The sequence below is a fragment of the Vulpes lagopus genome, chromosome 14 (genome assembly GCF_018345385.1).
Source record: "Vulpes lagopus strain Blue_001 chromosome 14, ASM1834538v1, whole genome shotgun sequence".
Taxonomy (NCBI): Eukaryota; Metazoa; Chordata; class Mammalia; order Carnivora; family Canidae; genus Vulpes; species Vulpes lagopus.
The window spans coordinates 18,648,256-18,769,669 of record NC_054837.1 but is presented as its reverse complement, the minus strand read 5'-3'; the positions used below and the strand labels follow the sequence as shown (position 1 = coordinate 18,769,669).

Below are 121,414 nucleotides of genomic sequence, written 5' to 3'. Positions count from 1 at the left end.
CCAGCAACTCTGTCAACTTAAGATTATGTAGCACTTGGTGTGTTCTTTCCTCAGCTTTGGGCCTACATGTCTGTTCTGGAAAGACAAGATCCTTTCACACGTAGGAAACCCTTGCTTTTATTTCCAGACAGAGAAAATAAAAACAGAAGGACACAAGCATTAACAGAATTTTGTTATTGGGTTTTTTTTCTGATGTGGTTGTTTCATAGACACCCTCAAAAAAAAACAAAAACAAAACAACGCACAAAACAAAAAACGTAACAGTAACAACAAAATGGCTCAAAAATGAGTAAATTCTGCCTTAAACTGCACTCCAGGATTCTCCTGCATTCTTGTGTTGTTACTGTTTTTCCCAAAAGTCCTCTGACCACACAGTTGGCCCTCATCATGTCAGCAACAGTTCCCAGGGCTGGTTCTCCCTTCTCCCAGATGAGTCTGTGAGTTGACCCCACGGCCAGAAGGGGATGAGGTGAAAGATAGGCATCATATCAGATTTCTAAATGTTTAGCAGAGGTGAAAAGGGTTTCTCTGTTTAAACTGAACCCTCTGTGGCATCAAATGTGTTACTGGTATTAAAATTACAAGTCTGAACTGGGCTTAAATAAAGAGATCCTTGGTTCTAGATCTAGACCAAAACTTCCATCTAGCTGGCTGTGTGAACTTAGGCAATTCGTATTTTCCCTGGGTCTGATGGTTTATTTCATGTGTTAGCTTGGCTGGGTCATGGTGCCCAGATATTTGGTCAAACTTTATTCTGGATGTTTGGGTGAGATTAATATTTAAATCTGTGGACTTTGAGTAAAATAGATTGCCCTCCCTAATGTGCATCGGTCTCATCCAATCAGTTGAAGGTCTGAATAGAACAAAGAGACTGACCTCCCCCAAGTAAGCAAGAATTCTGCTAGCAGATGGCCTTTAGACTTGAACTTCAATATTGGCTCTTCTCTGGGTCTCTGCCTTGCTGGCCCACCCTGAATATTTTGGACTTGCTAACTCCCACAGTCATATGAGCCAATACCTTAAAAATGATCTCTCAGTCTCTGTCTCTCTTTCTCTGATTGAATATATATCAGATTGAAAGCATGAAAAATACAACGCACAACGATGTCAACTATATGAGGAAGTAGGCATTCTTGCACATGACTATCTCCATCCAAGGCAATTTGAACTTGTTAGAGAAATTTTTAATCTGCATATTCTGTGACATAAGTATTTATCATACACATATAGGAATAAAGATAATTATTGCGGTCTTCCTTGCTAATACTACAAGATTAGAAGCAACCTAAATACTCAGCAAAATTATGGTAACCCTGCACAGCAAAGTACTGTGTACCATGTAAATAAATGAGCCAGCTCTTTGTGGATTGACAAGGAATATTCTAAGATGTTGAGAGAAAACAGTAAGGTGCAGGACAATGAAATGGAATGCTGTCATTTGTGAGAGAGAATAAAAATTAAGTGTTTATAAATATAGAGAGAATCAAGAAACTGGGAACACAGCTTGCCTCTTGTAAGGGAACTGTGTTACAGAGGACAGGGAAAGACATCCTTTTGTCCTTTGTGAATTTTGTACCATGGGCATGCATTATTTATGCAAAATATAATTAAAAATTTAAAACCTGAAAAACAAGGGAAATAGTATCAAAATTGACATTCTTTTTGGTCAGAAATGTTCATTAGAAGCTTGTAAAAAAGTGAAAAAAAGCAAGCCACCATGGGATAAATATGATCTCAAATATGTAAAAAGATATTTAAGTATGGGTGTCCCAGCATCAAAAAATAACTGGAAGGATATACTCCCAAAGTAGTAACTCTGTTTATCTCTTTGTGGTATATAGTACTTTTTTATTTTCTTCTGAATGCTTTTGCATGTTATCTTAATTTCTTTAATGATTATTTATATTTCTTATACAGTTAAAAAAACAATTTTTTAAAGATCGTATTTATTTATTCATGAGAGACACAGGGAGAAAGGCAGAGACACAGAGGGAGAAGCAGGATTCTAGCAGGGAGCCCAATGCGGGACTCGATCCCCAAACCAGGATCATGCCATGAGCCAAAGGCAGATGCTCAACCACTGAGCCACCCAGGCGTCGCAAAAAAACACAATTTTTTAAAAAAATTTTTTATTTATTTATGATAGTCACAGAGAGAGAGAGAGAGAGAGAGAGAGGCAGAGACACAGGCAGAAGAAGAAGCAGGCTCCATGCACCGGGAGCCCGATGTGGGATTCGATCCCGGGTCTCCAGGATCGCGCCCTGGGCCAAAGGCAGGCGCCAAACCGCTGCGCCACCCAGGGATCCCAAAAACACAATTTTTAAGAGAAGACTATATAGGGCAGCCTGGGTGCCTCAGAACGGTTTAGCGCTGCCTTTGGCCCAGATCCTGATCCTGGAGACCCGGATCGAGTCCCATGTTGGGCTCCCTGCATGGACCCTGCTTCTCCCTCTGCTTGTGTCTCTGTCTCTCTCTCTCTTTGTCTCTCATGAATAAATAAAATAAAATCTTTTTTAAAAAAGAAGATTATATATAATTTTGTCTTTCTTGGGGATCCCTGGGTGGCGCAGCTGTTTGGCGCCTGCCTTTGGCCCAGGTCCTGATCCTGGAGACCCAGGATCGAATCCCACATCGGGCTCCCGGTGCATGGAGCCTGCTTCTCCCTCTGCCTGTGTCTCTGCCTCTCTCTCTCTCTCTCTCTCTCTCTCTCTCTCTGTGTGTGTGACTATCATAAATAAATTAATTAATTAATTTTAAAATATTTTGTCTTTCTTTATGCAATACTTCTGAATTATTGCAACCTTTGTAACTTATATCCTGGTTGATCTCCAGTCTCCAGAGGAATCCTAAAACTCAGCTTTTAAGCTCCTCCTACTCCAAATCCTCAGGACAATCAGCCCACCTTTAACCCTTCCTAGGTAGCTGTTCAATGTAAGTCCTTTATAAAATAATTTGCAATAAGCAATTGCAGTAATCATTACATAATTTATATGACTGATCAGTTCATACATTGTGTATATTCACTTTCTTAAACTAACAAGCCCCTATAGGCTTTTTAGAGCATGAATATTGTTAATTGTGTATGTTGCCTCCTATTTGATGTTAATTTGTGTCTTGTCAAATAATGACTGGATTCTTTTCTTTGCTTTTCCCCACTAAAAATGACAAAGTCACCCACTCCTGTTCAAACAGTAGTCTTGTAAGATCTTAGCACATTGCTTCCAGAAATTGCCAGATAGTTTTCCAAAGTGTTTGTTATCTGCCCCCAGTTTCTGGCACAGTGCTCTTGGAAAGTTTGTAATTTCCGAAGTGATAAGACCACTAGGAGCATCTTTCATTCTGCTGAGGTGACTCTGAGTGGGCTCTGAATGGAAGCTGATCACCAGAAAGACCAAGCCATGATTAGAAGGTTGGAATTTTCAGCTCTACCCTTCATCCTCCAGAGAGGGAAGAGGGGCTAGAAGTGGAGTTAATAATTGATCGTGCCTATATGAGGAAGCCTCCATAAAATCCCAATAGTAGGGCTTTGGAGAACTTCCAAGTTGGCAAATGCAACCCAACTCCATGGGGACAAGAAGCTCCTACACACTTGGGACACTCTCAGTCCTCACCCTATGTATTTGTATGCTTGGCTGTTCATCTGTATCCTTTATCACATCCTTTAATAAACTGATAAATGTAAGGAACTTACAAAAGTTCCCAAAGTTCTGTGAAAGACTCTAGCAAATTAATTGAACCCGAGAAGAGGGTCATGCGAGCCTCTAGTCTATAGCCAAATTGGACAGAAGTTACAGGTAACCTGGGGACCTACTAATTGCAACTGGTATCTGTAGTGGAGTGGAAGCAGTTTTTGGGACTGAGCCCTTAACCTGTGGGATCTGACATTATCTCCAGGTAAATACTGTCAAGATTGAATTAAATTGTAAGACATCTAGCTGATGTTACAGACAATTGCTTGCTATGAGAGATCATGGTATTAGAAATCTGGTGACAGAACTGTGATGAATGTGGTAGCAGTTTGAAAAGTAAAAGAGAAACACGGGAAAGAGAGCTGGGTTTTTCCTGACTCAGGAAAACTGGGCAGATTCTTCCTATACTAGTAGCTAAAGGAAAGAATGAGAACAACGTCTCACCAAATACAGGATGTTAATAAAGAGATAGAAATTGGGACTCCTGGATGGCTCAGCAGTTGAGCGTCTGCTTTCAGCTCAGGATGTGATCCCTGGGTCCTAGGATCAAGTCCCACATTGGGCTCCCTGCATGGAGCCTGCTTCTTCCTATGCCTCTGTCTGTCCCTCTATCTCTCTGTGTGTGTCTCTCATGAATAAATAAATAAAATCTTTTTAAAAAGAGATAGAAATTATGAAAAGACATCAAATAGAAATTCTGGACTTGAAAAGAACAATTGAAATGAAAAATTCACTAGAGGGACTCCACAACAGATTTGACCAGGCAGAAGAAAGAATCAATGAACACAAAAATTGAAATTATCCATCTTAGGAATAGAAAGAAAAATAAAGAAAGAACACTGAATACAGCTTTAGAGACCTTAAAACACCATCAAGCATATAGCATATACACAATGAGACTCCCAGAAAAGAAGAGAAAAAAGGGACAGAAAGAATATTTGAAAAAATAGTGGCTAAAGACTTCCAATATGTGATGGGAAACAATAATCTACACATCCAAGAAACTCAGTGAATTCCAAGGAGGATTCACTTCTTTATCCACACCTAGACACATAAATAAGCAGTCAAAAAACAGAGAATTTTGAAAGCAGAAAGAGAGGTGACATATGAAAGGGATCTCAATGAGATTAACAACTGATTTCTCATCAGAAACTATAGGGTACAGAAAGTGGTAGATAATATATTCAATGTTGTAAAAGAAAAGAAACCTGTTTTTTTTTTTTTAAGATTTATTTATTCATGAGAGACACACACAGAGAGAGACAGAGACGGAGACACAGGCAGAGGGAGAAGCAGGCCCCATGCAGGGAGCCTGATGCAGGACTAGATCCTGGAACCTGATCCTGGGAGTTGATCCTGGGACTCCCAGGATCATGCCCTGGGCAGAAGGCAGGCACTAAACCGCTGAACCACCCAGGATCCCCAGAAAAAAAACCTGTTAAACAAGAATCCTATATCTGACAATATGACTCTTCAAAAATGAAGGAGAAATTAAGACATTCCCAGATAAGCAAAAACTGAAATTTGTTTCTAGCAGTCTTGCCCTGCAAGAAATACTAAAGGGAATTTTTCAGACCAAAATATAAAAGACACTAGTTAGTAATTCAAGCCCACCTGAAGAAATAAAGAGCATTAGTAAAGGTACTATAAAGGTAATATTAAAAAATGAAAAATGTGGTTTCTGTTTGTAACTCGTATTTGTCTTCTGATTTAAAAGACAACTACATAAAGCAATAATTGTAAATCTATGTTGAACATTGCGTGCCTATGCAATACATAAAAATGTAATTTATAACCATAACAATTTAAAACGTGGGAGACATGAAGATACACAGGAGCAAAGTTTTTGTAGAATAATAAGATTAAGTTGGTATTAATCCAAACTAGGTTGTTATAAATTGAGATGTTAATGGTAATCTTCAGGGCAACCACTAAGAAAATAACTAAAAAATATATATAGTAAAAGAAATGACAAGGGAATTAAAATGGTACACTAGAAAATACATATATCACAAAACAAGGCAGTGATGGAGGAACCAAGGAACAAAACAGACATAAAATGTAATTTGTTTTCTACATGATCCATGATTACATTAACTTTATTTTTTAAAAGATTTTATTTATTTGATAGAGGGAGAGAAAGCACAATCAGGGGGAGTGGCAGGTAGAGGGAGAAGAAGAAGTAGGCTCCCCACTGAGCAGGGAGCCCACCACGGGGTTCGATTTCAGGACCCTGGGATCATGACCTGAGCGGAAGGCAGACGCTTAACTGACTGAGCCACCCAGGCGCCTCAATTATATTAAATGTAAATGAATTAAACTCTCTAAAATCCAAAGATTGGCAGAATGGACAAGACAATATGATTCAACTATATGCTGTCTACGAGAGTTTCATTTTAGATTCAAAGACACAACTACAATGAAGTTAGAAATCAGTAACAGAAGGAAATTTGGGAAACTAATAAATACCTGGAAACTAGATAACACTAGCAGAAAGAGTCCCCCACTGAGCAGGGAGCCCAACACGGGGTTCGATTTCAGGACCCTGGGATCATGACCTAATAAATACCTGGAATAGATACTAGATAACTAGGAATAGTTACTGGAATAGAATAACCTGGAATAGAAACTAGATAACACATTTCTAAATAATAAACAGGTAAATAAAGAATTGACAAGGGAAAATAGGAAATAATTTGTTGTTTGGGTTTTTTTTTATTTTTTTTTATTTCTTTATTTTTTTAAGATTCTATTTATTCATGAGAGACCCAGAGAGAGAGGCAGAGACATAGGCAGAGGGAGAAGCAGGCTCCCTGAGGGGAGCCCAATGTGGGACTTCATCCCAGGACCCAGGATCATTCCCTGAGCTGAAGGCAGATGCTCAACCACCCATCCACCCAGGCGCCAAACACTTTGAATGAAAGAAATTGAAAATACAAGACTGCAGAGAAAATACCATCACTTCCTCAATGTTGACTCAGATGTCTTGAACTGCTTCTGCTTGATAATCTCTTTCCTAGGTCTGGATAGGTGTTCTGGGCACTGATTCACATTTACCTCCTGCTTATTTTATGTCCCTCTGGAAACACAATGTCTGAGGGATGAGATGGTTTTATTAGGAGCGCTTCAAAGTTTGTCTTTGAGCCAGCTGCCCCAAAATACAGGAAGAAAAAGAGGACAGAATTGAAGGGGAAAATAGGTTTTCTCTGCCCTCTTCAGGCCTCTTTCATTGTAGATTAGACATCTTGTGTTTCATAAAAGAAGGAGATGTATTAACCAAGAGCCTCTTTGAAGTTGTATGCCTTTATATTTTTTAACAAGGGCTTACCCTCCTAGCCAAGCCTCCCTTTTCTACTGGCTCCTGGGTAAAGTCAGTAGGTAATTAACAGCCCCAGCACAATGCCAGGGACCTGGGAATGACTCCAGATGGAAGTGCCATCCTACCAGCATGGCAAGCAGAGCTGGGATCTACCACCAAAGACTTATTTGCCCTTTTTGTTTTTTTTTTTATCTAATTTCAGTTCCAAAGGGGAAAAAAAAAAGGACAAATCTCTTTATGAATTTAAATCCACAGGCTTCCTTTTAAACAATTAAGTGCCCTTTTTATAACTAATGGAATATTGCCTTAATAATAATAGGAATCAGAACACAGTTGAAAGGAGAATCACTTGTTCATAGCATATAATTGTATTCAGTATTTCAGGCTACAGGGCAGCTTGTCAGTCTTTATTCCAGCCCCTATAGGTTTTGTTTTAAGAATCTGAGAGGAGAGATCATGATGCATTACTCTGATGTGAAATAAAACCCATCTGGCTTTTGGCATGCCCCCATTTCCCAGACAGATGGATAATGTGTTGAGCTGAAAGTAACTGCCTTTATAATATTCATATCTGCTCAAGGATGTCTCAAAGATCAGAGACATAAACAAACATGGGTCATATTTTTCTTGGCTGATAATCTCATCCAGATAAAACTTTAGAACAGGGGTTCTCAGTGTGGTCCCCAGACCAACAGAATCAGTATCATGAATCAGTACCATTCCTGTTAGAAATGGAAACTCTCAGACCTTACCAAGACCTGCTGAATTAGAAACTCTGGGGGTGGCACACAACCATCTGCATGTTAACAAGCCCTCTGGGGGATGCTCACTCACACTCAAAGGTGGAAACCACTGCTTTAGAAAAATATAACCATATTTCTAAGAAAGAAGAGAAAACATTAATGCTTTATGATTTTTAAAATATCTATTATGTACTAAGTACTGTTCTCCCAGTTTTCAGGGGTACTTCAAAAGTCTCCAGAGGAGTGAGGGAAGCTAAATGTGGGAAGCTTGCTGTAGGCTGACTGTTGCCTTGATAGTGGCAGGCAGGCTGCTTCAAGTCTCCACTTGCTAGTGGCCAGAGAGAAAGGCAGACCCAGTAGAGGAACACTGCTTCCTTCTTCCCCAAGAAGCTGATAATCCTATTATGTGAAATCTCTCTGTTGAAATGTTGAAAAATTGGAAGCCAAATTTTATTATTTATTATTAAAAATTGTTGAAAATCATTTTTTTAAAAAAGAACAGCTCTGTTGAAATATAATTACCACACAATTCACTCTTTTTTATTTTGTGTTTTGTTTTTTAAGATTTTATTTATTCATTTATTTATTTATTTGAGAGAGAGAGCATGAGCAGGGGGAGGGGCAGAGGGAATAGGAGGGAAAGAATCTCAAGCACACTCAGTGCTGAGCCCTGAGCCCCACGTGGAGCCAAGATCATGACCTGAGCCAAAATCAGGAGTCCAACATTCAACTGACTGAGCCACCCAGGCACTTCCAATTCACTCTTCTGAGTGTATAATTTGATGATCACTTGATGAACATTTGGCTGTTTCCACTCTTTGCTATTATGAGGGATGATGTTATGAACATTTGTGTACAGGTTTTGTGTGCACTGTGTTTTCATTTCTTTTGGGTATATGCCTGTGAGTGGTATTGCTGGGTAACCCTGTGTTAAATTTTTGAGAAACTACCCAACTGTTCACCACAGCAGTTGCACCATTTTACATTCCCAGGACTTGTGTATGAGAGGAATATCCAGTCCACATCCTCACCAACACTAGTTATTGTCTGTCTTTTTAATTCTAGGCATTCCAGTGGGCAGAGAGTGCAATTTTTTTTTTTAAGATTTTATTTACTTATTCATGAGAGACACACAGAGAGAGGCAGAGACATAGGCAGAGGGAGAAGCAGACTCCCTGTGGGGAGCCCAATGTGGGACTTGATTCCAGGACCCTGGGATCATGACCTGAGCTGAAGGCAGATGCTCAACCACTGAACCACCCAAGTGCCCCCAGAGAGTGCTACCTCATTGTTGTTTTGACTTGCATTTCCCTAATGACTAAATGATGTTATGCATTTTTTCAAGTACTCATTAGCTAGTCACACATTTAAAAAAAAAAAAAAGATTTATTGATTTATTTAAGAGAGATAGAACGAAGGCAGCCCAGGTGGCTCAGGGGTGGGTTTAGCGCCACCTTCAGCCCAGGGTGTGATCCTGGAGACCCAGGATGGAGTCCCGAGTCGGGCTCCCCGCATGGAGCCTGCTTCTCCCTCTGCCTGTGTCTCTGCCTCTCTGTGTCTTTTATGAGTTAAAAAAAAAAAGAAAATAAATAAAGAAAAAGAGTCAGATGCTTAGCTGACTGAGCCACCGAGGTGCCCCAGCTAGTCACACATCTTTGCAGAAATATCTAGTCATATTATTTGTCCGGTTTTTAAAATAATTTTTAGAAGATTTTATTTTTTTGTTCATGAGAGACACAGAAGGCTGAGACATAGGCAGAAGGAGAAGCAGACTCCCTGCGAGGAGCCCAATGTGGGACTTGATCCCGGAACTCTGGGATCATGCCTTGACATGAACCCAAGGCAGATGCTCAACCTCTGAGCTACCCAGGCATCCCTATCTGTCCATTTTTATTTTTTTTTAATTTTTTTTTTTTTATGATAGTCACAGAGAGAGAGAGAGGCAGAGACACAGGCGGAGGGAGAAGCAGGCTCCATGCACCGGGAGCCCGATGTGGGATTCGATCCCGGGTCTCCAGGATCGCGCCCTGGGCCAAAGGCAGGCGCCAAACCGCTGCGCCACCCAGGGATCCCACATTGTCTTTTTATTATTGAGTTGTAAGAGTTCTTTACACTGTTTGAAGTAAGTCTCTTATAAGGTATATGATTTGCAAATATTTTCTCCCATGCCATGGGCTGTCTTTCACTTTCCTGATGGCATCCTTTGAGGCAGAAAAGCTTTTAACTTTGATCCTGTCCTATGTATCTAATTTTTTTCTTTTGTCACTTCTGCTTTTGATGTCATGTCTAAGAAAACACTGCCTAACTCAAGGTCATAAGGATCTACTTCTACGCTTTCTTCTAAGGGTTTCGTAGTTTTGAATCTTTACACTTTATTCTTGTTAACCCTTCAGGCTACTCAAAATAAATCTCTCTGTGGATAGGGATTTTGGTTGTAGACTAACCAACTGCCAAAGCTTGCCTGGGACTCATGGCATCCCACGACTTGGAACTTTCAGTGCAAAACTCAAAGTCTTGGGCAAACTAGGATGAGTTGGACACACTACCAATGGACCTCCAACTTGCCATCTCTAATAGAAATCATTACCCTTGCTCTTCAGGGATTAAAATAGATACTGAATCCTATTCACCTGAATGAAAAATCAGTTCGCTTCCAGTTTAACAAGCATGTATTGAGTTTACACAATGCTAAGCCCTGGGGTTGAGTTTAGTGAGGGTTATTAAATTCCAATTTCAGTGTACATAAATGAAGTTTTATAGTTCTAGGCCCTTGGGGGGTACATCAGCAAAACTTGCAAACCTTTATGGAGCTTAAGTTCTAAAGAAGGCAGACATTCTAGCTGGAGGAAGATGGGGAAACCATAGGCAGGGGAGGATTTTGAAGGCAGGGATTTAGTTTTATTAATCTTTGATTTCCCAGCGTCAGAGCTGTAGAAATCACTCAATAATACTTGCTCACTGAAGGAATGAATGAGTGATCTTTGGCCTTCTTATACATATATATATATATATTTTTTTTTTTTTTTTTGTGGATTCACTTCCCTAGACCAGACAGCTCCGTGATGACAATGACATGTCTAACTTGCTTCACATATGCGCAGCGCCTGGCATACAGTAGGTGCTCAATAAACAACATTTTAAATGCATGCCTGCATCTTTGCATTGTTCATTCCCTTCGTTTGCTACACCAGCCTGGCTGTCGGGAATATTACGCCGATGTCAACATTAATGAATCCCCACAAATAAACATTCAGAGAGGCGTTGTCGACCGAAGAGTGCTCATTGGTACCTCGACAGCCATTTCACAGGCTGGTGCGCCCTATAGGCACCCAGGACAACGTCGCCAACAGAGAGAGCCTGTAAATTCCTCTAAGCAGAAGGGCTCTCCCCGCCCCCCGCGCGGCTCGCTCTGCCCCGGCCGCCTCCTCTCCGCCCACTCTCCCGGCGGCCGCCGCTTTGTCTCGGGGGCTGGTCCGCGGCGGCTCCCCCGAGCAGCTGCCGCCGAGGGAGGCAGCGGCGCGGGAGCTGTCCGGCCCCCCGGTGCTGAAGCCCGGCCGCCCGGCCTCCACCAACACCATGTAAGGGCCATGAAAAGGGCTCGTCCTGCGCAGCGCGGACATGGAGGAGGACTTATTCCAGCTAAGGCAGCTGCCGTGAGTATCCTGGGGGCGAGGGCGAGGCAGACAGGCTTCCCTTGACAAGACGAGACCCTGCAGGGGGGCATCCGTGCACGGCTTCTTGAATTTAAAAGGGACTGTTTGAGAGGAAAGACTTAGGCCCCGAGGACACAAGCCATTTTCCTACTCCAGCAGTCCAGCCTCTGCATCCCTGACTCAGTTCCATTTTTCAGATCCGTCAGAATCTTCAGGGGGAGCGAGAGGGGTTATGTTTCCCCCTTTCAGCTCGCAATCCTAAAGGGAAATGTCGAGGTCTGGTGTTTTAAGGAAGCGTTAGCTGCTGTTTTGAAATGTGGACTGAATTGATGAGTCCACGCGATGACATCGGTTTTTTTTTTTTTTCCCAGCCTTTCCTCCTATGCCGTGAAATTCCTAATTTTTCTGCAAGGTCTTCTGGAAGGGAACGGTACTGATGTTGCAAAGTGGTTTCTAAAAAAGCCAGAATACCTTGCCAGAGGGGAGGTTTGGGCAAAGTATTGTTGTTTATGAAGTGTGTGAATGAGAGGGCTGAAACCGCTTGCCTTCTTCTGAATGAAAGGTTTTTGTAACAGCTAGCTAGAGTGAGACTCTGTCGATGGCTATCCTTGAGAACATCAGGAATACAAAGCGAGAGGATAGGAATTTTTAAGGGATATCAGATTTGCTCTCAGAATCTTGGGAAACCCAACCAAGCAATGGAAAGGACAGAGGCCACGTAGAGGGGCTTACAGATGCCTCCTACTACAAGCCAGTGATTTGTTAAGCAGATCTCCAGACTATGAGATATGGGCACTAATGGGGATTTTTTGTTTTGATTTTTAGAAGCAGTAGCCATTTGGATGGTAAAAGTAGGCACTGTCTGGATTGTTGGAAAGGATACATCATTGTTAGTGTATGTATATTTTCCTGACTTAAAATTTTTTCTTCCTCTCTGAACCATGGAGAAATTCTCCCAAGTGACTTTTAGTGTGACAGATACAGCTCTCTGAGGCTCTGAATACTGAAGGGTATTGTTAATGTTTACTTCTCAATTGGAGTAAAATTAATTTTCATTTAAAATTTTTAATTAAATTCCACTTTTAAGTTTTTATTAATTGATCCACAAATAGCATATCTTATGTAATACAACATTATTTCACAAATGCCAAAGGATGTTCAGTTACAATATCCAGAGGTCGAAGTATGAATACATAAACATGTACATATCTGAGTGTAAATCTCTCGAGGGAAACCTACCATTTTCACTGAAAATAAATATAATGTTTAAAAAAAAAACAACCTATTATCTCAAAATAAAAAATAATGCAGAAACTGAAATATGAAATCTGGTATTTAGAATAAAAATACAGTACATATCAGAACTGCAGTTTACTGAGATAAATTTTCAAATAATGTCAGAGCATGTGAACTTTACAGATTTACTCAGAGATTCATGTATATTTAATCTATTCAGGTATAGATATGACACTATTGTGACGATTCCTCTCTGGATTAAAAAGAAGATAAAAATAATAAGAGGTTTTTATTTATTTAAATTTAAAAATTAATTTAGTTTTTTATACTAATGTAGAATATACTAATATAATCTATATATAGGGTTTAAAAGTTCAAAAAGAAGTACAAGAATAAAAAGTAATCTTTTCCTAAACTGCAGGTCAAATTTCTTGATTATTCTCTCTGATACTTTAACACATAAATACACGTAATATCGATTAGAGAGGCCAAATTGTGTTCTGGCTAAGAGTATCGGCTCTTGAGTAAGACAGACTTGAGTTCAGATCCTGGCTTTGCTACTTTTTGGTTATTTGACTTTGAGCTAGTGCCCTAACCTTTTTAAGACTGAGTTTCGGGGATCCCTGGGTGGCTCAGCGGTTTGGCGCTTGCCTTTGGCCCAGGGCACCAACCTGGAGTCCCAGGATCGAGTCCCGCATCAGGCTCCTTGCATGGAGCCTGCTTATCCCTCTGCCTGTGTCTCTGCCTCTCTCTCTCTCTCTCTCTATGTCTATCATGGATAAATAAATAAAACCTTAAAAAAAAAAAAAAAAGACTGAGTTTCCCTCACCCTAAAACGGGGCTCACAATAGTCCTTGATTCACAGAGTTACTCTAATGACCAAGTGAGATAATGTGTGCTGAATGCTTGGTAAACAAGGCATTCAACATATATATAAACTAATATTATTATTACATCTTAAAAATTGTTATAAAAATATATAGGCTCCCTATTCTGGAATCTTCAGAATTGTAATCTGCAATTTGAATGGAGTCAAAATTAGCCCTGAAATGTGTTGACTTCTATTTATAAAAAAGGAGTGAAATAAAAGGAATAGCCACGTGAATCTGAGTGGGTTACAAGTCACGACTTAGATGTTTTTTAAACCACACCCTGTGTATATTGTGCACAGATTGCAGGCAGCAGATTTCCTGAGAGAAATATGGTTTTTTTTTTTTAAAAAAATCAGAATGCCTTGTAGAGGGTTGGCAAGAGTGGACTTTGGAACAGGCTCAGTCTTATGGGAAGCCAAGTGTTAATAGATTATAAGCCACTAAGTAGTTTATAGGGTTCGAGGAGGGGGAAAAGGGATGAGAGTGCCTAAGAAAACAGTCCCTCCTTGCACTTGGAAGCTCATTCATACAGCTGTAGGATGATTCCTTTCAGGCCCCAAACAACCTCTGCTTTTCTCCTGCTGTCCATTTAGGCACATGTACAGGAGATTCCAGAGGCTAAGATTTTATATCTAGTTCTGCCTTATTGTGTGACCCTGTGCAAGTCAGACTTCTCTAGATCTCTCCTTTCTAGGATGATTTCTTGAAAGCAACTTTTGTAGACTACATTGGTTGATTGGTTGATTGACTGATTTATTTTATTCATTTGGACACCATCCTAGGTACAAGGAATTCTACAACTGAATAAGATAGGTATAATCCTTGCCTTCAAGGAAGTCACAAGTTGGAGCTGCAATGTCCAATATGGTAGTCACTAGCCATATGTGGCTATTTAAATTTCAACTTAAATTATATAATTTGTATATAAAATCATTTCTATAGTATAATATACAATATAAAATATAATTTAGAAATAAAATATGTGAAATGTGAAAAATAATTTTCTCAGTTGCACTAATCACTTTTCAAGTGCTTGATGGCTACATGTGGCTAGGGGCTACCATGTTGGACTGCACAGATCTAAGAGATTTCTGTAACTGCAGAAAATTCTATCAGACATTACTGGTCTGGTGCTGAGAAAGGTAGACATTGAACACATCACTGCACAATAATTATGAGAATTGTTTTAAGGGCTGCAAAGGACAAGCACAGGGTGCAATGAGACAAGTTCTAGATGGGGGAAGGGGAGAATCAGTGAAGGTTTCCATGAGGGAGTAACATTGCCAGTTGAGCCCCCAGAGATGTGTAGGTGTAGGTCATCCAAGGAAAGAGATGGGATGAGGAATATTATGGACAAAAGAAATAGTATAGGCAAAAGCACTGTAGTGGAAAAAAGTATTGTGTCTCAAAATCAGGTCAGTGGAGGGAACATAATAAACTAGTGGCTTGAGGGAGGCTGCACAGGATGACAAGGACCAGGCCATATAGAGCCCCATAGTATGTGACAATGAGCTTGAACTTTATCCTGTGTTTGCCCAATCCATTCTCTATCTCCCTCCCTTCTCATAAGCTTTGTTTTCAAGATTAAACTTAAGTCCACTACCTCAATGAATCTCCCACTGACTTCTGCTGGGCTTAACTGGCAGCAAGGGTCAAAATCTGGGCTCTGAGGCAGGTAGACCTGGGTTTAAAAATCTGGGTGGCCTTAGACTAGTGACTTCATCTCCCATGGGCTGGGTGTTCCTCCATAAAGTCACGATAATGGCAGTATCTACACGGCAGGGCTGTTGCGAGGATCAAGATAGTCATTATTGGGAAGTTCTTAGGACAACACCTGGCTCCAAGTAAGGGTTCGATGAAAAGTGCTGGTGTTATTTGTCTCTCTCCACTCTAGATTTGTTTCCCTTAACCTCCAACATCACCTGGAAGCCAAGGCCTCCTTTTCAGAACACTAAGAAAATGTTCCCCAAAGGGGGAGAATCCTGGCCTAGGAGAAGAGATAGGGGTTCATTATCATTTACTTCAGGCAAAAAGCAAAGAGTTATTTTAATCACCTAGGGATCCTCAAGGTCAACCCACCAAAACCTTTTAAAACCTTAAGCTCAAAGATGTTCACATCTCATCATTTCAATCACATGCCAGCCTCACCTCTAGGGGATATGTGTTTTAGTGACTTAAGGGGAAATATCTGAGAGCCAAAGAAAGAAGGTCCCCTTGCAAAGAAGCCATTGCTTGGGTGACCTTAGGTTATAGGGAGTATCGTCTCACAGTCTGCTGGCCCAGAGAATAGCTTTATAGCCCCAATCAAACACTTCTCTGGCTGTCCAAAAGAATTATGTAGATCTGTATGTGAATCACTGTGTGATCTTTGGCAATGTATTCACTTTCCTGAGACCTAAGGGGTCCCTGGGTCACCTTTGAAGGCATTTTCAGCTTTAGGATTCTAAGCTCTTTAGATGAGTGTGCCTGGTATCATCCTGGCTTATGGAAATTATTGTTATAGTTATTAATTATCTTTTACTCTGTAGTACATGGTTTCTCGATTTTGACTCTATTCACATTTTGGACTAGATAATACTTTGTGGTGGGGAGACTGTGCTATGCACTATAGGATGTTTAGCAGCATCCCTAGCCTCTACCCACTAGATGCCACAGCCTGTCACTCAAAGCTGTGACAATCAAAAATATCTCTGACGTTGCTAATGTCCCCTAGGAGAAGAAATTGTGCCCCATTGAGAGCCACGACACTAAAGTATTTTAGTGTAGTCAATAAATTATTCAGTCTCTCCATTTCCAGAGCATCGTTGGATCTCTCTTTCTACTTCATTTCTCTGACCTTAGTCATGTCAGGACCCTAGTTAATCTTCTACCAGCAAGTTGTGCACCTTCCTCCATCCTCAGTATACCTTTAGTAAAAGACTGTAAGATCTATGAGGACAAGAGCTGAGTCTGACACAGAGAAGGTCCTCGTGGCATGCGTTGTTGAATGAATTAATAAATTAAAAAGACAAACTACCTGGAGAGTTGTAGCACAGACTTCTGTCCCCCACCCTCCTTCCACTGCAACCATAGCACAGAAAAATCAAGTGCAAGGGCTCTCTACTCAAGCACACCTGGATTCAAATCCTGCCTTTCCTGCCAAATGGGAAGGTAATTTTTTCTTCTCCAGGCCTCAGTTTCAAGTGCTTAGTGAAGCTATCAGCACATGATAAGGTCTTAATAAATGTTAACTATTATTTATTTGTGATTGTTACCTTTTGTCCAGAATATAAGCTAATGGTCCATTATCCAGGGAGCACAATCAATGCTATTCAGATTGATGGGGGTGGCAGGAAAGTATAAACAAATAAAATCCACAGAAAACTAAAATTTCCTTTAATTACAGACTTCTAGACATTCAGGAATGGAAAGGACCTTAAAATCCATTGTATCCAAACACTCCCTCATACCTTGTCTCCCCAATCCAGGGCAGGAGGGAATCAAGTGGTGGCTTTCAAACATCTATGGCCACCATCCATAGCTTATTAAAATTCAGATCTCTGGGCTTTACTGTGCAGAGATGCACAAGCATCAGGTCAGGACAGTGATCTAGGAATTGGCATTTTAATCTGTTCCCTAGGGGTGTTCTTGGCCTCAGAGGAGCATCAGCTAATTAGTTGAGATCATGGGCTGTGAAACTACTCAGGCCAGTGACACTAGTACACTATATACTATCCAGGGAACCTGGGCCAATTGGTGTAATGTCTCTGAGCTTCTATTTACTTATCTATAAATTGGGGGTATGAATAACACTTCCTTCCCAGGGCTGTTGAATTTATATCATCATATAAGATAGTAAGTATATATAGCATTTAGGCGTGACAGAGTGGTACATATTAAATATCATCATCCCTGGTCCACACAGGTGGATACCCATCTCTCCTAGACCATTTGTCACAAAGGTGAGCCCACTACCTCCGAAAGCAGCTTTTTTCATCTCTGGACTTCTCTACCTAAGGCAGCTCCCCAGACAGTGTTGAAATCTGCTTCCCTCTTCTCTATACCCTGATGTTCAAGCTCTGGTCTTGGGGTCCAAGTTAACAAACATCATCTTTCACATGCCCAAACTTCAAATATTTGAAGACAGAGGTCCAGCCCCTGCAAAGACTTCCCAAGTCACTCAGATCAATGTGTGATTTGGTGCTCAGGTCTTGTCTCAAAGGAAACAAAAAGCAAATCCTATTTTAAAGGATCTTGGCAATTTCTGCTGCTTCAGATCCACAGCATCTAATCCCATTTGCCAATAGGTCTTAGATTCCAAAGAAGCCCCAGTGTGACAACGCAGCTAAGCATTTGGACAAAACTGAGGGGTGCTGGTCATCAGCGTTGCCAACGAGTCCCCCAAACAAGTGAGCACTTGTTATGCCTTGCAGACAGGTCTCCCAGGAAAGATGTCTTCCTCTACTGATTGGTGGGTGGTGGGGAGGGCAAATGACAAAAGCTTCAGCTCCATCCTTCTGCTATAGTCCCCCTACCACCCCACCATCACCTCTCACACAGCTGACCACACAGCCTCCTCCCTGGTCTCTCTGCCTCCTTTCTTGCTGTCCTTCTGTGTCAACCATGCCTTAGATTTTCTATATTCTAGTGTTTTGACATCTTGCTGACCCTGGAGGGACTGTCCCTCCACGAGTTAACTCCTGCCTCACCTGTTCCTTCCTGTGGAAACCAGGATAAGGGCTCTTGTCCACCTTTTCCCCTCCACTCCCTCTGTCTTTTTACTGGCTCAGGGGCTTCCCCATATGGCACCTGAGGTGTGGTGGGCTACTCCTCTTATGATGTGGGAGTATAACAAGGTGTATTTTTTCTTGGCAGTCGTCTCTTAACCTGTTGGCCTTGCTATACCTAAATAATAATAAAATCTATATTTTAAAACACTCTCCACAATCTGTTCCTCCTCTTGTGGAAACCTGTACCAGATGAGTGTACTCATTTCTCAAAACTCAACTCTGATCATCTTCTACCCTCTCCTGCCCACTTGAAAACTTTCAGTGATGTCCTCTTGGCCTCAGGATAACATGGAAAATCCTCACAGTGGTATCCAGAGCCCTGCATGATCTGGACCGTCTCTCTGACCTCCACACTTGGATCCCACCTCTGGGCCTTTGCACCATCCATCTTCCTTGCTCTTCCCAACACTCCCCTCCCCAATCTGTGCACCACTCTCCTTGCCCTCTTGATCTCAGCCTCCTTAGGGAGGTCTACTCTGACTCCTCCTTCCTCCAGTAGTTCTTTTTCTTGGCACCCATTCAGTTTCCTTCCCAAGATCCATTCGTGTGCAAATGTATTACAGTTTCTTTGTTTACCATCTCCCCAACTAGAGCACGCACCCCATGAGGGCAGGGGCTTCATCTATTATTCTGTTCCTTTGGTATCTATCCCAGCACTCAGAGAACAGTCAGCACTCAGCAAACACGAAACACTGAACGATTGTGCCAGGGTTTGTGCCACGCTCTGTTTATATTGACTCCTTTCATCTCCATGGCAACCCTGTGAGGTGGGAATTACCATCTCCATCCCATCAGGGAGGAGACAAAGACTCAGAGAGGTAAAGTAACCTACCCAGAGTCGCACAGCAACTGTCATAGACAAGGGATCCAAACCTAGATCAGTCTGTTTGCCACAGTTGGGCTCTCTACTCCCCTGGGGCAGACCAACTCTCTCCATGACAGGACACTAACTGCCGCCCTGTGAAAATCACAGTTAGCTCTAAGCTTCCTTTTTGGTCTGGTAGATTCGTCAACTCAGAGGATACAAGTCCAGAAGCTCAGATGAAAAAAGAAGTATCTTATCTAATATACCCTAACCAAGTCTCAGACCCTAATTTAAGCTACTGGAGCAAATTACATGATGGTGCAAACAAGACCTTTAAGCTGACAGCCATCTCCTCGAGCTCTTCTCTTCTTTAAATAGCAAAATTATGTGAAATAAATGTTCTCTGCTATTTTGGTAAATTACATGCTGTATATACACAACAAATGCCAAGAAATTGTGAGCCAACCTGTTTCAAAGCCCTCACACACTTAACGTATGTCACTGCGATTTTATCTTTCATATCACATTTTTCCACCCCCCAGCTTGGGATATCTTGGCTCCGATGGTTGATAAATACTTTTAGGAACCTGACTGATTCAAGATGTAGCCTGGCTTTCTGAGTATCATTTAGTGTCAAAGGTCTCTCTGTATGTCTGTCTTAAAACAAGTTTTCCTAAATAAAGGTGCCCTGGCTTCTAGTGGTGTGCCAGAGAAGGAGTTTGAACAGATCCTGGTTTACAACTGCAGGGAGGTAAGCCACTTTCTCAGAGTCACATTTCACAAAGTCAGTGTACTCCAAGCTCAGGCAGAAAGGTGACTTGAATGGAGCGGGTTGAGGGAAGCTAGCATTCATTTTTTCCTGATTTTCCCATTAACCTTCTCGGTGGTCCTGCAAGCCCATTGTCATTCCCATTCCACAGATGAAAGCATCTGCAACAGGCTTACCAGATGCCACATGATCAATAAGAGTTCTGTAAATAGTTGCTATTATTATTTATATGTATTATTAAAGTAATAGATGTGCAGGTTAAAAATTGTCAATATTACAGAAAGGTCCAAGAAAAAAAAAATGCCCTTCCCATGCAAAAAGTCCCCCTTCCACGCAGTTCTTCCCCCAGAAGCAACCAGTCTTTGATTTATTAGGGATCCTTCTAGAATACCTAGAACTGTGGAAATATAAATGCAGCAGGACTTCTCAGACTTGAACACGCACACAAATTATCTGGGGACCTGGTTAAAATGCAGATGCTGACTCAGTAGGTCTGGGTTAGGGCCTGGGACTCTGAATTTCCAACAAGCTTGTAGGGGATACTGGGGCCCCTGGTTCAAGATCACATTTAAATCTTAGTAACAAAGGACCTAGATTACAAGGCCATATTCTAGTGTATTTAATAATAAACCCCAGGACACCCGGGTGGCTCAGTTGGTTAAATGTCTGACTATTGATTTCAGGTAAGTTCATGATCTCAGGGTCATGAGATCGAGCCCTGAGCTGGGCTCTGAGCTGGGTGTGGAGCCTGCTAAGGTTCTCTTTCTCCCTCTCCTTTGGCCTCTCCTCCCACCCTACTTGCACTCTCTCTCTCTCTAAAAAATAAAATAATAAGCCCCAGTCTTTTCCTGTTGGCTCTTACAGATTAACTTGTGTGTGTGTGTGTTTATTGTGATAAAATATACATAAAATAAAAATTGCCATTTCGACAATTGTAAGCATACCATTAGCAGCCTTAAGTACATTCACATTATTGTACAACCACCACCACCATCCATCTCCAGAACTTTTCATCTTCTCCAGCCGAAAATCTGTCCCCATTAAACACTAACTCCTAGGGCACCTGGTGGCTCAAAGCTCAAAGGTTGAGTTCAGGTCGTGATCCCGGGGTTCTGGGATCAAGTCCTGCATCAGGCTCTCCATGGGGAGCCTGCTTCTCCCTCTGCCTATGTCTCTGCGTCTGTCTCTGTGTCTCTCATGAATAAATAAATAAAATCTAAAAAAATGATAAAATAAAAAGATAAACTGACTCCCTTTCTCCTGAGCCCCTGGCAACTGCTATTCTATTTTCTGTTCCTGTGAATTTGACTATTTTAGGCTTCCTCATATAGGTGAACTCTTTCATGTCAGACTTATTTCATTTAGCAGGGTATCTTCAAAGTTCATCCACATTGCGGCATGTGTGAGAATTTCCTCTTTTTTCAAGGCTGCTTCATATTTCATTGTATATACACACCACACTTTGTTTATCCATTCATCCATTGGTGGACACCTGGACTGTTGTGATATTGTGATACTGATCAACAACTTTTTAAAACATTTTCCTAAGTGGATGTGCCATAATCTGTGTAATTATTCCCCTCATGATGATTGTTTCTGGTTTTGCTGCAAAAGCTTGCCAGCACCAGAAGAGACTATAGCAGAGTGGCTGAGAGTGGGGACTCTGAAATCAGATGGCTTTGCCAAAGTCCAGCTTAGACACCTACTATCTGACCTTAGGTAAGCTCCTAGCCCCTCTGTGCTTGACTATCCTCATCTGTAAAATGGGGTTAACGACACCCCATTAGCAAACACTAATCTGCGAGATTACGTACGGTAATCAATGCAGAGCACAAACCTGGCACCTGGCATGGTAAGCTAACAATCCTTATCAGCAGTTGTTCGTACAGTAAATCATCACCTGCTCGTGTCTGTCCCTGCATTGAATCGCCAGCAGCACGATTCTGAGTGGGAGCACAGAGTGCTTAAAATTTTGAAAGCTGTCACAGATTACCTTCCTCCAAGTTGCAGTGGTCACTATTTGCCACAAAAAGAGGTGTGGAGCTCTGGACAGTCCTTGAGAAGAGAGTGTGATACAAGCAGGATTCAGGGAAGATTATCAGGCCACAAAGTCATTTCCTTCCGTGATATTACCCTCAGAGTCAAGGGTGATCCATCGACCTTCCCTTTATCCCTGAAAATGAGGTGATAATGCATGGAAATGTCCATTACCTTCACTCATCTGATACTTCTTTATATTTCCATCTCCTACAAGTATCTTGGGGGCTGTTTATGCTTCTGATTGGGAGGTTACTTCTTGGGGGACAAGGAGTCCCACCTGTTTGCAATTCCTTCCCATTTAATACCACCCCTTACTCAGGGGGCTGCAGAGTTGAAACGTCACACACACACCCAGCTAGCCTTCCATGGTGTTTGTTATTTGTAGCATTTCTTACAATGTGCAAGATAGCTATGTAGTGATACACACACACGTACACATCTTTTTATTTATTTTTTTAAGATTTTATTTATTTATTTGACAGAGAGAGAGCGCACAAGCAGGGGGAGCAGCAGGCAAAGGGAGAGGGAGAAGCAGGCTCCCTGCTCAACAGAGAGCCCGACACAGGGCTTGATCCCAGGACCCTGGGATCATGACCTGAGCTGAAGGCAGACACTTAACCCACTAAGCCACCCAGGCACGCCCCTACGCACCTTTTTAAATGCCTGCTCCCCTCCCCAGCAGACTATGAGCTCCACAGGAAGGAGCCTAAGTCTGTAGGAAATCCCTTGGAAATCCCAACAAGTACCTTTGGACGTGCTACAAGGCAGGTGCTCAATAAATATTTGTTGAATAAATGAACAAATGGATTCCAGTAACATCTGTGGCAGTATTAAGGGTTGAGGATCTTTTTTTTTTAATTTTTATTTATTTATGATAGTCACACACACACACACACACACACACACACACACACACACAGAGGCAGAGGGAGAAGCAGGCTCCATGCACCGGGAGCCCGACGTGGGATTCGATCCCTGGTCTCCAGGATCGTGCCCTGGGCCAAAGGCAGGCGCTAAAGCGCTGCGCCACCTAGGGATCCCCGAGGATCTTTTTTTGGATGGTGAAACACACATAACAAAATTTATCATTGTAATCATTCATAGGTGTATAGTTCTGTGGCATTAAATATGTTCACCCTGTTGCTCAACCAGCACCACCATCCATCTCCAGGACTGTTTCATCTTCTCAAACAGAAACTCTAAACCCATTAAACACTAACCCCCCATTGCTCCTCCCCCAGCCACTGAGCATTGCTACTCTGCTTTGTCTCTATGATACTGACTACTCCAAGTATCTCAAAAGTGGAATCATATAATATTTGTTGTTTTGTGACAGGCATATTTCACTTAGCATGACATTTTCAAGGCTTATCCACGTTGTAGCATGCATTGACATTTCTTCCTGTATAGGACTGAATAGTATTCCATTTTGTGAATGGACCACATTTTCATTATCCATCCATTCATCAACTGATAAACACTTGCGTTGCTCCCACCTTTGGGGCTATCATGAATAACGCTGCAGTGAACATGGGCATACATTCACAATAGTGCATAACCATTACCTCTATCTGGTTCCAGAGAATTTTCATCACCCCAGAAGGAAACCCTGTACCATTAGAGAGTCATTCCACATTTCCCCTCCTCCCCAGTCCCTGGCAAACACTAATCTGCTTCCTGTCTCTGTGCATTTGCCTATTCTGGATAACTTCACCTCAATGGAATCCTGCAACATGTGACCTTTTGTGTCTGGCTTCTTTCACTCAGCATAATACTTCACCCATCCGTGTTATAGCAGGTGTCAGTGGTTTGAGGACTTTTATACAGTGGTGTGCTACAGACTATTCATATTAGTTCTAAGAGCAGATTGATAGTGTTCAGAAATTTGGGGACCCTGTTATTTAAACACTGACAGGTTGAAATTGGTCACATATTGTCATGCTATACACCCTTATGGTTTGGGGGTTTTAGTTGAAATTCAGTTTATAGGCACACCACTGGCTTGGGAACACTCCCACAATCTCAATCAGCATGCCCCCTAAAGCTACTCCCAATAATACATACTCAGAATAAAACTGCTCTTGCTGGCAAGTACTGCTTAAGTGAAGGCCCAGACCCCACCTTCTATCCAGATTTCTGGGCCTAAGACAGTCTGTCTCCTGGCCTTTGCTCTTAGGTGACATCTGCCTCCCAGCTCCAAGGGAGACTCCAGCTCCAGATGGCAGGGACATTTGCCTGAGCCCTTGTATCACAGGGGTTCTGGGCCTCTCAGATAAGGCAGACGAGCAGCAGGCACCCACCTCAGCTAACAGAATAGAGGCTCCATTCCTCAGCCTGACTGTTTCATGATTGGCATGGGGCAGGCATACAGCAGAATCATTCATCTGGCTCCAATGCACTAAATCAGTCCCCAGATCAGCAACAACAGCACCACCTGGGAACGTGTCAGAAATGCAAGATCTCAGTTCCTAGCTAAGACCTACTAAATCGGACCCTCTGGGAGTGGGGCCCAGCCTTTAGTGTTGTGACCAGCCTTGTTGGGGTTCTAAGGCTCCATCCAGATCAAAACCCTTGCACCAGTGTGATGACCTGCAGAGTTGTCAGCCAGTGTAGAATGAAGCTGTGCCTTTTGATTCCTGCTCCAAAACACACCATTTCCCACTGTCTGGCAAGTCTTTCCCACATAGGCCAGTTCAGTTCAGGCCTCACATTCATTCCCCAGATACATGTGAATTCTGGGGAGAGAAACTGATGCCTAGTGATTAGGACCTCAGGCTCAAATACAAAAGCCAACCAGGTTGGTCCTCAACTCCCTCAAGCTGTGTGACCTTGGATGAATGCCTTTACCTCCCTGAGCATATTTCCTCATGTGTAAAATGGAGACAACAGTAGTACCTAATTCATAGGTTAATTGTCAGGGTAATGGGAGAAAATGTGAAAGGCTTATAGCATAGCTCTTAGCATATAACAAGCACTCAATAAAAATAGCTATACGGTTTGAGAACTATTTTCTAAGAAGTTTGAGGGAGGGGAATTCAATGTTTGTACAGTGCTTTAAATTTGTCTGCATAATAACTCTGGAGGGGCTTATTTGTAGCAAATACCATTGGTTCCTGTTGCAGATCCCCTTTACCAGACTGGTGCATCTCCCAGGTGCCCCAGGATTGTCTGCTTACAGCTCACAGCTGCAGTCTGCTCTAGAAGATTGCCCTGGTTTGAGAGGAGCTGCCTCACCTGGAGACACCTGGGAGGTTATGCCCTTCACCACTGGGGTGACGTGCCAATAACCTATGTGAGCCCAGCGCCCCCAGGATTCTGGGTGGGACGATCTAAATGGCATAATTCACATTCCAGAGCTCCCCATCGGATCAGATTCCAGCAGAAACCACATCCCTGTTCAGCTTGTCCCCCTGCCTTGTCCTGCCACCCTCACTTCACAATGCAAGTACTTCCTTAACAAATAATTGCACAAGAATCCCCAACTCATTGTTTGCAGAAATAGAATTTATCATAAAATTCATTTGAAATCTCAAGAGAAAAAAAATGAAATCTCAAGAGACCCAGAATAGCCAATGCAATAAAATCAAAATAAGAACAAAATTGGAGGCCTCATACTTCCTGATTTCAATCCTGACTACAAAACTACAGTGGTACTGGCCTAAGGAAAGACATATAGACCATGGAATAGAATAGAGAGCTCAGATATAAACCCTCAGATATACAGCCAAGTGATTTTTTTTTAAGATTTTATTTATTTATTCATGAGAGACAGAGAGAGAGAGAGAGAGAGAGAGAGAGAGACACAGGCAGAGGGAGAAGCAGGCTTCACGCAGGGAACCCAACATGGGACTCGATTCTGGGTCCCCAGAATCACACCCTGGGCCGAAGGCAGTGCCAAACCGCTGGGCCACCGGGGCTGCCCCAGCCAAGTGATTTTTGACAAGTGTGCCAAGACCATTCAATGGGAGTTGAAGGACAGTCTTTTCAACAAATAATGCTGGGAAAACTGAATTTCCACATGCAAAATAATGAAGCTGGACCCTCGCCTTACACCATACACAAAAATCAACTCAAATGGATCAAAGACTTAATCCTACAAAAATCTCTTAGAAGAAAATATAACGAAAAAGAACTCATGGCATTGGATTTGGCAAGACTATATCACAATTAAAAACTTGTATGCAGGGAATCCCTGGGTGGCTTAGCAGTTTAGTGCCCACCTTTGGTCCAGGGCGTGATCCTGGAGACCCGGGATGGAGTCCCACATCAGGCTCCCCGCAGGGAGCCTGCTTCTTCCTCTGCCTGTGTCTCTGTCTCTCTCTCTCTCTCAATCTGTGTCTCTCATGAATAAATAAATAAAATCTTAAAAAAATAATAAAATAAAAGCTTGTATGCATCAAAGGACATAGTCAACAGGGTGAAAAGGCAGCCTGTGGAATGGGAGAAAATATTTGCAAATTACATCTTGGATAAGGGATTGATATCCAGAATATACCAACAACAAAAACCCCAAACAATCTGATTGAAAAATGGATAAAAGACTTGAACAAACATTTATTTCAAAGAAGATATACAAATGGCCAATAAACACATTAAAAGATGCTTAGTTTTAGGGAAATTCACATCAAAACCACAATGAGATACTATTTCACACCCATTAGAATGGCCTTTACTCAAAAAATGAAACACAGTATTATTGGCAGGATATAGAAACATTGGAACTGTTCCCTTCATTGATCATGGGAATGTAAACTGGTATAGATGCCCTGGAAAACAATATGCAGGCTCCTCAAAAAATTAAACATAGAATTATCATATGATCCAGCAATTCCACTTCTGTGTATAGAACCAAAAGAATTGAAAGCAGGGACTCAAACAGATATTTGCACACCCGTGTTCATAAGCAGCATTATTCACAATAGCCAAGAGGCAGAAATAACCCAGGTGTCCACTGATGTATGAATGGATTAAAAATTGTGGTATATCCATACAATGGAATAGTATTTAGCCTCAAAAAGGAAGGACATTCTGACACGTGCTGCAACATGAATGAGTCTTGAGGCTGTTATTCAAAGTGAAATGAGCCAGTCACAAAAGCACAAATACTGTATGATTCTACTTACATGAGGTAACTAGAGTAGTCGAACTGAGAGACAGAAGTGGTTAGTGGGGGTTGGAGGGAGAGGGGAATGGGGAGTCAGTGTTTCACAGGTAGAGTTTCAGATTGGGAAGATAAAGAATTCTGGATTTGGATGACGGTGATGGTTGTGCAACCGTGTGAACATGCTTAAAAGCCACAGAATTGACACTTACAAATGGTTGAAATGGCAAATTTTATTTTATGTATATTTTACCACCATTGGGAAAAAAAAAGAATCCCACTATACAGCTCTGCTTCTAAGGAATCCAATTTATTTTTTTTAAGATTTTATTTATTTATTCATAGAGACGCAGAGAGAGAGAGGCAGAGACAGAAGCAGGCACCACGCAGAGAGCCCGATGTGGGACTCGATCCAGGGTCTCCAGGATCATGCCCTGGACTGCATGCGGCGCTAAACTGCTGCCGCCACCGGGGCTGCCCAGGAATCCAATTTATTACACAATTATCCCATTTAGAGAGGAGGTAAAGTGAGGCTCAGAGTGACTATAGATATATCTTAGCCAGTGGGGGTGACAATAGTCACCACCACTCAGGTTTCTGTGAGGATTAGATCAAATAATGATGTATGTAAAGATTTCTGATCAAAGAAGAGCATTACCCATCAGGATGTGAAAGAAGGAAAGCAGAAAGGAGTCATGGTAGCTTCGACTGAATTATGGTTGAATATTGGCAATTTTACATGGTTCAACCTAATAGAAGTGTTTGGTCCTTAAGCTGGATGGCAGATTCTATATAATTATAAATGCTTTAAATATCTCAAAATAAAATGTTTTTATGGAATAAAAATTAGAGTGGGTAGAGAGAAATAGAAGGGTTTGGAGCTATAGCATCCTGTCTTTGGCTGGGAATATAAGGTTTCTGATCTGACAGGCATCAGGCTTTGTGTCTCTTTAGCTGTGTGGCTGTGGGTGAGTCACGTGACTTCTAGGACCTCCGTTTTCTTTTCTAGAAAGAGGTGATCACCCCCCAACCTCAGCAGTTGTGCAGATCGAATGCCGGTAAACAACAGGTAGCACGGGGCACAGAACATAAGCTCGATGCTGCTGGACTGTGGTGGTGGTGCTAAGACAGGATGGAGAGTTAGCTCCAGGCTTTTCTGTCAGACCAGAATGGCCTGCAAACCCCGTGCTCTGTGCTCAGCCCTACAGTTCTAGTCCAAGGCGAGCTTGACCACTCAAGCTTTCTGGGCCCAGCCTTGTCAGCGAATGGGGGTTCAGGTATTTGCAAAATTACTGTGATTTCATCTGGTTTTTTTTCTTTTCTCCAACTTCACAAGCAGGACACGTTCCCCATGCTTCTGCAATTTGAAGCTTTACCCTTTCTATGTCAGAGTACCAGTTATTGCTTGGTGAAACACATGGAATAATGCAAGTTAATAAATAAATTAATAATAATTATAGCAGTATATTTTACTTGCCTATTTCTCCTGTTTTACCTTGTTAAAACATTGCCCAAATTTACCCTCTAGCCATTCATGTCTGTGATATCCCAGAGTTCTTTTTTCAAAGCCTTGATGGGAACAGGCATTACTCACTCAATATCACTCTTGTGACAAGAGGGACACCTCTATCCTATCTCTGCTATGACCCCAAAACCCACCACGGGGCTGGCAGACAGGAGTTTTGTATTTGGGAACGGAGGAGTTGGAAGGACACAGGTAATTTTGCTGCTGAACCCCAGATGACGTGATTGCTGCTCAGAAAAATCAAGGCTTTTCCAGAGTAACAAGAGCATAATTTGAGGGAATGTATTGCAAAGTGGAGTCCATGGGTCTCAAACTCAAAGGCCTACAGGGCCAGACAAAGTGGGTAAGTGCCATGTACGAGGAACACAGAACACATGAGGATAAGTGGCAAAGGACCCTCAGGGCTGGAGGTAATTGGGAGAGGAGGAAATTGCCATCAAGTTTGGTGTGTCCTGTCTACAGGGAGCACACTACCCAGATCTAGCCACACAGCTCCCTTATGGGAACATGGGCCCCAGATGACCAAATACTCTACTCTTTTTTCAAAAGGTAATCCCTCAGGCAACCTGGGTGGCTCAGTGGTTTAGTGCCACCTTCAGCCCAGGGCCTGATCCTGGAGACCCAGGATCGAGTCCCACGTTGGGCTCCCTGCATAGAGCCTGCTTCTCCCTGTGCCTATGTCTCTGCCCATCTCTCTTTCTCTGTGCCTCTCATGAATAAATAAATAAAATCTTAAAAAAAAGTAATCCCTCCACCCAATGTAGGGCTCAAACCTACAGCTGAGATCAAGAGTCACATGCTCTCTCTACCAACTGAGCCAGCCAGGTGCCCCAGATACTCTATGTTTTGAAGAGACATGAGATACCTGGCTTTTTACACTAATTCTCCCAATTTAAAAGCTTGGTCATCCACTTTTTTTTTTTTTTTTTTTTTTTTTTTTTTTTTTTTTTTTATGACAGTCACAGAGAGAGAGAGAGAGAGGCAGAGACACAGGCAGAGGGAGAAGCAGGCTCCATGCACCGGGAGCCCGACGTGGGATTCGATCCCGGGTCTCCAGGATCACGCCCTGGGCCAAAGGCAGGCGCCAAACCGCTGCGCCACCCAGGGATCCCCGGTCATCCACTTTAAGTTAAAAAGTAGTCTGGGCAGGCTTTTGTGGGCATAATGTAACCCCTAGGTGACCAAGTTGTTACGTCTGTTAGATACAGAGGGACAAATCTAAATTCTGAAACACATGTGATTCCAAACAGTATTTACATCTAGAACACAGATAACCTCTTTCACATAGCTTAACCTGTAAGTAGGGTCCCCCTGGAGTCGTGCAGTGCCCAACCTGTACGAATGTATGTGGCAGCCCTGATATGTAACTCTTGAAGCTGTCATATCCCCATCAGTCCAACTCAATAGAAATGCCAACCCCTCCCCCCACATCTATTCAATTCTCTGGACCACAAGAAAAAGCCTTTCACCTGTCTTGGGCACAAGGGCTGTGCAGCAAGGCCATCGAAGGGAAGTTCTAGCTATCATGACCAGATTTGCTCTGTCCTCTAGGGTGGTGAAATTCCGTCGCACGGGCGAGAGTGCAAGGTCAGAGGATGACACGGCTTCGGGAGAGCATGAGGTCCAGATTGAAGGGGTCCGCGCGGGCCTAGAGGCTGTCGAGCTGGACGATGGGGCAGCTGTGCCCAAGGAGTTTGCCAATCCCACTGACGGTGAGAGGGCTCTGCAGTTGGGACATCAGCCTGGACCACAGTCAGGGGCCCTGAGGTGCCAGTGTTACCTCCCCAGATCGTGCTCTCAGAGGCATCTAGTGAAGGGGCAGGTAGGAGGGCCTGGAGGGCCCAGAGGTGACACTGGAAGTGTGGGCTGGGCCTACATGGCTTCCTCCAGCAGATAAGGTTACATCACAATCCCTGCCAGTCAGCTTCATTGCATAACACCCAGCTGAGGACAGCAGCAACAATGATGGTGTTGGTGGTGATGGTGATGATGGTGGTGGTGATGGTGATGATGATTATGAAGGTGAGGAGGAGGAGGATAGTGATGACGACCATGGTGGTGGTGGTGGTGGTAATGATAGTGTAATGATGATGGTGGTGATGATGATGGTGTTGGTGATGAGGGTGATGACCATAGTGACAGGATCAGCTGACACTGCCTGAGGATTTACTCTGGGCCAGGCACTCTGCTAAGCACTTTACACATATTACCCATTTAATCTTCACACCAGTTCCAACTGGAACTATTATACTCATCTTCCCCATTTTGTAGAAGAGAAAACTGAAGCACAGAAAGACTAAGTATCTTGCCCAGGGTCACACAGCTAAAAATTAGCAAAGTTGGATCTACAGCCAGGCAATGTGGCCTCAAAGCCCATATTCCAACCCATGACCTTGTGCTCCTCTGAGTAGAACTGGTCAAACAAGACACCTGAGGTGGTACCATGGGACCTCGTCTCCCCTCACACATGATGCTGATGGTTGAAAGCATTCCATGCATTCCTGCAAGGCCCCAGATTCCCAGCATGAGAGAGGGTTAATGTCTTAAACCCAAAGCCTAGTTGGGTTGGGAGATCTAAGGAGGCAATGACCAGGAGGGGGCAGGTAGTGGTTGGGAGCAGTGTCCACTCCCAGCTGATCTGGGCTCAGCTCCCAGAGCTACAGTGTGGCAGCTGTGTGACACTGGGCAAGTCCATGTCCTCTTCTGCAAAATGGATCTGGGACTGGGTCTGAACTAATAGTTGAGCAGGACTAAGTGGGGTAGTGTACATCAATGTCTTTCTGCAGTGCCTGGCCCACAGTGAGCAATCAGACACACACCATTACTCTACGTATTATTATTCTTATTATTGAGGACTCTGTAGGACTCACTCTGCTTTCTCTGTATTTTTTGCTGGAGGAAACCAGCCCCTGCTGATGTGATAAACACCGGCTCACACTTCTGGAGAAAATCATGATTGATGTAAGAGATCCATGATTGAAATTCTAAAAAGATGACATCTCCCAGTGGGGAGCTGATGAGATCCTCAGAGGCAGCCCACAGAAGGGCCACCCAGCACGCTCCCTTTAGTATTTTTATTTTTTTAATTAACTTTTTTGGAAACCATTTTAGGATTACAGAAAAGCTGCAAACATAGTTCTGAGAGCTCCCACATACCCTTCATGCAGCTTCCCCCGACGCTAACATCTTACCCGGTCATGGTGCATTTGCTAAAACTAAGAAACCAACACTGTGTCATCCTATTTACTTACTAAACCCCAGACTTTATTCAGACTTCACCAGTTTTTGCAGCAGTGCTGTTGCAGGACATAGACCAGCCTAGTAGATTATGTTTAGTCATTATATTTTTCGAAAATACTTACTAGCATATCAATTACCTCCTACTTTTTCTGAGCGCACAAATAACATATTTGTTTGGAAAAGTTAGAAAGTGAATGCTATCCTCAAAGATGATTCTGTTAACGGTTTTTGAACCTTTGTCTTTCTTCCCCTGCATGGCGCACACGTACGTTTCTATCACAAAGGCCCCTCTTAATGATGCATACCTCTCCCCAGCTAAATTTTTGACTTCACAATATAATGTGGACGGCTCCATCGGAGTGCAGCGGCACTTTGCTTTTAAAAAGTCTTTCTTGCTTTCCCAACTATGGAAGCGATGCATTGTTGAAGACAGCTAAAATCTCATAGGATTTCTCTCTTGCTCTCTCCAAAGACAACAGAAATGAAACCACAATTCAAGTTAGGTATGCGTATGCATTCCATGCATTGACACGTACATGCATCCATATGCATACACGTACACACAGGCATGTACATCTCCGAGAAGAAAAGCGTAGTAAAATATGCAGCCCATTTTGCTTTGTTTTAAAAAATTAATTAGCAATATGTTGTGTGCATCTTTCTATATCTGCACATTCTTTTTAACAGGCAGGTCATATTTTATAATGTGGATACATAAAAATTTATATATAATTATGATATGTATAGTAATTTATCTAACCAACCCTTGTTGAGAGACATGCTGGGTTTTCCAGTTTTCCCTTTTACGAACAGTGTTGCAGTGGACTTTGTAGCTGGAATGTTTTTCTAGGATAACATTGCTAGGAGTGGTGCGCTGCCTTTACTAAGTTTGACTGAAACGCCTTCCCCCACCCCGCACTCCCACATGAGGATAATTGCAGGATGCACTCATTCCTTCCGCCCGTCTCCCTTTCTCCTTTCCAGATACTTTCATGGTGGAAGATGCGGTGGAAGCCATTGGGTTTGGAAAATTTCAGTGGAAGCTGTCTGTTCTCACAGGCTTGGCTTGGGCAAGTATTTCTGGGAGCGGTGACCTTACATTCAGTCTCCAGGAAACCTTCATGCTATTCAGCTGGGTTCCAGGGCAGGGGCTGTGAGGAAGGACATAATTCTCTCCACATGGAGCCTTTGCCTGAATCACCAAAAGTTTATGTTGAGTGATGCTGGTGATCATGAAGATCTGGCCTTAGCCGGAGTTTGGGTGTGGTTGGTCATTGCCCTCAAGGTAGATGGGAAGTTTCTAGCTAATTAAGTGGTTCTCAACCCTTTGGGGGCTCAGGGCTGCCATAAGATTATGATGTCTTCTGTGGAGCTCACCCTAGATAAACATGCACAAACGAAAATGTGCCTTCTGCTTTAAGAGGTTCATGACCCCTTGTTATAAATCTAACCTACCTCCAGCAAAGAACACATCTAGACCTTTAATGCAACTGAAACTGATTTTTGGTGAATGTTGCAAGATGGTGAGCTAACCTATTTTTTCAAATGGATCTCCAAATTCCCCGCATCACTGTCCCCCCCCCCCAATTTAAAAAGCCATCTTTTATCTATCGCATTTCCACGGCCAAGGAGGTCTGCTTCTGGACTCTCGTTTCTGTCTACTCTCAAGAAGGTACCATGATGTGTAATTACCAGGGTTTTCTAGTATGTGTTAATATATTAAAAGCTCGTACTTGTTAAATATACTGACAGTTCTACATGAACAATGACCTATGCACCAAAGATAAACTAGTCTGTAATTGAGCTAAAGAGAAAAGATCATTGTCTCTCTACCTCCAGTAAAAAGTTTTTCTCAGGTTTTGGAAATATAATGCTTCCCCACTTCATTTGAGGAGCACCCCTATTTTTTTAAACACAGAAACACACAGAATGTTAGATGCCTCTTCGTCAGTTCCTGCATGGTACCTACCGTCTGAGCTACCGGACCTCCGGGTGTGTTTTGATGTGTGGTAGGGCGCACAGCAGCCAGTGGAGGAGGAGGGCTCTGCATGCTCAGGGGTCACGGACTGGGGTGCAGCCACCCCCAGCCCTGGGCGCATCCTGGCCTCACGATGTTCCCTTCCTCCCTGCAGATGGCCGATGCCATGGAGATGATGATTCTGAGCATCCTTGCTCCACAGCTGCACTGCGAGTGGCGACTCCCCAGCTGGCAGGTTGCATTGCTGACCTCGGTAGGCAGCCCCGCAGCTCTCTTCTATCGCATTCAGGACACCCCTAGGGCATTGTGTGGGGGTGTCTCCCTCTCTTGCTGCTGCCCAGGGCTCAGCAGCAAAGAATTAAGCCCTGGTTAGAAACAACGTGACCCCAGCTTCCTTTACCCCGCCGTGTACCTCACATATCCCGGCAGGTTTGCAGCCAGCACTGCCGCACCCAGGGGGCCAATGACTTGGAGTCCCAGACATTCTACTCAATTACCGGGTAGTTGGAACCCACCTGGACGTAAACCTCATAAGCCTCACTTGACAGCAAAAAGGAGATACCAATTCCTCTTTCACAAGGGTGATCTGGGGATTGAAACAACACAGTGCCTGACACATAGTAGATGTTCAATAAATGGTAGGGAGCACAGCTCCCTGAATTAACACTTGAAGGAGAGTGAGGGAGAATCCGGAGTATTTCTTAGGGGAGTTCAGCAGCAACCCTCTAAAAGGGAGGGGAATGGCCAGGCTGGATAAGAGAGTAATAATGATGGTACAAAAGCTAATATTTGAGTTCTCACTGTGCAAAGGGCTTTACAGAGATTACATGCAATCTATGCTTAATATATATTGTGCTCTTTAATTCTCACAACCCTAGGAGGTAGATACTATTATTAGCTGAGGAAAATGAGGCACAGGAAGGTTAAATCACTCACGAAAGGTCACACAGCCTAGCTACCGGCAGGTACAGTAATTGCTAAGCAGGAGAACCTCCCAGAATGCTGTAACTGTTCTGGAATGGCTTGAGCACCTTCAGCAACCAGGCCTGGTCTGATATTAGAAGTAAACTTGTGCAGCCCCATGGGAGGAGTTGTAGAGACACATACACGAGCCTTTAGTGGTTTAGTCACTTAGATGTGTGACCTTGAATGAGGCGCTTTACAGCTCTTCTACATCTCTTCCAGAATGGGGGTGATAATGCCTGTTTCCCTGCAAATGAGCAGCAAAATACACATAGTGCCTAGTGTATGGTAGGGGTTGAGTAACTGATACTTCTCTCTCGGATTTCTGATTCTCACTGATACCCCCTGAAGCATACCCAAGAGGGCCGTGTTTTTGCACTGAGGAGCCTTTCTCAGCTGTAACCATCACCATTTACTGAGCCCTTACTGTGTCCCAAACACTGTGCTGCGGGTTTGGCATACATTATCTTTTTAACCTTCTTAACCTTGTGAAAGAGGTGCTCTTCTCACTCCCATTTCCACAGATATGGAAACTAAGGCTCAGAGAGGTGTGATGACTTCCCAAGCTCACACAGCCTGTAAGAGGCAGAGCTGAAATCCAGGTCTGTAAGACTCAGAGTCTCAACTCCCAACCCTGGACATAGCCCTGGACTACTTCCTTATGGTAGAAAATTTGGACTCATGGGCTTGGCGAAGTTGTGAAGTTTCAAAGTTTCATGGCCAAGTTTCTGCGGAAAATTTAGAGCGCCGCAGGAGTTGCTTTACTTGCATAACATACATAAAGAGGATAATGGGGACTACATTATTGTCATAAGAAATACGGTGCAAGTTACCGTAATTAGTGTGGTATAGACCAGTGCTCTGCAGGGCCTAGATCTCTCCTTCGGGAGAGGAAATGTGGCAGAATTGTGTTGTTTGTGGGGAATGCTTAATTCTTCCTTGGTGCAAGGATATCCCTTAGCACATAATTAAGGCAACGCTTCATCCCTACACAGCAATCTTCAAACATTTTTTTTTTTTTAGATTTTATTTATTTATTCATGAGAGACACAGAGAGAATGGCAGAGACACAGGCAGAGGGAGAAGCAGACTCCCAGTGGGGAGCCGGATGTGGGACTCCATCCCAGGACCCTGGGATCATGACCTGAGCCAAAGGCTCAGGCTCAACTACTGAGCCACCCAGGAATCCCAATTTTCAAACATTTTTGCTGTAGGTTATCTAGAAAAGAATTTTCTAAAAACTATGCAGACCCCACGACCCTCAAAGGGTTTTAAGTTGACATTAAATATCTTTATTTTATTTTCTTTAACTTTTTTGACATTAAATTTTTTAAAGTTTTATTTATTTAAGTAATCTTTACACCTAAGTTGGGGCTCAAACTCACGACCCTTAAAATAAAGAGTTGCATGCTCCTCCGACTGAGCCAGCCAGGCACCCCAACATTAACTGTTTTTAAATTGTAGGTTGCAGATTCTATGACTTCTGGTGTATTGAAATATTTAAAAAATTAAGTAAAATTTCATATCCACTTTTTGAAATATGTCCAATGGAATTGAAATACATGTCTGATACCCATTTCCTCTGTTTTAAAATAACATGAATAAGGTCATCAGAAATACTTGGAAATTTTGCATTATTTTGTGTTCTTCTGGGACTGTTATTTTCATTCCATGTCTTCATTTTTTTTTTTTTTTAAGATTTTATTTATTCGGGCATCCTGGGTGGCTCAGCGGTTTAGTACCGCCTTCAGCCCAGGGCGTGATCCTGGAGACCTAGGATGGAGTCCCACATGGAGCTCCCTGCATGGAGCCTGCTTCTCCCTCTGCCTGTGTCTCTGCCTCTCTCTGTGTCTCTCATGAATAAATAAATAAAAATAAAATCTTTTTTTTAAAAGATATTATTTATTTATTCATGGGAGACACAGAGAGGGGCAGAGACACAGGCAGAGGAAAAGCAGGTTCCCTGTGGGGAGCCTAATGTGGGACTCAATTCCAGGACCCTGGCATCAGGCCCTGAGCCAAAGGCAGACGCTCAACCACTGAGCTACCCAGGTGTCCCCATTTCTCCATGTTTTCTCCTAGCAATGTTTTACTCTGCTCGAAAGCATGTCATTTGTCACCTGTCAGAATTTCCCAGGCCAAAATATATAAATTTTAAATTATTGTTTTTAATTTTCTGAGCTCATAAGGCTCTTAAGTGTTGACATTTTTCTCCTGCACTGAGTTATCATGATAGTTTTTAGTTATGTGCAATAGACCAAAACAAGAAAAAATGAATTTTGATAAATAGCTGTTGAACACAAGTGAATTTTTATCAGGAACATACCTCTTAATGAGTGGTATGGAGTGTCTCTCAATTACATCATGTATTCTTGGATGATTACTTTCTACTAAAGTAAGATGGGGTTTAGCAGCAATTCCCTTCCTATTTTTCATTTTTACCTTATTTACGTATCAAAACTGAGGGGGGACTGAATGAGTTTGTAACATATATGCTAAAGAGCATACAGCAACTGCTTATGAAAGATTATTTTCAGTGATCTGATTTACTGATGGCTTCATTAGGTTCTCTTTCAATTTGGTTAAAAATAATAAAAAGGAATTGGAAGCTAGATGAGTCGCAAAAGGATTTGTATCTTGTCATTGGTGTCCTTTTTGAGGTGTTCTGAAAGGTTTAGCCTCGAAGCATTGCCCTGTGAGATGCACTGCAGAGATGGAGGGTGGGGTAATGAGAAGTGGGAGGGGGTGGTTGAAAAAGGTGGGGCAGGAAACAGACAAGAGCCATAGCTTGTTCTCAGGAAAGAGTCTGTATGGAAGTTGAGGACCTGGAAATTAATTCTTTTAAAATTAGCCACGTCTGCTTGGAGCACCTGGCTCTGTGTAGCCTCCATTTGCAGCCCACTGCCCAAGGACATGCCTGTGGTTTTGGGGCAGTGCCTTCACCTCTTTGAGCCTCAGTTGCCTTATTTGCAAAATGGGGATGATAATGGCACCCACCTCGAAGGGCCACCATGAACTTTGGGTAAGATGTGAGTACAAAGCATTCAGTGTGCTGTCCCATACTCGGAGAGGACAAGGATAGGCACAGGTATGAAGGCTCCAGTCAGCCTTCCTGGGTTTAAGATCTGGCTCTACCCTCTGTTCCTGGGATATGGAGCAGGTTTTTTAGCTCTCTGAGCCTCAGGCTTCCCAGCTATAAAATGGGTATAATAATTTAAACTGCATCAGCTCTGTTCAAAAATTAACAATGTAACAGTGACTTTGTGGGGCACACCAAGAGCTCTCCATGAGTGCTTCTGCTTACAAATAGCTTACAATTCTTTTTTTTTTTAAGATTTTATTTATTCATGAGAGACAGAGAGAGAGAGAGGCAGAGACACAGGCAGAGGGAGAAGCAGGCTCCATGCAGGGAGCCTGATGCCGGACTCGATCCCAGGACTCCAGGATCAGGCCCTGGGCCAATAGCAGGCGCTAAACCGCTGAGCCAGGGATCCCAACCTTCTGTCTTCTGTTTTTCTCACTCTCCAAGCTCTACCTTTGAAATTTTCTTAGCAACAGGGTGAGACATTTCTTTGGTAGGTGAGAAATTATTCAGATGCTAGTTCTGTGCCTATACTGCCCAATCCCAGCTCAGGTAGTGCTGCTTACACCTGTGTGACCCTGGCCAAGGGATGTCCCCTCTCTGAGTCTCAGTTTCCTCATCTGTAAAACAGGAATAATGATATTACCCACCCCACAAGATTGTTGTGGGGCTTAAATAGTAACACAAAGCACCCAAACAGTGTTTGTACCTTAACAGGATCTCAGCCAGTGTTGGCTCATCACTCAGACCAGGACGTGATATCACAGGTTCAAGTCATTGTTCCTCTTCTCTGCGATGCTCCGTGTCACTAACAGACCCTGTCTTTCCATCCACAGGTAGTCTTTGTTGGCATGATGTCCAGCTCTACGCTCTGGGGAAACATCTCAGACCAGTACGGCAGGAAAACAGTAAGGCGACCTCTCCTAAGTGCATGTCCTCTGGGTTATCTCCATGGTGGCGTTGACAAGCAGCAAAACAGTGCTGCTTAGCATTTGGGAGGCCCGATGAGCTCTGTCAAAATGCAATGAGAAGACATTGGCTCTGAGGCCATGGACTCTCGAAAACACACATGCCTAGTGAGGCCCAAGCATGTACATTTCAGAATGCAGAAGATGCCACTGGTGCCCACCCAGGTCCCCTTGGCACCCACTATCCCCTTACACAAGGCTGGGGAAAGTCAAGGGCTGGTAGATAAAGTTGTCAACTTTCTTGCCCTAAATGAATCATCTCCTAATCCCAGCAGCACTGAGCTCCGGGATCCGTGGGAACTTGCTCATGAAGTTACCTTGAATTGTCTGCTTTCCCCACTCCTCCTGGGATCACCACCTAAATAAACTGTTTGTACTAGAATTCTTGTGTCAGGGTCTGCTTTGGGGGAAGCCCAGCCTCAGATATGACATGAAATGGATTTGCAAACAAGGAAGAAGGGAACTCACAGGTCTGGCATTGCATTGAGCTCGTACTGTTTGATTCACTTGTTACTGCATGGTCCCCTTTGTGTTTTACACTGCTCTGGTTTTGCTAGGCTGCACTTGGGTGCTTTGATTCCTTCAGCATGTGAAGTTACAGTTCTCCAAACTATAAACTTGGGCCTGATGGGAGAAAAGAGCTTTGTAGATCTAGAAGCTTTACTTGGTTAAGGGCCCTGCTCAGGAATAGCTGCCACTCCGGTAGTGCATTCTGAGTGATTGCACCTGCTGACTGCTTTATTGTTATTTTTCCTGGACTCTTCTTTTCAGTCTGCAGCTTCTTGGGAGGCAGGGTGGTGTAGTGGTTACATGCTTGGGCTCTGGAATCAGGTGGATCTGGGTTCACTTGCGACCCTGCCACTCCTGGCTGTGTGACCTTGGGCAAGTGAATTGACCTCTCTGAGGATCAATTTCTTCATATGTCTAAAGAAAAAAATAACAGATTCTACATTTGAGGGTTGAGATCCTAGGCATGAATGGCTTTGTACCATGCCAGGCACATCATAGGCACAGGACATACATGAGCTGGCATTGCAATGAAAGCATTTCTGACAAGTTCCCAGATGATGCCGATGCTGCTGGTCCGGAGCCCATACTTTGAGAACTATTGACTTAGATTAATGTAGATAGCTAAAAAAAACCTTAGAATTCTGTTAGGAAAGAAGAATGGAGACGTGGATGCTGAAGAGGTAACAGGTGGGGTCCACTATACCAGCACACCAGGGACTGGAAATAACACAGTACCTTGTATGGCAGGCCCTGTACCAGGCCTGATACATGCATTTGCTCACCCAAACCCTGGTACTATTCTCAATCTGATTTTACAGAAGGGAAAAGTGAGGCACAGAGCATGGGCAACTTGCCCAAGCTACACAGCTTATATATCACAGAGCCAGATCTCACTCTTTTAAGGTCTAGACTCTTGCTTTAACACGTGGCTAGTGGCTTGAATCCGTAGATGCTCAATCAATGTATGTTGACTGGATGGATGGATGGATGGATGAACAGTGCAGTCCAGCTGCAGGCCCTCCCACTGTGACTGGACAGGAAATACATAGGCGAGTAGGCACCTGGGAAACATTGACTTACGAAACCTCTAAGGAGCGGCTGGGGCAGGACCAGAAGTGACCAAGCTGGGAAACCAACTCTAGCCATTGTAGCACAGGGACTTTTGGATGGTTTTAGAAGCTGGGGAGGTCAGTTGGGAAGATCTCTCCAGGCCTTCCAAAGAGAATAAAACCTGGATTACTCTGATTTTCAGGCCGTAGCTCTCTAAACTCTGCCCATGCACACCCTCCCACGCACTTCCTTTTTCTGGAGGGTGTAAGTCATTGCTTCAGCAATTTTCTGATTGGAAAAGAGCAGAGCCAGAGCTGGAAAGAGGGAGAGAGGGAGAAAGGATGGAAGTAAGGGAAGAAGGAAGGATGGATGGATGGAAGGGAGGGAGGAGAAGCACCTCTTAAAGCAGAGCCGTTCTTGGGTGGCGCCACAGCGGTGAAGGGAACTGCAAATGTGTGGCTGAGGCTGGACCTAACATTAGCCTTCGCAGTTTTAAAATAATCAAAGGAGAAAGCTCTTCTAAATTCTTCACGTGGCTTCTTCCTGTGCAGACTGGGCATGGGGTGGATGACTTGTCCCTCTGTCTCCTGCTAAAAACACTTTTTATTTACTTGTTCTTGAGGCAAGCATGCATATACACACACAAATGCAGGAACCCATGAAAAGGAACTTTACTGAGGTACAGGAAAGGGGCCTCAGTTTCCTTATTTATGTCAGAGGAGATTGGATCAGATAACAGCTGATAGTAACAGCTACCATTTATTGAGTTCCTGAAACTGAAGGGCAAATGGGTTTGTCCTCCCTTGTGTCTGTTCTAATCATTCAGTAGAGGACTCCAGACACATGGATTTGAGGAGTGGAAGGCTCAATGGGACAGCTCTGTGATCAATTAGTGATGTCTGCCAGGGGCAGGAGGGCAGCCTGGTGAGTGCAGTAAAGCCCATGAGGAAGGTGGCTATGCCTGTTTTGCGTCCTGAGGTGGCCCCGGCACCTGGCACAGCACCTGCCTTTTATAGCAGACCCTCCATAAATACTTCTCGAGTGGCTGAGTTGGATGGATGAAAATCAGATCCCCTTGTTGCCACTTTCTGCCACTCTCTCATCCTCTCCAGACCAGCAAGTGATTTCCTGGATGACTGTTCTCTGTTTTACAGAGAAGTCCAAAAAGATCATTAGCTTATGATCCTGATATCCCTCTGCAGAGTATGTTCATTCTGCCACTAACGTGGGTCGTGCCTATGGCGTTCCCAGGAGGTAGCCCTATAGAATGTAGATACCTTCATTTTAAGGTGGGAAGGAGAAAACTATAGCTCAGGTTTTTAAAAGATTCGTAGATGGGTTTTCAGTAATGCCATTTACTGAATCTTGTGAGTTCTGAACACATTTTGGCAACTTCTAGAATAGCAGTTCTCAACGGGGGAGGGAGTGGGCAGTTTTTATCTCCCCCTTCCTCCCAGGGGACATTCGGCAATGTCTGGGGACGTTTTTGGTTGTCACCACTGAGGGGAGGGGTGCTACTGGCATCTAGTGAGTCAGATTCTGTTTGCTATCCCAAAGTCCATGGGACAGTCCAGGGGTAGTCCACAGGGGTAGTCCACAAAGAACTACCAAGCCCTAAGTGTGAAGGGTGCGAGGGTTGAGAAACGAGGCACTAGAGTGAATGCACAGATGATGCCAAGTTGCACTATTGTGAAGAGTTCATTCTGTATCATCTTATTGTATCAGCTGGGACTACTCCACCCTAATTTCCTATTTACCTCCAGTGCTCATTTGGACAAATGAAATGCTAATGTGACATTTTTGTGAAAGCATGAGCTCTGAGGTCAGACTGCTAAGGTGCAAATCCCAGCTCCTCCACAGACAGGCTGCATGACCTTCAACAAGTTACTCAACCTCCCTGTGCCTCAAGTTTCCTCATTTGTTAGTGGGATCATAGTAGTCTTTCTTCCATAAGGGTGTCCTAGGAGTAAACCGGCCTTTGCACAGAAAGCTCTTGGCACAGAGGAAGCAATTCATAAATGTCCAGTATTGTTCCTATCATTTGGCAAGCTCATGACAATAAACAGCAATGCCAATGTTCAAATGCAGGTATGTCTGGCTCCAGAGTCCACAACCTTGGCTGCTGGGAGACATAACTGAATTATTCCCCCAGAATTCAGTTGAGCAGATGGACATTCAACCGTTCCAAACAAAGCCTGAGAGGGTGCCTATAGAGTGGTCCTCTAGCTCTCCTGACCAGAGAGGAGAGAAATCACCCCCAGACTGCAGGGCCCCCTCCTCCCTGCAGGGAATTCTGGCCCAACCGCAGGGAGGATGGATCAGGTTCTAATTATAAAGCTTCTGTAGAACTCCTCCAGAAACAGAGGGTGAGCCGGGCAGCTGGCAAAGCTTTAGCAAGTGCCAAAAATCTCCTCCTAGCTCCTTGATCTGCCTCCGCCCAGCTGGGAGGCTTCTGGGAGGGTGTCTGCTGCATGACTTTGCAAGGGTCTCATGTAAGGGGTTAGGACTCAGTGGGCCACTTTGATTCCTATAGAAGTTCCTACACCCTGGGGGCTTATGGCAAAGCCACACAAAGGAAGGGCAGCTGTGGGTGTGTGGCCTTGCCGGGGTGAAGGTGCTCCACCCTCTCTATTGAGTGAGGGAACTTAAGCAAATTATTTCACCCCTCTGAGTCTCAGTTTCCCCATTTGTAAAACTAGGTTGTCAAGAGCAGGAGTTCAGAGGGCTGCTGGAAGGGTTATATGAGAAATGTAGTTAATGCACTTAGAACAGTATTTTACTGATGCACGGTTAGCCGGTGACCAATGGAACCTACTATTGGCTGCGTCGCAAAAAAAAAAAAAAAAAAAAAATCAGAATATGATCAGGTCACTAGCTAGTTCAAAGGCTATAGATCCATGTTATCTGTAAGTACGAAAAGGAAGTAGCTGGCAGGCAACAAGCCTCTCATCCCAATATATTTTTTAAAGATTTATTTATTTATTTATTCATGAGAGACAGAGAGAGAGGCAGAGACACAGGCAGAGGGAGAAGCAGGCTCCATTCAGGGAGCCTGATGTGGGATTTGATCCCGGGTCTCAGGATCAAGCCCTGGGCCAAAGACAGGTGTTAAACCACTGAGCCACCCAGGGATCCCCTCATCTCAATATTTTGAAGATCCCCAGCCTCCTTGTCCCCTGACAATTTTCCTTGTCCTGCACATGACCGGAGGACATCAAGGGCACTGAGTCAACAACCTTCCAGGACTGAGTAATGCTCATGATGATGACATCAGCATGCTCCTTTTGGAGGCTGCAGACTTGGCACCCAAGTGGTAGCAAGACCCTCAGCTTCTTAGAGCAGAAGCTTGAAGCCTTTCCAGGCTACAGGTTGTATACCAGGGAGCTATGAACTGAACATGGCCTATAGATGTGTTTTATTTAACCCATACAATGCTGTATAGGATTTTGAATCAGTTGCCTCTGCTTCAAAAAATAATGTATTTTGCATAAAAATGAAGAGCTCTGGTTTTTTTTTGTTTTGTTTTGTTTTGTTTTGTTTTTTTAATTGGGCTATCTGGCAGCCCAGGATCCACATTCTGTGATGGCAACTTTTGGCTAGAGCTCAGTAGAGGCTGACAAGACAGGCCAAGCTCTCTTGCATTCACCTGGACCCACCTATCCTTGCTGCATGACACCCTCATGCATGCTCTCTGTCAGAGGCAATGGGAGCCATCAAAGGCCCAGGAGGAGGGGAGTGCTCATTCAAGTATGGCATTTGGAGTTGAAAGTCCTGACTCCATGTTTGACTGCTGATCCTGGACAAATCATTCAACTACTTTGACCCTCACTGTGCTGATTTGTAAAGTGGGAGTGAAAATAACAGCCTCTTTCCACAGGCTGCTGTGAGGACCCAGTGTAAAGATGTGACAGTGATTTACAAAATGGGAATGAAAGTTCCATAAAGTTAGAGACTCTGGCTGTCACATTCCCTGCTGTACCTCAGGAGGCACTCAGTGCATGCATGGTGAAGGGATAAATGAATGAATCATGGTATCTTGACTGCCAGGCATGCGACAGATGCTTAATATATGCATATTGAACAAATGATTGAATGGATGATGCATATCAGTACCTTTAGTGCTGGGCACACAGCAGGTGTCTAATACACATATATTGAATGAATGAATGAATGAATGAACAAATAATATATAGCATTTTTTCTAGCATCTGGCATAGAACAGGCACTTGATATATGCTTATTGTTAAGTGAATAATTGAATGAACAACTTAATGAATACATAATGTCTATACTTCTCTCTCTAGAACCTGGCATACAGGGGATGCTCAGTAAATGAATACTGAAAGAAGAAAAGGAGAGGGGGAGAGAGGGGAGTGGGGAGACGGGGCCAACAATCTAAAAGGCAGAACAAATGTTAGGCCAGAATGACAAGTGTAGTTAATGAGAAGCTCAAAAGCCCAGGAGACATTTCTGCAGAGTCCCGAGCAGTGCTTGGATGAGGCAGCTGGCAGTGCCCGTGCCTTTGCAGTACCCATGACAATACTCACAAATGGTTGCTGAGTCCTCATTTCCTGGCCAGCTGGAAAGCCCTGACATCAGTGGGCAAATGCAGAGCTAGCTGTAGTCTGCTGTGACCCTGCAGGACAGGTCACATGCAGGTCTTTGCTGCCTGGCATGGGGTCATGTGGTGACCCCAATGGGGTAGTGAAGCTCCCAGGCGGTCGCTGGAGAGAGGCTTAGCTCTCAGGTGCCAGTCGGGGTGCCCTCTTTTCTACCCGCTCCTCTTCTCCTCCTCTGTTTTCCCTCTTTTCATTTTCTTTGCTGCTAATGATGTCCTATCTCTGATTCAAGACTCCTTGGGTTCCAAGAAAGCAAATCCCTCTTAAGATAGCTTAAGCCACAAGAAAGGAAGTAAGTAAATATGTGGCAAATACTAATTTCGTAGTCATGTGTTTCGGAGTGCAGAAATGTTGCTTCATTATTGTTGCAATAGATCCATAGCTCCCTAGGCTTTGATAATTCCTATCCCATCTGTTTTTTTATATACTTAATATCTTTCTTTATATCAATTTTACTTTTTAAAAAAGATTTTATTTATTTATTCATGAGAGACATTGAGAGAGGCAGAGACACAGGTAGAGGAAGAAGCAGACTCCCTGCAGGGAGCCTGACGCAGGACTTGATCCCAGGACCCTGGGATCATGCCCTGAGCCAAAGGCAGACACTCAACCACTGAGCCACACAGGTGCCCACAACTTCGTTTTTAAAAAAAAAAAAAAAAAAAAAACAAACAAACTGGGACACCTGGTTAACTCAGTTGGCTAGGTGTCCAACTCTTGATTTCAGCTCAGGTCATGATCTCAGGGTCCATGTTCATCAGAGAGTCGAGATTTTCCCTCTCCTTCTGCCACTCCCCCCACTTGCTCTCTCTCTCTCAAATAAATTAATTAAAATCTTTTTTAAAAACCCTTAAATGCATGTTTTTGGAAAGGGAAACTTTATAGAGAGTCCTAAATAGGAAATCAGTAGCAATTGTCCTAAATAGGAAATATCTGCAAAAATAAATACAATGAAAATAAAACAATGTTACTAAATTCTAGTTGGTTACAGTTGCCTCCTGTCCAATCTGTTAAAAAGAGAGATTAACGGGTGTTTAAAAAGGTGTTAAAGACAGACTAACACCACATAGATCTTTTCTCTTGGACATAATCAGAATAATGATTGGAATGAAAAATCACTTTCTTGCAAGCTAATGAAAGTTATTTAAAGTATTCTCTCTCCCACTTAAAATCATTTTCCAAGAAACTGGAAATCATCTGTCAGACCTCCAAATTTCCTCTCTAGTCCCTTTTCATTCATTTTAATTTCTTGTAAGTTTATTTATTTAAGTAATCTCTACATCCAAGATCAAGACTCCCATGTTCTTCTGATTGAGCCAGCCAAGGCACCCTCGTTCATTTTAACTGGAAAGCTAAAGTCAGTGTGCTTCAGACTTCCCACCTGAAGTGTCCCCAGGGAGACAAGAGGGTGCACTCAAGGCTGGATCTGGGGGAAGTACTACAGAGAGAGACCTGCCCAGACACCGTGTTGCAGGTTTAAAATCCACATAGAATTTGTGTTCTATTCCATAATATGTTTGGTGTTGGTTATTGTGAACCCAGGGTCCTGGGCTTGAGCCCTACATCCGGCTCCCTGCTTCTCCCTCTCCCTCTGCCTGCCGCTCCCTCTGCTGCTGCCTGTGCTCTTTCTCTGTCAAATACATAAAATCTTAAAAAAAAAAAAAATAACACCTTAAATTGCATTCACCCTTGATTTTTTCTCAGTCTCTAAGAGTAATTAACACTCCAGGAATACACAGCATGTTTGTTTTGCAGCATTGTATCTCTAGGTGGTTCTCAACCCCGTGAAATACAATGTTCCCTTTACTTAGAAATTGTTATGAAAACTTTTAATAACGCCCTTAATGATCCAGAAATAATTTCAAAAATAAAATAGCCACCCACATAATCTTTAAAAGAAACCAGTTATTAAAAAAATAAAATAATAAAATAAATCAGGTATAATGCCCCAAGTATGATATAATGGAGGACTTTTTAAAGGAGGCAGTTAGTTAAATGTATTTTCAATATGCAAATGTGCATGCACAAGTGTCCAGATAAAAGGAAGAAGTTAATATTTGTCTCTGATTATAAATAAGCTTGTATTTAACTTAATTTTGATGATGCTTTTTTCTTTATATTTGACATTTTGAAATAGATTTAGATCAGTCTATTCATAGATACACATAGAAACCCTATGAATGCAGACAGATACTGGAGTGTTCCCTCAATGACTCAAATACCATATGCAGTGTTGCCATTGACAACATGGCTTTCTGAAATGAAGAACAATTTTGTAAAGTTCCAGAAAAACCACACACAAACTTCCTTTGATTTACCTAGAAGTTGGATTCCTGCAAAATTAAGTGTATATTCAAATCTTATTTCTATATAAAATAGAGTGAAGGTCAAGGTACAGATAGTCATGGAGTTTTCACCTGGATGATAGGCAAGTAGAAAGTTCAATTTGAGATGGTGCAGGATACAAGACAAGTCTTTATTGAGTCTCATGCACTGCATCTAACATCTCAGGCCCCTATATATTAAATGCCGATCATTGGGGCAACCAAGAATGCTGCAGAATTTTCCCACAGCCCTTCCCCCCAGGGGTTGGCACCATCCCACAGAGAATCTGTATGGATTGCTGTTTAACATGACCCCATTGATGGCTTTCAACAGGTTTGGGGGCCACATGGCCTGGAGGTACTGAGAAGCCCTGTGACTTGGTGTCTTCCTTCTCCACAGGGGCTGAAGATCAGTGTGCTCTGGACTCTGTACTATGGCATCCTCAGTGCTTTCGCGCCCGTGTACAGCTGGATCCTGGTGCTCCGGGGCCTGGTGGGCTTCGGGATCGGAGGGGTCCCCCAGTCGTAAGTAAACGCCCAGCTCTGGCCATCCAGCAAGACAGCCAGTCAACTATGTTCATAGCCTGGGGGGTGGATGCAGAGACGGTACACTAGGGCTTCTGGCATCAAGGAGGTATGATGTAGCCAGAAAATAGTACCGTTATCAGTATTGTAATGATTGGCAAAACGAAAGCAACATAATAGGGGCACCTGGATGGCTCAGTCAGTGAAGTGTGTAACTCTTGATCTTGGGATTGTAAATTCGAGGCCCATATTGGGTGTAGAGATTACTTAAAAATAAAATCTTAAGGGGCACCTGGGTGATCCAGTCAATTAGGCATCTGACTCTTGGTTTTAGCTAGGGTCATGATTTCAGGGTCCTGGGATCGAGCCCCACATCAGGGTCTGCATTCAGTATAGAGTCTACTTGTGATTCTCCTTCTGCTCCTCCTACTCCTGCTTTCTCTCTTTTCTGTCTCTCAAATCAATCAATCAATCTTTAAAAAATAAAATAAAATCTTAGAAAAACACAACACAATAGCTGGAAATAGCTGTGGTCATATACCACAAGGGCATCTCCTTTGATACGTATCAGCTCCCTTGGTCTCAAACACTGTAATGCGGGATTCTGTGTCAATGAGTTGAATACTTTGAAAGCTGGTGCTGGCTGGGACCCCGTAGGCAGGAAAGGCAAACCCATGCCCAGAATATGTGCCAGTTCCATAATGAAATAATAATAAAAATATAGATCATCTAAAAAAGGGGGGGGGGGATCCCTGGGTGGCTCAGTGGTTTAGCACCTGCCTTAGGCACAGGGTGTGATCCTGGGGTCCCCAGATCAAGTCCCACATCAGGCTTCCTGCGTGGAGCCGGCTTCTCCCTCTGCCTGTGTCTCTGCCTCTCTCTGTGTGTCTCTCATGAATAAATAAATAAAATCTAAAAATAAATAAATAAATAAAAAATAATAAAATGAAAAATAAAACTATAGATCTAGCATTGATTGGACATATTTCTAGGCACATCGCAGCAGCCCCAGGAGGTATGTGTTATCAAATGATTGCAATCCTCCTTTTATAGTTGAAACCAAGACTCAATGGGTGAAATCATTTGCCCAAGACATATGGTGTGTAGTGGAACTAAGAACCCGAGTCTGTCTGCCTACAGCATCCATGCTCTTAACCCTCACAAGGCACATGAGGGCCCTCTTCCTCTTCTAACCTAAACATGAGGTGTGGTGGGCCTAATCAGATGCAAACTGAGTATTTGTTGGTGCTATTGTTAAGGTACTGAGAATAGTCACAGTTGTTAGAAGAAGCCACTCTGTCCTGGGAGATGGGCAGACAATGGCATGTGGGGTGTATCTGACCTGCAGACTAGTTTTATAAATAAAGTTTTATTGGAACACAGCCACATCCATCATTTACATATTAACTATACCCATTTTCATATACAGCAACAGAGTTGTCTCAGCAGAGACATCATTTCCTATCTGGCCTCCTATAGAAAAGGGGCCATCCTATAGGGTGATAATGGCCAATATTTAGTGTTTACTAGGAAGCATGTGCTTTTCTAAACAGTTTACCAGATTGTCTCGTGTAATCCCCGCAAAATCCTAGGTAAATTCAATTATTCATCCCATTTCACAGATACAGAAACTGACGCACAAAGAAGTGAAGTGACTTACCCTAGGTGACAGAGTCAGAAAGAGGCTTAGTGAGAATCTCAGGCCCTCTAAGTCCAGAGTCTAGGCACTAACCATTGCATTGTACTGTCTCTCTATCAAAGATGCAAAGGATTTGGAAAGAGGCTAGAGGCAGATTGAGGATGATGTAGAATATTTCATATGAAGGGATCTGAATGAAAAGAAGAAGCCAGAGTTGAGTCCGAAGAAGGATAATAGTCCATTTGGGTTAGCTCGTTGGGGTGAGATATGTGAGAATTGAAAGCTAAGGTTGGACAGGTAGACCAGGGCAAGCTTCCTAAAGGTCTTGAATGCCAGGCCAAAGGAATTGCCTACAGGCAGTGTGGAGCCACTGAGACTTCTTGAGCAGGGGAGATACTTTAGAAGTATTAATCTGGCAATAGTGGGTAGGATGGGTTGAAGATAAGGAATAATAATTCTTGTTACGATAATTTAGGGAAATTTCCCACAAGGTCCAGTTTGTTCACTTATTTAATATTTCTTGAGCACCTACTATGGCACTGGCCTGTACTATACGCTGGGGATACAGCATGAGCAAGACAAATATGGTCCCTATTACAGGTGGGGATCTCAGAAAACAGAATGTGAGATGGAGATTAGTGTGCAAGCAATTATTGATATCAGCACCTGCAAGGGAGTGAGTAAAGCTTGAATGGGCAGAGGGAGGAGCTGAGCAGAGCTGACCCTATAGAAGTTCCAGAACTGGAATGGCTCCTTAGAATTGTTCCAAAATGAGGCATGGGGGCTGGACCTTTATACCTTCACATCAGCCATATTGGACATGAGGTGCCCTCAAAAAGGGAGCGTGACCTTGGGCAAAGCAGCTACTTTGGGGCAAGGCAATTTCTGGCAGGGCCCCAATTCTGAGCTCTTAGCAGGTAACATTCCTGGTCTTTCTAGAGGGAGTATGTCCCTCAGTCCTGAAGGGTGAGTCCAGGTGGTACATCACAGAACCCAGGACAGTCTACCCTTTGTACCTCTTGGATCTCCTTGCTTCATATAATAAGTCTACCCCATCAGGGAACAGCTTTTCCAGCACTCTGATTGGTCTTTTCCCTGAAAAGACTTAAAAGAGGCTGGCTAGTGGGGTAAACTAAAGTCCCTGTTATTGCTGCTGGTCTCACGGCTGCCGCTGATGCCTAATATCTCCCTCTCCGGCTGCTTGTTTAGGTTCCTATTGCCTTTGGCCAGCACTTCTGCTGATCAAGATGGTTTACCTGGTGAGGTGTTCCAGACCACATGCCTGAGTCACTGTGCCCTTCCCAGGCCATAGCTGCTGCGTGTCCATTTAACACCAAAATTGGGCAGACAATTACCAAGAGATGTCCAGGATATCACCTGGGTACCCCATTAGATAACAGTAGCCCTATTGCCTCCTGATGCTCAGGATCAATTCCTAAGACAGAATGCTGACTCTCTTTCTTGACACAAGGAACCCAAATTTACTAAGTGGCAGATGTTACATAGGGTCTAATGGGATTCTTGTTGGGGAAGCATGCCCTAGGGGAAGCATGCCCTCTCTGGAACCAGGACTTCTAACTCCACAGGTGGGCAATTACAAATTCCTCCTTCAACCCTTTGATTTCAGAGGATGTATTCCTTCTACATTGCACCATATGATGGACATTGACTTAAGGGTATATTTTGTCCTAGAAGACAGTATCCCATCCTCACAGAGCATCATCTCCAAGCCAATGCCTCCGTGGCATCTTCATCCCCCATCAGGCCAGCATCTTCAAGGTACCATAAGTGGATTCCATGGTCATATACCACAAGGGCATCTCCTTTGATACGTATCAGCTCCCTTGGTCTCAAACACTGTAATGCGGGATTCTGTGTCAATGAGTTGAATACTTTGAAAGCTGGTGCTGGCTGGGACCCCGCAGGCAGGAAAGGCAAACCCATGCCCAGAATATGTGCCAGTTCCATCAAGATGAGTTACTGCTCCTTCCACAATGGAAGATGCCCAGTATCAATACTTTGCCACCACGTGACATGGGACGACTCCATCCTGGGGGCTCTGCGTCGGTCTCTGTTGCTTGCAGAATGGCAGTACGTGCATGAGGATCTGGCCCAATTGCCTCTTGAGGGTTAACAGTTCACTGGTTGACTTCTTGAGCCTGTTGAGCCTGTTGAGTATCATAGTTGGGGAAGAGTAAGAGAGGGAATCTAGAAGAGTAATGCCTACACTGAAGTAGTGTGACTTGGTCATGATTACCAGATTCAAATTCTGACTGTCAAAAAAGAAAAAATTCTGACTGTCCCCTAACAGCTGTGTGCCCTTAGGCAAGTCACTAAACCTTTCTACTTCTCAGTTCCTTCGTCTCTAAAATGGGGATAATAGCGTACCTACATCATGGGGTCAATTAGAATATTACATGACAGCACATGTGAAATGCCTGGGACAGTGTCTGGCAGAGAGCACTCAGTGAATGTAAGCATGTGCGTGGTCTGCCAAAGACTGTGAAGCTCAGGTGTCAGTGTGATGGATGTTGGATTCAGTGGGTTATTAGGGAAGGAATAAATGGGGACAGGAGATATAACCACATGGATTGAATATGAGAACAAATCCCCAGACTCTTTCTGCCACTTAGAGGCTAGAAGGGCAGTGAGTGGCTCTCAGTTCCCTCCAGTCCTTCCTTCCCTATTCATTATTGACCCCTCCAGGGCTCTGCAGAGTAGACATCTGACATACACTCCTGGGCCTAGGATAGGCTTAAAAACCACCAGAGCTCAAGGCAAAGGCCATTAAGCCAAGCCTATAAATCTGGGCTGGCAGGGGCTTGTGGCCAATGTCCTCCACGTCTGGACCAACTCCAGGAATTCCTACAGACAGCCACTGTCCCATTCATGAGCCATTCATTGACTAGGGGACAGTCTTTCCCTAGTGGCTGGAAAGAAAGCACTCTTAGAAGTACACATTAAATTCCTTTCCCAAGGATACTCAGGTAGATGATGGCTGAACCCAGCCTCCCAATAGCTACCTGAATTTTCTTCCCATAAGGGAGAAGGGAAAGGAACTACGTATTTAGAATGTTCAGTGATCCTTGTTTGAAATGGTGGAATGAGAGGAAGAAGCAAGGTTTCCAGGACCTTGAGGGGGCTGGCTGTTGTTGGGAAAAGGTTACTTATTACTGTCTAATTAAACCTTAGTCATGAGACCCTTCAGATGTGTATTGGTGGGCCATGTGCTTGGGGGATGATTGCCAACACGTATCTTGGGGGTTTAGAGATAAAGGGAAATTTCTAAAGGAATTTTTATATGTTAAAGTAGACTTACAGGATCCTGGGGGTTGGGCTGAGATTGCCTTCTGGCCTTAGCAAAGTATGAACATTGAGGTAGTTGAGTCTGTAGAGGAGTGTCTCTTTGCCTGTTTCAAGGACTTGTCAATGTGCTTTGTCCTCAGCTAGTCCTTTGTTCCCACATCACAGCTAACAAAGGGCAGAGCTCAGATTTAAACATCACTTGACCCTGCAAACATATTTTCTTAAATACTGTATAGCTTATTTGAGGAGAGCAAATAAAAATTAGGAATAAAGGGCACCTGAGTGGCTCAGTGGGTTAGGCATCTGCCCTCGGCTCAAGCCCTAGTCCCAGGGTCTTGGGATCAAGCTCCAAACTGGGCTCCCTGCTCAGCATGGAGTCTGCGTCTCCCTCTGCCCCTCACTCCACTCATGTGTGCTCTCTCTCAAATAAATAAATAAAACCTAAAAAAAAAAACAACCAGAAACAAAATTACAGAAGAAATATTTAGCCACCCAAGAGAGCCACTGGCTTCCCAGCACTTCCACGCCAGCCATTTACATAAAAATAATCATGTCTTAATTATGCAATGTTCTTAGCTAGTTATAAAAATGGCTCCCCTGAGTTCATTATTTGGAAACATTTAGTTGCAGATTTTTTTTAATTGAAGGTTTTTTTTTAAGATTTTATTTATTTATTCATGAGAGACACAGAGAGAGAGAGAGAGAGAGAGAGAGAGAGAGAGAGAGAAGCAGAGATACAGGCAGAGGGAGAAGCAGGTTCCATGCAGGGACCCCAATGTGGGACTCCATCCTGGGACTCCGGAACCACGCCCTGAGCTGAAGGCAGACGCTCAACTGCTGAGCCACCCAGGCATCCCTAATTGAAGATATTTTTATATAATTAAAGCAACCGAGAGTTTCCATTCACTTAGACTTCGCACCATCTCACAAAACCAAATAAGTAAGACTTTGCTGTATAATTTTTTAAAAGTGCAAAAAACAACTGAATTTTTTCTTTCAGTTTTATTGATGTGTAATTGACATCTAACACTATACATTCAAAGCATATAGCATAATAACTTGACTTACATATCTTGCAAAAATTATGACCTCAATAAGTTTAGTTAGCTCATCTGTAAACTGTATTACTAATAAAGAGCCCATCCCTCAGCCCTGATCTGTGCTTTTTTATGCGCTTCCTTCTATCCCTCTTTTTACTTTTATAATTTTTAAAGATTTTATTTTTAAGTAATCTCTACACCCAATGTGGGGCTTAAACTCACAACCCCAAGATCAAGAGTCACATGACTATGACTGACTAAGCCAGCCAGGTGCCTCATTCCTTTTTTTCTTCTATTATTTCTTCTCCCAAAGTAGGTGTTTATGCTGGTCCTTGGTGCTAAAAATAGTAACATTAATATTGATCATCATTGTAATGTCCATTGAGTGCTTACCAAGTCCTAAGCACTATGCTGTTCATTGACAACCCTATCACTCCCAGTTTACAGATGAGAAAACTGAGGCTCAGAGATTGTTAAAAAAAAACTTGCTTAAGGCCAGATGGTTGTTAAGTGTGGTGTGGAGTTACCTCTTGCTTTGTAACAAACAACCCCGACATTTATGGCTTAACAACAATTTATTGAACTCATGATTCTGACTTGGGCAGTTTGATTGTTCTGGGCTCAGCGGTGCTCCACTCATGTGTCTCCAGTCAACTGGTGAATTGGATGGGGGCTGGCTAGGCTAGCATGGCCACAGCTGACTCACCTGTGCTCCACAAGCCTCTCAAACTCCAACTGGCTAGCCCCAGCACCTGGTCACCTGCACCTGGGCAGGGGTTCAAATCTGCAAGCAAAAGCCATAGAGTATCTTGAGATCCAAGCTTGAAATGGGCACAATATTACTTCTATTTCACTTCTATTCTCTGTTGAACGAGAGCAAGACTCAAGGCCCAGATTCAAGGGTTGGGGAAGTAGACTTTGGATGGAGTGACTTGTAAGGAAGCAAGATACAGGGAGGGAAAATAGTGGGGCACCTTGTACAAACCATCTACCGCATGGAGCAACTGGGTTCAAATCCACACCCATCTAATGCCAAAGCTCTTACATTTGAACAGATGTCATGAAAGGATTCTGAGCTTATATAGTCAGAAAGTCCTGGTAGATCATTAATGTCTGCTGGGTCCCTGGTACTGATTTGGAGATGAATCTGGGCATGTAGAACTAGAGGTTATGAGTGGTTTCTATTCTCTTTAATTAAGACAGGAAAGAAGATCACATTTGGGATGCCAAATAATTACCTTTTCTCTCTATGGCGGAGCAGCAAGAGGGAAGAGACTTTAACTCAAGCGAAGAAATTAGAAGTAACTTTATTTTTATCATTAAAAGTAATACCTTTTCGTTTTAGAAAAATTTAGAAAATGCAAATAAGCATCAAAAATGATCATTGCCTCTAATTGCAAAATATACACAAAATATATGTAAGAGACCTGTTGGCACCAGGACAGATTGTTTATTATTTCCAGTAGAGGGGGCTGTGTATTCCAGCAGAAATGCCCCTTAGCTAAGAGACTGAGATGGAAACCCGCCTTAACTGGCACCCTGCTTGTGTGTTAGCCACTTTTAAAGATTAATGCTCGTGGAAGCTGCCCATCTATTCCACCTTGAAACCTCCTTAGAAGATTCTTCAGATTGGTGTCTAGAGCTTGCTCACAAACCTGTCCTTGGCACTGCTCTTTCCCCTCAAGACCAAGCAGAAATGCCAAATGGAGATCACAGGTCACTTCTTTCCAAGTATGTGATCCAAATGGCAAAGCTCTAATTGCCAAGTGCTATAAATGTGATTATTTTCAGTGGGAATTTATTCACACCAGTATCAACTGTTTCTTGGCATTGCTACTTTCATTGCTCATTCTTTTATTCTTCAGTGTGATTGTAATAATCATCATACTTTGGATGAAGATCAAACAGCTCGTTTTCATAATGAACTGCCATAAATAATGGCCAAGTAGGGGGCACAACAATTGCAGGAAAAAATGTTTCTTGTGGCTTAGGTGGCAAAAACAAGAAATTGAAAAACATCTAAGTATTCATCAACAGGGTTGTAGCTGTTTAAAAATAATGCAGTAGATCTATATGTATGTCAATATGGAAAGATTTCCAAACTGTCTTACTGAAAGCAGATCCTGATACAGAGATGCTAGAGCAAGTAGTTTAGTCTGGGAGATCCTGCAGCATGTATCTCCAGATTGTCCTGTTCAAGGGATGAGGGAACTGTCATTTGTTGAGAGCTCCTCCTGAGAAGTTTAAATTCCTTGGCACTCTTGGTCTGCCACAGAGGTTGGCAGAGCAAGTTTTAATAACCAGAGAAAGCGCCAGGGGAGAGTTGCAGGTGCTGACAGTTGGAAACTAGATGGGCATGCATGGAAGTGGCAAGAATTGGAGCATTTGTATGGGTGAAACATGAAGACTATGCTGCATACGTGTTAAGGAAGGAAGGGAAGGAGGGAGGAAGGAAGGAAAAAAGAAAGCAAGGAAGGGAGAAAGGGAGGGAAGACAGGAGGGAGAGAAGAAAAGGGAAGGGAGGAAAAAAGAAAGATATATTGTTTAAATTTATTTATTTATTTATGTAGAGAAGGGGCTGGAAATTTGCAAAGCAAACTCCTGGTTGATATGGCTCTAGGGGAGCAAGATGGAAGTAGGGGCAATGGGGAAGAGGAAGAATCATCATATACTCTGTATATTTGTGTATCACTAAATTGTTTTACAATGAAAATGCATTCATGTACTACTTTTGTAACGAAAAAACAAAAAAGAAAGAAAGAAAAAACTCCATGCTATAGCTTCATTATAAAAGGAAATCCTTGCCATCTAAGGACAGGAATAGCTTTGCCCTTAGAATATGCTGCTGCATGGTTAGTAGTTTAATTTGGTGGAGAAAAGGTAAACATGCCTTTCATCTTATTATTATGGATTTTAAAAAATAATATAGGAACATCATTTGGAGAATAGCACAAAAATTTCAAAGAAGGGTACCTGGGTAGCTCAGTGGTTGAGCATCTGCCTTTGGCTGGGGTCGTGGTCCTGGGGTACCGGGATCGAGTCCCACATCAGGCTCCCTCCATGGGGCCTGCTTCTCCCTCTGCCTATGTCTCTGCCTCTCTCTGTGTGTCTCTCAGAATAAATAAAATATTAAAACAATTTTCAAAGAGGTCATCCATTGTAATCACTATAACCCTCCGTAACCACTATAATCTTGGTCCCCATTCTCAGAGCTGAGTTAGTGAAATTCCTAATGGTTTTTGTTGAGAGAGGTACCAGCGGGCATATAACTTGGAACAAGTTTTTTTGGGAACCGCTTTGGTAATATATATCAAAAAAGCCTTAAATCTATACATGCCCTTTGACACAAATTCCACTTAACAGGGACTTATCCTAAGGGAGCCACATGAAGACAAAGATGTTTTTAGCCTAAAGATGTTTACTAAAGTATTGTTTGTAATTGTGAGACCATCCAAATAGGGAAATGGTTGATAGACTACAAAATTTAGCAGATCTGGATTAGAATTTTGGCTCTTCTACTTACTAACTTACTACCTATGTGATCCTGGTCAAGTAACAATTTATCTGACATAGATCTAGAGGAGAAAATGAGAATTAGAGATATATACACACACAGAAGATTATAATTATCTACCCCATTGATTTGAAATGTTTATTGAGTGAGATAATGCATGTAAAACATCTAGAAGAATGTTTGGCACATAGCAGGTGCTCAATAAAAGGTAGCTATTATTAAGAAAAGTATGGTTCATGCATATGATGGAATATATGTGTGTAAGAGGATTTTAAATGGCATGGAGATGCTATTTATAAATCGAATAAAAAGTAGGGTTCAAAATTCTTGAGTATGATCTTAGCTAGAGAGAGAGATCGAGAAAGAAAAAGAGAGATAAAGACAAAAGATCAAGACAGGAAGAAAGAATATACTAAAATACTTATATTGTGAAGTAAACTAAATGGCATTGACTTTCTCTTCATACTTTTCTCTAAATAGAGTATATCTGAAATACTAAAGTCCTAGCCTTTCCTCTGAGGCCCCTAAGAATTTTTCCTTCTTTGAGTTGGGCAAACTGAACTAGTAAAGGGATCCTAGGAGATCTAGATGGGTCTACAAACCCCATCTGTATCAAAAGGGTCCATGGAGGGATGTTTGGGTGGCTCAGTGGTTGAGGTAGTGATCCTGGGGTCCTGGGATCGAGTCCCACAACAGGGTCACTGTAGGGGGCTTGTTTCTCCCTCTGCCTATGTCTCTGCCTCTCTATATGTGTCTCTTATGAATGAATAAATAATATCTTTTTTAAAAAAAAGGAAGTCCATGGAAATTAGCCTCTCTCTACCCCATCTCCCTTATGAGGAGCGAGGAGAGTAATATGAAGCCATCTAGTTGCTCAGGTGCTTGACTTAGGTGGGAGATGTGGGAAGAGAGAAGGCCTCTTCCTAGCAAAAAGAAAGGCAGTGCAGAGAAGTAGTTTAGAGGTTTCCTTCTCTTTCCAGCATGGCCAATGGCTGAAGAAGTAAAAGACAGGAGAAGGGGGCATGAATGTAGTAGATGAAGGAGGCAGCTAGTATAGTTAGGGCATTGGTTACATTCAACAAACAAATAAATTGATAAAGCAAATAAGAAATATATTGCGGATAATGAGGCCTGGGTGTCTCAATGTTGGAGAAAGGAATTATAAACATGGAAACTGGAAGGGCTAGAAAGAACCCTAACCTTGGGGTGCCTGGCTGGTTCAGTCAGTGGAATATGCGAGTTCAAGCCCCACGTTGAGTATAGAGATTACTTAAAAAAAGAAGAAGGAAAGAAAGAACCCTAACCTTCTGGTTGGACTGAAATTGAAAGTATCAGTGTGAACTCATTGTTTTTTTTAAAATACATACACACAGATATAGAAATAGACATAGATGTATAGTGTGCATGTGGAGAGAGAGAAATGAAGAGACCAAGAGAGATGATAGATAGATGATAGATAGATCTCTTAGCTTTGTCCACTGAGAAGACCTAGGAGCAATGACAGACCAGTAGGAATGAGCACACTCCACACTCAGATCTTGGTTTCTAAATACTGTCCTCTACCAAAAGGAACCAGGACTTCTTAGAAAAATGGCTGATACCATGGTTGAGGCAAGGAAATTATATCAGGAGCCTGGACATCTTTTTGTGCCAGAAAGTAAAGAAGTGCTCAAGGAATGATGGAGGCATGTAAAAAAGATATAGGGATTGGATTGAAAAGTCTTCCAATGGCCAGATGGGACAGTCTGAGCATCAAAAGAATAATGGCTAGTGGCTTACAACCCACTGAATAAAATAGGAATCCACAGGTCCATAGTGATTAAATGAATGAATAGATAGATGATAGATGATAGCTAGATAAAGGGGAGAAGGGAAACTCTTCCTTATAGTATAATATCAGTCCTAAATGTAGAAAGAATAATGGGAATAAAAAATACCACCTATTACCACCATAGTAGCATTGATTCAGGCAGAAATTGTCAATGAGGGGGCAGCCCCGGTGGCTCAGCGGTTTAGCACCGCCTTCAGCCCAGGGTGTGATCCTGGAGACCCAGGATCGAGTCCCACATCAGGCTCTCTGCATGGGGCCTGCTTCTCCCTCTGCCTATGTCTCTGCGCCTCTCTCTCTGTCTCTCATGAATAAATAAATAAAACCTTAAAAAAAAAAAAAGAAATTGTCAATGGACGGAATACTAAACCTGGTGAGTACAGGTTCTACGGGGAACAGGACATTGGCATAATCTCTGAATTCTTCCCTACAAAGTATTTAGTGATCACAAATGAAAAAATGATAACTTTAGGATGGAGAAATCTGTCAGACACCAACTTGATCCAATGACGAAGGTTAATGTCAGCAGCAATGAGATGAGTTGACATCATGTGGCCCTGATGTAAGGCATTGGGGAGAGCTTAGTATCATTTCTGTGGGGTTCTTGCCAAGCAAATGTGGCCTGAGTCTGGTCTCAGGGAGACTTCAGATGGACTTAGGATGAGGGGCATCCTACAGAATGAAAGACCCATACTCTTTAAGACTATTCAGGACATGAGCATTAGGGATAACCTGAATAATTTTTTTCAATTCTAGATTGAAGTGCCCATTATCTCACACCCTATTTTCCCCTAGATTTCCTAGGTTGTGGGTAGGGCTCCATGGCAGCAGTTATTAAATTCGAAAACCATGTGGGGAGTTAGTTAAGTATGCAGATGCCAGAACCCCACCCCTGAGAGTCTGTTCCCAGTGATCTAGGGAAGGGCTTGGGGATCAATGTACTTAGCCATCCTCCCAGAAAATTCTGAAGTTAAGTGGTCCACAGACCACCCTCAGAGGAATGTTGGCCCAGAAATTCAGAATGTGTCAGATTCTTGATTTCTGCTCAGGTCATGATCTCAGAGTCATGAGACTGAGCCCCATGTCAGGCCCCCTGCTCAGCACAGAGTCTGCTTGTCCCTCTCCCTCTGCTCCTCTCCCTGCTCTCTTGCACTCTCTCTCTCTCTCAAATAAATAAATAAACAAACAACTAAATAAATAAATAAATACTTAAAAAAAAAAAGAAAAGAAAAGAAATTCAGAAAGCTGTGGCAGTCCTAACCTTAACTCCTTTCCTGTCTCTCTGCTTTCAGGGTGACGCTATATGCTGAGTTCCTTCCCATGAAGGCCAGAGCTAAGTGTATTTTGCTGATTGAGGTAAGGAAGGGGGTCTGGGTTCCCCAAGAGTGCTCAGTCCCTGAGCAGGAGATTCTCAGGTGTCCTGAGCCACAGGATAAGGAAATGGGAGTTTGTCAGTTATGTCAATTAGGACATGGTTGGTTTGGTTTTTTTCCCTACTATACAGATAAGTGCTTTGATTGACAACAAAAATTCAATTTCTTAAAAAGAAAATGGTGGCAGGCAGGTGGTATGTCATTCTTGTTCTGGAAATGTTGTGGGTTTTTTTTAAAGATTTTATTTATTTATTCATGAGAGATACAGAGAGAAGGCAGAGATATAGGCAGAGGGAGAAGCAGGCTCCATGCAGGGAGCACAGTGTGGGACTTGATCCTGAAATTCTGGGTTCACACCCTGAGCCAAAGGCAAAGGCTCAATCTCTGAGCCATCCAGGCATCCCTGGAAATGGTATTTATCTAAGAGTTGCTGCCGAAGAGGACAGCCTAAGGAGACCAAAACTCCCTGCCCTCATCCATATCACCCTCTACCCCTGTTTGCATCCAGACTCACCTGTATCTTGTGTTGGTGGCCACCTTTGCAGCCTAAAGGCGGCCTTAAAATGCTCTTGGTCCAGCTAGTCCCTCTCAAGCCTTCTTTCTGCCAGGATCTTGTGACCATTTCCCACTCATGATGTGGAAGCTCTCAGGGCAAATATGTAGCTGCCCAATGTCCCCTCTCCATGCAATGGCAGTAGGGTTTATTTGTCCTCTCTGGACACTGATGCCTACAGTGATGACGATGATGCCATTCTGACCTCTTTAGTCAACATGACCACATTGACAGCATTAATTACATTTACCCCACAGCCCAGGTTACCACCCTGGCTACATCTACCCCTGACCAGTAAGGATGGTAGTTAGCTGGTCCACATTGGTATGGATCAACCAACTGTTCAAATATTGAGATGCATCTGTGCCAGCAGATCCTGGTCTCTGATTTCTCCTCATCACCTGACACCCTATGCTCTCATAAAACCCCTTAGAACCCCAAGTTAACTCCTGGCTCAGTCATGGTGTGCGTGTGTTGGGAGTATATGACTGGTGTCTGGTATCCATTCTGGTTGGTCAGTACTGTACCAGTTTCTTAGACATTTTGACTATCACCCCTGGTTGTCAGCAACAAAAATAAACTATGTTTAAGCAAACCGGGATTTAGGAAGCCTCTCACAGACTCCCAGAACTGATGGGGAAGCTAAAGGACCATTTGGCAATGGACAATAGTTGCAGGGTTCCGGCAGGAGACAGCATACTCAAATTAGGATAATTTGAAGAGGGTTGGATAAAGGGACTATTTCTAAATAACCCCCGGCTTGAAGTTCCAGTTGCCAGGCAAAGGCAGGAAGTAATTAGCAGTCCAGAGAGAGAGAGAGAGAGAGAGAGAGAGGGAGAGAGAGAGTTGTATGTCAAGAGCTGTTGGACAGGAGCTGTGATCTTTTGCTGAGAGATGCAGCCAGCCCATTACTACCTGGTGGAAAGGGAGCCAGAGGAATAAATGCCCCAACCTCTCTTACCTTCCCCCCTTCCCTCCCATTTCCTGTGGGGCTTCTTATTGGCTGCCCTCAGTGGGAAGCCAAGACAGGGAGCTGGTGTGCAGCACATACAAAGGGCAAGATGGGAAAGGATGGGGAGTGACTCCAAGAGGCACACAGAAGATATTCAGCCCTGTAGGGAAGAGGCAATTGTGACAAAGGATACTAGGGCCCTATTGGTCAAGAGGTATGGATGTCAGTAGATAAAAACCAATGTGCCAATTACCATATTGACCTCACAGGAGGGAGCACTGATCTCATTAACTTGAGCTGCCACATTGTACACTCCAATGGGTACCTTGCAAATATTAACCATGTGGATGGCACCCACAGGAGATGGACAACATGGTCGCCCTGGCCCAACCATATGGACTACCGGAAAAGTGGTGGCCATTCTGACTTTACAGACCCCAACGACCCCTTTCCCATATCAGTTGCATTGTCTACAATGATTCTGACATTGCTCATGTGCTAACATGCTGCTCCCATCACTAATCTTATTTTCCTGTGCCAGGTCTTCTGGGCCATCGGGACAGTGTTCGAGGTCATCCTGGCTGTGTTTGTGATGCCCAGCCTGGGCTGGCGCTGGCTACTCATCCTCTCGGCTGTCCCGCTGCTCCTCTTTGCGGTCCTGTGTTTTGTAGGTATCCTTTAAGACATCTCATTCTTTGTCTCTTGGCCTCCTGCTACTCACTATATTCAGTGGGGAGGGGGTGAAGGAGGACACTGTCCTGTAAGGATTATTTTTAAGATATTGGGGGGGGACTATGACAGCAACACCCATTAATAATAATAATAGCAATCATAACTACATGAACCCATTCCAGAGCCCTCATCCTTAAAGACACCACAACTAGATGGCATATGTGGCTGACACCCAGTGTCCTGTTCCATCCTAACCTGCCACACCTATCCCCACAGTGGCTGCCAGAGAGCGCAAGGTATGATGTGCTGTCTGGGAATCAGGAAAAGGCCATCGCCACCTTAAAGAGGATAGCTACGGAAAATGGAGCGCCCATGCCGCTGGGGAAACTCATCATCTCCAGACAGGTCAGTGCCTGGCCCACTGTCTGCGTCCTATGTGTGTCTGTGCACCTGCATGGGAGTGTGTGCATCATGGGACGTGGTAAATCCTGAGACCAGCAAAAAGAGCAGAAGCAGACCAATTCTCCAAAAGCCAATTTTCTCAGGAAAAAGAAACTTGGGAATGTATCTTTTTACAAAAAACATGTTTTAAGGATCATTCTTTTTGAATATATGTAATAAATGGGAATATATTTTTCCTATGTATATATTGATACATTTATTCCTCAAAATGTTCTCTCTACAAATATATTAATGAATCTATTCCAAAATATTTGTTGAATTTGTTGAATACAAATACATTCTCAAATATATTCAAGAAACATTATTAGTGAATATTGTCTTTTCAGGTACTAAAAAAATACATTTTTATTCACAGAGACTAAACCACCTATAATCCATAATCTTTTTTTAAGCATTTAGCATGTTTGGTTTTTTTTTGTGCATTTAGCATGTTTAAATAAGCATTTCTCAAACTAAGAAAAATATATTGGTTAAATATATCTAAGAAAAATATAATCACAGTCATAGAATATACTCTTAAAAAGAGCTCTGTAGAGTGTCTCAGTCTGTTAAGTATCTGCCTTCAGCTCAGATCATGAGGGTTGGAGCCCAGAGTCAGGCTCCCTGCTCAGTGGGGAGGTTGCTTCTCCCTCTCCCACTGCCCCTCCCCCTGCTCATCTTTCTCTCTCTCTCTCAAATAAATAAATAAAATCTAGGAAAAAAAAGAACATTCTAGGGCAAAGATTTGATATATTAGCAAATTATATGAAATTAGCAAGTGAGTCATTTTAATCAATCTTTTGACACATTGGCTTTTGGTGAATTGATTTTCAGCACATTCATTTTTGTGATCTTGACCTAGAGCTGGCTTAGGCAGAGCATGAAATGGTTAGACTCTCTTGGACTGACTGTCTACTCCCTGGGTCCATGGGACCACCAGAGAGTCTTTGGGAGCCAAGCCGATGGAGTTGACTTCGTGTCTCCAGGATTTCAGGCTGGGGTTGGGGATTGCAGAATTTCTCAATCCTTGGGCAATCAAGCCTGCAGACGTTGCTAGATCCTAGCTGGAGGGCCTCACCGGGCTGGGGGACTTTGTGCTGGGGGATTGAGTCCTGGGTTCTCGGATCCTGAGCATTAGCCCACTAGCAACCTCCCTCCCAGTCGTGGGTGTCCACCAGTCTCTGGCTAGTGCCAGCTGGAGAAAAGGAGAGCAAACAGCATGTCCTTGTCTTGAAACAGGAAGACCGAGGCAGAATGAAGGATCTTTTCACGCCCCATTTTAGATGGACAACTTTGTTGCTCTGGTTTATATGGTAAGAACTGTTTCTTGACACTTTGATTCCCTTCTGCCTATGCTCTGTTTTGGGTTCTGTTTTATATGATGCACAAAGAACTCTTTGATCTGAGGCAACAGTTACAAAATTCAGTGGTTTAAGCATCACTTTCCTGATCTCTGCCTTATCCAGGTATCACCTGTACTATTATTTTCTTAGTCTTTTTCTTTAATTGGACTCACTTCTTACTCAGATAAATGTCTTTTTTAAATTAAGTTTTAAATTTTATTTCCAATATAGATAACATGCAGTGTTATTTTAGTTTCACGTATACAAGGTAGTGACTCGGCAAGTTTATACATCGCTCAGTGCTCATCATGATAAATGTACTCTTAATCCTCATCATCTATTTCATCAATCCACCTTCCAACCTTCCCTCTGGTCACCATCAGTTTGTTTTCTATGGTTAAGAGTTTGTTTTTTGGTTTGTCTCTTTTTCTTTTCCATTATTTATTTTGTTTCTTGAATTCCACATGAGTGAAATCATATAGTATTTGTCTTTCTCTGACTTATTTCACTTAGCCTTACACTCTCTAGCTCCATCCCTGTCATTACAAATGGCAAGATTTCATTCTTTTTTTATAGCAGAATAATATTACATTGTGTGTATCTGTATGTGTGTGTATATTATGTATGTTATATACATACATATACATACAGTTTCTTTATCCATTCATCTAATGATGGACATGGGCTGCTCCCACGTGGCTATGTTTAAATAATGCTGCAATAAACATACAGGTGCATATATCCTTTTAAATTAGTGTTTTTCTATTCTTTGGGTAAATACCCAGTAATACAGTTACTGGATCATAGGGTAGTTCTATTTTTAATTCTTTGAGGAATTTCCAAACTCTTCCAGAGTGGCTACCCCGTTTGCATTCCCACCAATAGGGCACAAGGGTTCAGATAGATGTCTTCTAAGAGGGAATTTTACGTCTGCTTTAAAGAAACAAACCTTAATTGCAGGCCATAGATTTTCAAGAGAAATACAGTAAACAGTAGCTAGATTGATGATTTGCCAAGACACTGAACTGCTGTATTTAATAAAGAGACACAGAGAGAGGGTAGGTGTTAGGGACTCATTAGCAAGTAAATGAGACTAGGAAACCACCAAAATACAGTTGAAGAACAATGCAGAAGGGGGTTAAAGGCACAGACCCCTGAGCAAAAATTTTTTTTGACTCCCCAAAACTTAACTAATAGCCTCCTATTGACCAGAAGACATACTGATAACATAAACAATAAACACATGTTTTGTATGTTATATCTATTATATACTATATCTTAAAGTAAGCTTAGAGGAAAGAAAATGCTATTAAGATGATGTGGAGAGAAAATGTACTTGCAGTAGTGTACTGTGTTTATTGAAAAAAATCTCTTTACAAGGGGGCCCTGAGCAGTTCAAACCCATGTTGTCCAAGGGTCAACTGTAATTAAAAGGAAATGTAAAAGGAATTTTTGTCACAATGATATTTAATATACCCACTCCATTAAGTTGCCTTCTTGGCTCATATGGCCTTGGATACCACCAGTGGTGGTATGTATTTTCCTTAAAAAAACAACAACAAAAAAAAAAACAGCCATTCTGACAGGATGTGGGCAGGATGGGAGGGAGGGATTTGTACAGAGTAATAACCTGAAAATCCACAACTAGTTAAATCTCAGCTATTCCTTGAACTTTCTTTCTAGCAAATCATGTATACAGACAGCATGAACAGTGTGCAGAAGGGACCTTGCTAACACTCTGCATTCTACTTTAACTAGTTCTCACTTTTCCCATGCACCTTTGAGTAGAGGTGCTAATTAGCGGGAGATTGCCCTGAAAAGTGTTCAATTGCAAGAAAGGGGAGGGGAAAGCTTTGATAATACACAGAACTGGGCTCCAGTTCTGCCCCTGCATTCCTGAGAGCTGAACCAGGCATTTATTAGATACCTATTCTGTGCCCAAGTGTAGAATCTGTAGGATTTTTAAAAAGGGAGTGGCGGTGAGAGACCAGGTTGAGGATATCTATCTTTGCATGCAACACTACCCAAATACAAAAGCAATTAATTAAAGACTAATTTTTGCATGCTACAGAAATCGCTAAATTTGCTAGCACATATTGTAACCCAAGGAAATTCATTACTGTGGTCTGATTATGACAGTTTCCACGTGACTGTATCACAGGATGAGAATGTTCTGGTCCTACAGGCTTGAGTGTTATAGTTCCTGGGACCATCGGAAATTAATTAACTGTTTCATTCTGTTCTGAAATTTTAGGGAAGTCTGTAGAATCCATGCTTGTACAGGGCACACAGCAGGTGTTTAATAAATGCTTGGTGAGTTGATCCAGCTCTCAGGAGTTCAAGGGCAGAGCTGGAGCCCAGTGTTCTGTATTATCAAAGCTTGCCCCTCCTCTCTCCGTGTTGACCAGCTTGGCCCAGAAGCCCTGAGAGATGTCAGCCACAACTGTGTTCTTCCAAATTTTGGTCCCTTATACTTGTTTTCCCTATTGCCAGTTGAATAACCAGCTTTGAGTGTTCTCTGTGATATAATGCTGTTCTTGGTCTTTTAAATGACCCAAGATCACGTCCCTTAATCATATCACTATGCTTTGTACACCATTTGCCTGTTTAAGGGCTCCAGGAAAACCCCCCAACATCCCTGTGTCACCCATATCCAAAGACTGGTCCTCACTGCTATAGATGCAAGTCCTTCCTGAGGGGATGGGGAAAGGGGACTTGCATATCTCTCATCATTTCTTTACCTCTTCTTGTTTCCTTTCTGACAGGTTTTCCAATGCGTTTTCTTACTATGGATTAGTTCTGCTCACCACTGAGCTCTTTCAGGCAGGAGATGTCTGCAGCAGTGAGTATCAAACTACCCTATTCCCACCATATACAGTCGTACGTGCATGCTCACCCCAGGTTCCACCTCTCCTGACCTGGGCCATGCACAAAGGCCAGTGGCTTTACCATGCAGACTTCTAGGAGAAAGTCTCTGCCAAATCTGAGCATAGAAGACCTGGACTGTGGTCTCCAAGATACTCTGTAGAAAGCTGAACAATCTTGTCATGATAGAAGTGACATTACAGCAGTCATATCTTATGTCACTTAAAGAGCTCAGTGATGTACAGCCCTGAGTCTGGTGGCCATGACCCTATGCAGCAATTTCATGTGCATGTGAAATCTGAGAACCAGGTTGTATCTCAACTCTGGCCACACAACAGAATCACCTGGGGGGAGCTTTTAAACAACACCAGCACCAGGTTAAACAAAGCCCAGACCAATTTAATCAGCATCTCTGGACCGAGAGATTAGTGGCTTTTAAAAGCTCCCCAGGTGATTCTATTGTGCAGCTAGAGGTGGAACCACTGGACAAAAAGAACAAATAGAAAGCATAGTCTAGGCACCTGAGTGGCTCAGGCAGTTGAGGATCAGCCTTCTACTCAGGTCATGATCTCCAGGTCCTGGGATGGAGCCCTGCCTTTAGTGGGGCTTCCTGCTCAGCAGGGAGCTTGCTTCTCTCCCTCCCTCTCCCTTTGCCCCTCCCCACCACTCTTTCTCTCTCTCTCAAATAAATAAACTCTTAAAAAAGAAAGCAAAGTCTATGCAAATCCTGGGCTTTCAAACCATTCTATTTTTTTTTAAAAAAAGGTTCCTAACATTGAACCCAGGGTAGAAGGATAAAGGGATCAAGTTCTTGCTTGTCTGCGGGATTTACCTAGTTACCTTTTTCATATTAAGCCTCTAGAATATTAGCTAATAGTTTGGTTTATTGGTACAAGGATTTAATGAGTTGGTGGTTCAGTTGCAGATCTGGGGTTTAGTGTAGATTGAGTATAAATCACATGCTCCTAACAGTGGATCCACTTAAGCAAAGCAGAGGATCCAGGGGAATGTTACAAAGCACAAGTTGGTAGACTTTATCTATAAAGGGCCAGAGAGGGCACCCCCGGGGACTCCGTGGTTTAGCATTGCCCTTAGCCCAGTGTGTGATCCGGAGACCTGGGATCGAGTCCCACATCAGGCTCCCTGCATGGAGCCTGCTTCTCCCTCTGCCTGTGTCTCTGCCTTTCTGCCTCTCTCTCTCTCTCTCTCTGTCTCTCCATCTCTCATGAATAAATAAATAAAATCTTTTTTAAAAAGTGCCAGAGAGTCAATACTTTAGGCTTTGTGGGCCATACACCTCTGCTGTGGAGCAGGAAAGTAGCTGTGGTCAATAGGTTAACGAACAAACATTGTTTGTGTTCTGATAAAACCTTATTCATGACTGTAAATTTGGATTGCATATCATTTTATGTCAAGTGTTATTCCTTTTTGATCTTTAAAAATCATTTTAAAATGTAAAAACCATTTTTAGTATCCAGGCCAGGCAGAAATAGGCAGGAAACCAGATTTGACCTTCAGGTGATAGTTTACCAACTCCTGTTTAAAGCTCTTTCTTATACCTGAGTGGAAAAGTGATACTGTGGAACAAGCCCATAGCTGGAAATCAGGGAGCCTGAGTTCTAGCACCAAGTGGTTGTGTGACCTTCGACAAGTCATTCATTCAATATTTTCTATCTGCCAGGTACTGATCTAGGTGTTAGGATACATCAGTGAATACAAAAGACAAATATCCCTACCCTTTGAGCTCATATTTTGGTGAAGAAAGAGAAAAAGAGAGAGAATAGCATAATAAGTAAACAAAACTTGCATGTTGGCAGGTGATAGGTGTGCTAAAGAAAAATGTTTAAAGAAAAGGTAAAATCATGCCTCTCATACAAATATACAATGAAACATGTCAAACATTTTATTTTATTTAACCCATCAAGTAATGAATGAACCAGGTAAGAACTGTGAAAAGTCTGAGGATTTACCTATTTGTAAGCTAACAAGTTAGCCTCCCACAGCTTCCACAGATGCTCACAAAAAGACACAACACTCCTGGATCAGAGACAAAAGACTTTATTACTCACAATAATAGCAGGAGATAAGTATCAGCATTTCCTTACACCGGTGGTAAGGAGCTCCCATTCCCACAGGGCAATGTGAAGAGGGAGGTAACACCTGGAAAAGCAATGGGTTATGTTAAGAGTGAGGATCTCTGAGCTTAGGGCATCTAGCTCTCTTCTACTGGATGGTAAAGGGTTAAAGCAGGTAAAGCCTGCTCTTGCCCTGCGGGGAGACCCTGTGCCTCCCAAGGCTATCAGCAAACCTGCCCCATGCTCCAAAGGTAGATCCTTCCTGTCAAAGTTGTTGGTTAAAGGTCCTTGAAAAGGTAGTCCAGAACAAAGACAGTTGGTGTCTTTGCTTATGAAACATGCAGAAATGTGAGCAACCCATGGAGGATTGTCTACTAATGCCAGTAAGAGGTTACAACTGGTTCAAAGGAGAATTCAAAAAATAAATGTATAGAGGCAATCAGAAATACTGAAAAGGCTTTTCAGTTGGAGGTGCGATTTGTCAGTACACATAAGACAATCAATTGCATCACTAGACACAATTTACATTTTGATGGACAAGAATCAATTGCATTAATATCAATATTCTCTCTTTTTAAAAGATTTTATTTATTTGAGAGAGAGAGAGAGAGAGAGAGAGCACAAGCAGGGACAAGAGGGAGAAGCAGGCTCCCTGCTGAGCAAGGACCTCCATTTGGAGCTTGATTCCAGGACCCTGAGATCATGACCTGACCCAAAGGCAAATGCTTAACTAACTGTGCCACCCAGGTGCCCTGCATTAATATCAGTATTTTATAATGTGCATAGATCAAAGATAATGAAAGGGGCTACAACCTGTAAGGGTGCATTAGACAAAACATTTTGCTCATTTTGAAGAATTCCATGCTATTTCTTAACAAATGTATGGGGAAGAAAAGATAGTTGAGCAGGATAAGGGAGGTCAAGAATGAGGGGCAGAGTAAGGGGCAGTGAGTAGGTTGAAGTTTTAAATGGGATGATCAAGATGGCCTCCATGAGGTGAGATTTAAAGAAAGACATGAGGGATGCCTGGGTGGCTCAGGGGTTGGGCGCCTGCCTTTGGCTCAGGCTGTGATCCCAGGATCTGGGATCGAGTCCCGCATCAGGCTCCCTGCATGGAGCCTGCTTCTCTCTCTGCCTGTGTCTCTGCCTCTCTCTCTCTCAGTCTGTGGCTCTCATGAATAAATAAATCTTTAAAAAGAAAGAAAGACATGAAGGGGTGGGGAAATTAGTCACAGGGGTATATAAAGAGCAATCCAGGAAGAGGCAGCCAGTGCAAAGATGCTGAGGCAGAAGTGTTGAAGGAACAGCAAGGAGATCGGTGTGGTTGGAGTACAGTGAGCAGAGCAAGGGAGAGACTGAAGGTAGGATCAAGGAAGTAACGGGGGCCCGATAATATAGGTGGGGACCAGGACACCTGGGTGGCTCAAAAGGTTAAGCGTCTGCCTTCTGCTCAGGTCATGATCTCAGGGTCCTGGGATTGAGCCCCACGTTGATCAGCTGAGCCTGATTCTCTCCCTCTCCTTCTATGCTCTCTCTCTCTCTCTCTTTTTAAAGATAAATAAAATCTTTAAAAAATATATAGGTGGGGAACATAAAGGCCACCCTGGAGTCTGTCTGCCATGAAAACACATAGTATGTGCCAATTCTGGGCTAAGCACCTTCATAAGCACAGCCTGATTTCATTCTCCCAACTACCTTGCACAGTGGTTTTATTAGCTCCAGTTTAATGAAGAAACTGAGGCTCAGAGAGATAAAGCTATAGCTCTGCTGGTTGGGATTCACATCTGAGTCTGTCTCACTCCGGAGCCTGGGCTCTTTCCACGTATCCCAGCTGAATCACACCCAGGGAACGAGGAGGGGGAGCAGGAGGGTGTGGTTCAAGGTTCTATGCATGGCTCTTCTTTCTCCTGTCTCCCACCTCCCCAGTCTCTAGCCAGAAGAAGGCAGTAGAAGCGAAATGCAGCCTGGCCTGTGAGTACCTCAGTGAGGAGGATTACATGGATCTGCTGTGGACTACTCTCTCTGAGTTCCCAGGTGAGGAACCTGTGTGAGGTGGGGCTGGGGCAAGGAAGCCTGTGAACGTGGCAGCTGTTCATCTGGTGGTTCCACCTGGTGCTGCCTGGAAGCAAATTCCCTTTCTAGGGGAGCTGGAGATTATTTTTTCAACCCTTAGCTACAAGGTGACAAGAACTGTGACGGCTACTCTATTTGAAGGCTAACAAACTAGGCTGCCCATTGTCACACTCACTGACAGAAGACAAGAGATTCCTGGGTCAGAGACAGAGACTAGCAAGCAATGACCTGTCTATAAGTGTCAGCACCCCTTGCTCCCAAGTCTCACGAGGATGATGAGAGAGGGTCCAGGTAGATGCTACACGTGCAAGTGTAAGCGGGTATAGGTGTTGTGCTCTAACTCTGGTCCTTTGGTAAGAACCAGCTCACCAAAATGCATACAAAAGCTGATAAGATGATGGTTGCTACTTGAGGAATTCCCTGAGTGTTCTCTTCCATGGGCCTGATTGACCTACTACTCCCTATATTCTTGACCCTTGTATTCCACAGTTTTCCTTGACGTCCGAGTATTTTTCTTCAGTCCCTTTTTCACTTTGCTTACCTGAGGAATCCCAGGCTTAGGGAACTCAAATCTCTTATAATGGGCTGCCGGAAACCTGCCCAGCTTTTGCTCCAGAGAGAGACATCATCTTTATTGTACTGGACAGTAAACAGACCTGCCCCTTGCTCTGGAAGGAGACAGTATCTCCATCTTTCAAGGCTGTTGGCTCTCCAAATGAAATGATAGCTTGGGACAAAGGGAAGCTGGTGTCTTTGCACTTAAGAAATACAAGAGATGCATAATTGTCTTCTACCAGCACTCACCCAGGATCAGTGGAATGTCAAAAAAAATCCAAACCTGCACGTAAAGTGAAGGTGATCTATGTTTTTTCCTTTAAAAAAACCAGTAAGGATTACAACAATAATAGTATCTGGTATATATTGAGTGTTTGCTGTATGTATATTTGGCTCTATACTAAATTTTTTTTATAGATATGTCCCATTTAGTCTTCTGAAGTAGCAAAATTATCCCCATTTTACAACTGAAGAAACTAAGGCCCAGAGAGGTGCAGCAAAAACTGTTCCTGCAACTTGCAGCTGCCAGTGTCTGCGTCGTTGTGTCTGAGTGCTATCTCAGGAGGAATGGAAAGGCTCAAGATCTAAAAGCAAGCAAGGTGGCTAGAAGTGCCAGGGAGTTAACACCTGGGAACTGCTTTCAAATAATAACTGCAGGAGTTGGTGATATATAAAAATTCTAAGATGCATGTTCCACACTGGCTTCCAGAGCCCCCCAGTGGAATTCTATAGCAATTGCCCACAGTGGTAACTTGCTTAATGGACACTCTTGCCTTCCCTTCTCAATCTTACTTTCTCATCCTCCTACTGGTGCTTCTTTGGGTTACCTCTCAAGCAAACACTTGTATGTGGGCCCTTGTCCCAGAGTCTGCTTCTAGAAGAGCTCAGCTACAATATTAAGTGTCCTACACCTGGCAGAGCTAAAAACTGAGGTCCCACCACAGAGACCAGAGTCTTCACTCCTATACTATCCTGTCTTTCATCTACAACCCTTCCCCAGTATAGCCCAGTGGGTAAGACTAGGGGCTTAGAGTCAGACCACATGGCCAGTAGCCATTTCTGTGACTTAAAGCACCATAACTTGTCAATGATTTCCATGATTTTACCTTTCAGAAACTCAGATGATTCTTATTTATTACATTTATGATTTGTTGTTTCTGTTCACTGGCACATCCCAAGGCTCTTAGAACAGTTCCTGACACACAGTAGGCACTTAATTTTTTGATGGAATAAGTATGGGAAATGGGGCTATTGATAGCATTTATTTTAGGGATTTGTTTTGGTGATTAAGCAAGATAATAGATCCAAAAGTGCTGAGCCCAGATTTAATAATTATTATTAAAATTATTCGGGATTCCTGGGTGGCGCAGCAGTTTGGCGCCTGCCTTTGGCCCAGGGCGCGATCCTGGAGACCCGGGATCGGATCCCACGTCGGGCTCCCGGTGCATGGAGCCTGCTTCTCCCTCTGCCTGTGTCTCTGCCTCTCTCTCTCTCTCTGACTATCATTAAAAAAATTTTTTTTAATTATTCATAATAAGCATCATGCTATACTGCCTCTATTGAAGTAGGGAGTCTTATTTTTATTGAGTCCCATTTACAGATGAAGTAACTGAGGCTCAGAGAAGACAAGGGACAAACCCAAGACCACATAGCAAGTCAGAGGCAAGAGGAGGCCTTAGAACCCAGGTGATTCTGACTCCCATCTTAGGTGTCCATTACCTGGATTCAATGAGTGCCACATCCCTTGGTGCCTATATTAGTTATCTGTTGCTGTGTAACAAATTCTCCTATATTTTAGTCGCTTCAAACAACATATTTATTCCTCACAGTTTCTATGGGTCAGGAAGCTGGGAGTGGCCTACCTAGGTCCTCTGCTTCAGTGTATCCGACAAGACTGCAACAGAGGTGTTTGCTCAGAGTCTGCAGTCACATCTGAAAGCTCAACTGGGGCAGGGTCTGGGTCTACACTCACTCACATGGTCATTGGCAGGATTCAATGCCTCCAGGGTTGTTGGACTGAGAACCTCAGTTCCACTGACTGTTGGCCAGAGGCCACTTTTAGGCCAGCTCCCAAGAAGGGTCAGAGGGAGAGAGAATGCCAGCAAATGGAAGCCACACATTCTTTTATAACTTCAACCCAGAAGTGACATCCCAATGCTTTTTTGTATTCTAGTCATTAGAAGAGACTCGCTAGGTCCAGCTCACTCTCAGGGGCAGGGAATTATAAAGGGTGTGAATACCAGGAGATGGGGGGCATTGGGAGCCATATTGGAAGCCACCTGCCATGGTGCCCCTGCTCTCTCCCAGGTGTCCTTGTGACTCTATGGATTATTGACCGCCTGGGCCGCAAGAAGACCATGGCCCTTTGCTTCGTCATCTTCTCCCTCTGCAGCCTCCTGCTGTTCATCTGTGTTGGAAGGTGGGTTGTGAAACCAGCTCTCCCCAGCCAGCAGACTCACATCTTAGGTCATGGTCACTGGCTCTTTGGGACTATAAGCTGTGGACTACACTCCTGGTGGTCATCTGAGAGACACCCCCTCCCCAGCCCCTCACTAGGACTGGGGCTCTGGACCACAAGATCAGACTCGAATTTGGGCCTGGGTACTCGCTGGGGGTAGGACTAGGAGGGCGCTTTGGTCCAGGTTTTGCTCCAACATGCTCACATTTAGACTTTTGACACTGTCTCCCGGTGAAATTATGCATACAACTGTTTATGTATGGGTTAAAAGTATTCCTTTGTTCAACGGAAATACTTCCTGTTGTATAATCCCTTTTTGGCATTTCTCCATTTTCCCATCTATCAAGATAGAAGTGGCTTGTGCCTCTCTTGATCTCGGAGAGGTACCAGACCAAAGCTGATGAGGACTTTGTGGAAAGCCTGGAGAGGTAGTTTACACCCTGACGTGTTGCTGTTCTTAGACATTTATGGGAACAATGGATCAGAGGGTCAGAGACCAGGATTATCCTAAAAATACTGCACAGAAGTTTACTTTCACTGGTTCAGCTGGTTCCTGATTCTAGAAAGTCCTATCTGGGTTTTCAATGATTTATATCACTTCTCTCTGACCTTGCCCCCAACCTGGGCACCATAGGTGTTTGCAGCTCTTGACCTGGAACTTTGGAGAATGATAGACTTATAAGGGCAGGCCTTTAGAGAAGGCACCGAGATGGTGTGCTGGTGTGGAGATGGGCTGTGCCAATTCCTAGGGTATAAATTCTGCTGGGGCAGATAATACTTTGCTGAAACAAGCCAACAGAAAAAAATACCTGCTCACCTTTTTTTTTTTTTTCTCTCCCTAGAAATATGCTTACTCTGTTACTCTTCATTGCAAGAGCATTTATTTCTGGAGGCTTCCAGGCAGCCTATGTTTACACACCTGAGGTAGGACAAGTGTCTGGGAGCAGCTGGGAAGGGGAGGGAGGGAGCTCTGCCTCCAGCAACACCCAGCCTGGGATCCTCAGCATGAAATTTGTCTGTGGGTCTGTCTGAGTAGTTACTGTGAAGCTCTTCATTATTTCAGGCTATCTTTCAATCATTTTTTTTCTGCTTATGAAAGCTGATGTTCAACATAAAAGTTCCAAATGGTATTGATTTGCATAAAACCAAAAATTAAAGGGCCCCACATTCCCCCTTCATAGATACAAGCTTTTTGGATAGTTCAGTTTTCTTCTAGGCATATACTAATTTATGTTAGTGCATGTACCAAATTGGGAAAGTGAGCAACTGGGAAGAAATTTATTTTTTAAAAAAGATTTTATTTATTTATTCATGGGAGACACACACACACAGAGCGGGGGGGTGGCAAAGACACAGGCAGAGGAAGAAGCAGGCTCCATGCAAGGAGCCTAACGTGGAACTCGATCCCAGGTCTCCAGGATCACGCCCTGGGCCGAAGGTGGCACTAAACCACTGAGCCACCCGGGCTGCCCCGGGAAGAAATTTAATAAAGGAACTAATTACAATGGTGTGAAAGCAGTAAAGCAGTCCCCCAGAGCTTGCACTGGGGTGGAGGTAGCTGGGGACACTTCTGCCGTCCAAGGCCAGTGGGGTGAGGAGAGGGGAGAGTTCCAGGGTCCCTGAGAGACCTGTATAGAGAGAAATTGTGGCCTTTAGTTGAAAGATACATGTGGCCTGAATCAACCTGGCAGGGAAAGAGCAGGAGAATAAAGACCCAGACCTCTCTCTTCTACCTCCTTCCCATCTTCCACTGGGGCTTCCCATTGGCTGAGCCCAACCAGAAGCCAGAGGGCCAAGGAGCAAGCCCTTTGTGGTCCAGGTAGGCCAACCCCAGGGCGGAGAATGAGGTGGGGAATTCTGGAGGGGAAAGCTGAAGACAATGAGCACAGGACATGTGGATCTAGTTTGTTCTTTTCAATAGCTGCTCTACTCCACTGCACTATATGATATACAGTATATTCTATATATAATGTATCCTATAATATCCTAATATATATACTATACCATATAGTGTATATATACTATATGTATTATATACCATCCCTTTAACTCTCCTATATATTATATAACTATATATTATATATACTATTCTGTTATACTATATACTATATATACCATATGTATTATATACTATACCATATAATATATATACTTTATATTAGATATTATATTATACTATGTGGTATATATACACATATATATTAATATACTTTACTATATAGTATAGTATGAGACAAATCATAATTTTATAATAATTCTACTAATGGATATTTGGACTGTTTTCCAGCTTTTTACTATTACAAATAATGCCAAGGTAAACAGCTTTATATACTCTTGTGCACGTGTGTGCTTCCTGTAGAATAAATGTCAAGATGTGGAATTGCTAAGTTAAAGCCTATAAACATTACAAACATTGAGAGGAATTGAAAACTTGCCCTCTAAAATGTTGCATGAATACACCCCACACGATAGCATTGGAGCATGTCCAATTTCCCACACTCAGGGTTTTTGGTTTCTTCATTTTATATCTATTGTATTTTATTTCATCTTATTTCAGATAGGAGCAAAGGGAGGAGGAGAATATTATGTACCAGATGCTGTGCCAGGGGAAGGAGGGTGTCTAGGTTATCCCTCATTCCCACAGCACTCCAGAGCTCTCAATTTGAGTCAGCATCCTGAACCCTGCCTGCTCCCTTCACTGCATCATAGGTGTAGCACCAGTCCTGCCTCCTCCAAGAAGCCCTCCCAGCTCTCCCCCTCCCCTGACTTCCTTTTGCTGGACAGTGTCTGTGACCTTCTTTTAATACACCGTCTATCAATCTGTATGAAATTGTAAACTGTGGAATACCCATTGCGGAATACAATTACAGCAGTTAAATAGAACGGGGTATATATCTATACACTGATGTCCATAGGATTTTAAGACATAGTGCTGAATGGATAAAGCAAATTGCAGACTGGTAAGTATGAAATGATACCACTTAACACATCTGGGTGGATCCATTCCAATCTTCATAATAGTGGGGACCTCTGGGGAACATTTCCTGGGAGAACTTGTAGATCAAAGGGAGTTCATGTGTTTTGATTTCTGATAAGGAGAATATATGTATATATTGCCTGTGTCATTGGGTGGCTTAAAATATCATATGTAGGGCAGCCCCGGTGGTGCAGCGGTTTAGCGCCGCCTGTAGCCCAGGGCGTGATCCTGGAGACCCTGGATCGAGTCCCACATCAGGCTCTCTGTATGATGCCTGCTTCTCCCTCTGCCTGTGTCTCTGCCTCTCTCTCTCTCTCTCTGACTCTATGAATAAATAAATAAAATCTTAAAAAAAAATCATATGTAAATGTATATGGTAGGTACTTAGAAAATATTTGTTGATTGAATAAATAAATTAATGCAGGTGTGTATACAGTCATAGAAAATTCTAGAAGGATATACATGGAAATGTGACAATGGTCATCTCTGAGTGTCGGGATCATGCACGAGCTTAGTTTTTCCCTTTACATGCTTCATTCTTCCCAAGCTTCTGCACCGAGCACTGTAGCTATTAGAGGTGTGCTCGCTGCTATAACAACTCCCCAAGTGGATAGAATTGACACATCAGAAGTTTCTCATGAATGAAACAGTCCATATGGGTATGCTTTCACTTCCACAGTGATTCAGGGACTCAAGTTCCTTGCATCTTGCAAATTCCTCAACCACTATTAACAAAGGGTGATTTTGCCCCCCAGAGGACATTTACAAGGCCTGCAGATATTTCAGACTGTCACAACTCGGGGACAGCTGTGTAGAAGGTGCTACTGGCACCTAGTGCGTAGAAGCCAGAGATGCTGCTAAACATCCTACAATGCACAGGACAGCCCCTCATCATGAAGAAGGACCCATCCCCAAATGTCCATGGTGTCAAAGTTGAGAAATCTTGCCCCAGTGCCTTGGAGTCCAGCAAGCAGACTGGGGAAGGGAGTGGAGAAGACGTGCCTACTTCTAAATTACCTTGGCCTGGAAGGTGCACAGTCACTTTGCCTAAGAGAGAGCTAGGCACAGGGTCACTCCTGGGTACACACTGAGAAACTGTGGAAATATTTCCATTACGGTCTTTATGAAATGCTTTGAAGAGCCGTGACCAGTGCTTCAAGGTAAATGAATGAAAAGTGGCAGGAAGAACAGTATCTGAATCCTGAATGGGCTGCAGTTCCTGGTGGAGTCTTTGGGGGCCTCCCGGGGCAGGGAGGACCCCCCTTACTGGGTTCCCACCCACAGCTTGGCTTCTTGCCTTCTCTCTCAGTTGAACTTCTATCCCCTTTGAGATGAGAATCCCCACCTGGTCTCCCACCTCTTGATGTGGTCACCAACTACCCCAGTAATTCATGCTAACTGCAGGCTTGCCCATGGGGTCAGTCCCATCAGTCCTGAGCTCAAGAGGAGGAAGGATCCTGCATTTTCTCAAGCCCACATTGATGGCTGTGTTTCAGGTCTACCCCACGGCAACTCGAGCACTGGGCCTGGGCACCTGCAGTGGCATGGCAAGAGTGGGTGCTCTCATTACTCCGTTCATTGCTCAGGTAAGTGTCACCTCCAAATACAGAGGGGGTGGGCATGACAAAAGCCCAAGCATGGCAACCAGTTACTCCATGCTCAGGCTTCTGCAGAGCTCTTGAGGTGTGCATTATCTTATTTACCTTAACAACCCATCCTATGAAAGGAGTAGTATTGCTAATAAATGAGAAAACAGGCTTAGAAAGATAAAGGGACTTGTCCAAGGCCACACAGCTGGGAGAGAGAGAAACTGGGACCCAAACCCAAGTCTTTCCTATGCAGAAGAGCCTGGGGGTGCCATATGATTTGGCCAAAACCTAATTGGATGAAAACAAGTGAGATGAAAACAAATTGTTGAAAACAGCGTGATGTAGTGGGAAACAGATGTCTCAGACCCTGGTTTCTGAGTTGGATGATTGGGCATATTTGCCCAATTTTGCAGCCCCCTAGTGTGTCTTGAAGCATTTTTATACATTTCAAGGGATCTTATTTTGAAGTCATTTTGGTTTTTTGATATCCAATTCATTTTTTTCCCTGTCTTTATCACTTTTTCTACCGAGGTAAAAGTCCCATAACATAAAATTAACCATTTTAAAGTGAACTATTCAGTGGCATTTAGCACATTTACAGCATTGTGCACCTCCAACTCTATCTAGTTCCCAAGCCAGGTATTTTCATCAAATAAAACTCCATATCCACTAGGCAGCCACTCCCCATTTCTTCTCTTCCCCAGCCCACCACCAATGTGAGTTTTTTAAAAAGTAAGCTCTCTACCCAACGTGGGGCTAGAACTCACAACCCTGAGATCAAGAGTCGCAAACGCAACCCACTGAGCCAGCCAAGCACCCCCCATGCATTCCGTCTGCACGAATCTATCTGTTCTGGATATTTCACATAAACAGAATTTCGCCACATTTCAGCCAAGTACCTCAGTTCTGAGCTTCTGTGTTTGGCCATTGTGTGTCACTACTTCCTGCTGTTGAGAGCTGCCCGTGTGCCTGCACGGTGCCGAGTCCTCTCGAGGTATCCTGTTATTAAGAGGTAGATCGTGCCCCTACCGATCTGGCAGACAAGACAATGGGCTTTAGCTCTGCTGTTAAGGTAGAAAGTCAGCAGAGGTACTGCTGTGAGAGTGTAGATTCAAGGGATACAGACACTTGGGCCTGACGGGGTCTGAGCTCAAATCCCAGCCCCATCCTTAGTATCTGTGTGGACTGGAGTATGCTATCTAACCCTCTTTGAGGCTCAGGTTTTCCCTCTGTAAAATGGGGACAATTACCTGGCTCTTCGTTGTGAGGACTGAAGATGGGATAATGGCACAGGGCGTTTACAAGAGGGCCTCGCATCATCAATACTTCCTGAATGGTTGACCGTATCCGTGCTCAGAAGGGCCACTCTCACCAGCATGTCTCCCTCCCCCAGGTCATGCTGGAATCCTCCGTGTACCTGACGCTGGCGGTTTACAGTGGCTGCTGCCTCCTGGCTGCCCTGGCCTCCTGCTTCCTGCCCATCGAGACCAAAGGCCGCGGACTGCAAGAGTCCAGCCACCGGGAGTGGGGCCAAGAGATGGTCGGCCGAGGGACGCATGGCACAGGCGTCACCAGGTCGAACTCTGGCTCTCAGGAGTAGTGACCGATGCGGGGCTGAGCTGGTCTTTGAGGCTGTGGGATGCTGGGAGCTGGTGGAGCCAGCTGGGGCACCGACCGTCACTGCCGACATCAAGAACTCACCCAGGAGGACAACCTGGACCAACAGGGTTTTGTGTCTTGACTCCGTTTGCTCATATTCATCAAGATCCACCTGGGGATGGGGAAGCATTTGTTCTGGGGGGGTCTCTGTCTGTGTGTGGGGAGGTTTGTTAATTACCTGTGGACCTGCATGGGAAAACTGTCACCTTAGGAGTGGCCAGTGCTCCCAGTAGCCAATCAGATGCCACCCAGAGTCAGCCAGTCACAGCCTTGGTGAACAACAACCCACAAATCTCTGTAGATACAGTCCAGGCCCAGAGCCCGGTAAGACCTGCCACCCAGGGAATCAACACCTGCTGCCCAACAACAGGACCCATTCAGTAGGTTTCTCCTACACACCCGGCCCCAGGTTTTCTTCTTTGAAATTGCAGGTGACCCGGCTATGGCCTGAACAGCTTTCTCCTGGGTCTGAGAGATGCTCTTTTAGAAGGGGCCCCTTGGTCTGCCTCCTTCCCCAGGGCCTGACTATTGGAGAGACTCTGGAAGATGTCTCTTGACATCTGAACTTTTGATGTCAAGTTTTTGAACTTGAACCATGTGTCTCCTTCTGGCCCCCTCTGGAGTTGCTCTTCCTGGCTCCAGGGGAATCCACAAGTCCGTGGGGACAGCTGGGCTTCTACCAGACTGCAACCTCAGAAAGCTGTCATCCTCTGCCTCCCCCAGGATTTGGACTGAGACCAGAGAAGTGAGGATAAAGCCCAAAGCCAAAGGGGGTCCTTCCCTTCAGAAGCAATGAAGGCCACACCAGGGGCTTCTTTTCTGACCCCTTTGTGGTCAGGCTGGTTGGTGACTCTTGGAGAAAGAAAATAGTTAACTCAGGTTTCAGTGCTTTGGATATTGAGGGTGGGTAACTGGCTACATGGGCAGAGGAATTGAAAAGATGCTACACCAACCACCCACTCCCACCAGGGTCAGGGAACCAGGAGTCCTCCCCCCAACCCCCCTGGTTCTTGCTTACCCCTGCTGTGAAGGGCTGGCTTGGTCTTTACATACAGGCAGCTCCTGGGGTCCAGCGGTATTCTCTGCCACTGGTGGGGAGTTACGGGAGGGCCCAGATTTGTGACATGTGTACATTTTCAAAGGAAGAGAGGACAGTCAGTTGGGTTTTGGTTGGCCTCGGGAGGAAGGGCTGACGCCAGCAGACAACATCCACCTCCAGGATTTGGTTTCCATGAGCCCTTTCCCCATTGTGAAGGCAGGGAGCCTAGAGGAGGAGGAGGAAGCTGCTGGATCCCATCAAAGGCCAGAGAAGACTGACCTTCTGCGTGGAGATGCCTGCTTGAAGTAAACATTTTGAGGAAGCCAAATGTGTACGTTCATCTCTTATTAAAACATGTTGGTGATGGACATCGTAAGGGTTGAAGTTTGTCCATGTGTCATGATGTCCTAGTGACAGTTCAACTTAAGGATCTTGCCAACTTTGTCCATCCAGGGTAATCTCAATGCTTTAATATGATAATCTTTCCAATAAGGCAGACAAGTTGCACCATTGGCTGCCATATGTTGTGACTTTGAGTCTGTTGGAGACAACACGTTCTTCTGATGGTGTGGAGTGGAGGTCACAGTGGGTGACTATTGTAGCCTCAGGTCCTGGATCGATGGCAAACAATTCTGTGTTCCTGAAATATAGACTGTAGCCCCCTCAGCCCACGCAGCCAGAGAGGAAGTGGTTTGGTAGATTTATCTCTCTTGGACACCCACATTTCCTTGAGCTATGGGTGGCTATGGCTCTAATTCTTTCTGGTCTGCTGAGCTCTTCTGGGTAACATAAAACATTAGCCTGTCTTTTTTTATTTTTATTTTTTGCCTTCCAGCTGGTCAGACACTGCCAGATGAACATGTTTACTCTCTTCACCCTCAAATAACCTGGAAGAGCTGGGGGCTGGGGTGAGGTAGGAATGCTTGGTGGGCAGAAATGTTTTCCAGGCCCTGGGATAAAGAGGCTTGCAGTCGAGGGTTTTCTCTTCTTGAGAAAATGAATGTTTAAAACTCTTTGCCTTCTATATTGCCTACCCTTAAAAAATAATCAGTATTATTGAATGATTCAAGAAATGCCACCAAAGTTGTCCAAGCTCTGAAATATTCAAGGCCTTTAGCTGGAGAGATTTGTATCTAAATTTGAACTGTCCAAACGCTCCTATTTCTATTAATGGAAATGTCATCTGTTTCAGTGTTAGGAAAGATTTCAGAAAATGGTAAAATATGGTCAAGGTAGCTAAAGCTGTGTGGTTTCTTTCCCTCCCTTACTCTGAATATTCTTTATTTTTTTAAAGATTTCATTTATTTATTCACAAGAGACACAGAGAGGGAGGCAGAGACATAGGCAGAGAGAGAAGCAGGCCCCCCACAGGGAGCCCAATGCAGGACTCGATCCCAGGACCCCAGGATCACGCCCTGAGCCAAAGGCAGACACTCAACCACTGAGCCACCCAGGCATCCCTACTCCCAAGTATTCTTAGAATGCAGAATTGAGTTGAGTTGGCAATAACATAAGAGCATCTTAGTGATAGACTTTGAAATGAATATAGATATTCACTATTTTGGGCAAATGTTAGCTAACAGAGAGCCTGAAAGGGTGAGATCAAAGTCCCCCTTGGTTACTACTAGTAAACCAGTCCGGGATAACAGTGAGCTGCAAGCAACAGTAAAATCAGTCAAGAATATCTTATCTATTTGAATATTAATTCCTCATTTAACAACAAGCCCAGAGTCAGACAATTCTTTTTTTTTTTTAAGATTTTATTTATTTATTCATGAGAGACACACAGAGAGAGGCAGAGACACAGGCAGAGGGAGAAGCAGGCTCCCTGTGGGAAGCCCATGTGGGGTTCAATCCCAGGACCCTGGGATCATACCCTGAGCAGAAGGGAGACACTCAACCACCGAGCCATGCAGGCTTCCCAAGTCAGGCAGTTCTAATAAAGTTTTAGCAACTCAACATAAAAAAAACACAGCTTCTTTTTTGTTTTTCTTCTCTCCTATACTCTGTGTGTTGGCCATTTGACCCTATGCATGAAATTTCATGATCACAAGATGGCTGCTACGGTACTGGGCATCTGATTTTTTCAAAGGAGGTAGAATGCAGAAGGAACAATCACAAGAAGTTTTCTTGCTGTAAAGTCTGAGTCTAAAAGCATAAGTCTTCCCCCAGAGCTGGAGAAGGAAGGGGCTCCGTCCCATAGGATCAAGCGATACCCCACAGCTTCTTGAACACTAAATTGGGATTCTGTTAGCATGAAGAAAGAAGGCTGGTGATGGGGGATGGTTGAGAGGGGCCTTGCCACAGAACTCTCATCAAGGCTGTTTTAATTACAAGGAAAAGAAATTGGACTCAGGTTAATTCAAATTAAGAAGCACAGCTTTATTATAAGGCTGGGATGGGTTGTTAATTTCCTCCAGAGGACAGCCTGGGAACAGAAGTGAGTGGAACAAAGGTATAAGGAACAACAGGAAGAGGGAAGAACTGTGGCAGAGTGAGAAGCATAGACCCCAAGGAGCAGCGTTGCTCAGCTCTACCTGATTTTGTTGCACAGTGGGAGCTCCCGATCTTTAAAATCAGAATCTAGAGTGTTACAGGAAATCTCCCAATTTTAGTATGTTGTAACAAAAACCTTTACATGATGTGTGAGCCCATACAATTGACCTGCAGGCCAGGTTTCATTGATGGGCTGCCAGTTTGCACCTCTGAGCGATTAGAAAAATCTCAGAAATAAAGTGCAGCCCGGCTTCACAAATGGAACCAGAACCAGGGAATCACTAGAGCCTGTTCATTATAACTCTATTAGGGATCACGTCATGGCACACAAGCAATGTGCATGGAGTATCTACCATGTATCTATCACGCATGATACTCAATACTGAGGATACAAAAAAGAATAAGATATGGTCCACATCTTCATGCATTCTTGGTGCAGTGGAGGCAACAGGCATAAACAGACCACTGTGATACAATGTGATGTGAGCTCTAATAGACAGATGCAGAGTGTTGTGGGAGGCACATAGAACGCCGATCCTGAAGCCCGAGAACGTCCGGAGGCCCCTTCTCATGCTTCAGAGATTCAGTAGTTTTTTTGTTTTTTTTTTAAAGATTTATTTATTTATGATAGACATAGAGAGAGAGAGAGGCAGAGACACAGGAGGAGGAGGGAGAAGCAGGCTCCATGCCGGGAGCCCGACGTGGGACTCAATCCCGGGATTCCAGGATCGGGCCCTGGGCCAAAGGCAGGCGCTAAACCACTGAGCCACCCAGGGATCCCCAAGATTCAGTAGTTTTGATCAGACTTTAGTCACTGATGGTACTTTGCTGTATTCTGATTCTTTGACATTTAAACATACAGACGTGTCACATATAATCATTCATGATTAACCAAGAATACTCGATGATGAACCACTTCAAATCCCCCTACCCACACCATGCCAGAGAAAATTTCTAAAAGTATCAGTAAGAAACCAATTCCACTCAATACCGTTAAAAAGAATAGGAATAAAAAAAAAAAGAATAGGAATAAATTTAACAAAAGGAGTACAAGACTTTTACAAACTGCAAAACACTGCTTAAAGAAATTGAAGATCTGAATAAATGGAGAAACATCCTGTATTCACGGATCACAAGACTTAAAATCAATGTGTCGATCAATAACCCCCAAATTGATCTATAAACTCAACCCAATCCCTATCAAAATCCCTGGTTGCCTTTTTTTTTTTTCTTCAAAAACTGGCGAGCTGGTTGTAGAATTTGTAGGAAACTACAAAGGACCCAGAAGAGCCAAAAAAAAAAAAAAAAAAAACAAAAACCCACTTAAAAGAGAACAAACATGGAAGACTCACATTTCCTAACTGTAAAACTTTTTACAAAGTTTCAGTAATCAAGACAGTGTAGCACGAGTATACGAGTATATGGATAGACCTATAGATCAATGGAATGGAATTGAAATTCCAAAAATACACCCATATATTTAAGGCTCAACTGACTTTTGACAGAAGTGCTGAGACAATTCAACAAGGAAATACAATACTCTCTAAACTCATCAAGCTGCCAGTAAGTCATTGAAAAATACGGTTACAGATCATCTTCAGGGAAGGAGGGAGCAAGAAGGTTAGGCGAAGGGAAAGTGAAGAAATAAAGCATCGCCTAATTTCTCCAGTGCCATGTGGGTTGCAGGATTTTCCCCATGCCCCCTCTACCCACTCAGCAGGTCACTGACACTGTTGGAAATTCTGGATGTGGAATCGGTATCATGGTGTTAGTTCAATGCCTTACCTCTTCTGCCTCACCACACTCCAGCTCTGCATGTGACTTCCTGCAACAAAATCTACTACAGCCTTCCCTCAGGTACACTCTGTGGCATCGGTGCTCGGGGCAAAAAGGTTTCCAAACCAAATAAGTTTAGGATTGGATGAAAGAACATCAGATAGATGTCTTTGCTGCAGGACTTTTCAGAACCTTTATTTTTTTTTAAGATTTTATTTTTTTTTAATTTCTTTATTCATGAGAGAGAGGGGCAGAGGGAGAAGCAGGCTCTATGCAGGGTGCCCGATGTGGGACTTGATCCCAGGACTCCAGGAACATGCCCCTGGGCCGAAGGCAAGTGCTAAACCGCTGAGCCACCCGGGAATCACCTTTTCAGAACCTTTAATATGTTAGTGTAATTTGTCCTCAAGTTACCTAACCTCAGTTATCCCCAATTTTCTCCTTGCTCCTTTGATTTTCTGAGCTTTCCTTTCTGAGGACTTAGAATATAACAGCCTACATCTGTTCTTCATACAGTCAGGCCCAGAGTGGGTGGAGAGACCCCAGTGATCAAAGTGAGCCCCAGGTAGGGCCAGACTCACCTCTGGGAATAGATCTTGTCATTTCCCTCTCATCTTGTGATTCTTGCAGAAAGGAGCCAGGGCCCATGTGAAGGGTAAGTGATAGCTTAGAGGGGGGTATATTGATTGCTTGGCTGAGGGGAGCGGGGAGTTCTTGGGGAGGTGGTGTTTTCAGAGGTGGGGCGGCGGCATCCTGAGCAACTTCCTTTCTTCTAGGACTTTCCCAAATAGCTTGGCTGCCTCCATAGCACAGCCCCAGTGGATGGTGAGCCCGTAGCCTCCATGGCCATAGTTGTGGATGACCTGGGAGAGGCAAGAGAGAAGGTAGCACGTGTGCCCTGGAAGACTCAGGAGCTTCCTGAAGAGTTCTGGGCAAAGCCAGCGGGCACCAGAGGCCCTCTCCGTTCCCTGGCAGGATGGTGGCACCCCAGCAACACCAGTAAGGTGATTTTGGGGGGAGCTGAAGGTCGACATCCCAGACTCTCTTTTGCTTAGGAGATGGACCTGGTTTATGCACTCAGCACAGGAAAAGTAGAATATTTAGAACTTGAGGTCAGGGATTCCCCTCCTCAGTCAAATTATCTGAAGTTCCTTAAATCACCTTTCTTATTTCCATCCCGCTCCAGAACGCCAAACCTCTTGTGTTAATAGATAGACTCTTCTACCCACCTCGGGAGGAAAGAAAAGCCGGGAAACTGTATTGGGTGGACCCTGGTTAGCAGGCTAATTTGTCCCAGGGACAGAGGCAAGATCCCTGGGGTCTTTTTTAAAGCCAAAGCCATCAGCAGGGAGTTTGACTCCATCTGTGACTCTTTCCTCTGTATGTGTGTTCAGGTACCCGTGAGCACACACACACACACCCCATATACACATATCACATATACACACAAAGCTGTCACACACACACACACACACACCCCTCCTATATGCCCTCCTACATAAGGGAAGAAGGATGACCGATATAAGGAGGATTGCTTTTCCGTGGGGAACTCCAGCTACCACCTAGTTAGATCAGGTCCTTCAGCCAGGACAGCTTCCAGCTTCTCAATAAGCCCAGTTCCCACCCCATAAGAGGGAGCATGAAAGAGCGACCCCAGAGATGCGATGGAGCAGCCACAAAATGGACATCTGCAAAATGGCTTTGGAGTCAAATTCAACTCACCAGTTGTCTGATTTAGGCAAATGCTTTCACATCTTAGACCCCCAGTATCCATCTGAAGCATGGGGGAAACAGTCCCTATCCCAAAGAGCTGGAGGGGAGATCCAGTAAGGTCGTTCATGTCATGGACACAAGTAAGTACCCATTTTCCTTCTGCTCAACCACAGGTTTTGACAGACTGAGGTGCACTGCCCTCTACGTAACCTTGAGCAGGTCCTGTACCATCACTGAGCCTCAGTTTCCCTACAGAGGGGGGGATGTTAGCCAGTGTTGTCCTGGCCTGTCAGTAGGCTGTGTGAAGCCAATGTCAGGTAAGACTGGAAATGCCAGAGCCTCTTAGAGGTACGGGAAGACTTGCTTTCCTTGCCGAGAGAGCATACCTCTGTGTTTGAAGATCCAAAGCGAAGCCGTTCCCTTTCTAGCCGAATCTGGGGGCGAACTGGCCGGAGACCAGTAAATTCAGCAACAATTTTTGCATCCTGGAAAAAAAGTGTTACTAGTGCATCTCTGGGGGCCCCTGGGTGGCTCAGTTGTTAAGTGTCTGCCTTCAGCTCAGGTCATGATCCCAGGGTCCTAGGATTAAGCCCCATGTCATTGGGCTCCCTTCTCAGCAGGGAGCTGGTTTCTCCCTTTCCCTCTGCCTGCTGTTCCTCCAGCTTGTTCTCTCTCTCTCTCTCTCTCTCTCTCTCTCTCTCTGTCAAATAAGTAAAATCTTAAAAAATAATAATAATTCATCTCTGGATTTTTTTTGCTGCTCCTATTTTTAGGTGATAGAGTTAACTTTGGAGTCTCAATTTCACCACCCACCACCACCATCATTTTCATTAACCCCCTCTACCATCACACCTTCATCAGCTGCCAACATCATTATTGTCACTACCACCACATCACTACCAGTTCTATCGATGACCCGGTCTCCATCAACCACCACCAGCCACCACCATGATGTCAACAGTCCTCGCCTCCTCACCATCATTATTATCCTCATCCTGAGCATATTCATCACCATCAACACCACCACTACTTCTACCCTACCCTCATTAATATCATGACTGTCATCGTCACCAACAGGCAAATGAAAAAAACTGAGATTTCAAAACAAACAAAAACGCACTGAGATTTCTACAACAAATGTATCTGCTCTTTTTGAAGACAGACTAAGGTGTTTTTAGGGCTGTCACCGCAAAAGACAGCAACTCTTAGCCATGGACAGATAAGTGTCACTGGCTTGCAGCAGAACCTCCCTGTGCATTATCAAATTCTGGTGTATTCCACAGTCCCTTGCTGGAATAAATTCGCCCAATTATCCCAGTGGTAGCATCTTCCCATCCTCAAGGGGCCTCATGATCAAGCTGCCAAGACCCTGGTCTAGGGTACTGATACCCCTCCCACCTTACCTTCAGTGTGGGCTCCAGGCTACAGCAGCTTTCCCAGATGGTGTTGTGGTCCTGGATGTTGTTTGCCTCACTCCAGTTCCCCAGCTGAAAGATGCCTCCCAGAGTCACTGTCTGGATCCTAGGTAAAAGTAAGGAGTGTCAATGATGAAGGGAAACAAAAAGCCTTTGAGATGAATGGGGGCCATCGCCATGCTCACCCTTACAACCATCCCTACCTAAATCCCCATGACCACCCAGATTGTCATCCCTGCTAACACCACCATCAACACCACTGCAATTGCCACTGTCATCACCACCCCCCACCATCTCTACCATCACCATTAATGTCATTGCCAACATTGTCATCTCTTCTAATGCACAGCACGGTGACTGTAGTTAGCAGTATTATATTACATACTTGAAAATTGCTAAGGGAGTGAATCTTAAATGTTCTCACTACACACAGAGAAACTGTAATTATGTGACATGATGGATGAGTTAACTAGCCTTATTGTGGTAATCATATTGCAATATATACATATATCAAATTGTCATGTACATTATAAATGTGCACCATTTGTCAATTATATCTTAATGAAACTGGAAAAATATCTCCATCAACGTCGTCTTCACAACTGCCTTTTTTGCTACCATGAATGTCATCACCATCAACTCCATTCATCATTTTCACTACCAGCATTCTTGTCACCATTGATATTGTCATCTCTGCCACACCACTAACATCACCATGAAGATAGCACAGCCCCACTTAACATTAATGTTGCAATCAACATGAATTAACGTTGCCTTTGAGACTGTCATCCCCACTGTACTATTAACATCATCACTCATAGCATCATCTCCATCAGCACCAGATGCTGCCTCTACTCCCAATCACTGCCATCATCATCAACACCACACCATCTCCATTAATGTTAACATTCTACCCTCCTTGGCCCAATCACCACCCCTGTGAACTTCCTCATCAATTACAGTAATATCTCCTCTACCACCACTCCACTCTCAGTGACATTGTCATCCTATCAACACAATCACCGTCTTCACTAACATCATCACCTCTCTCGTTAATATCATCATCACCATCAACCAAATCCCTATTCTCACCACAATCCTGTTATTTCTGTTCACACCTTCCAGTGTCACTGCCCTCACACCCACTACCTTTGTCTTTAGGATCACCACATCTATCCTCCAAAAGCTTGTTCAAGATGGAGCCCAATTAATGCTGCGTCCTTTCCAGGGATTTAATAGCTCAACCCTACTACTTAGAAAACACTAGAAGAAAAAACCTGCAGGGACTAAGCAAAGGGGCTGGGGTGGGCAGCATAGAGAGGGCATGAAGGTGCTCCTTCTTCTGCTCTAAGATGTCAGATTCTTACCCTGGGATGATGTATGGGGTCTGGTAGATGCCTTTCGCTAGGTCATGGGTGATAATGAAGTGCTTCATCCAAGGGGCATCCACCTGTTGATTGAGGGCAGACAAGTCTCTTCAGGAGCGTTGGATCACTAGGCTTCCCTGCCTTGCTCCCCTCTCTACCCAGATGTTATGACAAGTGTGGCGAAGACAGCTCCTAAGCCCTCCTCTGACTCCTCTGCTCCAAGTCTGCTCTGACTGCTTGCTCTTGCAGGAAGAGTCAACCCCTGCTCCCTGAAATATCACACATTCTCACCTACGTGAGCACAGAAAAGCTCAGCACACACGTATAAAGACACATACGCATCAGCCCAATCAGGAACACACTGACACTCACATAGGCCCAAGTACGCACACATGTCTACAAATGGACATCCTTCACACACGCACACGTACACAGTGAGAGGCAGCGTGGGATGATGTTTACAAGACACAGCCTCTTAAACCAGGTTGCCTGGGTTCTTTTTTTTTTTTTTTGAAGATTTTTTATTTATTTATTCATGATAGGCAGAGAGAGAGAGAGAGAGGCAGAGACACAGGCAGAGGGGAGAAGCAGGCTCCATGCAGGGAGCCTGATGTGGGACTGGATCCCGGGACTCCAGGATCACGTCCTGGACTGAAGGCAGGCGCTAAACCACTGAGCCACCCAGGGACCCTGGGTTCTAACCCCAATTCCACAACTCACCACCATGTGAACTTGTGCATATCACCTAAATTCCTCTGTGCCTCAGTTTCCCCATCAGTAAAATAGCAATGGCAATATGATAGACCCTCTCAAAGGGTTCTGGTAAGGATGAAATGAATAACACAATAAAATGCTCAGGCCTGTACATGGCACTAAATAAATCCTCCACAAATTTTTGCTCTTTTTTTTTTATAATGCAGGGATATACAACCCCTACATATGTACAAACATATATATGCATGCTTTGCTATATTAAGAAAAAATCCCAAAAGAGAATGTTTGGAGGGGTCGTGTTGATCCTTCTTGTTTCTTTAACATGTCAGTTGCCTGAAATCTGTGAGGCTCTTCTAACAGATGTCCCCAATGCATCCTCTATCTTCAGAGAGGAAATAAGGAGGCAGCTACAATCTCTCTATTAAGAAAAGCAAGAGGGATACCTGGGGGGCTCAGCGGTTAAGTGTCTGCCTTTGGCTCAGGGCACGATCCCAGATTCTGGGATCTAGTCCCACATCAGGCTCCCTGCAAGGAGCCTGCTTCTCCCTTTGCCTATGTCTCTGCCTCTCTCTCTCTCTCTCTCTCATGAATAAATAAATCTTTAAAAGAAGAAAAGCAGGAGGTTCCATCCTTCGCCTTCACACTCACCTTAATGATCTGTCCCCGACCTGGCTTCAGCAAGGGATCTGGTTGCAATGCCCCAGCCCACACCCCGGTGCAGTTGATAATCACGTCGGCACCTCCTCTTGCCATCTGGCAGCAATGAACAGAGCAGGTGGCATGGGAGGAGGTAAGGGCCTTTGTATCCTCCACTCCCTCCTCCCCTCTTCCCTCCACCTTGCAGCTCTCTGCTCCCTGTGGAACAGCAGGGAGGAGTCTCAATGAGGACTCCAAATTTCCACAAAACTGACTCCAAATTTCTGCTCTGCCATTTCCCTGCTACATGACCTCAGAAATGTTCCATCACCTCCTCAAGGCTCAGCCGCTTTCACTATAAAGTAGGGCTGGTAATATCTATTCTTGGGCTGTGTGAAGATCCAATGTGACCCTGAATAGTGCTCAGGAAGGAGTACTGTGGAAGGGGAGAACCTTCTTGGGGCCTCCCAGAAGAAGTCAGATGCAGAGATAGTTCCCTTCCTCCTTCTGACTCCTTACTTCATTCTCTTGCCTTTTGCTCTACCAAGGCATTTTCAGAAGGCATGTTGGAACCCCTGGCTCTGTGCATGTATGGGATACTTGATGGCTCAACAGTATAGCATGATGGGCACCTAAACCCTCAGTCCAGCACCAGGGACTCCCCTCACAGGTCAGTCATGGGGCACACACATTGCAAGGCATTGTTATCATTCCAGAGCCAGTGTTTGCTACATTGAAGTGTGAGCTCCTTGGGACTAAGGTTATGTCTGAGTAAACCATACATCCCAAGTGTCCATTAGGGCTCAGCTCAGAGCAGATACTCAGTATATAATGCCAGTAGCTGCATTTACCAAGTATTTTCACATGTCAAGCACAATTCTAGGTGCTAGGATTGAGTGAAGTCATACAGCAAAGTTCGTGGTACTTAGCCAGTGCCTGGTGATGATAGCTGCTAACTGTCATTGTTACTGATAATGGTATTACTCTGGAGCTGAGTCAGCTGAGAGCCTTGACTTTGCAGAAACATTAACCCTGATTTAGATAGGAGGCAACCAAGTGTCTCAAGAGTGAAGTGCAGCTGATACTGGTAAGAGGCAGCCAACTCTCTGGCCCTAAGACTCAGAGGCTCAGAAGTAGATTAGCCCCTAATGTCCACCATCATCCTGCTATCCCTTTGTTCTAGCCACCAACATCAAGACAGAATGCTTGAGTCCCTCTGGGATTGAAGAAAGGCCTGGAGACTGGAACAGGCCTCATGGGGACCCTGGGAGCCTGACAAGGGGGCCCCCAACCCAGCAAAAGGAACCAAAGGCCTCTCCTCCTCACCCTTCTCCCACATCCAGCCGCTTCCAGCCCTGCAACTCACCTCCTCGAAAGACTCCACCTTCTGCTGGAAGAATTTCACTCCCCTCTCAGTTAACCTAGGGTAATCAAACACATCAAAAAGCCCAGTATTCAGTTCTTTGTCCCATGTCTCCAAGAAAATGGCGTGAGATATGTTCCCCAAAGAACCTTCTGTGGATGTTAGTCCCACAGGATGCTCCTTGAGAAAATGGCTGTGTAGTCAGATCAGATCAGTTCTTAAGTACCTTGATGGACTAGTGGTCCATGAAATCTCCCATGGGAAACCTGAGATGGCCCAAGCCCCTTGTCAGCCAGATGGAGATGAGAGAAGGGCCTTGGTGAAGGTCATACAGTGAGTTAATGATGGGATTGGGACTCAGACCTAGGCTTCTTAGTTCAAAAGTTTTCCTACCACATTGCTTTGTACCATCAAAGGGAATGAGTTGCAAGGTGGAGGAGGGCAGAGTTGGACCAATGTTAAATGCCCCTTTGTCAGAAGCAATTTACAAGGAGGAAGGTGGGCTGGGGACCCATCTCTCAACATGTCTCAGAATAAAAATATCTGTTATTATTAGAGATGTAGTAGAAACATCAAACATCTTTTTTACAGAAAAGTAAACCCTATGAAAAGTGAAGCTCAGGACTATTTTATATACATAGCTTCCTCAAGATAGAAGTGGGGGTTTTCTGCCTAGGAAGAGGCTAGACAGGAGTCATAAGTATCTTAAGGTTAGGAGAAATAACTATAGTGCAATGATTTCCAAACCTGGCTGATAATTAAAATCACTCAGGAAACTTCTTAAAACACAAATTTCTAAGCCCCTCTCCAGAGGATCTGATTCAGTAGATATAAAGTGGAGTCCTAAAATCTGTATTTCTAAAAAGCTCCTCAGGTCATTTGATAAAAGCTATGATCCATTCTAGATTTTTTTATAAAATCTTAATAAAATAGTAAAATATAGGAAATACATGGAATCTTCTTATATATGAATATAAATATAAATATGCCTCTCAATTTGTTTGCTAATTTAGAACACTACAAGATTCCTATTTTTTTTAAGATTTTATTTATTTATTTGAGATAAAAAGAGTAAGAAAGAAAGCATGAGTGGGGGTGGGCAGTGCAGAGGGGTAGGGGGAGAGGGAGAAGCAGACTCCCTACTGAGCAGGGAGCCCAACATGGGGTTCAATCCCAGGACCCTGGAATCATAACCTGAGCTGAAGGCAGACGCTTAACTGACTGAACCACCCAGGCACACTTACAAGATTCCTATTAACCTCAGCAAAGGGGATCCCTGGGTGGTGCAGCGGTTTGGCGCCTGCCTTTGGCCCGGGGCACGATCCTGGAGACCTGGGATCAAATCCCATGTTGGGCTCCCGGAGCATGGAGCCTGCTTTTCCCTCTGCCTGTGTCTCTGCCTCTCTCTCTGTGTGTGTGTGTGTGACTATCATAAATAAATAAAAATTAAAAAAAAATATTTAAACTTTAAAAAAAAAAAAAACCTCAGCAAAAAGATAGATATCCCCTGTATTAGTTAACCTTGTTCTAGAAGTGCTGGCCACAGCAGTTAGACAAGAAGAAAAAATGAAGTATACAGAAAAAAGGCAACTTATGTTTTAGAGATGATGTAAATACATGTGGCAAACTTAAAAGAATTCATTTAAAACTATTACACAAACATTATAGATTTTGGTGAATTCAATAATCAATATCACATGTAAAGAGCTGCCCAGGTGGTTCTGATGCCCAATCAGGTACGGGAAGCTGGGTTTCAGTGCACAGAAGTGGTTAGAACTGAGAATAACTCCCACCAAGCCTAAGAGTTTTCTTTAACATTTTGGGTTGGTCAATACAAAAACAAATCCCATGAACAACTGATAATGGTCCCTGAGAGGTGCTTTCCTAAAACTAAAGTTGAAGTTCTCACCTTTTAGTCAGCCACTTGAGATACCTCCTCCCCTCCACAATCAGGCTTGTGTTGAACCAGCCATAGCTAAAGTTGCAACAGGCAAGAGTGAGAATAAAGAATCAGAATCAGAGCTCTATTCAAATGCTTTCAAATGGAGGTGGGAGCAGTCTCATTTTGGAGGACCCCCAAGGGTAGAACCAGGACCACTGAGTGAAGTGGGCTGAGTCAAGTAGGGACTGGTTTTCAGTGCAGGAAAATTTTTTCTATCAGAAAATCCATCCCTGACATTGGGGTGCACATGTGGAGATTGGACGTGCATTCTTAGAGAGGATTCAGGCACAGGGTGGAGTGAAGGGAGGACCAAAGAGACATCAGGCTGCAAGGAAAAGAATAGATGTGTTTGGAGTCACACAGATTGGGTTGAATTCCCATTTTTGGGGGGATCCCTGGATGGCCCAGTGGTTTAGTGCCTGCCATCAGCACAGAGCATGGTCCTGGAATCCTGGGATTGAGTTCCACATCGGGCTCTCTGCATGGAGCCTGCTTCTCTCTCTGCCTGTGTCTCTCCCTCTCTCTCTCTGTGTGTGTGTCTCTCACGAATAAATTAATAAAATCTTAAAAAAAAAAAAAAAAGAAATCCCATTTTGGTCCCTTGGCTATGTGACCTTCAGAAGTAACTTAGCCTCTCTAAAGCTCAGTCTCCTCATCTACAAAAGATGTTAGTGACATGGAGTTCCTGGGCTTCAGATCTGTGTCTCCGTATCCCCCACCACCCTAGCCCAGGGCCCCATTGGGTGGGTGACTTCTCCAAGGGAGATGGACAGAGTAGCAGAAGTCTAATGGACCAGTGGCTCTTGGCCTGGGATAGGACAGGAAACTTGGTACCTCTATTTTCTGCTGCCCTCTGGACAGATCTGTCTGAATGGTGGGACCTCAGCCCCTTTGTCCATCACAATAACCTCACCTGTAATTGGGGAACATGTCCAGCTCTCTACGGGTCAGCCTCCGAAATCCCAGAACTGTGTCCTTCCAGGAAGGATCCTGCCAAGGAGGAAGAGAAGGAGGCACAGGGATGGGTGAAAGTCAATAAAATGTTGTACAGTGTGTACTGCATGTAAGGCTCCATTTCAAGTATCTTACTTATACCACCCCATTTACTATCCCCAACCATCTATTGAGATACATACTATTCTTAGCTCCATTTTCACAGATGGGCCCGTTGAGGTTTAAAGAGGTTAAGTAACTAGTCTAAAGTCACACGGCTAATGAACAATGAAGCCGAGATTTGAATCAACACAGTTTGGCTTCAAAGTCCATAGTCTTAACTGTGATGCTATATGAAGGAAGGGTGAGAATGAGGCTGAGGACGAGTGATAGGGTAAGAGTCAGAAATGGGAGAGAAACTGGTGACAGTGAGGATTACCAAGGGGTGAGAGTGGGAGGCAGCAGAGCTTAGGGTCAGAAAACCTGGTAGAGGTTTGGGCCTCCCCACAGACCACCTTGAATTCTCAAAGACTCCCATTTTCTTGTCTGTATAATAGAGTTAATACTCATTCTTGGTCCCATGAAAAAGAACAGACAGTATGGGCAATGCCCGTAGCCCAGTGCTAAACACTGAATAACCCTGAAAGATTTGGCCTGGGATTCTGAACACTCAGACCCCTCTCTCCAAGCAACCTAAGAACATCCCCCAAGGCTGTGCCCTTCTTCGCACATTGGGCACCATGGGGTCACAGACAGCCTGGGTTCAAATCTCAGTTCCACCATTTAGAGATTTGTAACTTGAGCAAGTTACACCATTTCTCTGAGCCTCTATTTCTTCATCTATAAAAAGAGGCACTTACTTGTTGGTTGTTATGCGAATTAAACAAGTCACTAGCTGACAAAGTAGTTGGGACAGGGCCTGGTATATAGTAAGCACTTTAGAAGTTCGTGCCATGATGAATATTTTAGTCTATCTTGATTAAAATCCCTGGCACCTCCAGAAACACAGGAAACCTTGTAGCTTCAGCATGAAATCCACTACAGGATGTGTCTGGGTTTGACTCAACCAAAGCTAGTTCCCCTGGTTCATCAGAAAGCTCTTTGGTCTCCACCAATTTAATGACAAAATTGGAAACCAAAATAATTTTAAAGCAAAAATAAAACTTTTTTTATTTTGTAAAAAGTAAACCTGATTTGAATGCAAATAGCTATCATCTACCAGGTTCAAAGTACTCCCATGCAAATAGCTATCATCTACCAGGCTCAAAGTACTCCCAGACTCAGACTCCCAGCCCTGGTCTGTGATCAAGGTTCTGCCCCATGGTCTGACTCCTCACTCACCGGAATAGTTTCATGGAAGAGGTTGTAGCCTGAGATTAGGGCCAGGCCCATGCTCGCAGCGTTGGGAGAATGGATGTGGCTCAGAAGATAGTCGAAGGTCTGCTGGTTCCAATGCCTGGAAGGATCCCGCAGAGTCTCGGTCACCTAATACCTTGAGCTTGACAAGAAAACTCTGAGGATTGGCTTGCATGGGGTTGTGACCAGGCAGATGGGGATATGTCAAAATCCAGAAATCCACCACTTTCCCTTCTGCAGCATCCCAAATGCCTGTGGGCCTTCCCTATTCCATGATTTTCTAGAATTTCCCCATTAATAGAAAAAGAGAAGAGGGGAAACAAGGGATGGTCCACTGCAACCATTTGGAGCCCACCTTGGGCTCAAGATTGTGTAGCTGTGAGTTTAAATGAAAGCTCTGGCCCACTTTGAGAGCTGCAAGCCCCACACTTGAGGCTTACTCAAGTACCCCCGTATAAATGCCAGCAGTAGACCTTGATTTGCTGCTCCCAAACACTTTCCTCCTCTTCTTCCTGGCACAGAACCTGGTTACATCTCCTAGACTCCCAAGCAGCCAGGTGTGGCCATGTGACTGCCTTCTGCCCAATGGACCCTAAGACTGCACACATGGTCCTCATGCTGTACTCCTTCCAAAACCACAGAAGAATGACATCAGAAGGCACAGTGACACGGGCACAGTGGCCGTGTCAGAAGCCACAGAGGAGGACAGCAGAGGCATGAGATGCAAGGGGCCCGGGCCCCTGAATTGCCACCCACTGATCAGGAACGTTAGTTTTAGAGTTTACGGGAGAATGTAACTTCTGTTTGAGTCCTTACACAGTTGGGGATTCTTTTGCTGAAGCAGCTGGCAGTTTGTGGTATCTAAACAGACAAAATAACTTTTGCAACTTCTTTGCTAAACCTGATCATCCATCCACCCACTTACAAGTATTCTTGATCTGGAGGTTCCTCAAAAAGTTAAAAACAGAATTAACCTGTGATCTAGAAAGAAAGCACAGTACTGGATATTTACCCAAAGAATACAAAAACACCAATTCAAACAGATACGTGCAGCCCGATGTTTATAGCTGCATGATTTACAATAGCCAAGATATGGAGGCAGTCCAAGTGTCCATCCACTGATGAATGGATAAAGATGCGGTATTCCATATATACAATGGAATATTACTCAGCCATACAAGGGAATGAAATCTTGCCATTTGCAACAACGTGGATGAACTAGAGGGTGTCATGCTAAGTGAAATAAGTCAGAGAACGACAAATACCATATGATTTCACTCATATGTGGAAATGAAGAAAGAAAATTGATGAGCAAAGGGGAAAAAAGAGAGAGAGAGAGAAAGAGAAACTCAAACCAGACTCTTAACTGTAGAGAGCAAGCTGATAGTCCCCGGAGAGGATGGGGGTGCAGGTTGGGGGAAATAGGTGATGGCGATGAAGGAGTGCACCTGTTGTGACGAGCACCAGGTGCTGTATGGACGTGTTCCATCACTATATGGCACACCTGAAACTAATGTAACACTGTATGCTAACCAACTGGAATTAAAATAAAAACATTAAAAAAAAAAAGAAATTGTTACATAAAAATGATGACTCGTCACAATGGGCAAATTCAGGGGAAATAGATTTCTAAACCGTTAAATATACCTGAGAGACTGTTAAAAACGGCAGTTGGAATGACTTCAAATGAAGCAAAAGATCTTTTTATGAGTTTATATATGGAAGAAAATTGGTCTCTGGGGACATAATTCCTCCCTATAGTACCCAGCATCAAGGACTTTAGTGCATTTTATCCTTCGTTATAATTATTGCTGGGATTTGAAGGGCTCTGTTTTCTGTCAGCCACTAGGTAGGGATCAGATGAAAATGACCTTTAAATAAATAAACTAGGGGAAAGAAACCCAAATATTCCTGATCCATCAATGCACAGGGCATCCACAGCCACCCAGTTTAGGGGAGGCGTAGAGGAAAGCCTCCATTTGTCTGGCACATAGTAGGGCTTCATATTTATTAGGATTTTCTTCTAAGCCTTGACAAGGGGCTTGCTCTTGGTGATGGGAACCCTGAGAGGGAGCATCCCCTCTTCACTCTCAGAACCTCCGGTTCCTGGGGCCACCGTCTAGGACCCTCACTCACGCCTCCTGTGGGTTGCTGGGGTCCGAGAGGTAGGCTTGACAGAGGCCAGCAGCCACGTCAGTGGTGGTGAGCGGGGTGAAGCGGTCTGCGTAGACCCTCACATCCAGCGATGGCAGGACTGACTGGTAGCGCTCGTGGATGCAGAGGGCGGTGGACAGCCCAATGACGCCCGCTCCGATCACTACCACACGCATCGTGCCAGCCTGCAGGAAGGAAAGGTTGAAGTGTGCCATCACCACCATCACCATCGTCTCCTGAAAGCTTAGAAAGTGCCAGATACCGCCAAGCCTTTCTATCTGGCTAGCCCAGATAACTGATCCTCTTAAGGACCCTCACAAGGGGAAAAATGGACACAGAGGGAGGCAAAGCGACTTGGCCAAGGTCTCACAGCTGGTAAGTGATGCAGCTTTGGTTGGGGAGCTTCCCCCACATACCCTGCCCCAAGCCAGGAACATAAACAGAGCGGGCCCAGGGCCCAGCCAGCTGCAGCCTGGGAGTCTGGCAGTCAGGACCATGGGCTCTAGCTTCAGATCTCGTGCCTCAACTCTGCCACCTACTGGCCACTGACCTTGGGCAAGATGCTGGTAAATGGGAAAAAATAACTCCTACCTTGGAGAACAGATGGGAGGTTTAGCAAGATGGCCAGTGCACAAACCTCAACATAAGGTCAAGTGCAAAAGACGTCATTTGCTGACACACGGAGCACTACCACGTGCCAACCCCAGTGCTAAGTCCTTCTAAGTCACCCCCGCGTTCTTAGGAGGCCAGGGCTGGTGTCATTGGTCCCATTGTACAGATGAGGAGACGGAGGCTCAGAGAAGTGAAGTAAGTTACCTGAGGTCCTACAGCCAGTTAAGTGGTGCTGCTGGGATTTACTTTTAATTCAAGTAAACTCAACATACACTGACGGCACACCTCCTGCGTGCCAAGCTGGGAGCTAGTGGATGCAATGTCTAAGTTCAAAACTCAGGTTTTCCTGCACAGCCCCCAAGGGTGGGCCTTGGGGGCTGGGCTGGCTGGGTCCTCAGAAGTTTAAAAGCTTTAAGGGACCCCTGGGTGGCTCAGTGGCTGAGCATCTGCCTTTGACTCAGGGCGTGATCCTGGGATCTGGGATGGAGTCCCACATGGTGCTCCCCACAGGGAGCCTGCTTCTCTGCCTGTGTCTCTCTTCCTCTCTCTGTGTCTCTCATGAATAAATAAATAAAATCTTAAAAAAAAAAAAGATATTTAGAAGTTTAAAAGCTTTTAACCTCGAAGCTACTTGGATCCCTCCTCTCCCCCCACCCCCCCAACGCACACAGCAGGGAAATATTCTGTGGGCTCCTGCTGAGGCAGAACAAGGGGACTTTTTGTGCCGGAAGGGCCAAATTCAACTTTCCCTCCTCTACACTCACAGCAACTCCTCCCACAGACCAAGCCTCCTGGCAACCCTTGGCCAAACGGCAGGACATTCTCAATAGGGCCTAGTTTTTTAAAAGGGGAAAATGGGTTCAGCCCACAAGAATTGGACTCTGTCGGGATTTCAGCAGCCAAGTTGGAGATAAAGCCACGAAACGGAAAGGCATTGTTGCTCTGGAGCATTCTCCTTCCCGCTGTGAGGCTTGGTTGCAGGGGCAGGCCCTCTCAGGGACCCTAACCTCCTGCCATCCCTTGTCCCCCATACTTCGCCTCAGGAGATTCCACATCCTCATCTGTAAAATAAGAGCAACCCTGACCTCACAGGGGCACCCTGAAAATTAACCCACTAGTTGGGTGGATGTTTCTGGTACGGTACTCGGCACAGAGTAGGCCCAACAATACATAGTGACCTCCTCCTGTCCCCCAGCCCCTGGGAAAATAACAATGGAAACGACACGGGGGAAGGAGAAGAGGAAGCAGGGAGAGTCAAACCTTGGCTTCACTTCTCATTCTCTGTGGCCTTGGCCAAGTTACCTCCTCTCTCTGGGCCTTCTGACTCTCTCTATAACTCGGGAGAGTGGATCACTTTGGTGCCTCAACAACAAGACCGCAAGAACTGAGGAATTTTCCGAATTCCCCAAATGAATCCAGGAGGTAGCAGGGCATGGGGAAGTGGCAGTACCAGCTCAGGCTGGGGGTCAGACATACCTAGTTTCAGAGTTTAGTTTGGCTCCGGCACACACCAGCTGTGTGGCCCTGGGCAAGTCACTTAACCTGATGGAGTGTGGGTGACCAACCTCTTCAGTTTCCCAGGACTGAAGATGTTGCCAGGATGCGGACTTTGAGAGCTAAAACCAGGAGAATCCTGGGGCAAACATGGGTTAAGTTGGCCATCCTGATAGAGCCACCATTTCCTCTCTGTGAACTTTTTAATATTTTATTTATTTATTCATGAGAGACACAGAGAGGCAGAGACACAGGCAGAGGGAGAAGCAGGCTCCATGCAGGGAGCCCGAAGTGGGACTTGATCCCGGGACTCCAGGATCATGCCCTGGGCCAAAGGCAGATGCTCAACCGCTGAGCCACCCAGGGATCCCCCTCTCTGTGAACTTTTAAGGGCTAACAAAGCTCCCTGGCCTTTGCCTCCTCACCAAAATATCAGCTCCAGGAGGGCAGGGACTCTTTTTTGTTTTTTTAAGATTTATTTATTTAGGGATCCCTGGGTGGCACAGTGGTTTGGCGCCTGCCTTTGGCCCAGGGCGCGATCTTGGAGACCCGAGATCGAGTCCCACGTTGGGCTCCTGGTGTATGGAGCCTGCTTCTTCCTCTGCCTCTCTCTTTCTCTCTCTCTCTCTCTCTGTGACTATCATAAATAAATAAAAATGTTAAAAAAAGATTAATTTATTTATTTTAAAGAATTTATTTATTTATTTATTTATTTATTTATTTGACAGAGAGGGAGAGAGCACAAGCAGGAGGAGAGGAGGAGGAAGAGGGAGAAACAGACCCCTTGCTGAGCAGGGAGCCCGAAACAGGGCTCCATCCCAGGACCCTGGGATCACGACCTGAACCGAAGGCAGATGCTTAACCAACTGAGTCACCCAGGCACCACTATTTATTTATTTGAGAGAGAGAGAGAGTGTGTGTGCCCAAGGTGGGGGGAGCAGAGGAAGAGAAGCTAAAGCAGACTCCCTGCGGAGCATGGGGCCCAATGCAGGGCTCAATCTTACAATGCATGAGATCATGACCTGGGCCTAAACCAAACGCCAGACACAACCAACTGAGCCACCCAGGGGCTCCAGACATGGACTTTTATCCTGCTCTATCCCCACGGCCTAGAATAGTGCCTTGCCTATAACAGGGACTCATGAATGAATGAAGTTCTTATGAGGATCAAAAGATAAATTATTGGTTAAATGCTGAGGAGCTCATGACACTAGTGACTGTCACCGTCCCAGTTCACAGGTGAGGGAGTCGAGGTTCAGAGAAAGTTAAGTTATCCGAGGTCATAAGAAGGGTTGGAGGAAGCGTGGGATGTGAATCCAGCTCTGCCTTTTCCAGGGCCCGAGGCTTTTTTCCATTCGCAAGCCACCTAGAAAACCAGCATAAGATGGAGAAAAAGGGAAGCTGCTTCTATAATAGAGGCTGCGAGGGAGGAGAAGGAGAGTGTGAAAACCCCCTGGAGGCTTCTGGGCAGGAAGAAGGAGGCCTGGACCGAAGCAGAGCTGGCACACAGCATGTCTACGATAACCAGGCGAGTCAGGTGTGTCAAAGCCTCTGGTTAGGAGCAGGGGCACATGCCCAAAAGAAGAGCAGGAGGGACGCCCAGAACAACATCTGGAATCAAATGGTCAAGATAGAGAGGGGAAAAGTAATAGTGTGGGACTCAGTTTCTCCAGAGTGTAAAATTCTAGATTGCTGGGGAAACTGAGCCCAGCAAAGAGGAGAGACTCAACCACTACAACGCGTCTGCGATGAAAGGGTTTGTGATGTCTTGGGGTGACAAAGACTCCGTAAAAGGCAAGACTGGTCGAGTCAGGGAAAGACCTGGCAACTCAGAGATCGCAACAATAGCACTGCCAGCGTGTGCCAGTCACTGCGCTAAGAATGTTACATGCTTCATCTGTTTTCATCTTCTGACAGCTCTCTGGGTTATCATTACACCCATTTTACAGATGAAGCAAGTGAGTCTCAGACTCCCAGCTGGCGAGAAGCAGAGCCCAGCTCAACCTGACTTACAGAAGCCCGTGGCCCTAAACAACACCATGCCGGGCTGGCAAATGACACTATTTGGAAAATCTGAGGACTAAGCAGGTGAAAATGAACAGCCAATATTTCAGGGTCCTGTATTGAAAAAAAAACCCCATGAAATGCAACATCTGTACGAATTTTTAGTGTGTGGCTGGTAGGCAAAGAATTAGGAAGGAAAAAGGTGGTTCCTAAACCAATCATCTTAAACTACAGGACTATCTGATACTGATCGTAGCAACTGTGTGGTATTAAAGTACAATATAGGGATCCCTGGGTGGCGCAGCGGTTTAGCGCCTGACTTTGGCCCAGGGCGCGATCCTGGAGATCCAGGATCGAATCCCACATCGGGCTTCCGGTGCATGGAGCCTGCTTCTCCCTCTGCCTGTGTCTCTGCCTCTCTCTCTGTGTGTGACTATCATAAAAAAAAAATAAAATAAAAAAAAATAAATAAAGTACAATATAAACGCTTGAGGTTCTTTTGAGAAGCAGGAGCCAGCCCGTAGGATCTCATGACACGGATAACAAACCTGCGGACTTGCATGCACACGGCTCCGTTACTAGGTCAGTCATTTTTTTGTGGTTGCTGGATTCCTGGTGGAGGTGCCCTTCTCCTGTGTGTTAAGCCGTCACTTCAACAGAGCATGCTTGGAGTGTGCATCCAAGAAGAGGCTGAGGTTCTCACACTTATCTGCATGTGTGTGTGTGTGTGTGTGTGTGTGACTATAACGTCTCCAGAAGTGTGGAGCGGGGAGGGGAATTTGGGGCGTCTGCCCCTCACCACACACACATAGATTCAGTACAGATGTCTTCTTGCTTAATCTCCGCAACCACTACGGAAGGGCCTCCAGGTGTGGGACTGAGGCTCAGGGCCAGGAGCTCACTCTCCCAGAGTCACGCAGCCAGTGTGGGACAGGGCTGGGATCTGGACTCTGTTCTATCTGAGCTTTCTGTACCGCGCTGCAGAGCTATTAGGCAGCAAGCAGTAACTTGGCACCTGCTGCTCTCTGCTTGCTTTTCAGTCGCGTGTTTGCTTGCTCATAACCTCCCTTGTCCCTCAAAAGGAATTTGGGGCAGCTTGTGGCTTTGATTACTATTTGTGTGTAGCAAAAAAAAAAAAAAAAATAGGAGACTTGTTTAAAAAAAAAATCAACAAATCAGGGGCAAGGTATTGGAACAAACATAATCAGGTTGTGCCATATGGCCACTTCTGCAGTTGATATTTTCACAATTTACCTTTACAATGGAATAGCTTCTGGGGCACCTGGGGGGCTGTTTGAGCATCTGCCTTTGGCTCAGGGCATGATCCCAGGGTCCTGGGATCAAGTCCCACATAGGGTTCCCCACAAGGAAACTGCTTCTCCCTCTGGCTATGTCTCTGCCTCTCTGTGTCTCTCATGAATAAATAAATAACATGTTTTTTAAATTTTTAAATGAGGGACGCCTGAGTGGCTCAGCGGTTGAGCATCTGCCTTCGGCTCAGGGCATGATCCTGGAGTCCTGGGATCGAGTCCCACTTCGGGGTCCCTGCAAGGAGCCTGCTTCTCCCTCTGCCTGTGTTTCTGCCTCTCTCTGTGTGTCTCTCATGAATAAATAAATAAAATATTAAAAATATATATTTAAAAAAATTTTTAATGGAACAGCTTCTACAAATGTTTGACAACCAGGCTATCAGCTCGCTGCCCCCAAATAATAATCACCATTTACTGAATACTTGCTATGTGCCCAGTTCTGTGCTAAGCTCTTTCTGTTCATCACCTCTTTTGATTCTCAAAATAACCTAGTAAGAGGTGATTATGATCCCTGTCTTCCAGAGAGGAGAAGGAGGTCTGGAGAGGTGAAGGCACCTGCCTGTGTTCCTGCCTGGCTCCAGGGCTGTCACCTGCTTTAGGCCTAATGTAGAACCTTCTCCTTAACACTGGGAGGACCTTGAGACCTGGTGCACCGCCACCCCCACTCACCTGAATTGCCAAACTTCTGAAAAGGCAGCTGCTGTGGACGCAGGGTCTTATCTCCTGCAGAGGAGTCTCCTGATTCTGGGGTGTCCTGTCCTCAGCCGTCTGCCCGCCAACCGGGGCTGGAACTCAGGGTCAAAGTCTGGAGTTACTGACAGGGCACAGCAAGGGGCGGGGCTTGGCGCTGCGCTGCTCTCAGGCTGGGAGACCTCCCCTCCCCTCCTTCTGGTCCCTGAAAAGTTGCCTGACTTTTCTGGCTGATCTCAAGCCCCCGTGGACAGCCCTCGGGGGGAGGGAGGGCCGGAGGGCTGATGGGGACAAGGAGGTCTGTCTCCGGGGCCAGCTGGAGAGGATCCTCTTTCCTCCCTCTTCCTGCTGCCCACCCCCACCCCCGGGGGAGGGGAGAGTTGTTCCCCTGAGCCACTGTGGGCCTGGCCAGCCTGGCAGCCCTGTGCGGAGGCCCGAGATACAGGACAGGGCCTCTAGCAGCCAGCGGCCAGCCTAATGCCATTCTTGGATGCTGGGTGCATGAGGCCAGGGAGAGACTCAAGGCGACGCCTATTTGGGCCATAAGGATGCGTGGCTCTTTGCTCCCGTATCCCAGAGACACGGGCGGCAGGACTCCAGGTCCCTCCTCTGCCAGGGCTAGACGTGGAGTTGCGATTATTAGAGCCCAAGGATTATCAGGCGCCTCACTGTGTGGATGGGGAGACTGAGGCCCAGAGACAGAGACTAACCAGCCCTGAGTAAGGTATCCCTTGGGTCAGCTTTGAAGGACCAGCCTTGGTGTCCCTATCTTCAGCATCGTGGAATAAAAAAGTGAAGATAAAATAAGAAAATGCATACAAAACATTTAGTGCATGGTATTCTTTTAATAATGATTTTTAGGGATGCCTGGGTGGCCTAGTGGTTGAGCGTCTGCCTTTGGCTCAGGTCGTGATCTCGGGGTCCTGGGATAGAGTCTCCCATCAGGCTCCCTGCAGGGAGTCTGCTTCTCTTTCTGCCTATGTCCCTGCCTCTCTGTGTCTCTCATGAATAAATAAATAAAATCTTTAAAAAGTAATAATAATTTTTAAGGGATCCCTGGGTGGCGCAGTGGTTTAGCGCCTGCCTTTGGCCCAGGGCGCGATCCTGGAGACCTGGGATCGAATCCCACATCAGGCTCCCGGTGCATGGAGCCTGCTTCTCCCTCTGCCTGTGTCTCTGCCTCTCTCTCTCTCTCTGTGACTATCATAAATAAATAAAAAAATTAATAATAATTTTTAAAAGGAGTGACCTCCACCTTTTATTCTATGTACTTCCTCTTCATTTGAAATTTTTTTTTAATTTTAAAATAATAGTCATGTATCCACTTTTATATCACATGACCTTGTGCCTCTGGTTCATTATGGGAATATTTAAAGCTAACAGAAATTCACTGGACATCTTCACGTGGCCCCCAGTTCTATCCCAGCAATGATGTATGTCTTGTAAATTTCAGTGTGCCAGTTTTATTTATTAAGTTCTTACAATTTTTGAGAAAGATTCTATTTATTTATGATAGACACACAGAGAGAGGCAGAGACAGGCAGAGGGAGAAGCAGGCTCCCTCAGGGAACCTGATCCGGGACTCGATCCCAGGACCCCAGGATCACACCCTGAGCCGAAGACAGAGGCTCAACCACTGAACCACCCAGGCACTCCTATTTATTATTATTTTTTAAAGAGTTTCTTTTTAAGCAATATCTATATCCAACACAGCCTCAAACTCACAACCCTGAGATCAAGAGTCCTGTGCTCCCCTGACTGAGCCTGCCAGGCATCCCACGATGTGCTAGTTTTAAATACCTTATCTGGTTTATTTCATTTAATATCGCAACAGCCTTATACAGTAGGTGCTATTATGATCATACCTCCTTTCAGTTCAAAAACTTGTTCCCCATACCCACTAACACTAAACACACCCTTATCCCCAAACCCAGGAACCCAAATCTCACACACATACCCAATGGAAATAAAAACACACATCAACCAAAAGGTTTGTACAAAAACATTCATGGTCCCAAAGCAGAAACGACTCAGGTATCTATCAGCTGGAGAATGAATGGAACCAATGTTGGAGTTTTCAGACAATTCCCACCATGAGATATTATACAGCAATGAAAAAGTCAAATGTTGCCACACACAAGAACTCAGAGGAATCGCACAATCTCTATGTTGAGTGGATGAAACCATACAGGAAGAAACCCTTATGGCATGGTTCCATATATATGAAATTCAAGAAAAAGGCAAAACAAACTAATGGTGCTAGAGGACGTGGAAAGATTGATGCCCTCTGGAAGAGGCACTGACAAGGATAAGGCACAAGGATATCTTCTGAGAGGCTTGAAACATACCCCTTAATGGGGCGGTGGTTACAGGAATGTATATATATATATATGTAAAAATTCATCCAGCTGCACATTTTTTTTTCAGCTGCACATTTAAAGTCAAGATGGATGTCTTTGACACAAGTAGAAGAGTGGGGGAGAGAGAGAGAGAAAAAGGGGAGAAGGAAAGATGGAAGGAAGTCCCACAGATTCAGTATAGGGCTCACATGGTCTTGGTGATCATAAGGCCCTTCAGAAACTAATCTGAATCCCCAAAGTTCACTGATCATAATGATAGAAGTTCCCCAAAAAGCCCCTAGAAAGGACTTCTGGAAGCAATTTCTGTGTATTTGGGTAGAGCTGTAGGAGTCAAAGATCCTTCTGTTCCAGTTGACACCAGCATGGTTGACACCCAGCATGACCCTGTTGTTTTGTTTTGATTTGGTCTGGATTTTTGTTTGTTTTTTATTTTTTTTATTTCAAAAATTTTATTTATTTATTCATGAGAGACCCAGAGAGAGAGAGGCAGAGACACAGGCAGAGGAAGAAGCAGGCTCCCTGCAGGGAGCCCAATGGGGGACTCTATCCCAGGACTCCAGGATCGTGCCCTGGGCAGAAGGCAGGTGCTAAACCGCTGAGCCACCCAGGCGTCCCAAGGATTTTTTTTTAAAGGAGGGGCAGATGTTATGATGGGGGTAACTTTGCAATTTAATTTGGACATACCTATTCTTGTTCAGATGTTAAGTTCCTAGAAGAGTGTTGCTGGTTTGCTGCTTCTCTTTTTTGTTTGTTTTAAAGATTTTTATTTATTTATTTGATTTAGAGTGAGCAAGGGGGAGAAAGACAGAGAGAGAGCAAGCTCAAGTTGGGGAAGAGGCAGAGGGAGAAGGAGAAGCAAGCTCTCCACTGAGCAGGGAGTCCAACGTGGGGCTCTATCACAGGACCATGACCTGAGCCGAAGGCAGAAACTTCACCAACTGAGCGACCCAGGTGACCCCCCCCTTTTATCCCCACAGGCAACTGCTAAAATTTTTTATTTAACTTTTGAATTTTTACACTTTTCCTGTTATTCCATGTTAAGCAGCTCTGAAATACTCTTGGCTTGGGCGAAAGAATCATTCCCTGCAGGAGGTGGAATTCTAGGTGGGGCAAGTGAAGTTCCAGAGTAAACAAGTTAATGTATAAAATTACTTTTTATGTAATTTTCCTCATATAAACTTTGCCTCATATAAACTCAAGTTTTATTTTAACTTTTTCAAGTATTAAGGTCATCAGAACCTCTGTAAATACGTACAACACAGGAGGAGTCACAAAGAAATTACTCATCACCTGCAGCCCCCCACCAGGAAATAGGGCCTGTTAATGTTGGATGAACACCCCGGGGACAAAAATGTGATCATGCTCTATGTACTATGTCTCCTTATCAGTATTGTAGGTCCTGAATCTCTTTCCATACCGCTGTACAACAGCAGCAGCCATCTCACACAGGGTACTACTGTCTCTGGCTATAATAATCTTTCAAGCCAGTCCCTACTGGGGGGAAGGGGGTGTCCCTATTCTGTGTGTGTGTGTGTTTTTTTTTTTTTTTTTGATGTTACTAAGAAATATCCTGGATGTGTTCCTTGGCAGGCTCGTCTGATTATTTCCTTTGACTCGATTCCCAAAAATGAACTCATTGTGCCAAACAGTTTGCATGTTTAAAATGTTGATCCATTTCGCTGGACGGCCCTCCAGAAGGGCTTTATCAGTTGACAAATTTAAGGGGTTGCCACTCTGTACTTGCAGCATCCCAAGAATGAAAACCTCCTTCTGTTTTTTGCCCAGCCCCCACCCACCGCTGGCCTCAGCTTGGTTCCGGGGCCCACTGATAACATCACAAATCTTCTCAGACTGTGATGGGCCCTTCTGGATTTCTTTACAAAATGCTTATGTATGTATGCATGCATGTATGTATGCATTTAGCTCATTTTTCTCTTGAATTGAGCTGGATATTTTTCTTATTGATTTGTAATAATTTATGTATATATATACATATATATATATATATATATATATATATTGATTTTCTCCTTCTGCTGCAAATATTTTCCCCAATTTGCCAGATTTCAAAACTTTTCTGCCATCAGATCTATTCATCTCTTTGTTTCCCTTAATGGTTTCTGCCATTAATGTCATATTTAGAAGCCTTGCCTCCCTGCCGCCCCAGCCCTGCCTGACCCTTATTATAAATTACTTGCACAGACTTTTTTAAAAAAGATTTTTATTCATTCATTCATGAGAGACACACACAGAGAGGCAGAGGGAGAAGCAGGCTCCATGCAGGGAGCCTGATGTGGGACTCGATCCAAAGACCCCAGGATCATGACCTGAGCCGAAGGCAGACGCTCAATCACTGAGCTACTTGCACAGACTTTTAAAGAACTGTTGAGGGTTGTTGGCTTTTTTGTTTTGGGGGGGATTTTTTTACATTTTGATATTAGATTCATTTGGAATTAATTTTGGAGACTAGAAGCAGGATATGGATCTGGCTCTACTGGCTAGATGATGGCACCAAACCATTGGTGAAGTGACTTAGATTTTCTCCACTGTTACCTACCTGATTTTATCATTCACTAAACTTTCCTGAATGTTTGGGTCTATTCCTGAACTTTCCATTGATCTGGATGTGGCTTTCTAAGCCAGTGCCCGTTTTGTTTCACTTTCTGCAGCTTCATCATATGTTTTAATATCTAGTAGAACAGGTGCTCGCTTCGGCAGCACATATACTAAAATTGGAACGATACAGAGAAGATTAGCATGGCCCCTGCGCAAGGATGACATGCAAATTCGTGAAGCGTTTCATATTAAAAATATATATATATATATCTAGTAGAACAGACCCCTCCCTCCTCTTTACTTACCCTCTCAGAGTTATACCTCCCTCTTTTCCCACAGTACCTTTCTGGCGATGGGGGTGAGGGTAGTGATTAGGCCATGAACTCTGGAGTCTGACAGGGGACTCGACTGGCACCCTAGTTTTGCCCTCTCTACCTGTGTGGGTTTATTTTTTTTTAAAGATTTTATTTATTTATTCATGAGAGACACACAGAGAGAGGCCGAGACATAGGCATAGGGAGAAGCAGGCTCCATGCAGGGATCCTGATGTGGGACTCCATCCTGGGATGCCCTAGGATAAAGGCAGGTGCTAAACTACTGAGTGACCCAGGCATCCCTCTACCTGTGTGGTTTTGCACTAGTATTGAAGGAAACCAGAGCACAGTAGATACAGCATGTGACTCTTGATCTCAGGGTCATGAGTTCAAGTCTCAAGTTGGGTCTAGAGCTTACTTAAAAAAAAATCATCATTAAAAAATGCCAGCTACAAAATGATTCAAAAGAAAGGAAAAATGAAACTAGAGCACAGGGGAACCCTGGGTGGTGCAGTGGTTTAGCGCCTGCCTTTGGCCCAGGGCGCGATCCTGGAGACCTGGGATCGAATCCCACATCGGGCTCCCTGCATGGAGCCTGCTTCTCCCTCTGCCTATGTCTCTGCCTCTCTCTCTGTGTGTGACTATCATGAATAAATAAATAAAATATTTTTAAAAAAAGAGAAAAATCTTAAAAAAAAAAAAAAAAAAAGAAACTAGAGCACAATTGGGAGGCCATGTGCATATGTTTTAGTATCGCACATGTCAACCCCCAGCTCCATCCCTTGGGGTCCTCAAGATCTCAGACAAGTTTCCCCCAATGCCTCATGTAGAACAGGGGAGGGGCCTCATAACAGTTCCTCACTATTGGAAAAATTAAGTAACTAGAGACTTTCTCCTACTGTGGAATTTTTAAAAAAACATTTTATTTATTTATTTATTTATTCATGAGAGACACAGAGACAGAGGCAGAGACATAGGCAGAGAGAGAAGCAGGCTCCATGCAAGGAGCCCAACGTGGGACTTGATCCCGGATTCCAGGATCAGGACCTGAGCCAAAGGCAGACACTCAACCTCTGAGCCATCCAGGTGTCCCCCTACTGTGGAATTAAAATGAAATAGTGATTGTCAGAGGATGCAAGTATGTGTCCCACAAACATTAGCTGTTTCAGTCATCTCTCGCTAGGACCCCTTAACCCCAAAAAATCAGCTTGGGATTTTCACTGGGATTGCATTTAATTTAATATAGAGATTGATGATCCTACTATAATGAGTCTTTCCAACAAAAACAAAGTTTTTCCAGGGTGGCTGGCTGGCTCATTCGGTGGAGTGTGTGACTCCTGGTCTCTGGGTTGTGTGTTCAAGCCCTATGTTGGGTGTAGAGATGACTTAAAAGTACAATATTGGGATGCCTGGGTGGCTCAGCGGTTGAGTGTCTGCCTTTGGTTCAGGTCGTGATCCTGGAGTCCTGGAATCGAGTCTAGGATCGGGCTCCCTGCATGGAGCCTGCTTCTCTTCCCTCTGCTTGTGTCTCTGCCTCTCTCTGTCTCCCACAAATAAATAGGTAAAAATCTTTTTTAAAAAAAAATACAATCTTTAGGGGACTCCTGGGTGGCTCAGCAGTTGAGTGTCTGCCTTCAGCTCAGGCATGATCCTGGAGTCTTGAGACCGAATCCCACATCGAGTTCCCCGAGAGGAGCCTGCTTCTCCTTCTGCCTATGTCTCTGCCTCTCATTTTGTCTCTCATGAATTTAAAAATAAAAAAAGAAAGAAAATCTTAAAAAAAAACCACAATCTATTTTTTTCTTAAAAGCTTTTCCATCTCTCCATCTATGTCTTCTCTTTTGTTCTGTGGTAACTTTCTAACTGTTCATACTTTTCTTCCAAAACTGGGATCCTGTCATATGCTATATGGTGACCTACTTCCTCCCACTACTTAATATTTTATGAAAATCTTTCTGCAGTAGTGCATTGTTTTGTAATATAGTTTTTATATGACTACTGTATTTGTTTTCTATTACTATGTAACAAATGACCTCAAAATCTAGCAGCTTAAAATAATAAACATGTATTATCATACCTTTTCTGTGGGTCTGGAATCTGGGAGCAGCTTAGCTGGATGGTTCTGGCTGCGTCTCTCTCTCTCTCAAGTACCAGTCAGGATGTAGGCCATGGCTCTGGTCTCACGGAGGGCTTGAATGGGACCAGATGAACCACTTTCAAGGTAGTTTAGTCACACGGCTGGTAGGTTGGTGCTGGCTGTTGGTGGGAAGCCTCAGTTCTTTGCCATGAAGACCCCTCTCCATAGGGTCACCGGAATGGAGTGTGTCTTCATGACACGGCAGCTGGCTTCCCTGAGAGGGAGTGATCCAAGAGATAGCAAAATGGAAGCCACAGTGTCTTGTATAACCTTGCCTCAGAAGTCACACACTGTCACATCTGTGATTACACAGTGGTTACACAGATCAACCCTATTCATTGTGGAGAGTGCTCCATAAAGGCAGATGTATCAGGAGATGGGGATGTGGAGGCTCATCTAGGAAGGCCGTCATATGCATAAACCCACAATTACTTAACCATTTCCTCTCATGGAACATTTACTTTTTTAAGATTTTATTTATTTGAGAGAGAGAGCATGAGCGGGGGAGAGGCAAAGAGAGAAGCAGATTCTCTGCTGTGCAGGGAGCCTGATGTGGGGCTGGATCCCAGGACCCTGGGATCATGACCTGAGCCAAAGGCAGACACTTAACTGACTGAGCCACCCAGGCACCCCTTGGTGGGGCAATCAATCACTCTATCTCACAGGCTGAGATCCCAAGATTCTAGTGAGAGTCAGTGTGTTGCCTGTAGTAACCCATAGGTGGAGAGCTGAGGGGATGCCTGGAGGCATCTAGCAAGGAAAACCCACAAAACCTGGTTAAAGTAGGGGGTAGATAGAGGAAGGGAGCCTTTAGCCAATATACAGGAACATGGATCTCTGAGTTGGCCCAGATGCTGGTGCCCATTAATAAGCCCAGAGAGATGTCCTTGATAAGGAGTCCTGGGTACCAACAGTTGCCAGATCCATCTCTGGACACCATGCCCAGTGACTGAGGCTTTCATTCTCAGAACACCACTCCCTGCACTGGGGGCACATCCAGGCCATTGCCTCTTGGGCTAGAGAGCCTGACAGCCTGCACATGGATGCTGGGGGCTGGTTGGCCTGGGTTCAAATATCAGCTCTGCTCTGTGCTTCAGTTTCTGCACCCAAGGAAATGATAATTAGGTATATTCGTTTCCTAGAGCTGCTGTAACAAAGTACCATAAACTACATGGTTTAAGCAGCAGAAATCTGTCACCTCGTGGTTCTAGATGCCAGAAGTCTGAAATTAGGCTGTTGCCCGGGTTGACTCCTTCTGAGGGCTATGGGAATCTGTTTCTTGTTCCTCTTCTAGTTTCTGGTGGTTTGCTGGTGACCTCACGGGTTCCTTGGCTTGTGGCAGTGTAACTCCAACATGGCAATTTCCTTGCGTGTCTCCCTCTGTGTCCGAATTTCCCCTTCCTGTAAGGACAGTCACATCAGACGAGGCCCCACCCTAAGGACCTCCTCTTAATTTGACCATCGACACAGACTCTGTTTCTAAATCAGGCCACATACACAGGTCCTGGGAGTGAGGACTTTGATGTCTTCTGGGGGGGACATTGCAGGAGCAGAAGAATGAGCAGAAGAGCTCATTCATGAATGAACAGAAGAGCTGGCTCTTCCTTTGATGCACATGGTTCACTCAATCCTCACAACCAGGGACGCCTGGGTGGTTCAGCAGTTGAGTGTCTGCCTTTGGCTCAGGGTGTGATCCCAGGATCCAGGATAGAGTCCTACATTGGGCTCAGTTAAGTGTCTGCCTTCAGCTCAGGCCCCTGCGAGGAACCTGCTTCTCTCTCTGCCTATGTCTCTGTCTCTCTCTCCCTGCGTCTCTCGTGAATAAATAAAACCTTAAAAAAAATCCTCACAACCACCCCATGAAATAAATAAGTGCTCTCATTCTAATTCCCATTTTACAGAGGAGAACGGTGAGCCTCAGAAAAACCAAGTGTCTGATCTCAAGCTCCACAGCTCCCAGGTTGAATGAGGCGGATCCTAGGGGCTCTATACCTCCCTGGTGGGGTTGTCGTGTATTTCTTCTGCCCAAATGTCACCTTGTCCAGGGCTTTCCCTGACCATTTGTCTAAACAGCCCTCCCCATCACCCTTCTCTCCTTGGTCTGCTTTGCTTTTCTCTCAAATCCTTTTTACTACTTGACATCTTATTTCATTTATTTGATCTTTATCTGTGCTTGTCTTATTCTTTTTTAAAGAAAAACAATCCTGGAACTCCGGGATCACGCCCTGAGCTGAAGGCAGAGGCTCAACCACTGAGCCACCCAGGCATCCCTTATATTCATTTGCTATGGCTGCTATAAATTACCACAAGCATAGTGGCTTGAAACAACAGGATTTTTTTCTCTTGTAGTTCTAGAAGCCAGATGTCTAAAATCAAGTAGGGCTGAGTTCTTTCAGAGCAATGAGTGGAGAATTTATTTGCTCGCCTTTTTCTGCTTATCGAGGCTGCTGGAACACCTTAAGTCAGGGTCTTGCTTGTATCATTCCAACCTCTTGCTTTTGTTGTTACATCTCTTTCTGCTCACTCTGATCCTACTATCTCCTTCTTATAAAGGCCCTTGGGATTAAATTGGGCCCACCTGCATAATCCAGGATACTCTCCCTATTTTAACAGCCTTAATTTAATCAGGCCTGCAAAATCCCTCTTATCATGTCAGGTAATATTCACGAGTTCCAGGGATTGGGATACAGGTATTTTTGGAGGGCCATTATTTAGCCTACCAAAGCTTTATTACCTCTGAATTTCAATTCTGAATAGTAACAAAGGAATTGCAAATTAGTTTGCTCTGAAAAGGTAACTAACAGGATACCTGGGTGACTCAGTTAAGCATCTGTCCATCTTGGGCTCAGGTCATGATCTCAGGGTCCTGGGACCCACCCTGCTCAGCGGGGAGTCTGCTTCTCTATCTCCCTCTGCGCCCCCCCCCACGCCCCCCGCCGCCCTGTCATGCTCTCTCTTTCACATAAATAAAATATTTTAAAAAATAAAAATAAAAATAGGGGCACCTATGGGCCTCAATAGTTGAGTGTATGCCTTTGGCTCGGGTCGTGGTTCGGGGTCCTAGGATCAAGTCCCGCATTGGGCTCCTTGCGGGAAGCCTGCTTCTCCCTCTGCCTATGTCTCTGCCTCTCTGTCACTCACTCACTCACTCATGAATAAATAAATAATTAAACAATCTTTTAAAAAATATACAAAAATAAATAAGAAGGGTAGAGTTCTGGAAGAACTGTGTCTTGATTTTTTTTTTTTTTTTAAGATTGTATTTATTTATTCATGAGAGACCCAGAGAGACAGAGGCAGAGAGAGAAGCAGGCTCCATGCAGGAAGCCTGATGCGGGACTGGATCCTGGGACTTCAGAATCACACCTCGGGCTGAAGGCTGGCGCTTAACTGCTGAGCCACTCAGGTGCCCCTTGGTCTTAAAGTCTAAAGCAGAAAACAAGATCTTGGATACCAGCTTCACCACTCCCTAGTTCTATGACCTCGGGCATGACTTAGCAACTCTGCAACAATTTCCTCATCTGTGAAATAAGGATCACAACAGTGGTGACAAGAAATACAAGAAGTAGCTCAACCCAAGAAGAAACACTGGGGCCATAGGAGCATAGAGAAGAGGGACCTAATCCAGCTTCCATTCAGGGAAGGCTTCCCAGAGGAGGGGAGCCCGGAGCCTGAGTGGGGCATTCACATGTTAATAAACTGTGTTCCAATGGATGGAATTAGGTGATTTTATTAAAGCACAGGGACAAGACCTGTGGGCAGGAAGAGCTGCTGTTCGGGGCCTGTGAGGGGTGGCTGATTATATACCTGCAGAGTTGGGGGAGGGAAGGAGATTTGGATTGGATTTTCATATGCTAAGGAGCACCTACAAGATATGGAGGCCTTGCCATTGTCAAGTTAAAGATTGTTTTTCCCTCTAGCAAGACATTAAGACAATTGGAAACTTCCTGAGGAATGTCATACATGTCCCACCCATAGGGGGGCAGTCATTTGTGAGGTGTCAGCTTGTGCTTTGTCCTCAGCTAGCCCTCTGTTCCCCATCATGAGCACAGAGAAGGGGTACCTAATCCAGCCTCAATCAGGGAAGGCTTCCTGAAGGAGGTGAGCCTGGATCCTGAGTGGGGCCATCACATGTTAATAAACTGTGTCCCCAGCACACTCCCAAAGCATTTTGCATGACACCTAGCAGACAGCAAAGAACTCAATAACGTATTGTTTTAAATACTTGAAAATAGCTTTCATTTCTTTCACCACCTCACCCTTCTTATCACCAAGGATGAGTCAAGCCCAGTTTGCACAAGAGGTTAGAGTGACCAGAATTTGAAAGCTAGAATGAAAGCAGGACAAGATCAGTAAAAGTGTCTTCCTGTGCCTTATTGGAGTCTGGGGGTAATAGGAAAGATCAGAAATACAGTACTGGTCCTGTCTTTATTTAAAATGTTGATATTTTTGGGATCCCTGGGTGGCGCAGTGGTTTGGCGCCTGCCTTTGGCCCAGGGCGTGATCCTGGAGACCCCGAATCAAATCCCACATCGGGCTCCTGGTGCATGGAGCCTGCTTCTCCCTCTGCCTGTGTCTCTGCCTCTCTCTCTCTGTGACTATCATAAAGAAATAAATTTAAAAAAAATAATAAAATGTTGATATTTTGAAAAAAAAATGTTGATATTTTGTTCATCATGGATTTTGGCACTAAATTTGATTCCCTAAAATGTTGCATGAAAATATTTCTCTGGGGATGCCTGAGTGGCTCAGCGGTTAAACATCTGCCTTCAGCCCAGGGTGTGATCCTGGAGACCCAGGACCAAGTCCCGCATCGGGCTCCCTGCAGGGAACCTTGTTCTCCCTCTGCCTATGTCTCTGCCTCTCTCTCTGTGTCCCCCATGAACAAATAAATAAAATATTTAAAAAATTTTTTCTCTGGTTACTTACTTAGGTGGGGTTTTTATTTTGTGGGGTTTTTATTTTGTGGGGTTTTTTTGGTGCCTCCTTAAATTTTGTGTCCTCACTCTGGTCCCAGCCCAGCCCCTGAGATTCTTTTAGGGACCCTGTGACAAGACAGAGACACAACAATGCTCAGTGACACTTACAGTGTCATTGGAGGTGGAATGGGGGTTATGGGACCCTGGGAAGGACCCTGAACCCAGACCAGGGGCTTTTTGGGAGGTGGTATTGATGAAGTTTTTGAATAGGTGAGGTTGGGGGGTGGGGAAGGTCTAGAGCCGACCACTAAGAAAGAATTCTTGAGACATCTTTGGGTGGAAGATGGTGGTTTTATTAAAGCCTGGGGACAGAACCCCTGGGCAGGAAGAGACGCTGACCCTGGCCTATGAGGGGTGGCTAATGATTTACCTGGGAGTCAGGAGGGGTTTGAGGATAGCATACTCTCTTAGGAATTTTGGAAGCAAGGTTTCCAGGACCTTGAAGAGGCTGGCTGTTGTTGGGAAAAGGTCACTTAGTACTGTGTAATAAAATCTTAGTCATGAGACCCTTCAGATGTGTATCCGTGGGTCATGTGCTTGGGGAATGATTGCCAGCACGTATCTTGGGGGCTTGGGGGGTTTAGAGACAAAGGAAATTTCTTTTATTTTTATTTTTTATTTTTTGAGATAAAGGAAATTTCTAAAGGAATTTTTTTTTTTTTTTTTTTTATGATAGTCACAGAGAGAGAGAGAGAGAGGCAGAGACTCAGGCAGAGGGAGAAGCAGGCTCCATGCACCGGGAGCCTGACGTGGGACAAAACAAGCATTTCAGTATGCAAATACTTGGGCACAATTTCCCTGAAGGACACAGGTAAAGTTTCGGAAGCTGTTTTTAAGGAATATGTTTGGATTTGAGAGTGAGATATCCAACATTCAACTGAATTTTGCCCCCAAATTTATCTTATATTTGTTATTTTAAAATAAGTACTAAATAAGTATGACTGTCTCTCAGCCAAGATCACTGCTACAAATGTAAATGTGCTGAGTCAACTATGCTAATATTAGGAGTGGTGCTGGCAACCATAAATTTTTCCCAAATTGGTAATCAACTTGGTACAGAGCTCTCACACTATACTTTTCCCTCTACTTAAACATAGTTGCATTTCTGAAAATTCAGTGAAAGAGACTTTGTGTTGATATCTAAAACAGAGAATTAAGAATGGGTTTCTCACCTACACAAGTATCTGTGGGAATGGAACAATTCTTTGGGTAGACTGTCCAGTGCATTGCAGGACATTTACTATTCCTGGCTCCTCCAGTCCCCATCAGCAAGACAAGCAAAAATATTCCTACGATTAAAAACAAGAAGCAGCACTAGCAGCAGCAGCAGCTCCAAAGAGGCTGAAATGCTGCTTGCTGTTGGGGGAACAGAGGAGTAGCTGAGGACAAAGCAGGAGCCCAGGGCAGCACACTGACAAGTCCTTCAAACAGGCAGAGAGACACTCCTCTACAGACTCAACTGCCTCAATGTTCATTCTTTGCTAAGGGCAGAAGGCAATCTTAGTCCCACCTCCAGGATCCTGTAAGTCTACTTTAACATAAAAAATTCCTTTAGAAATTTCCTTTATCTCAAAAAAAAAAAAAAAAATTAAAGAAATTTCCTTTATCTCTAAACCCTCCAAACCCTCAAGATACGTGCTGGCAGTCATCGCCCAAGCACATGGCCCACGGATACACATCTGAAGGGTCTCATGACTAAGGTTTTATTACACAGTACTAAGTGACCTTTTCCCAACAACAGCCAGCCTCTTCAAGGTCCTGGAAACCTTGCTTCCAAAATTCCTAAGAGAGTATGTATCCTCCTGTCTGCCAGGTAAATCATCAGCCACCCCTCACAGGCCAGGGTCAGTGTCTCTTCCTGCCCAGGGGTTCTGTCCTCAGGCTTTAATAAAACCACCATTTTGCACCAAAAGACTTCTCAAGAATTCTTTCTTGGTCTTTCTCTGCCTGTGTTTCTGCCTCTTTCTCTCTGTGTCTCTCATGAATAAATAAATAAATAAATAAATAAATAAATAAATAAATAAATAAATAAATAGTTTTTTTGTTTTTTTGTTTTAAAGAAAGGGAAAAAGGACACCCGGATGGCTCAGTGTTGAGCACCTGACTTCACCCCAGGGTGTGATCCCGGAGAGCTGGGATTGAGTCCCACGTCGAGCTCCCTGCATGGAGCCTGCTTCTCCCTCTGCCTGTGTCTCTGCCTCTCTCTCTCTCTCTGTGTGTGTCTGTGTGACTATCATAAATAAATAAAAATTAAAAAAAAATTTATAAAAAAAAATTAAAAAAAAAAAGAAGATTATTCATGAGAGATAGAGAGAGGGAGGCAGAGACACAGGCAGAGGGAGAAGCAGGCTCCATGCACCGGGAGCCCGACATGGGATTTGATCCCGGGTCTCCAGGATCGCGCCCTGGGCCAAAGGCAGGCGCTAAACCGCTGCACCACCCAGGGATCCCTGTCTCTCATGAATAAATAAATGATATCTTAAAAAAAAAAAAATTCTTTCTTGGTGGTCGGCTCTGGACCTCACCCCACCAAAACCTCACCTAATTCCAAAACTTCATCACCCCGAGAACCTCCTTTAATATGAACGGTGCTGGGATGCCTGGGTGGATCAATGGTTGAGTGTCTGCCTTCAGGTGCTCAGGTCGTGATCCCGGGGTCCTGGGATCCAATCTGACATCAGGCTCCCCGCAGGGAGCCTGCTTCTCCCTCTACCTATGTTTCTGCTTCTCTCCGTGTGTCCCTCGTTAATAGATAAAATCTTTAAATAAAAGAAAATAAAATGAATGGTGCTGAGACCCAGATCCCAGGAATAAACCCGAGGTCCCAGCCCCTGGATCTGGGGCAGGGATCCAGGAGGCTTCCTGGGCTTCTAGCTGGGCACTGAGCTGGCGAGGTGGAGCCCTCTGCTAAAATGCAGATTGGGCCAGGACATCTGCGGGTGCGGGTGCGGGTGCGGGTGCGGGTGCGGGTGCATGTGCATGTGCATGCAGAGACAGAAGTGGGGGAGGGCTTTTTGGAAATTAAGGGGAAGCTTCCTATCACTGGGTCGAGCCAGTACCACCGACCGGTGTAAGGTACTGCAGCTCTCCATCCCCATACTGGTCACACCTTCCAGGGGGACAGCAGCAGCGCATTCCCCTGTCTCCCTTAACCCGCAGCCCGTTCTCTACTCCGCAGCCTGGAGCTTTCTAGGGCGCACCTGGAGGCGCCAGTCTTCTCCCCCCAGGCCCTGGCCTTCCCCCGTTATCCTGCTCGGGTCTCTGAGCAAGCCCTCCCTGACTGCCCAAGGCTTGCCTGGGTCTGCAGACACGTGAAGAATTCGGATAAAACCACGAGCAAAATAACTTTTTTTTAAAGATTT

At 44.3% G+C, this 121,414-nt stretch overlaps 2 protein-coding genes, 1 long non-coding RNA gene and 1 other non-coding gene across 5 annotated transcripts; 3 read left to right on the top strand and 1 right to left on the bottom strand.

The window, feature by feature from the left end:
- Positions 1–11,022: 11,022 nt before the first annotated feature.
- On the top strand, positions 11,023–82,107 carry LOC121475689 (SV2 related protein). The gene is made up of 16 exons (XM_041729210.1): positions 11,023–11,404; positions 30,073–30,233; positions 32,746–32,831; positions 33,894–33,992; positions 38,621–38,692; positions 47,656–47,780; positions 60,400–60,463; positions 62,527–62,652; positions 62,934–63,062; positions 64,338–64,411; positions 67,207–67,283; positions 71,308–71,415; positions 74,317–74,428; positions 75,310–75,391; positions 78,941–79,030; positions 80,427–82,107. The coding sequence occupies exons 1-16, from the start codon at positions 11,370–11,372 to the stop codon at positions 80,631–80,633; spliced, it is 1,647 nt and encodes a 548-aa protein (XP_041585144.1). The 5' UTR covers positions 11,023–11,369; the 3' UTR covers positions 80,634–82,107.
- Positions 82,108–85,685: 3,578 nt separating this feature from the next.
- On the bottom strand, positions 85,686–105,842 carry DAO (D-amino acid oxidase). Of its 2 annotated transcripts, XM_041729211.1 has the most exons (11): positions 105,686–105,842; positions 99,579–99,781; positions 97,428–97,542; positions 96,067–96,143; positions 95,121–95,186; positions 93,215–93,269; positions 91,861–91,965; positions 90,499–90,581; positions 89,120–89,237; positions 88,103–88,201; positions 85,686–86,866 (listed from the first exon to the last, which is right to left on the bottom strand). In XM_041729211.1, the coding sequence occupies exons 2-11, from the start codon at positions 99,770–99,772 to the stop codon at positions 86,735–86,737; spliced, it is 1,044 nt and encodes a 347-aa protein (XP_041585145.1). In that variant the 5' UTR covers positions 99,773–99,781; positions 105,686–105,842; the 3' UTR covers positions 85,686–86,734. The 2 variants fall into 2 exon arrangements, with proteins under 2 accessions (XP_041585145.1, XP_041585147.1); XM_041729213.1 differs by lacking the exon at positions 95,121–95,186.
- Positions 93,035–104,015, top strand: LOC121475691. The gene is made up of 3 exons (XR_005983795.1): positions 93,035–93,306; positions 94,501–94,502; positions 103,992–104,015. It is a non-coding gene; the product is annotated as an uncharacterized LOC121475691 (long non-coding RNA).
- Positions 105,843–110,768: 4,926 nt separating the features above from the next.
- LOC121475869 lies at positions 110,769–110,875 on the top strand. Its single transcript, XR_005983821.1, has one exon. It is a non-coding gene; the product is annotated as a U6 spliceosomal RNA (small nuclear RNA).
- The last annotated feature ends 10,539 nt before the right edge of the window (positions 110,876–121,414 follow it).

Excerpts from the sequence above, each read along its gene's own strand:
- LOC121475689 (XM_041729210.1), top strand. The coding sequence starts at position 11,370 with ATGGAGGAGGACTTATTCCAGCTAAGGCAGCTGCC. Across the intron at positions 63,063-64,337 it reads AACTCATCATCTCCAGACAG|GAAGACCGAGGCAGAATGAA; the intron begins GTCAGTGCCTGG and ends GTCTTGAAACAG. Across the intron at positions 74,429-75,309 it reads CTGTTCATCTGTGTTGGAAG|AAATATGCTTACTCTGTTAC; the intron begins GTGGGTTGTGAA and ends TTCTCTCCCTAG.
- DAO (XM_041729211.1), bottom strand. The coding sequence starts at position 99,772 with ATGCGTGTGGTAGTGATCGGAGCGGGCGTCATTGGGCTGTCCACCGCC. Across the intron at positions 96,144-97,427 it reads TCTTCCATGAAACTATTCCG|GATCCTTCCTGGAAGGACAC; the intron begins GTGAGTGAGGAG and ends CCTCCTTGGCAG. Across the intron at positions 88,202-89,119 it reads GCCTGGAGCCCACACTGAAG|GATGCAAAAATTGTTGCTGA; the intron begins GTAAGGTGGGAG and ends CTTTTTTTCCAG.